This window comes from Symphalangus syndactylus, chromosome 8, assembly GCF_028878055.3.
Source record: "Symphalangus syndactylus isolate Jambi chromosome 8, NHGRI_mSymSyn1-v2.1_pri, whole genome shotgun sequence".
NCBI classification, from domain to species: Eukaryota; Metazoa; Chordata; class Mammalia; order Primates; family Hylobatidae; genus Symphalangus; species Symphalangus syndactylus.
The window spans coordinates 68,763,809-68,907,987 of record NC_072430.2 but is presented as its reverse complement, the minus strand read 5'-3'; the positions used below and the strand labels follow the sequence as shown (position 1 = coordinate 68,907,987).

Genomic DNA, 144,179 nt, shown 5'->3' with positions numbered 1-144,179 from the left:
AAACAGCACTGTAATGGGTATGGGTTTCTTGCCTGTGGAGTTAGACAATACCTTTGGAAGGTCGAGTTCTCTCATTTTATTTTTTTTTAATTTTTTATTTTTTTGAGATGGAGTTTTGCGCTCGTCACCCAGGCTGGAGTGCAGTGGTGCCATCTCGGCTCACTGCAACCTCTGCCTCCCAGGTTCAAGCTATTCTCCTGCCTCAGCCTCCCAAGTAGCTGGGACTACAGGAACCCGCCACCACGCCTGGATAAATTTTGTATTTTTACTAGAGACGGGGGTTTCACCATGTTGGCCATGATGGTCTCGATCTCCTGACCTCGTGATCTGTCCACCTTGGCCTCTCAAAAGTGCTGGGATTACAAGCATGAGCCACCACACCCAGCTGATACACAAAATCTTAAAACAGCATTGTAATGGGTATTTTTGTTTGTTTGTTTTGAGACGGAGTCTCACTCTGTTGCCCAGGCTGGAGTGCAGTGGTGTGATCTCGGCTCACTACAACCTTCACCTCCCGGGTTCAAGCGATTATCCTGTGTCAGCTTCCTGAGTAGCTGGGATGACAGGCACGCACCACCACACTTGGATAATTTTTGTATTTTTATTAGAGATGGGGTTTCTCCATGTTGGCCAGGCTGGTCTCGAACTCCTGACCTCACATGATCTGCCTGCCTCGGCCTCCCAAAGTGCTAGGATGGCAGGCGCAAGCTACTGAGCCTGGCTGGGAAGTGGAGCTCTATGTAGACAGGAGACTACCGTGAGCTGGTAGAAGTCATAAACCGGATGGGTGTGCTGGCTGACGCCCGTAATCCCAGCACTTTGGGAGGCCAAGGCAGGTGGATCACAAGGTCAAGCGATCAAGACCATCCTGGCTAACACGGTGAAACCCCGTCTCTACTAAAAATACAAAAATTAGCCGGGAGTGGTGGCGGGCGCTGTAGTCCCAGCTACTCCAGAAGCTGAGGCAGGAGAATCGCTTGAACCTGGGAGGGGGAGGATGAAGTGAGCCGAGATCACGCCACTGCACTCCAGCCTGGGCGACAGAGTGAGACTTCGTCTCAAAAAAAAAAAAAAAGTCATAAACCAGTAATGCCATATTGATTTAATCAGCCTTCCCTATCAGGGTGATTTTATCACATTCCCAAAGGTGTGGGATGTGGGGAGAGGGGACACTCAACCACACAGACCAATTATACCTTTTATAACCAGGTATGTCATGCGTGTTATTTTCAATAACTGAGAACAAACTGTGGTTTAGGAATGTCACACAAAGGCCGGGCATGGTGGCTCATGCCTGCAATCCCAGCACTTTTGGAGGCCGACGGGGACAGATCACTTAAAGTCAGGAGTTCGAGACCAGCCTGGCCAACATGGACAAACCCCATCTCTGCAAAAATACAAAAATCAACCAGGCATGGTGGCAGGCACCTGTAATCCCAGCTACTCGGGAGGCTGAGGCAGAAGAATAACCTGAAACCTGGATGTAGAGGTTGTAGTGAGCTCAGATCATGCCACTGTACTCCTGCCTGGGTGACAGAGCAAGACTGTCTCAAATTAAAAAAAAAAAAAAAGAAATTTCACACAAAGTCTTCTACATAGACGGTGATTTTTGAAATGGCAGTTCGCAAATTGCAAAAGAATGTATTTTTCTTTTCTTCTTTTTTTTTTTTTGAGACGGAGTTTTGCTCCTGTTGCCCAGGCTGGAGTGCAATGGTGCAATCTTGGCTCACTGCAATCTCCGCCTCCGGGATTCAAGGATTCTCCTGCCTCAGCCTCCTTAGTAGCTGGGATTACAGGCATGTGCCACCACACCCAGCTAATTTTGTATTTTTAGTAGAGACAGGGTTTCACCCTGTTGGTCAGGCTGGTCTCGAACTCCTGACCTCAGGTGATCCACCCGCCTCGGCCTCCCAAAGCGCTTGGATTACAGGCGTGAGCCACTGCGCCTGGCCAACCATGTATTTTTCAATATGAGGCATGATTATTATACTGTGGTATCCATTCTCTTACATAGCTCCCAAACTGAGCAATTCTGGTATTGATGGAAAATCAGAGTACATACATTCCAATACATGTTGAAGTGTAATGAAATAGTAACATATTAACACCACAGTGTCAGAGTAGAAGGAGGTCTCTTTAGACCGGGAACAGTGGCTCACGTCTGTAATCCCAGAACTTTGGGAGGCCGAGGCGGGTGGATGAGGTCAGGAGTTCGAGAGCAGCCTGGCCAACACGGTGAAACCCCATCTCTACTAAAAATACAAAAATTAGCCGAGCATGGTGGCACGGGCCTGTAATCCCAGCTAATCAGGAGGCTGAGGCAGGAGACTGACTTGAACACGGGAGGCGGTGGTTGCAGTGAGCCGAGATCGTGCCATTGCACTCCAACCTGGGTGACAAGAGCAAGACTCCGTCTCGGGTGGGGCGCGGTGGCTCATGCCTGTAATCCCAGCACTTTGGGAGGCCAAGGCAGGTGGATCACGAGGTCAGGCGATCGAGACCATCCTGGCTAACACGGTGAAACCCCGTGTCTACTAAAAAAAATACAAAAAACTAGCTGGGCATGGTGGTGGGCGCCTGCAGTTCCAGCTACTGGGGAGGCTGAGGCAGGAGAATGGTGTGAACCCGGGAGGCAGAGCTTGCAGTGAGCCGAGATTTCACCACTCCACTCCAGCCTGGGTGACAGAGTGAGACTCCGTCTCAAAAAAATAAAGAAAGAAAAAGAACGTCTCTCTTAGCCATCACAGGGCTCAAGATACTTCATAAATGACCTGTACAAAGATGTTAAAGGCAATATTCTTTTTTTTTTTTTTTTGAGATGGAGTCTGGCTCTGTCACCCAGGCTGGCGTGCAGTGGCACAATCTTGGCTCACAGCAACCTCTGCCTCCCGGGTTCAAGCGACTCTCCTGCCCCAGCCTCCTGAGTAGCAGGGATTACAGGCACACACCACCACGCCCAGCTAATTTTTTGTATTTTTAGTAGAGACGGGGTTTCACCATGATGGCCAAGCTGGTTTTGAACTCCTGACCTCAAGTGATCCTCCCACCTCAGCCTCCCAAAGTGCTCGGATTAAAGGCGTGAGCCACCGCGCCGGGCTGGTAAAAGGCAATATTCTGTCACATTTTGCCAGTCACCAAAAGCTAGAAACACATCAGCTATTTCTCTGGGGTTTATCTCTGATCGGCCACTTAGAAAACTTGAGGAAATGACTTTATATATAAACTGTAAGGATCTTTAACTGGTTATCAAGGTCAACAACCTTGGTTTGATAAGCAGGACCAAAGCATAAGAATATCTAGACTTCTGGAATTTTTTTCTCCTAACTTAGAAGGATAATTCTTTAATTCCCTTTAAACAAACTCTCTGGGAAAAAAATTCTTATAAGAAATTCATTCATCCATTCATTCATTTTGAGACAGAGTCTCACTCTGTCATCCAGGCTGGAGTGCAGCGGTGAGATCTGGGCTCACTGCAACCTCCGCCTCCTGGGTTCAAGCGACTCTCCTGCCTCAGCCGCCCACGTAGCTGGGATTACAGGCGCCCGCCCACCACCACGCCCAGCTAATTTTTGTATTTTTAGTAGAGATGGGGTTTCACCATGTTGGCCAGGCTGGTCTCGAACTCCTGACCTTGTGATCATCCACCTGCCTTGGCCTCCCCCAAAGGATTGGGATTACACACTTGGGCACGGTGGCTCACGCCTGTAATCCCAGCACTTTGGGAGGCTGAGGAAGGCAGATCACCTGAGGTCAGGAGTTCTAGACTACTCTGGTTAACATGGTGCAACTCCGTCTCTACTAAAAACAGAAAAATTAGCTGGGCGTGGTGGTGGACACCTGTAATCCCAGGTGCTTGGGAGGCTGAGACAGGAGAAGCAGTTGAACCTGGGAGGTGGAGGTTGCGGTGAGCCATGGTCACACTGTTACACTCCAGCTTGGGCAACAAGAATGAAACTGTGTCAAAAAAAAAAAAAAAAGAAGTTAAAGAATGAAAAGCAAATTAAAGTTAAAAGAAATTCAAGCTAAAGTGAAACCCTGCAGTAATAGTAAAAACCAATGAATAAAAAGCTGAGCACAGTGGCTCACACCTGTAATCCCAGTACTTTGGGAGGCCGAGGCGGGCGGATCACCTGTGGTCAGGAGTTCGAGACCAGCCTGACCAACATGGCAAAATCCTGTCTCTATCAAAAATACAGAAATTAGCTGGGCACGGTGGTGCGCAACTGTAATCTCAGCTACTCGGGAGGTTGAGGCAGGAGAATTGCTTGAATCCGGGTAGCAGAAGTTGCAGTGAGCCAAGATCACACTATTGCACTCCAGCCTGGGCAAGAGAGTGACACCGCCTCCAAAATAAAAACAAACAAAAAGAAATTAAAAAAATAAGATAAACAATGAAGGAAACTGGAAATTGTAATTGGCGCTGTTGATCCCAGCGTGAGTTTCATCAAAACACCTCACATGGCGTCTGTGTCACAATCAGGTCCCTGCCTGTGAGGTCGTATTACTGTTTTGCAAGATGCTGCATTACAGGGAACTTGGCGACGGGTACAGGGATGTCTCTGAGTCATTCCTGACCACGGCACGAGACTGCCATGAGCTCATCATGAAAAGGGTCCCTGAAGAACGGCATGCTGACATTGTGTGTCTGTCCCCCCGCCCCCCTCCCCAAGTGGCACGTGGATCTTTTCTCCAGCTCTTACCCTCCTTTGTTTGCAGGAGACAGCGCATGGCGATGAGGAGCAGGGTGAGCCAAAGGAGGACCATCAGCAACGCAGCTCCCAAACGCAGGACAGAGGTGCCTGCTGGAGGAGAAACGAGAGTCAAGCAGCGGGGACTGGCTGTGAAACTGGGTTGTGGGTAATGAAGGATGTTTGACCCTTCTGGAGCCTGGTGCTCACAGCAGGAGCTGCTTCTGCAGGGAAAGGGGTGGTGAGTGTGCATGTGTATGTGCAAATGTGCCTTTGCACACGCATGCATGTCGGAGTGTGCATGTACGTGTGCACGAATATCCATGTGCGTGTGTGTACGTGGGTCTATATGTGTGCATGTCTGTGTGTAGCCATGTCTGCACATTTGCATATGACTGCATGCATGCCTGTGCACACATGGGTACTGTGTACATGTGTCTATGTGTGTGTGCTTGCACATGTGTGTACATTTTTGTGCCCGTGTGTATCTGTGTGCACACACGTTTGTGGGTTTTCTTGTGTGTGACAGACTCTCGCCCTTGTTGTCCAGACTGGAGTGCAGTGGCAGAATCTCGGCTCATTGCAACCTCTGCCTGCGAGGTTCAAGCGATTCTCCTGCCTCAGCCTCCTGAGTAGCTGGGATTACAGGAACACGCCACCATGCCTCGCTAATTTTTGCTTTATTTATTTATTTGTTTATTTAGAGACAGAGTTTTGCTCTTGTTGCCCAGGCTGGAGTACAATGGGGTGTTCTCGGCTCACCGCAACCTCAGCCTCCCGGGTTCAAGTGATTCTTCTGGCTCAGCCTCCTGAGTAGCTGGGATTACAGGCATACGCCACCACGCCCAGCTAATTTTGTGTTTTAAGTAGAGATGGGTTTCTCCATGTTGGTCAGGCTGGTCTCGAACTCCTGACCTCAGGTGATCTGCCCACCTCAGCCTGCCAAAATGCTGAGATTACAGGCGTCAGCCTCCACGCCCAGCCTACTTTTTGTATTTTTTAGTAGAGATTTCACCATGTTGGCCAGGCTGGTCTCAGACTCCTGCTTCAGGTGATCCACCCACCTTTTCCTCGCAAAGTGCTGAGATTACAGGTGTGAGCCACCATGCCCGGCTGTGTTTGTGTGTTTTCATGCATGCAGATACACACAGTGTTTGTGTGTTTGAATGCGTATGTATCTGTGCATGCATTCCATGTGTACACACGTGCATACACAAATATACATGCATGAGAGTCTGCCTGTGTGCATGCATGTGCCTAAAAGTGCATATTTGTTTATGTGCATATGTGAATGTATGTGTACAAATGTGTTTGCATGAGTGTGTACGTGTGCATGTATGTGCATCTGTGTGTGTATGCGTCTGTGTGTGTCAGCCTTTCCATTTTGAAAGAACCCTTGCCGGCCGGGTGTGGTAGCTCACGCCAGTAATCCCAGCACTTTGGGAGGCCGAGGTGGGCAGATTGCCTGAGGTCAGGAGTTCAAGACCAGCCTGGCCAACATGTCGAAACCCCGTCTCTATTAAAAATACAAAAATTAGCCAGGCGTGGTGGTAGGTACCTATAATCCCAGCTACTCGGGAGGCTGAGGCAGGAGAATCGGTTGAACCTGGGAGGCAGAGGTTGCAGTCAGCTGAGCTTGTGCCACTACACTCCAGCCTGGATGACAGAGTGCTGGGGCAACAGGAACAAGCTATCATGTGCAGCTAAGTTATTGCATTTTTTTTTTTTTTTTATGTGTGTGACGGAGTCTCACACCATTGCCCAGGCTGGAGTGCAGTGGCACGATCTCGGCTCACTGCAAGCTCCGCCTCCCAGGTTCACGCCATTCTCCTGCCTCAGCCTCCTGAGTAGCTGGGACTACAGGCACCCGCCACCACGCCCAGCTAATTTTTTGCATTTTTAGTAGAGAATGGGGTTTCACCATGTTGGCCAGGATGGTCTCGATCTCCTGACCCCGTCATCCACCCGCCTCGGCCTCTCAAAGTGCTGGGATTACAGGCATGAGCCACCGTGCCCGGCCTGCATTTTTTTTTAAGAGATGGGGTCTCACTATGTTTGTCTCACTGTGTTGCCCAGGCTAGCCTCAAACTGCTGGATTCAAGGGATCCTGCTGCCTCAGCCTCCCAAAGTGCTGGTATTATTAGGTGTGAGCCACCACACCCAGCCCAGACAGCTTCTAAAGCTCTTCCCACTTCTCAAGGTGTGGTCCATGGCAGCATTACTAGCACCACCTGAGAGCTGCTGGGAGGTCCTTGGCCACCACCCAGAAGTGAGAATCCGGTGCCTGAAGGTGGGGGACATTGCTGCCCTCTAGTGGCTGAGGACATGCTCCTCTCTGCAGCCGTCCCTGCCAGTCCTGACCAGTAACTAGGAACGCTTAATAACAGGAATTGTGGCCAGGCACCGTGGCTCATGCCTGTAATCTCAGCACTTTGGGAGGCCGAGACGGGCGGGTCACCTGAGGTTGGGAATTCGCGACCAGCCTGACAAACATGGAGAAACCCTGTCTCTACTAAAAATACAAAATTAGCTGGGCGTGGTGGCACCTACGTGCCTGTAATCCCAGCTACTCGCGAGACTGAGGCAGGAGAATTGCTTTAACCGGAGAGGCGGAGGTTGTGGTGAGCAGAGATCGTGCCATTGCACTCCAGCCTGGACAACGAGTGAAACTCCGTCTCAAAAATAATAATAATAATAAAATAAAATAAAAATAGGTTGTTTCCTAGTTCTGCAGACCAGAAGTCTGAGAAACGCATCTCAGGGCCATGCTCCCTCCGGAGGCTCTAGGGGAGGATCCTTCCTACCTCTCCCAGCTCCTGGGGGCTCCAGGCATCCCTGGGCTTGTGGTCCCATCACTCCAGTCTCTGCCTCCGTCTCCACGTGGCCTTCTCCTCTGTATCTGTGTCTCCTCTTCTGTCTCTTACAAAGACACCTGTCATTGCATTTAGAGTCAACCTTAATCCAGAATGATCCAATCTCAAGGTCCTTAACTTAATCACATCTGCAAAGACCCTATTTCCAAATAAGGTCTTACTCACAGGTTCTGAGCATTAGGATATGGACAAATGTTTCTGGGGGCCACTATTCAATCCACTACAATTGTATCCAGTTCATTCTGGAGGCTCTAGGGGAGGATCCTTCCTGCCTCTCCCATCCCCCGGGGGCTCCACGCATCCCTGGGCTTGTGGCCACATCACTGCAGTCTCTGCCTCTGTCTCCACGTGGCCTTCTCCTCTGTGTCTGTGTCTCCTCTTCTGTCTCTGATAAGGACACCTGTTATTGATTTAGGGCCCATTCTAAATTCAGGATGATCTCATCTTCAGATTCTTTTTTTTTTTTTTTTTTTTTTTTGAGACAGAGTGTCAGTCTGTCTCCCAGGCTGGAGTGCAATGGTATGATCCCAGCTCACTGCAACCTCTGCCTCATGGGTTCAAGCGATTCTCCTGCCTCAGCCTCCCCAGTAGCTGGGATTACAAGTCCCTGAGACCATGCTGGCTAATTTTTGTATTTTTAGTAGAAACAGCATTTCACCATGTTGGCCAGGCTGGTCTTGAACTCTTGACCTCAGGTGATCTGCCCGCCTCGGCCTCCCAAAGTCCCTGTAATCCCCCAAAGGGATTACAGGCGTGAGCCACTGCACCCAGCCCATCTTCAGATTCTTTACTTCATTACATCTGCAAAGACCTTATTTTCTATTTTATTTTATTTTATTTTATTTTGAGATGGAGTCTCACTCTGTCACCCAGGCTGGAGTGCAGTGGTGTTATCTTGGATCGCTGCAAGCTCCGCCTCCCGGGTTCACACCATTCTCCTGCCTCAGCCTCCTGAGTAGCTGGGACTACAGACACCTGCCACCACGCCTGGCTAATTTTTTGTATTTTTAGTAGAGACAGGGTTTCACCATGTTAGCCAGGATTGTCTCGATCTCCTGACCTCGTGATCCGCCTGCCTTGGCCTCCCAAAGTGCTGGGATTACAGGCGTGAGCCACTGCGCCCAGCTCATCTTCAGATTCTTCATTACATCTGCAAAGACCTTATTTCGAAATAATGTCCCATTCTGAGGTTAACGTGGACATCCATTTTAAGGGTCACTGTTCAACCCACTAGAATTTTTGATCTGAAAATCTTTCAGTGAGCAGCTTTGGAGGAGGGATGTCGCTCTTTCCACCGTGTGGATGTTGAATGGCTGAGCCAGGGACATTCAGGAAAACCATGGATCCTCCGAAAGCTGCCCTGTGACCACAAAGGGCCCCACAGCTAAACAGTTCCATGAAATGAGGGCTGAACTTGGAGGTGACTCATGGCCCAATCATAGGATGTCATTGAGAAAGAAAAAGATACTTACAGGATCCTTCTTTGGGGAGTTACCCTGTAAAAAAAAAATAACACCATTAAGATGGTAAGTGGGCCAGGCACGGTGACTGACACCTGTAATCCCAGCACTTTGGGAGGCTGAGGCAGGCGGATCACGAGGTCAGGAGATTGAGACTATCCTGGCTAACACGGTGAAACTCCGTCTCTACTAAAAATACAAAAAAAATTAGCCGGGCATGGTGGCAGGCATCTGTCATCCCAGCTACTTGGGAGGCTGAGACAGGAGAATAGCTTGAACCTGGGAGGTGGAGGTTGCATTGACCCAAGATGGCGCCATTGCACTAAAGCCTGGGCAACAAGAGCGAGACTGTCTCAAAAAAACAAAAAAGATAGGGTGTTATTATATTGCCCAGGCTGGTCCTGAAATCCTGGGATCAAGAAATGCTTCTGCCTCAGCCTCCAAAACTTCTGGGATTACAGGCATGAGCCACCATGCTGGGGTAATTTTGTATTTTTAGTAGAAAAGGGGTTTCACCACGTTGGTCAGGCTGGTCTGGAACTGCCGACCTCATGATGTGATCCGCCCACCTCGGCCTCCCAAAGTGATGGAATTTACAGGCATGAGCCACCGCACCCGGCCGATACTTGGGGCAAGTTTGTGGCCATTCACAGGCATGAACAGTGTGGCCAAAAATCTGAGTTGCGTGATGTGGATGTTCTCAGCTACACTGAAGAAGCAAGATTCTGCCTTTTTGTTACACTTTCTACAATACACAAGGGTCTCCTTTTGCAGTCCGTTTAGCTCCACATTGCTCACATTTTAAGATTTTGCTTGGTGATGGTCACTGTTTAAGTTAACCCCCAAGCATGTACTGAAATGCTGTCTGCAGTTCTTTTTTTTTTTTTTTTTTTTGAGACGGAGTCTCGCTCTGTTGCCCAGGCTGGAGTGCAGTGGCACGATCTTGGCTCACTGCAAGCTCTGCATTCGGGTTCATGCCATTCTCCTGCCTCAGCCTCCTGAGTAGCTGGGACTACAGGCGCCTGCCACGTCGCCTGGCTAATTTTTTGTATTTTTAGTAGAGACGGGGGTTTCATCGTGTTGAACAGGATCGTCTCGATCTCCTGACCTAGTGATCTGCCCACCTCACAGCCTCCCAAAGTGCTGGGATTATAGGCGTGAGCCACCGTGCCCGGCCGCTGTCTGCAGTTCTCAAAAGGGACCAGAATGGGTCAATCCAAAATATGCCAAGTTGGGGCTGAGCGTGGTGGCTAACTGTAATCTAATCCCAGCACTTTGGGAGGCCGAGGAGGGCAGGTCACGTGAGGTCAGGAGTTCAAGACTAGCCTGGCCGACATGGTGAAACCCCATGTCTGCTAAGAAAAATTACAAAAATTAGCTGGAGGCGGTGGCGTCTGCCTGTAATCCCAGCTACTTGGGAGGCTGAGGCAGGAGAGTCGCTTGAACCTGGGAGGTGGAGGTTGCAGTGAGCTGAGATCACGCCACTGTACTCGAACTTGGGTGACAGAGTGAGACTTTTGTCTCAAAACAAACAAACAAAAAACAGAGATCATAGGTTGACGAAACAGGCTGAGTGCAGTGGCTCATGCCTGTAATCCCAGCACTTTGGGAGGCCGAGGTAGGTGGATCACAAGGTCAGGGGATCGAGACCATCCTGGCCAACATGGCGAAACCCCGTCTCTACTAAAATACAAAAAAAAAAAAGAAAAGAAAGAAAAAAATATTGGCTGGGCATGATGGTGGGTGCCTGTAGTCCCAGCTACTCAGGAGGCTGAGACAGGGGAATCGCTTGAACCCTGGAGGCTGAGGTTGCAGTGAACCGAGACCACGCCACTGCACTCCAGCCTGGGTGACAGAGTGACACTCCGTCTCAGAAAAAAAAAAATAGCCACATTGGCATATAAATTATTCTGAACTGAGACATTTGAGAATCAACGGATCTAGAAAGAACCTTCTTGGAGCTTCCCTTTTCTGACTAAAAGCAAAAACCTCTGAGAAACGATGAGTGTTGTAAATTCTCTCTCTCGGGAAGTTGTATGAACATGAAGAAGACAGCATTAGCCGAGTGCGGTGGCTCACGCCTGTCATCCCAGCACTTTGGGAGGCCGAGGCGGGTGCATCACCTGAGGTCAGGAGTTTGACACCAGCCTGGAGAACATGGTGAAACCCCGTCTCTACTAAAAATACAGAATTAGCCAGGCGCAGTGGCAGGCGCCTGTCATCCCAGCTACTTGGGAGGCTGAGGCAGGAGAATCACTTGAACCCAGGAGGTGGAGGTTGTAGTGAGCCGAGGTCGTGCCACTGCACTCCAGCCTGGGCAACAAGAGCAAAACTCCATCTCAAAAAAAAAAAAAAAATTCCATCTCCTTGTCTTGTCTCTAATACCCCAAACAGCTCAAGGAGAGGCCAGTGTGTGTAACTTTTTGGGGCAAATAGCACCAACACATAAACCTTCCCCTAATCCAGAAAACCTCTCTACACATCTAGAAAACAAAGGCAATTATTGACTGGGCCCAGTGGCTCACGCCTGTCATCCCAGCACTTTGGGCAGCTGAGGCGGTTGGATCATGAGGCCAAGGGTTGGAGACCAGCCTGACCAACATGCTGAAACTCCATCTCTACTAAAAATACAAACTTACCTGGCTGTGGTGGCGCATGCCTGTAATCTCAGCTACTCAGGAGGCTGAGGCAGGAGAATCGCTTGAACCCAGGAGGCAGAAGTTGTGTTGAGCCAAGATTGCGCCACTGCGCTCCAGCCTGGGCAACAAGAGCAAAAATTCCATCTCAAACAAGCAAAAAGGTAATTATTTTATTACTGAACTGGCATGAAACCTGAATGGGATAAACATGTCAGGCAATCTATAATAAAGGATTGCAAGACAGAAAGAAATCTTCCGGCCAGGCACAGTGGCTCATGCGTGTAATCGCAGCACTTTGGGAGGCTGAGGCGGGCAAATCATGAGGTCAGGAGTTCGAGACCAGCCTGACCAACACGCTGAAACCCCATCTCTACTAAAAATACAAACAAATTACCCGGGCATGGTGGCGGGTGCCTGTAGTCCCAGCTACTCGGGAGGCTGAGGCAGGAGAATCTCTTGAACCTGAGAGGTGGAGGTTGCAATGAGCCAAGATTGTGCCACTACACTCCAGGCTGGGTGAGAGTGAGACTCTGTCTTAAAAAAAAAAAAAAAAAAAAAAAAAAAAGAGTAAAAGCGTAAAGAATGGCTGTAATTCCAGAACTTTGGGAGGCTGAGGCCGGAGGATCACTGGAGCCTAGGAGTCAACACCAGTCTGGGCAACATAGTGAGATTCCATCTCTACAAAAAACTTGGGCTAGGCGTGGTGGGTCATGCCTGTAAACCCATCACTTTGGGAGGCCAAGGAGGGTGGATTGCTTGAGGCCAGAAGTTCAAGACCAGCCTGGGCAACATAGGGAGACCCCCGTCTCTACTAAAAATACCAAAATTAGCCAGGCGTGGTGGTGCATGCTTCTATTGCCAGTTACTCGGGGAACTGCTTGAACGCAGGAGGCAGAGGTTGCAGTGAGCCAAGATGTTGCCACTGCATTCCAACCTCGGTGACAGAGCGAGACCCTGTTGCAAAAAAAATTTTTTTTAATTAAAAATTAGCTGGGTGTGGTGACATTCAGCTGTGAGATAAGTGAGTACTCACATGAGCTTGCTAGCTGGAGTATTGTTATAGAGAATTCTTGAAGCATTGGCTCTTGAATGTAACATACAGTCTCCATAGACTTTTCTATTAAACTAAAGAGCTTCTGCACAGCAAAAGAAACTACCATCAGAGTGAACAGGCAACCTACAGAATGGGAAAAAATATTTGTAATCTACTCATCTGACAAAGGACTAATATCCAGAATCTACAAAGAATTCAAACAAATTTACAAGAAAAAAACAAACAACCACATCAAATGTGGGCAAAGGATAGGAACAGACACTTCTCAAAAGAAGACATTTATGCAGCCAAAAGACACATGAACAAATGCTCATCATCATGGGTCATCAGAGAAATGAAATCAAAACCACAGTGAGATACCATCTCACACCAGTTAGAATGGCCATCATTAAGAAGTCAGGAAACAGGTGCTGGAGAGGATGTGGAGAAATAGGAACATTTTACACTGTTGGTGGGACTGTAAACTAGTTCAACCATTGTGGAAGACAGTGTAGTGACTCTTCAAGCATCTGGAACTAGAAATACCATTTGACCCAGCCATCTCATTGCTGGGTATATACACAAAGGATTATAAATCATGCTGCTATAAAGACACATGCACATGTATGTTTACTGTGGCACTATTCAAAATAGCAAAGACTTGGAACCAACCCAAATGTCCATCAGTGATAGACTGGATCAAGAAAATGTGACACATATACACCATGGAATACTATGCAGCCATAAAAAAAGGATGAGTTCATGTCCTTTGCAGGGACATGGATGAAGCTGGAAACCATCATTCTCAGCAAACTATCACAAGGACAAAAAACCAAACGTCGCATGTTCTCACTCATAGGTGGCAACTGAACAATGAGAACACTTGGACACAGGAGGAGGAACATCACACACCGGGGCCTGTCATGGGGTGGGGGGAGGTGGGAGGAACAGCATTAGGAGATATACCTAATGTAAATGACGAGTTTTTTTTTTTTTTTTTTGAGACGGAGTCTCGCTCTGTCGCCCAGGCTGGAGTGCAGTGGCGTGATCTCGGCTCACTGCAAGCTCCGCCTCCCGGGTTCATGCCATTCTCCTGCCTCAGCCTCCTGAGTAGCTGGGACTACAGGTGCCCACCACTGCACCTGGCTAATTTTTTGTATTTTTAGTAGAGACACGGTTTCACCGTGTTAGCCAGGATGGTCTCGATCTCCTGACCTCGTGATCCGCCCGCCTCGGCCTCCCAAAGTGCTGGGATTACAGACGTGAGCCACCACGCCCAGCCAATGACGAGTTAATGGGTGCAGCACAACAACGTGGCACATGTATACATATGTAAGAAACCTGCACATTGTGCACATGTACCCTAGAACTTAAGGTATAATAAAAATAAAAAAGGAAAAAAAAAGAAAGTCAAAAATAAATCCATATCAAATTTGGTCTTACCAACCTCACATTATGAAATCTACTAAATATCTTGAGACTTTAACATAGATTCTTATAATCAATAAATGAAAATATTTGTGATATGTAAATGTATGATGTTGCTTTTCCTTTATATAGACATCAAGTGTAGAATATTTTTATTTTCAAACTGTAGTAATACTATATAAATTAACAATATTTTACAGGATGCTTATTCTGTTCCAGACGCTACACAAAGTCATGTTATATAGATTATCTTGATTTACACATAATCTAGTTCTTTGATTTAATGAGAAACCTAAGAGGAATATACACTGTGTCTATTTTACAGAGGAGGAGCCAAAAGCAAGAGAGGCATTGATCATACCTCATTTACAAGGAGGAACTAGGGTATACCTGCTTCTAATGGTAGAAAACATTGTTCAGCTGCACCTAACAAGGGAAGTGAGAAAACTTCTTTTAAAAAATGAGTAAGAATGTACAGAAAAAATTATTATGTGATGAGAAAATGATATGCTTAAGGAATAATGCAGGTTGAATTTGTCTATAATTAAAATTTTTTATAAAAATGCTTTTCATAGTGCTGTTTTAGGCACCATAAGAGAGATAAAAATTTAACTGATATTATTTAAAGGAAAATGAAGGATTGCAACTGGACTGGTGGGGGTATAACAATATTCAGATTGGAAAGGAAGAAGGGAAACTGTCTCTATTCACAGATGACACTATCATGTATATAGAAAATTCAATGAAATATATAAAAATGCTTCTGAATATAACAAAAAATTGGGAATTGCAACTAAAAAAATTCTACATATAATAGTATGAAAAACAATATTTAAGAAAAATCTGGAGAGAAAAAGATGTGAAAGGCACATACACCAAAAAACACACAATATTCCTGAGAAAATGAAAAATCACATAAATAGAAAGCTGTACATTTCTCAGTGGTCAGATTTCCTACTGTTAACATGCGAATTATCCTCAAATTGATCTATAGATTCAACACAATCCTAATCAAATTCCCAACAGGACTTTTTTTTGACATTGACAAACTGACTTTAAAATTTCTATCGAAATTCAAAGGACCTATGAAGAACTAGCTTTGTAAAAGAACATTGTTAAAGGACTAATACAGCCTAATTTCTAGATTTATGATAAAGCTAAAGTAACCAACAGAGTGTGAAATTTGTGTGAGAGAAAAATCAATGGATGAGAAAAGTGTCCAGAAATTGACCTTCAGAAAGTATACACAACTGATAGTCTGCCAATTTCCAAATGTCATTCAGTGGAGAAAATTTAGTCTTTACAAAAATAGTTCTAAAATTATCAGATATATGTAAGCAATAGGTATATTTTTAAATAAAACTTTGATCTGTATCTTGTGCTGTTTACAAAAATTAAACCTTGACCTTTGGATAGGCCAAGTTTTCATAGATACATCAAGAGAAGCACAATCCATGAAAGAACAAATTGATCAATTGGATTTCATCAAATTAAAAAACTTCTCTTTGACACTGTTAAGAAAATGAAAGGGAAAAGCCAAGTGAAAAATTTGCAAATCATATATCTGATAATTTATTTACATCTAGAACACAGCAAGGATTCTCATCACTAAATATGATATCCAGCAACACAATTTAAAAATGGGAAAAAGATCCACAGAAACTTCAACCAAGGAGAGATAAAGATGGCAAATCAGCAAATATAGAGATGTTCAATAGCAGTAGTCATTAGGAAACGCACATGAAACCCACAATGAGATTCCACTAGGTACCTGTTAGAACCTGGGCTGCGCTTGTGATGTCAGCACTGCTCCGCCTCCAGGAAGGAACCTGGGCTGTGCCTGGCTGGCGGTCTCCTAGTGACTAGAGCAGCAGGGATCAGGAACCGCAGAAGCTGGAGACGCGGCACCCCAGCGAGGGCCACCATGGGGGACCAGAGGCCGCAGGACTGGCTGAGGTCCCCGGGCATGGACTCCAAGTCCTGGTACTGTAACCAACCGTCTTCCAAAGACTTTCAGATGCGCAAGCACGGGCGCCTGAGGTTCCCATCCATGGACACCCAGAACTGGGTATTTGTGAAGGAGGGCCTGGACGACTTCCGCTACGGCTGTGCGTCTCCCGAAGACACTCTCGTTTGTCGCCGTGACGAGTTTTTAATGCCAAAAAAACGTCTCAGAGGGTCCAAAGCTGACCCCAAAAGCAGGCAGAAAAAGCTCCTCAAGAAAGCGGCCCTATTTTCCAAGCTCTCTCCAGCGCAGCTAGCACGGAAGGCATTCGTAGAGCAAGTGGAAGCCGAGATCATGGCCAAGCATCCCTTGGCCATGTACCCCAATTTGGGAGAAGATCTGCCTCCAGATCTCCTACTGCAGGTGCTCGAACAGCTGGATCCGGAAAGGAAGCTGGAGGACGCTTGGGCTCGTTGCGAGGCCCGGGAGAAGACAACGGAGGTACCCACCGATCCTGGTCAATATCCCCGTGGGGAATTCTGCCTGCAGCCTCCCGAGACTGGAGGGTCCCATCTGAGCCTGGAGCTTCCCACAACTCCAGTGTCCAGTCTCCACCCGCAGCCTCCCAAGACTCGTCCGGGGTCAAGTCTCCGCCCGGAGCCTCTCAAGACTCGTCCGGGGTCAAGTCTCCGCCCGGAGCCTCCCAAGACTCGTCCGGGGTTCAGTCTCTGCCTGGAGCCTCCCAAGACTCGTCCCGGGTCAAGTCTCCGCCTGGAGCCTCCCAAGACTCGTCCAGGGTCCAGTCTCTGCCCGGAGCCTACCGAGACTGGAGTGACCCATCTGCGCCCTGAGCCTCCCAAGACTCGTCCAGGGTTCAGTCTCCACCTAGCGCCTCCCAAGACTCTGGTGTCCAGTCTCCGCCCGGAGCCTCCCAAGACTCGTCCGGGGTCAAGTCTCCGCCTGGAGCCTCCCAAGACTCTGGTGTCCAGTCTCCGCCTGGAGCTTCCCAAGACTCTGGTGTCCAGTCTCCGCCCGGAGCCTCCCAAGACTCGTGGGGCGTCCAGTCTCTACTCAGAGCCTTCTGAGACTGGCGTGTCCCATCTCAGCCTGGAGCCTCCCAAGACTCGTCCAGGGTCCAGTCTCTGCCCGGAGCCTACCGAGACTGGACTGACCCATCTGCGCCCTGAGCCTCCCAAGACTCGTCCAGCGTTCAGTCTCCGCCTAGCGCCTCCCAAGACTCTGGTGTCCAGTCTCTGCCCGGAGCCTCCCAAGACTCGTCCAGGGTCCAGTCTCTGCCCGGAGCCTACCGAGACTGGAGTGACCCATCTGCGCCCTGAGCCTCCCAAGACTCGTCCAGGGTTCAGTCTCCACCTAGCGCCTCCCAAGACTCTCGTGTCCAGTCTCCGCCCGGAGCCTCCCAAGACTCGTCCGGGGTCAAGTCTCCGCCTGGAGCCTCCCAAGACTCTGGTGTCCAGTCTCCGCCCGGAGCCTCCCAAGACTCGTGGGGCGTCCAGTCTCTACTCAGAGCCTTCTGAGACTGGCGTGTCCCATTTCAGCCTGGAGCCTCCCAAGACTCCTCCAGGGTCCAGTCTCCGCTGGGAGCCTCCCAAGACTCGTCGAGTGTCCAGTCTCCGCCAGGAGCCTCCCAAAGCTCCAGAGTCCCATCAGTTCTCGGAGCCTCCCAAGAAAGAACTGCTTGGGGAAGATACAACAAGCACAAAAGGGTGCGTTTCTGACTATCTTCAACCTAGATACAAATCGGAAAAACTGCGTGAGTTTTTCAAATGGGCTGCAGACTTTGCAGTTGATGAAGAAACCATTTGGAATCTGTGTCTATTTCCCACCATGTACAGAGCAACCCATGACGACCAAAAGTTGAAGAACATAAACGAGTGTTCCTCAGAGCTGAAGTACACCATGCAGCTGGGTGAAAAAGATAAGGACAAATTCTTATCCCAGGAAAAACACCGGGACAGGAAATTCCACAGGCCATCGAATGTTTACATCACTCAGCCTGTGAAGATGAGGTATGGAGCATGGTACCTGAATCCTAAATTGTGGAAGAAGCGAAGAAGTGATGAACCTTTGACTGACCCCAAGCTCTTAGTTAAAAACCCCGAAGAACCTGACATTCTGGACGAGCTTTATGGACCAATCGCCTTCAAAGATTTCATTCTAAGAAAGGGCTATGAAATGCCTGGAATCATCGAAAGGCTGTTTGCGAGGAAGAGATGGACTTATGACTCTGTTAAGACCCCTGTTGAAAGAGCAATGAAACTTTACAATTATGAAGACATCATAAAGTCACCAGATTAGGCACTTTTCAATTGACTACTCGATTGGGTATTTCTTGCTGTCATTTTAATGATCAATCATAATTTATGGTGACTGGCCCCGTGGATGTACAACTTCGGCAACATCTGTTAACTCAATACCTAATGTTTATCAATATTTCTTAATGACCTGCTTTGGCTTCATCATTTCATATATTTTATCAATTATGTGATTAATATTCACATATACTTTTTCACACTGTTGAAGCATTGTGAATATTACATCATCATGTCAATTATTTGTAAAAATACATAAAACCAGAAATTATTATTATTAGAATTATTCTTTTAAAGAGAAATAGGCTTGGGCACATTTGCTCATGCCTGTAATCCTCCCCGCTTTGGGAGGCCCAGGTAGGTGGATTGTTTGAGCCCAGGAGTTCAAGACCAAGCCTGGGAAACATGGTGAAACCTGGTCTCTATAAAAAAATCCAAAAATGGAATCCACAATGCTTCAACATTTATGGATTTTTTTATAGAGACCAGGTTTCACCATGTTTCCCAGGCTGGTCTTCAACTCCTGGGCTCAAGCAATCCACCTACCTGGGCCTCCCAAAGTGGGGAGGGTTACAGGCATGAGCAAATATGCCCGAGCCTGTTTCTCTTTTAAAGAATAATTCTAATAATAATAATTTCTGGTTTTATGTATTTTTACAAATAATTGACATGATGATGTAATATTCACAATGCTTCAACAATGTGAAAAAGTATATGTGAATATTAATCACATAATTGATAAAATATATGAAATGATGAAGCCAAAGCAGGTCATTAAGAAATATTGATAAACATTAGGTATTGAGTTTACAGATGTTGCCGAAGTTGTACATCCACGGGGCCAGTCATCATAAATTATGATTGATGATTAAAATGAGAGCAAGAAATACCCAACTGAGTAGTAAATTGAAAACCACCTAATAAGTTAATTCAAGATGGGTTAAAGACTTACATGTTAGACACGTTGGATTCCATTTTTGGATTTTTAACTACCTAAACTTTCTGTTGGTATCTCTAAGGCTTATTCTCTAAGAGGAAGAGAGAACTAGAAATAGCTCAATCTCAACAAGGACTGAAGCCCAGCTGCTAATAATAAACTCATTACCACATGATTAAGGAGATCTTCCAGTAGCACATCTGGTTGAGGGAAACAAAATGAAATTTCTCAGGAAGAAGTTAACGTCAGATGGAGTTTTAAAGTATCTGTACATTTTCCGCACATACTATCCTGAATAAAAAATAACCAGACATAGGAAAAGACAGAACTTAAGTAAACATTAATTGTAAACATGACCATTGCAATTGACCCACAATATAGTCAGGTATTTGAGATATCAGGCAAAAACTAAAATTGCCTGGAGTGATATTTCAAAAAACGGAATGGCAAGTTAGACAATTTTAGCAGAGAACTGAAAAAATTAAAAATGGACACTTTAGGACTAAGTATACAATAAGCAATTTTAAGAACTCAGTAAATAGATTTAATAGTACGTCAGACAGCTAAAGAGAAAATCAATGGCCTAGAAGACAAACCAGAAGAAAATATCCATATCCAGCTATTGAGAGAAAAACAGAATAGATAACAGAGAAATAAGTGTAGGAGACATCTGGGACGTGGTGAAAAGTATAAAAATGTATAACTGGAGTTACAGAAGAATAGAAGAGAAAGATGGCACAACAACAATATTTGAAAAACTAATGGCTAAGAAACTCTTGAAGCTGGAAAATACCAGTGACAGATTCAGGAAATGCTACAAACCACAAGAATGACAAATAAAAGGAAAACCACACCTAAACATATCATACTAAAATTTCTGAAAACCAAACATGAAAATAAATACACATTTTTGTTTGTTTTAAATTTTGTATTCCTGATTTTTGTGGGTACACAGTACGTGTATATATTTTAATACTGATATGTTAGTATCAACAGAGAAATAATTTCACTGCCCTAATAATTCCTTGTGCTCTGTCTACTCCTCCCTCCCTTAGAAACCTTAAATCTTTGAAAGTTACTGACCTTTTCACTGTCTCCATAGTTCAGCCTTTTACAGAATGTCGAATAGTGGGAATCACACAGTACACAGCCTTTTCAGATTGCCTTTTTCCACCTAGTGAAATTAGTTCATCTATGTCTGTTTTTATCACTGAATAATATCCCACTGAATGGATGTGCCATACATTGTTCATCCATTCACCTATTCAAGGATGTCATGGTCACTTTCAAGTTGTGGAAATTATGAGTAAAGCTGCTATAAACATTAGTTTTGTAAGAAAGTTTCAAGCTGTTTTCCAAAGTGGTGTACCATTTTGCATTTTCACCAGCAAAGAATGAGAGTTCTTCTTACTCAACTTCCTTGCCAGCATTGGGTGCTATCAGTGTTTTGGAATTTTCCATTTTAATTGTTTCTCCATAGTTGTTTCTTATTGTTTGTATCAATCAAGGTTCTTGAGAATGACAGAGCCAATAGGATATACGTATATGTAAAAGGGATTTATTAGGGAGAATTGGCTCACATGATTACAAAGGTGAATTCCCACGATGGGACTTCTGCCACCTGGGGACTGAGAAAAGCTGATAGTGAAGCTGACAGTGCTGCCCTCAGTCTGAGGCCAAAGGCCCAAGAGAACCCAGGAGCCTGTTGGTGCAAGTCCCAGAGTTCAGAGGCCAAAGAACCTGGAGTCCGATTACCAAGGGCATGAAGAGAGAAAGCTAACTTCTGGCAAGGGGAGGGACGGTCGGAGCAAGAGACCTCAGCAAGCTGAATACCCCCCTTCTTCTGCTCCCTTTGTTCTATCTCTGTTGGCAGCCAATTGGATAGTGCTTATCCACGTTGAGGTGGGGTTTCCTTTCCCAGTACTCTGACTCACATGTCAATCTCTGAAAACATCCCTTTGCACGCACCCAGAAACAACGCTTCAGCAGCCATCTAGGCATCCTTCAATCCAATGAAGTTGACACATACTATGAACCATCATAATGTTGTTTTAGTTTACAATTCCCTAATTACATATACTGTTGAGCATGTTTTCATTTGCTTATTTTCCATTTGCAGATCTTCTTTCATGAGGTGTCTGTTTAGATATTTTATCTGTTTTTAATATTGAGATGTTTGTTTTCTTATAGTTGAGTTTCTAGAATTCTTTATGTATTGTGAATAGAAGTTCTTTATTCTACGTATGTTTTGAAAATATTTTGTCTCACTGTATGACTTGATTTTCATTCTCTGAACAGGATGTTTCACAGAAAAACGTTATAATTTTAAGGAATTCCAACGTATCTACTTTTTTCCATAGATGATGCTAATGGTGCTGTATCTAAATAGTCTTGGTCAAACCGAAGGCCACCGATATTTTCTCTTATGTTATCATCTGGGACTTTAATAGTTTAGCATTTACATTTAGGTCTACAATGCATCTGATGCTATTGTTTGTAAAACGTGCAAGGTCTGTGTCTACATTCATTTTTTTGCATATGAATGTCCAATTATTCTAGCACGTTTTCCAATTATTCTAGCACATTTTGTTGAAAACAGCATTCTTTCTCCACTAAATTTTCTTGCTCATTTGTCAAATATAAATTGGTTATATTCATGTAGGTCTATTTTTGGACATTCTATTCTGTTCCATCGATCTATTTTTCTGTTTCTTTACCAATACGACAATATGTTGATTACTGTAACAATATAGTCTTGAAGTCAGGTAGTATTAATGCTCTGATTTTGTTCTCCTTCAACGTTGTGTTGGCTATTTTGGGTCTCTTGCCTTTCCACATAAACTTTAGAATCAGTTTGCTGAAATCTACAAAACAATTTTGAATTTTGATTGGAAATGCATTGAATCTATGGACAATTTTGAAAAAGTTGACATCTTTAATTATTCATTAACTTTTTAGTTTCCCTTTATGTACATCTTATACATATTTTGTTAGATTGTACCTAAGTATTTCACGTTTTTGGTGTCAATATAAATGGCATGGTGTTTCTAATTTCAAATTCCAACTGTTCACTTCTAGTATATAAAAAAGAAAATGGGCCAGGCATGGTGGCTCATGCCTATAATCCCAGCACTTTGGGAGGTTGAGGCAGGCAGATTATGAGGTCAGGAGATCAAGACCATCCTGGCCAACATGGTGAAACCCTGTCTCTACTAAAAATACAAAAATTAGCTGGGCATGGTGGCATGTGCCTGTAGTAGTCCCAGCTACTCGGGAGGCTAAGGCAGCAGAATCGCTTGAACCTGGGAGGCGGAGGTTGCAGTGTGCCAAGATAGCGCCACTGCACTCCAGCCTGGTGACAGAGTGAGACTCTCGTCTCAAAAAAAGAAAAAGAAAAAAAAAGAGAAAGAAAAAGAAAATCGCTTTTGTACACTAACTTTGTAACCTGCAAATTTTCTGTAATCACATATTTGATCCAGAAGATTTTGTTGATTCTTTGAAATTTTCTACATAAGCAATCATCTCAACAACAACAAAAAAAGAGTTTTATTTTTTCCTTTTCAATCTGTATACCTTTACTTCCATTTCTGGTTCTACTGCATTAACTAGGACTTCCAGTATGATGTTGATAGGAGCGGTAAGAGTGGACTATCTTACTTTGCTCCTCATCTTAGCATGAACTTGGTTTCTCTACTTTAAATATGACAGCTGTAGACATACAAACTCCAGGGGAACTCAGTCTTAGGAAGCATGTTCACTCTTTTGTGAGTTTTACCTCCAGGAGCCCAACTATATTTTCACAGTGAAGATCGGAAAAAATTACCGTGTGTACCTTGGTGGGGGGGGGGCGGGGGGTAAAAAATAATCCCTTTGAAAAAAAATATGCCAGAAGAGATAAAAGAACACCTTACCTATAAAATCACAAAGAAAAGAATTATATCTTATTTCTCCCCAGAAAACATGCAAGAAGAGAGTGAAAATTTAAATTGAGAAGAAAAAAAATACCCCTACCAGCCTAGAATTCTGCATTCTGCAAAATCATCCTTCCAAAATGAGACAGAAATAAAGACTTTTGCAGATGGGATAAGTTGAGGGAATTTGCTGCCAGTAGATTTTCCTTGCAACAAATGTTAAAGGAATATATTCAAAGAGAAAGAAAATCATACAAGTCAGACGATCATATCTCCATAAAAAAAGATCTTTAGAGAAGGAATAAGTGATGATAAAATTGAAATGCTTAATTTTATTTTTTCAGTGATATAACAGATAGTTGTCTTTCAAAATGACCATAGCAAAAATATATGATTATAAGTGAATGAATGACAGCAATGATGTAAGGGATGAGAGAAAAATTGGGAATATGTGTTATTATAAGGTGCTTGCATTGCCTAGGAAGCAGTATCAAGTTATTTTAAGGTGGACCTGTAACAAGTGCAAATGTATATTGCAAACTCTACGGCAACCCATTTTAAAAAGTTTCAAAATAAGTATCACTGATATGCTAAAAAAAAAAAAAAGTAGATAAAATGGAATCACAAAAAAAGCTGAATTGCGATGACAAAAGGCAGAAAAAAGAATAGAAGAAAAAATAGGGATAAAGAAGAGAAGAAACATGGTACATATTAATTTAACTATATCAATAATCACATTAATTGTCAATTGTTTAAATACACCAATGAAAAGACAAAGATTGTCACAGTGGATCAAATATAAAACCCAACTATATGTTTTTTACAAGAAACTCACTTTAAATATAAATGTAGATATATAAGATAGAAGTAAAGCGATGCAACAAGATGTATCATGCTAACATCTATCAGAAGGAAAGTCCAGTAGCTGTATTAATTTCAGCAGAGCAGACTTCAGAGCAAGAACAAGTATCAAGAATATAGAGAGGTACTAATGTGATGCCCTACCTTGTTTTAACCTGATTGACCCTCCCTTAGCTGAGAGAGCCACACAGACTCCATTTTGGCTCCTTCACTTGCAGCCCCTTACCCGCCCCCCCTTCCTCAAGGACTTAACTAGAGCAAGCTGACTCCAAGCACATCCAGGAACACACTTACTGATAAGATACTGAGACAAGCCGCACCAGCAGCTCCTAGGGACGTGCTGGGTGGATGGTACCCAAAGCCCATGCATTATCTCTGTGATAGTTTGAGCCCCTGCACCTGAAACTGTTTATTTTTCTGTAACTATCTCTGTAACCATTAATTCTTTTAACTTTTTGTCTGCTCTGCTACTGTAAAAATTGCTTCAGCTAGGCTCCCCCTCCCCTTTTAGACCAAGGTATAAAAAAGAAATCTAGTCCCTTCTTTGGGGCCAAGAGAATTTTGAGTGCTAGCCGTCTCTCGGTCGCCGGCAGTAAAGGACTCCTGAATTAGTCTCAGACTGTGGCGTTTCTCTATAACTCGCTCGGTTACAACACTATGTAATGATAAAAGTTTCAAGATGAAGAAGAAATAGGTATAAAATTAGGAACTCATTCTAAAACATGTTTGAAACTTTTGTGTTTAGGTTATTGCAGAGGAAGGGGCAAGTTTGGTGCTCCAAATTCCTGTTTTATTTGCCATCATAGAAAGGATCTGAATTTGCAAGATACTTCACAAAAGTCTGATTTTCTTTTTTCACTTTAAATGTGGTATTGTAGTTACTGTAATGAGGTAGCATCGACACTACTAATACTTACCCTTTGGAGTTTACCCCAAGACTTTACCGTAAGACATCATCCAGATCACTGTGCTTTCTTTTTAAAAACAAGTCTTCATTGAAAAGCACAAATTAGACCACCACAAATACAAATTAGTAATAGCCAGAAATGTATGTAGCAGCGATTTTTTTTTTTGGACAGTCTTGTTCTGTCACTCAGTCTGGAGTGCAGTGGTGTGATCTCAGCTCACTGCAACCTCCACCTCCCAGGTTCAAGCAATTCTCCTGCCTCAGCCTCCAAGAGTAGTTGTAACTAATAAAGGTATCCACTACCACAACCAGGTAATTTGTATAATTTTAGTAGAGTTGGGGTTTCACCATGTTGGCCATGCTGGTCTTGAACTCCTGACCTCAGGTGATCCGCCTCCCAAACTGCTGGGATTACAGGAGGCACCGTGCCCAGACTTATTTAGCATCACTTTTAAAAATTGCTGACACATTTGGGTTGGTTTCAAGTCTTTGCTATTGTGAATAGTGCCGCAATAAACATACGTGTGCATGTGTCTTTATAGCAGCATGATTTATAGTCCTTTGGGTATATATCCAGTAATGGGATGGCTGGGTCAAATGGTATCTCTAGTTCTAGATCCCTGAGGAATCGCCACACTGACTTCCACAATGGTTGAACTAGTTTACAGCCATAAAAAATGATGAGTTCATGTCCTTTGTAGGGACATGGATGAAACTGGAAACCATCATTCTCAGTAAACTATGGAAAGGACAAAAAACCAAACACCGCATGTTCTCACTCATAGGTGGGAATTGAACAATGAGAACACATGGACACAGGAAGGGGAACATCACACTCCGGTGACTGTTGTGGGGTGGGGGGAGGGGGGAGGGACAGCATTAGGAGATATACCTAATGCTAAATGACGAGTTAATGGGTGCGGCACACCAACATGGCACATGGATACATATGTAACAAACCTGCACATTGTGCACATGTACCCTAAAACTTTAAGTATAATAATAAAAAAATTGTTGACACATTGCAGTATCTTTCTAATTTTCTCTAATATCCTTAATTATATAATGTGATTTTTGAAGAATTCTTACATTAAGATAAAGATCAAGAAGGCCGTTAGCAAAGGATTTTTAAAAGAGTAGTTTTTTTACAAAGATTATCCATTTTCAACAGATTTTTCTTATGAAATAAATTTCTCCATCTCTTTTAAAAATATGAAACTTGGCTCCCATTAAATATGCTCATTTTTAGTTACTCATGGGATACCCTTACTTATCTGTGATAACAGACACTTGTCATAATTTCCTGTATACTCCTAATGTCAGAGGTATGTTTACAAGTGGTATCATTTACTTCTGGATTTCATTTCCAGCTATTTAATCTCCAGATGCATGAAAAAGCATTTTTAAGATTATCTCTGAAAAAAGTACCTGCTTTTTATCTACTCAAAATATATCTACACTTAACAGAAGTACACTTTGGATAAGCAGTTATTTTCAGACAAAACTTTTACTAAGGTAAGTATATGATAACATAGATAACGGAGGATATCCATGTGTAACTAAAAGTCAAAGTATTTACTTTACCTGGAAGCTGTGTTTTATGTTTTTAAAAAACCTGAACTAATTGATTTCATACAAAAAAAGTGCTAAAAGAAAAATGCATAATCTCTGTATGATAAAAACATTTTTTCAAGCTGTGCAAATGACCTTCTTGATTTTTATTTTACCTTATCTAAGAATGATTTTAATACGCAATAATACAATTTATAGCAATATATAACAACTGCATTTAATAATAATGCACAAAAGTAACAAAGCAATGCAGATAAAAATGTTACACTGAACTCATCATTTGACATACTTCATGTATTAGAAAAATTTACTGAATAATGTCAATTATCAAAACATGTAGCTGCTGTGTAGTCCATTAAAAACTGGTATTTCCAGCATTTATATAATATACGTATATTTGTGTTGAACATAGTGTTAATACTTTTTATACTTTTTTAAAAAGAAATTGTATGCCTTTTGTTCAAAACCACTATAACTTACTTGACCTGTGTGTGATTTTTATTTTTCATTAAAATATTTAATTTCCAATACAGTTTGGATGCAGGATAGTCTGCATTTTAGGAAGCAAAAAAATAAATTTTAGAAAGGTAAAGTATCAAAGCAAGTTTTGTAGTAATAGTGATGTCTAAAAGTTAAAATAGCAGTAGCTGTCATTGAATGAGCACTACTATATTTCAGGCACTAAGCTAGATTCTTACAGACTCTTTAATATTAATATCATACTTTATAAATGTGAAATTTTAGACTGCAAAGTAGGTAACTTGCTAAAAGTCACAGATGTAATAAACCATGAATCTAGAATTTGAACTTAAATCTTTTGGCTTCAGAGAGGAAAACAAAAGGAGAGGCAAATAGCTAGACGAATCAGTTGACTGACAGTCCTATCAGCTTCCCTTTACCAAGTGCTGATCTCATCACACCAACATAACTTTGTAAAATGTGTTTATTATTTCCATGTTCAAAGTGAGTGATTTAAAGCTAAAAATGATAAGAAATGTGTCCTTGATAGCAGCTATCACTGGAAGATCCAGAATGTAAACCAATACTTCACTATCCAGTATTACTCATTTCAAAGCACTCACCCTTTCTGCTATCACATACAATTTCCACCTCAAGTAACAAATTCAAATATAATCAGTACAAAGTTTATTCTACCCTGAAAATGAAATGTATGATATTCAAGAGCAACTTGATGATTCAGATCTAAGAAAACATAGTACTCTCAAAATGACAAATAGTGAATAAATATTACCTCTGTATTGGATGTCAAAAAATGCCTAAGGACAAGACACTTCAAGCTGGAAAAATTAGAGTGCAACCAAAAGACAATGGAGAAACCAAACATAGCTGGTCACATATGTATTTTTGTGCAGATTTTTAAGTCTGGGAGGCTTTTGTTTCCTAAGCAAACATTTATTTTGTTGTTAGCCAGAAATTTATATCTCCCCAGGTTATGTAAAATACTGAAAAAAGAAATATGAAAACTTTCTTATTTTTGGGTGTGTCATCAAACAGTGCCTTACATATTTGAATGACTACATTTTCAAAAGCTGCCAAATTTTAATTTATTCGGTTAGTAGCTCTGTATCTACACATATTCAACATTCAAAGTAAGGAATCTTGTAGTGTGTGTTATATTGTTCAAGTATTGATCATTTTGTTGCAACTCTGGAAACACATATTAGCCCCCGAAGCCTGAATTAGGGGTATCTACATAGAGAGGAAATTATTGGCTTATCAAAAGTGTGCATAGATTCTGTCGGTTAAGTCTATCCATCATAGACTTCCTAAAAGGTGGATCAGATTCTAAGCTCTCCCAGTTTACTTTGTTATGGTTTATTGGCACATTCATTTTATACAACTGTTTATACAAAATAAATGGCTGCTCATACCTTAAGCCCCTCCATTAGTGGAGTCCAATGAACCATTTAAGATAACAAAAACATACGAATCTTCAGTTCCTACTACTACCATCACAGAAGGTTCAAGCTGTAGAATATTTGATGTTTTCTGCTCTCAAAGTTCTGATCCAGTTCTTTCTCTTACATAACATCTGTCCATGTCCTTGCTCAGAGGGACTCAGTGCTCATTCACAATAAAGATCCCTTTATTGTGGTGAATGTTTAATTTCTTACTAATATTCAGTCAAATGCAATACATGTATATTTCCATTCCGTCTGTGCTGCTATAATGGAATATAAGAGACTGGGAAATTTGTAGAGATTCTTTATGGTTCTGGAAACCGGAAAATCCAAGATGCAAAGGCAGGCGTCTGGTGAGGACCTTCTGTGTCATCTCATGGTGGAAGGTGAGACAGCAAGAGATTGAACTCCCAGCCTTAAGTTATTTTAAATCAGCATGAATCTGTTCACAAGGCTTCAGAGCCTTTATGACCTAAACACCTCCCATTGGGCCCCCACCTCTCAACAGTCTTTCATTGGATTATGTTTTCAACACATGCCTTTTGGAGGGACACATCCAAACAATAACAATATACAACAGCATTTTCTTTTTTAAGTGATCATTTTGATGAATTTTGACAAATGTTTACAGTAGTGTAACAACCACTTCAATGGAGACATTTCATCCTAAAAATTCCCTTGTTCTATAGATTCAATTTTTATATTCTCCTGAAATTTTATGTTGAAATCTAATACCCAATATAATGATATTGGGAGATGGAGGCTTTGGAAGGTGATTAGGTCATAAGAACAGAGACTTACTCAAAGGAGTTAGTGCTTTTTATGAGACCCCGGAGATATCCCATCCTTCTACAATGTGAGGAATCAAAAAAATGACAGGCACCTCTGAATCAAGAAGTGAGTCATTACCAGGCACTGAATCTGTCAGTAACTTGAATTTGAACTTCTACTCTCCAAAACTGTGAAAAATAAATTTTGGTTGTTTATAAACAACCCAGTCTATGATATTCTGTTACAGCAACCTAAAGTACTATTACCTAGTGCCCCTTTGTAATCAGTCCTCACCCCCAACCTGACAGCTAGCCCGTCTACCCCACTCAGATTTGGGTGGCTACAGTTTTGGCTATTAAATAATGTCACAAAAATTGAGTCATATACTATGTAGCCTTGATTGTTTTTTATTGAGTTTACTTAATGCTTCGGAGATTTATTCCTGCTGTTACATGTGTCTCTATTGTATTCTTTTTTATCGCAAACTAGTGTTCCATTTGATTATACTTTTACTAATACATGGGCTTCTGGGTTATTTCTAGTTCAGGGCCATGCAAATAAAGTTGCTATAAACATTAACAAATGGGTCTCTGTATGAACGTGCTTTTATTTCTCTTTGGTAAACATCCAGGAATTGATAGTTGAGTCATATGATAAATGTATATTTAAATTTAAAAGAAACTTCCCTATTGTTTTCCAAAGCAACTATACCATTGACGTTTCTACATATCCTCACCAGTACTCTGTCTTCTGTAATTTTACTATAGCCATCCTAGTAGCTATATAGGGCATCTCATTGCAGTTTTAATTGCATTTTCCTAAAGACTAGTGGCGTTAAGCAAATTTTCACTGCTTATTTGCCATTGGTATATATAGTGGTTCCACGTTCTCCATGATGGATTAGTTCTAGAACCCTGATGGATGCCAACATCCAGAAATCCTAAAATTCCAACATTGGCCCTGTATAACCTGGGAAAATTAAAAGTTAGCCCTCTGCATCCTTGGGCTGCCCAATCTGGGAATACTATATTTTCTATCCATCGTTGGTTGAATCTGCAGATGTGGAGCTCATACACATGAAAGGCCAACTGTATTTTTTGAAAGTCCAGTTTTTAGTCTGTTTCTACCAGTTATAAAAATTTCTAGTTGGCATATATGGAAACTGTTTTTATGTGGATGGCTGAGGATTCTTTTGGAAAAACACATTCTCAAAAAAAGAACATAGGGATTATAAGCCTGACTTTATAGCAAAATCTGATTTTTTAAAAAGGAATTTTTATTAAAATGCCTAAAAACATTGGGGCCCTGTTGACATCACTTGGATACCCGGCTGGTATAATCTATGACAGTATAAATTGAAAGAGCCCGTCTATGTACATATGCATGGAATATGAGACACTGAGGACTTTGACACGTTGGTAGTTACATCCACTGGTAATTAGGCAGAGTATGGGGAGCTGCCAGGATTAAGAGAGGGCATAGTGTCAAGTATGCATCGTGAGAAGCAGTCAACAGAAAAGAAAGTGTAACCTAGTAAACTGTGCAGTTCCTGCAGGAATCTGGCAGGAATGGGACACAGTGGGCCTAGCATGGCCTACCAACCCCTGCTGAATCCTTGAAATGCCTTCTAAAAACCTCCAGAAAGAAAGGATAGAGTACTGTATGGAGAGTTGAAGGTTCTGGTTTCTCCTGGCTCTTGTTTCTGTTTACGATTTGTATCTGCAGTAGTTTCCTGGGGCTGCCCTAACAAAACAGTGCACACTGGGTGGCTTAATCAGAAGTGTACTGTCTCAGAGTTCTGGAGGGTAGAAGTCTAAAATCATGGTGTTGAAAAGGTGGCTCCTTCTGAGAGCCACAAGGAAAAAGCTATTCCAGAGAAATCTCTCTCCTAATGTCTTGCAGCTTTGGGTGTTTCTTGGAGTTTTAGTCTGTTCTCCTGCTGCTCATAAAGACATACTGGAGATGGGGTAATTTATACACAAAAAGAGGTTTAATGAACTCACAGTTCCATGTGCTGGGAAGGCCTCACAGTCATGGCAGAAAAGAAAGGCTCATTTCACATGGGGGCAGACGAGAGAATGAGAACCAAGCAAAGGGGAGACCCCTTATCAAACCAACAGATCTTGTGAGACTCATTCACCACCACAAGAACAGTATGGGGAAACCACACCCGTGATTCAATGGTCTCTCACCAGATCCCTCCCACAACACATGGGAGTTACAGGAGCTACAACCATGATTCAATTACCTCCCACCGGGTCCCTCCCACAACACATGGGAGTTATGGAAGCTACAATTCAAGATGAAATTTGTGTGGGGACACAGCCAAACCACATCGCTTGGCATATCAACGGCATTCTTCATGTGTCTTCACATCACCTTTTCTGTATGCCTATCTGTCCCTGTGTCCACATTTCTCCTTTTGGTAAGGACAGAGTCATACTGGATTAGAGCCCATCCTAACGACCTCATCCTGACTTGGTCATCTGCAAAGGCTGTATTTCCATACAAGGTCACATTCACAGCTACTGGAATTACCGCCTCATTATTTGCTGAAGGGACACAATTCAACCCATAACACTGTCAGTCTAGTAATTGTGCCCTTTTAGGTAATTTCTGTTTTCCACTCATAATTTAAAATGAAAGTGTCTTCAAATTATAAAAGACAATAGTGCTAAGAGAAAATTTCCATCAATCTATGATTTTAAACTCCTCAAAGTGCTAAGAGAAAATATCCATCAATCCATTATTTTAAATCTTTCTAAATTATTGAGAGTAAGATACATAAAATAAGACAATTTTCAGAACAGGCATGCTTGTTCACGCCTGTAATCTCAGCACTTTGGGAGGCTAGGGAGAGCAGATTGCTTGAGCTCATGAGTTCAAGACCAGCCTGGACAACAATGTGAAACTTCATTTCTACTAAAAATACAATTAGCCTGGTGTGGGCGTGGTAGCAAATGCCTGTAGTCCCAGCTACCCAGGAGGCTGAGGTGGGAGAATTGCTTGAGCCCAGAAAGTCAAAGCTACAGTGGGCCATGATTGCACCACTGCACTGCACCCTGGGTGACAGCCTGAGACCCTGCCACAGACACACACACACACATATTCAAATAAATGATTCAGTTTACATACTGAAGAGCACCAAAAGATATGCTTCAATGAGAAAAAAATTCTTTTTAGAAGAAAAGAGTAAGATCTAAGTGACACTGAGTTATACAGGAACTTGAAAGTGTGTTGTGTATCCAAATAATAACCAAAGTAGCAACAATAATAACACTAAGGATAATGACTATTTAGCTTGGAATTTAAAAAACAATGTATAATTATATTTACAAATAGCAATAACATAAAAACTGGAAGAGATCATCATATCTAAAATTTTCTATAGCCCTTAAATTGTTCAGGTAGAAGGAGATGATTGATTCAAGTTCTACTTTATGAATGCAATGTTGTGCTTCGTTAGTGCTAATGTACTTTGTTCAACATTTAAGAATAACTAAATAAAGAGCAATGAAGAGACAGATTAAATGGAAAAACAAATATACAAACAAACAACATACCCCCCCAAAAATATGCAGTCAAGTCAATGAAAAGCAGGAAACAAATGAAAAAAGTAAAGTAAAAATTCAGTGAAATTTTCTTAAAGATGTAGAAATAGATCCATATGTTTCAAAATCATATTTACTATGAATAGATTAAGTTCATTATTAAAAGATAGAGAGTACAAGCTATGACAAAGGATCTTTAAATGCTGAGGGATATAAAATGATGTATCATGCCAAACTTTAGATTGTATAGTGATATTAATATCTCATTAAATATACTAGAGTAAAATCTGAAATATATTAAAAAATTAACTTTGGGAAGCCGAGGCAGGTACATCACGAGGTCAGAAGATCGAGACCATCCTGGCTAACATGGTGAAACCCCATCTCTACTAAAAAAAAAAAAAAAAAAAAAAAAAAAAATCAGCCAGGCGTGGTGGCGGGCGCCTGTAGTCCCAGCTACTCGGGAGGCTGAGGCAGGAGGATGGCGTGAACCCAGGAGGCGGAGCTTGCAGTGAGCTGAGATCACACCACTGCACTCCAGCCTGGGCAACAGAGAGACTCCGTCTCAAAAAAAAAAAAGAATACACGAACAATACAAATGCCTTTAATTCCGTTCAGACTTAAGACTTCACAGTTCTCAGAGAAAACATAGAAATTATTTTTTTTGCAGAGATATATTTAAAGGCATAATTATATTTTTAAGAGCTTGCCAGATTGTAGCAAATATAAGTAACTTGAACTAGCAAATAAGAAATTCATAAATGTAGCTAGCTGCTCAGTATTGCTGATTTGATATCATTTGATATCTTCGAACTGTACCAACATTTAATGAGGATATAATTGAGTGAATCCTGCAACAGATTAACATATGTGCTAAAATGAACTATAACGGATATATACATTTCCAATGTCATTTAGAGCAAACACTTGTATTAATCAGGCTCAATTATATGATTCCTACATTGAATCTTTGAACAATTGAGTTACAGTGGCAAATAGACAAATGACATTAGATCATAAATTGATTTAGTAGTCTTATATAATTTTTAAGTAGAGCCTGAAGAAAGAGTGCTGATCATGAAATAGTATCCTAAAAGAATGCAGCTTTTACTTAATAATACAAGGAAATCAGAAAATTTGTCAAGGATCATGCAGCATAGTGAGCAGTGATGATTTACATATATCAGAATTGATGATTTACATATATCAGAATAGATATTCATTAGGAGGGAAAGGTAAATTATTAAGAAGTATTTGTAAAGTGTACACTATTAGAGAATGAACATAATCAAATAATTACAAATACTTTTAAATCTTAGGCATCTTATAATGTAGATACGGAAAGTCTAAAGTTAATGGATTTATGAGGATGTCTTAGTCACTGAGGCCTATTATTAGTTAATTCTCACCTTGCTATAAAGAACTAACTGAGCCTGGGTAATTTATAAATGAAAGAGGTTTAACTGACTCACAGTTCCACATGGCTGGGGAGGCCTCAGGAATCTTACAATCATGGAGGAAGTCACCTCTTCACTGGGCAGCAGGAGAGAGAATGAGTGCCAGGAGGGGAAATGCCAGACTATTATGAAACCGTGAGAGCTCATCAGAACTCACTCACTGTCATGAGAACAGCATGAGGGAAACCACCCACACTATTCAATTACCTCCCACTAGATCCCTCCCATGACATGTAGAGATTATAGGAATTAAAATTCAAGATGTGATTTAGGTGGGCAGACAAACCATATCATTCTGCCCGTCTTCTCCAAAATCTGATGTCCTCACATTTCAAAACAAACCATGCCTTCCCAACAGTCCCCCGAAGTCTTAACTCCTTCCAGAATTAATCTACAAGTCCAAGTCCGAAGTCTTACCTGAGACAAGGCAGTTCCCTTCCACCTAGGAGCTTGTAACATCAAATCAAGTTAGTTGCTCCCATAATACAAAGTGGGTATAAGCATTGGGTCAATGCAACCATTTCAAAAGGGAGAAATTGGCCAAAACAAAAGGGATACAGGCCCATGCAAGTCCAAAATCCAGTGAGGTAATAATTAAATCTTAAAGCTCTAGAATAAGCTCCTTCAACTCCATTTCTCACATCCAGGACACACTGATGCAAGAAGTGGGCTTCCAAAGCCTTGGCAACTCTGCCCATGAGGCTTTTCAGGGTACAACCCCTCTCCCAACTGCTTTCGTGGGCTGGCTTTCAGTATCTGCAGCTTTTCCTGGGGCACAGTGCAAGCTATCGGTGGATCTACCATTCTGGGGTCTGGAGGATTGTAGACTTCTTCTCACAGCTCCACTAGGCAGTGCACCAGTAGGGACTGTCTGTGGGGGCTCCAACCCCACATTTCCCTTCTGCACTTCCCTAGCGCAAGTTCTCCATGAGAGCTCCACCCCTGCAGCAGACTTCTGCCTAGACATTCTGGTGTTTCCATACATTTTCTGAAATCTAGGCAGAGGTTCCCAAACTTCACTTTTTAACTTCTGTGTACCCATGGGCCCAACATCACATGTCAGTTGCCAAGGCTTGGGGCTTGCACCCTGTGAAGCAATGGCCTGAGCTTTATATTGGCCCATTTTAGCTACAGCTGGGATGCAGAGCACCAAGCCCTGAGACTGCACACAGCAGCAAGGTCCTGGACCTGGCCCTGGAAACCATTTTTTTCTTCTAGACTTCCAGGCCTGTGATGGGAGGGGCTGCTGTGAAGACCTCTAATACACTCTGGAGACATTTTCCCTACTGTCTTGGTGATTAGCATTTAGCTCCTCATTACTTATGCAAATTTCTGCAGCTGGCTTTTATTTCTCCCCAGAAAATGTTTTTCTTGTCTATCACATTGTCAGGCTGCAGATTTTCCAAACTTTTATGCTTTGTCACCTCTTGAATGCTTAGAAATTTCTTCTGCCAGATACCTGAAATCATCTCTCTCTAGTTCAAAGTTCCATAGATCTCCAGGGCAGGGGCAAAATGCTGCCATTCTCTTTGCTAAAGCTTTCCATTTCCCAACAAAGTTCCTCATCTCCATCTGACAGCACCTCAGCCTAGACTTCATTGTCCATATTCCTATCAACATTTTGGACAAAGTCATTCAACAAGTCTCTAGGAAGTTCCAAGCTATCTCATATCTTCCTGTCTTCCGAGCACTCCAAACTGTACCAGCTTCTGCCTATTACTCAGATCCAAAGCTGCTTCCACATTTTCAGGTATCCTTATAGCAGTACACGACTCCTGGTGCCAATTTACTGTATTAGTCCATTTTTTACATTGCTATAAGGAAATACCTGGCACTGGATAATTTGTAGAGAAAAGATGTTCCATTAACTATACATGGCTGAGGAAGCCTCAGGAAGCTTACAATCATGGTGGAAGCCACTTCTTCCAAGGGTGAAGAGAGAAAATGAGTGCCAGCAGGGGAAATGCCAAATGCTTATAAAACCATCAGATCTTGTGAGAACTCACTCCCTATCATGAGAACAGCATGGTGCAAAACCACCCTCCTGATTCAGTTACCTCCCACTGGGTCCCTCCCATGACATGGGATTGTGGGAATTAAAATTCACTGGAGTGGGGCCACAGCCAATCCATATCAATTTTTTTTGGTTTAAATGTTGAAAAAGTCTGCAGAGTGATGACAATTTTGAAATTACAAGAATGAAATAAGGCACCTCCAAAGGTGGAGTTTGAAGAAATGAAGAAAAAAGCCCATCTCAGGAAAAAGCTGCTCTGATGAAACTCCAGATTAAATTTGGTGTGGACCCCTAATGTTAATTGGATCACCTTTATGAACGTGTGTAACCTATACAGTCCCACAGAGCCCTATACTTAGAAGGTTCCTGCATTGCTTTTCTGCTTGGCTGTCCCTTTCTTTATATTCTTAATATATTTTTTAAAAGGGCTCTAGGTATTACCACAGCTGGCCCTGTGCTTTAAAAGGAATAGAATGAAAAAAGCAACCTGTAAATAAATAGTATTGATAAACAAAGCAGCATACACGCTCCTAATGTAACTATGGTGAAGGGATTGGGACTGGGAGTAGTTTGAGAACAAGAGCAAGAACATATGAGAAAGAGAATAGCTGGTAAATCAACAGGCCTCTGGAAGCCTGTGTGTTTTTGGATATCATGACCACCAATCATTTATTCTCATTGTCATGAGGTGGTTCAATGTACTAAGTCAAAAGGTCAGAAATCTGCATTGCCACACCTTCTCTGCCTACCACCACTGCTTAATGACAAGAAACTCTACAAGAAGTGAAAAGGCATAGTTGACAAGCAAGCTGGTACAGTTTCCACATAAAATTGTAGAATTAAAAAAACTGAAAGGGGCTTAGTTAAGGGACTAGTCCTAGAAATTAATTAACTGCTGCATTAGCCCATTTTCTTGCTTCTAATAAAGACATACCTGAGCCTGGGAAGAAAAAGAGATTTAATGGACTTATAGGTCCACATGGCTGGGGAGGCCTCACATTCATGGCAGAAGGAAAGCAGGAGTAAGTCACATCTTACATGCATGGCAGCAGGCACAAAGAGAGAGAGGGCCTGTGCAGGGGAACTCTTCTTTTTAAAACCATCAGATCTCATAAGACTTATTCACTATTATGAGAACAGCACAAGAAAGATCCATCCCCATGATTCAATTACTTCCCACTGGGTCCCTCCCACAACACGTAAGAATTATGAAAGTTCCAACTTCAGATGAGATTTGGGTGGAATCACAGCCAAGCTATACAATTCCACCCCTGGACCCTCCCAAATCTCATGTCCTCACATTTAAAAACCCATCATGCCTTCCCAACAGTCCCCCAAAGTCTTAAGTCATTTCAGCATTAACCCAAAAGTCCACAGTCCAAAGTTTTATCTGAGACAAGGCACGTCACTTTTGCCTATGAGGTTGTAAGATCAAAAGCTAGTTACTTCCTAGATACAATGGGGTACAGGTATTGTGTAAATACAGCTGTTTTAAATGGGAGAAATTGGCCAAAACAAAGGGGCTAAAGACCCTATGCAAGTCCAAAATCCAGCAGGGCAGTTAAAACTTAAAAGCTCCAAAATGATCTCCTTTGACTTCATGTCTCACATCCATGTCATGCTGATGGAAGAGGTGGATTGGCATGGTCTTGGGCAGCTCTGCTCCTGTGGCTTTGCAGGGTTTAGCCCATCACCTGGCTGCATTCACAGGCTGCCATTGAGTGCCTGTGGCTTTTCTAGGGGCATGGTGCAAGCTTTCAGTGGATCTACCATTCTGGGTTCTGGAGGACGGTGGCATTCCTCTCACAGCTCCACTAGGTGTTGTCCCAGTAGGTACTCTCTGTGGGGGCTCCAACTCCACATTTCCCTTCTGCACTTTCCTAGCAGAGGTTCTCCCTGAGGGCCCCACCCATGCAGCAAACTTCTGCCTGGGCATACAGATGGTTCCATACATCCTCTGAAATCTAGATGGAGGTTCCCCTACCTCAACTCTTGACTTTTGTGCACCCGCAGGCTCAACACCATGTGGGAGATGCCAAGGCTTGGGGGCTCCACCCTCAGAAGCAATGGGCTGAGCTTGGCCTCTGTTACTCACAGCTGGTGTGACTGAGATACAGGGCACCAAGTCCCTAGACTCCACACAGGAGGGGGACCCTGAGCTCCACCCATGAAACCATTTGTTTCTCCTAAACCTCTGGGCCTGTGATGGGAAGGGCTACCACAAAGACCTTTCATATGCCCTAGAGACATCTTCCCCATCGTCTTGGTGATTAACATTCGGCTCCTGGTTTCTTATGCAAATTTTGCAGCTGGCTTGAATTCCTCCTCAGAAAATGGGATTTTCTTTTCTATCTCATTGACAGGCTGCAAATTTTCCAAACTTTTATGCTCTGTGTCTCTTTTAAAACTGACTTCCTTTAACATCACCTGTCACTTCTTGAATGCTTTGCTGCTTAGAAATTTCTTCCACCAGATTCTCCAGATCATTTCTCTGAAGTGCAAACTTCCACAAATCTGTAGGGCAGGGGCAAAACGTCACCAGTCTCTTAGCTAAAGCATAACATGAGTAACCTTTTTCCGAACGAGTCTAGTTCCTCATCTCCATCCGAGACCTCCCCCACCTGGATATTATTGTCTGTATCATTATCAGCATTTTAGTCAAAGCCATTCAACAAGTCTCTAGGGAGTTCCAAACTTTCCCACATTGTCTTGACTTTTGAGCCCTCCCAACTGTTCCAACCTCTGGTTGTTACCCAATTCCAAAGTTGATTCCACATTTTGGGGTATCTTTGCAGCAATGCTCCACTCTACTGGTACCAATTTACCATATTAGTTTGCTTTCATGCTGTTCATGAAGACATACCAGAGACTGGGAAGAAAAAAAACTTTCATAGACTTACTGTTCCACATACCTGGGGAGGCCTCACAATCATGGTGGAAGGTAAGGAGGAGGAAATCACTTCTTACATGGATGGCAACAGGCAAAAGAGAGCTTGTGCAGGGAACTCGTGTTTTATAACCATCAGATCTCATGAGACTTATTCACTATCACAAGAACAGTGTGGGAAAGACCTGACCCCATAATTACCTCTCACTGGATTCCTCCCATGACACATGTAAATTGTAGGAGTTACAATTCAAGATGAGATTTGGGTGGGGACACAGCCAAACCATATCAACTGTCATCTTGTATCTTTTCCTTATTATAATCACTGTACTAGTCAGGGTTCTTTAGAGAAATTGACCAATAATAGATAGATACATACATACACACATAGATGAAGAGATTTATTATGGGACTTGGCTCACAAGGCTTGGGAGACCCACCAGTCCCACCATCTGATGTCTGAAAGCTAGAAAACAGGAAAGCAGGTACTATATATAATTCAGGCTCAGTTTAAAGGTCAAAGAACCAGAAGTGCCAATGTTTAAAGTCATCATGGATGAATGTCCCAGTTAGGGCAAATTCACATGTAGTCTACCTTTTTGTTCTATTTAGGACCTCAGGGGATTAGAAGACTCCTGTTCACATTTATGAGGGCAGATCATCTTCACTCAGTTTACTGATTCAAGTACTAATCTCTTATGGAAAGACCCTCACAGACACACTCATAAATAATGTCTTACCAGCTCCCTGGGTATTCCTTAGGTCAATAAAGTTAACACAAAAAATTAAATATTTCATGAAAAAGACAAGGACTAGACAACAAAAAGATGAATGTATATTTTATTTTTAGTTTTTTTTAGTTTTTTGTTTTGTTTTGAGATAGAGTTTTGCTCTTGTTGCCCAGGCTAGAGTGCAATGGCGTGATCTCTGGCTCACTGCAACCTCCGCCTCCTGGGTTCAAGCGATTCTCCTGCCTCAGCCTCCCAAGCAGCTGAGATTACAGGCCACCACACCAAGCTAATTTTGTATTTTTAGTAGAGACAGGGTTTCTCCACATTGGTCAGGGTGATCTCGAACTCCCAATTTCAGGTGATCTGCCCGCCTCAGCCTCCCAAAGTGCTGGGATTACAAGCATGAGCCACTGCACCCAGCTATTTTTAGTTATAAATACGACTCTTACCTTACCTTCCCATGGTGGTAATTCTAGCTGAGTGTCGTTTTTTAAGCTCACAACTAAATTACTTATTTCCATTTTAGTAATACACTACAAAAGACTAGTATATCTTTCAGTAATTTATTAGAAAAAAATCACGATTTTGTTATTGAAACCTTGGCAAAATTAAATTGAGCATTAATGCACTCCACCTCAATCTATCCTGGAGTAAAAAATAAGCCACTTTTAGAGGCCAACTCTGTAAATGTGTTTCACAAAAGCCTAGTCATCCCTAAGTTTCCCCTTAATTGTTCCAGAGCCAGTCCCCAACAAATGTGTGCACAAAACTCAAAGACAGGTGACCCAAAACAAATTCTTTCCCCTATGAAGTCTAACCTCTATAATTCTGTTATCCCTGAAGTGAAGTTTCCAGAAAAACATGTGATCGAGAGATAAACCAAAGTATTAAAAACATATCTTATAAGCTTGTTTAATTTTTAAAAGGATTTTAATTATAGCTTTTAGAAAAGTTAAAGTTTAGTAATTCTGTAATAAATACAGTTGAGATATACTTTATGCATTGAGAATGTTAAGTATGTTTCTGGAAACATACTTGATAAGCTTATTTAATTTTTAAAAGGATTTTAACAATGGTTTTTAGAAAAGTTACAGTTTAGAAATTCTGTAATGAATACAATTGAGAGTTTTTTTATACCTTGAGAAATCAATTATTAATTTGAAGAAAAAAAACACACATGCCAATTAAAAGGAAATTCCTAGTTGTGATCAGTAACAGTGTGGTAGAAACATTGCCAAAAATGGGCCTGCAATTGCTGACATGCAAAACCACCACCAATCACAGAATGTGTGTTACACATCCTTAGCACATACTTCTACAACTTCTCATCAGTTCATCTGTTTCTCTGTCCGCAGCCCCTCTGATATCTCTATGAATTTTGTAGGCCAGCTTCAAATTTTATTTTGTATTGACATCATTCTTATATTAACACGGTTCCAGCAAAGCTAAAGTGAGCACAGACAAACGTTGAGAAACAAATCTTTTTTTGGTAATCTTCATACTTTTCTTTAACGTGTTCTTTTAAAACCTGCAACTCCTAAGAAGTTATTTACTTCTATTTCTTTCTTGTTGTAAATTATAAAGTAACTTAATTTCCAACAGGTATTATTGCAAAACAGTCATTTTTGAGCTGTGTTTGAGAAGGAAGATCACTTTGTTGGGTTAACCAATTTTAAATGCTCCTAAAACATAGAGCCCCTTTAAGAATATTTGGCCACCCGCAGTGGCTCTTGCCTGTAAATCCCAGCACTTTGGGAGGCTGAGGCGGGTGGATCCTGAGGTTAAGAGTTTGAGACCAGCCTGGCCAACGTGGTGAAACCTCGTCTCTAGTAAATGTACAAAAATTAGCCAGGCATGGTGGTGCACTCCTGTAGTCCCAGCTACTCGGGAGGCTGAGGCAGGAGAATTGCTTGAACCTTGGAGGTGGAGGTTGCAGTGAGCCAGATCGCACCACTGCACTCCAGTGCAGTAAAATAAGTTCTAAGGGGAAAAGTTATAGTTAAAAAGCTTCCATTTAAACAGAATGCAGATCTTAAATCAAGAACTCATTTGTACAACTAGAAAAAGAAGAACAAAAAAACCCAAAGGCAGCAGATGTAGAGAATTTAAAATGTAGAGAAAAATCAATGAAATCAAAAGTTGATTCTTAAACAAAAATCAATGTGAAAAACCTTTAGGTAGATTGAGTTAAAAAAAAGAAGGCTCAAATCACCAAAATCACAAATGAAAGTGAGAACATTGTTACTTGCTCTACATAAATAAAAAGTATTATAAGAGTACTATGAACAATTATATGTCAAAAATTGAATGAACCAGATGAAATCCAGAAATTCCTAGAAATATGCAACATACCAAGACTAAATCAGGAAAAAATAGAAAATCTGAATAGATCTATAATTAGTCAGGATTATGGATCTGTAATAAAAAATCTAGCAATAAAGAAAATTCCTGGACCTGACAGCTTCACTGCTGAATTATACTAAACATTTAAAGAAGAACTGTAATAACACCAGTCCTTCATAAACATTTCCAAAAACTTAAAGAGGAGGATTACTTCATATGAGGCTAGCATTACCCTACTACCAAAACCAGACAAAGACATTGCAAAGAACAAAAAACAAGAAAACACAATAAACTAATATCTATTATGAAAATCAACGCAAAAATCCTCCACAAAATACTAGCAAACCAAACTCAGCAGCATATTAGAATGACCAAGTGGGATTTATTCCTGGAATCTAAGCATGGTTCAACGCATGAAAATTGATCAATGTAAATACTTCATATTAACATAAGGGGAAAAATAAGCATAACTGTCTCAATTATACATTTAGTAAAATTCAACATTTTTCATATCAAAAACACTCAACAAATTAGGAACTGAAAAAAACTACCTTAACATAATAAAATCCATATATAAATGTTCAACAGCCAAAATCACACTCACTGTTAAAAGATGGAAAGTTTTGCCTCTAAGATCAGGAACAAGACAATGAGGCATACATTGCCACTTGTATTCAACAAAATACTGAAAGTCCTAACCAGTGAAATCAGGCAAGGAAAAGACATAAAAGGCATCCAAATTGGACAGGAAGAAGTACAATTATCTCTGTTTGAACACAGCATATTTTATGTAGAAAACTCTAAAGATAGCACACACAGTTAAAACTAACAAACAAATTTAGGAAAGCAGTAGGATACAAAAGCAACACATAAATATTAGTTTCATTTTTACTTACTAACAATAAACAATCAGAAAAGAAAATTAACAAAATAATTCCATTGATTATAACATCAAAAAGAATGAAATACTTAGTAATTAACTTAGCCAGGGATATGAAAGACTTGTAAAATGAAAACTATGGAAGACATAAATACATGGAAAGATATTCCATGTCCATGTGTTGGAAGACTTAGTATTTTTAAGATGTTAATACTACCCAAGGCCATCTTTTTTTATTTTTTTTATTATACTTTAGGTTTTAGGGTACATGTGCACAACGTGCAGGTTTGTTACATATGTATCCATGTGCCACGTTGTTTTGCTGGTGGGACTGTAAACTAGTTCAACCATTGTGGAAGTCAGTGTGGCGATTCCTCAGGGATCTAGAACTAGAAATACCATTTGACCCAGCCATCCCATTACTGGGTATATACCCAAAGGACTATAAATCATGCTGCTATAAAGACACATGCACACGTATGTTTACTGCGGCACTATTCACAATTACAAAGAGTTGGAACAAACCCAAATGTCCAACAACGACAGACTGGATTAAGAAAATGTGGCACATATACACCATGGAATACTATGCAGCCATAAAAAATGACGAGTTCATGTCCCTTGTAGAGACATGGATGAAACTGGAAAACATCACTCTCAGTAAACTATCTCAAGGCCAAAAAAACAAACACCGCATGTTCTTACCCAAAGCAATCTTAACATTAAATACTATGCCTTTCAAATCTTCAGCAATTTTTATAGAAAGAAATCATCTATTCTAAAATACATATGGAAAAACCAAGGGACACCAAATAGCCAAAACAATCTTGAAAAAGAACAAAGCTGGAGAACTCACACTTCCTGGTTTCAAAATTTATTACAAAGCTTCAGTAATCAAAACAGGGTGCCACCGGCATAAAGACAGACTTATAATAAGGCCAATGAGGTAAAATCGAGATCCCAGAAATAAACCTTCACATATATGGTGAAATGATTTTTGACCATGGGTCCAAGACCATTCAATGTGGGAAAAAGCAATCTTAAAAAAAAAAAAAAAGATGGTGGGATGGTGGTGGAACAACTGAAAAATCACATATAAAACAATGAAGTTGGAACCTTGTACAACACTATGCAGAAACACTGACTCAAAATTATTCAAAGATCTAAATGTAATACAAAAAACACTATAAAACTCTGAGAAGAAATAATAGAACAAAAGCTTCACAACATTAGAGTTGGCAATGATTTCTGAGATGTGACATCAAAGGCACAGGAAACAAAAGAAAACAAATTAAAAATGGTACTTGATAAACTTTTTTTAAAAAACTGCATTCAAAAAATACTATCAGAATAAAATGGCAACCCAGAGAATGAAAAAAAAATTTTCAAATGATATTTGACAAGGGACTGAGATCCAGAATAGATAGGGAATTTTAAAAACTCATCAACAAAATAAAACAAATAGCCTGATTCAAAAATGGGCAAAGAATTTTTCTCCATAGACATTTCTCCAAAGATTTAATAGAAATGGTCAATAAACACATCAAAGGAGCCCCAACATAATTAATCATTAGAGAAATGCAAATCAAAGCTACAAGAGCACCTCACACCCATTATGATAGTTACTATTAGAAAAAACAGAAAATAACAACTGTTGGCAAGAATGTGGGAAACTATAACACTTGTGCACTGTTGGTGAGGATGTAAAATGATACAGACACTGTAGAAAACAGTATGTCAGTTCTTTAAAAGATTAAAAATATAAGTACATATAATCCAGCAACCCCAATCCAGGTATATACTCAAGAGAATTTAAAGCAAGGTCTTGAAGAGATACTTGTACACACATGTTCTTAGCAGTATTATTCACAATAGCTAAAATGGAAGCAATCCAAGTGTCTGTCAGTGGATTAATGGATAAGCAAAATGTGGTGTATACAAACAAAAGAATATTATTCAACCTTAAAAATGAATACAATTCTGACATATTCTACAATAGGATGAAATTGAGGTCATTATGCTAAATTAAATAGCCAATAACAAAAAACAAATGCTGTATGATTTCATTTATATGAAATCTTAGGTTCTTAGAATAGTCAAAATCACAGACAAAAAGAATGGTAGTTTCTAGAGATATGTATTGATTAATGGGTCAAAAGCTTCAGTTTCACAAGACTAAAGAGCTCTGGAGATAGATGGTGATGATTATTGCACAATATAAATGTACTTAGTGTCACTGACCTATATATAGCCATACACCACATAATGATGTTTCTGTCAACAACAGACCACTTACAGATCATTGTTGCCATAAGATTGTTATGCAGCTGAAAAATTCCTATTGCCTAGTGAAATTGAAGCTATCATGTCATAGTACAATGCATCAGTGCATTGCCTTTTCTATGTTTAGATACACAAATATTTAACATTCTCTTACAATTGCCTATAATATTCAGTACAGTAACATGCTTTACAGGTTTGTAACCTATGGACACAATGTATCACTGTCTTTTAAGTGATGCGTGGTCTACTTTAAAATAATTAAGATAATAAATTTCACATTATTTTATTTTGCAAAGTTACCATCTCTGTCTTCAGTTACGGATATTGGCCAAAGTCTGAAGCAGGTGAGAACCATGATAATAAAATGAGAAGAGGTTTGTTAGGTGGAGCAGTGAGAGTTTGATAGAATTTACTGTCAAGATACGATGCATAAGAACAGGCATTCATTATTACATGAAGAATAACAATTTTTAGAAGAGTATATGCTATATTATTCTATTTAGATAAATCTAAATAAAAATGACGTGTGTATATTTTATATGATTAGAATAAAGATCTCCAAGAAAACATGCAGATACTAATAGGGATTAGAAAGTTTTGGTAGAATTGATGTCCATTTAAATAAGAGTATTACCCTTATGTTCCAAGTGTATATCATGCTTGTAAAATAAACCAATACATTATACAAAATATGCTACTATTAAATTGAAACCAAATTCTTCTAATTATCTAAGAAAGGCAGAATTATGTAATGATCAGAAATAAACCCCTAAGCCAGATTTTCTGGATTGGATTTTCAGGTCTTCTATCACTTACCATTAGTAGTGTGATTAACCACTAGCGTTAACTTCTCCATTCCTCATAAATTTCTGTCAAGAATTAAGTGTGCGAATACATGTACCTCTAGATGTATGCATGTACATAGCATGCAGAAAACATAGCATGCAGAAAAATACTGGCTATTTTTAATTTTTATTGTTATTATCCTATTGGGCTATTTGTGTTCATTCCAGTTAATGACTATAGTATAAAAATTTAAATTTATGCTACAAATTTATTTTAAATATTTATGCTTATCTCATAGTACCGAGTATTCAAATGCTTTCAGTTCTTTTTATCAAATGCTAATTACTGGTTTAACCAGAGATCCTAATCTGTGTCACAGTCATTTTCCAAGCTTGCCATTGAAAACTAATAGTCTAATAGCAATAAGTAGACCAAAACTAAGGTGATTGGATAAATATCATAAGGTATTTTACTGTGAAATTGGTATCTATATGTATTGCTTATAAAGCTCAGTAATCTGTTCTTGAATTGAGAAATTATTGAGACAACATCAAAACCTGTCATTTTTGTTTCTGTTGTTGTTATTGTTTGTGCAGTAAGAGCTTCTAAATTTTATGACCGTTTGAAAGAGGCCTATATACACCTTGCCTGAATATTAAGTCATGTGAAATGATAAAAAGCTTTCTGATTTATTGGGTTAGACAAAGAAAAAATTGAGAAATTGAGCATCATTAAAGACTTTTGTTATTCAAACTGTGCTTAGAATGAAAAGAAAAGCCACAGATTGGGAGAAAATCTTTTCAAAACACGTATCAGATAAATTAGTGGTATTTAAAGTACACAAAGAACTCAAAAATAAGAAAGAAAACAACTCATTTAAAAAATAGGCCAAAGGTCTAAATACAGCTGTCAAATATGGATATTGAAGGGTTACTAGTCATATATCATTAGGGAACCGCAACTCACAGCAACAGTGAGATATTATTACATGACTATTAAAATGGCCAATATCCAAAAGTCTGATAATACCAAATGTTGGCAAGTGTGAGGAGAAACAGGAACTTTTATTCACTGCCGGTGAGAATGCAGAATAGTACAGCTAGTTTGGGAGTCAGTTTGGCAGTTTCTTATAAAAGTAAACACACTCTTACGACACAATCCAGCAGTTACATTCCCTGGTATTTACTTACAGGATTTGAAAACTTACATGCACACAAAATCCTTCTTCCCATGAATGTTACAGGAGCCTTATTCATGATCACTAAAATCAAAATGTCCTTCAGGAAGTGAATGGAAAAATAAACTGTGGTATATCCAGGCAAAGGAATATTATTCTATCAAGCCACAGAAGACACACGGGAACTTTTAAATGCATATTGCCGAGTGAAAGAAGCCAGTCTGAAAGTCTACATACCGTGTGATTCAACTACATGACCTTCTGGAGAAAGCAGAACTATGGAGACAGTAAAGAGATCAGTGGCTATTAGGGATTTGGACGAGATTTGCGCAGTCTAAACATATCATGTGCCAACAATGATGTAAAGCACTGAATATGTGAGATAAAGTATGATGAATTCTATTGACAAATACAGGCAATGGCTTCCATTTAACTGAGAAGAAACCATATACCTAGCACAAGTCTTTTTCTGTGCATTAACTTTTTGTAATACAACTATATGAAGTTATAGCTCATTTTATATATAAATAAAAGCGTTTCCAAAGGTTAAGAAAGGGCACAGTGAGAGGGAGAAGCACAGTCTGGGTTGGTAGGACAATCTAGTTGTCTATCTGTGATTTAAACCCCTATAAACATCATCTCAATCTACTAATTTATCTGGAAGATAAATGAATGGATAGAGCAATGAATGGATAGAGCAAGGAAGAATTTTAGGAAAGTGAATCCATTATTCTGTATGACACTGTAGTGACGATTATTTGTCATTACACATTTGACAAAACCTATGGAATTCATAAGACAAGAAGTAAACTCTAATATAAACTACAGACTTTAGTCAATAATAATGTACCAATATTGACTCAACTATAACAAATGTACCACACTATTGCAAGATGTTAAAAATCGGGGAAATTGGGGTAGAGGCTGAGGATGACATGTGAATGCTTATTCACTTCTTTCTGCAAACCTAAAATTGCTTTTAAAAAGTCAATTAATAAAAATTAAAACAAGGCAGGGTTTTCATGCAATGGAAAACAACACAATTTTAGTAAGTGACTGATAATTATGCTTATGCCACTTAGCTAGATTACATTTCATTGATGAATAGTTTCATTATGTTATAAAGCAAAATAAAGTCAGATATCTAGAGAAATTGATGTTAATGGTTAGAATAAAAGCATTTTCACCTCCGAAGTCAGAATGAGCTCTTTAGAATCAGTCCATTTTATAGTTAAATCAATCAGTTTGATTTAAAAAAATTGAGAAAAATATTAACTTCACTTTTTCCACCAAACTCAATGTCATGACAGCATTGTGAGTCATTTCAATCTAGGATTAAAACCTATTTCTGGACCCAGTGGACTTACTGTGATACATTCTGAAAATGTAAGACATTAAAGTCCAGTCGTTGTTTGATCTGCTGTCCTCTGCAGTTATCAAAAGGTCAATTTATCCTGCTTTTTTCTCTTTTTCATATATCTTGCACTTCAGCTTAATATTAGTATTAAGCTAAATTTCTTATTTTATTTTGATTGATAAAGGAAGAAAACAGATTGTTTCAATACAGTTGCTGAGAATAAGCAGCAAAATGTACTTATAAAGTACACAAGACAGCTATCAGATAAAAATTTCTTCAAAAAAAGATTTGGAAATTTTTATTGCATGAATGTTCAAATGGAAAGGAAAATTTTCTGGATTTTTTTTCCACCACACGAGTAGCAGCACTAAAGTAGTGAACAATGCCCCTTCAATGAGTAGTTTTCATATATTTCTGATATCAGAAATGGATTGTTAGTAACTAGTTTTAAAAGCAGAGCATTTTCGTCCATGGCATTGCCCTGAATTCCAAAGCCCAAATTTAACTTAGGCTAATTTCTCTCTGCTGGCAGCACCATTAATTTCTCATAAATAACATTTCATATATATATATATATATATATATATGTCATTCTGATGATGTTAAAGGAGTTCACATATTATGGGCCTACAAGCCAAATTCAATCAATGGCTTGTTTCACATGGCTGAGAGCTAAAAATTGTTTTGGCATTTTTGAAGTGTCTAAAGAAGGAGAAGGAAGGGGAGAAGAAGAATCAGTAGATAAAGGAGAGACGGAGACTACATATGGCCAGCAAAGCCTACAATATTTACTGTCTAGTTCTTCACAGAAAGAAGTTCTCCAATCTCGAACAAAACACACACATTTTTGTTTGCCAAAAAAGGACTACAATAAGTCTTAACATCATTGATAGGTTCTTGAAAACTGGTAATAGGTCTATATATTTATGGTCACGTGTGATGTTTTGATACACGCATACAGGGGGGATAAATTGGGGATGGTTAATTGGTGCAAAAATACAGTAAGCGAAACCCATTTTACCATAGGTTGACATAAAAAAGAGTTAAGCTTCTATGGCTTTTGGTAACAAAAACATCAACAGACCTGTAAATAAAGATCAAAACACTTCTAATATTAAATGCTGAAATAAATTTGAGCTATTCATACACTTAAGATTAATAAAAACTAGTAAAATCATTATTTACCTACTCATTTCAGTTTAGGGTTGCAGTTGGCCACAGCCTATCCTGTCAGCTCAGGACGTAATGTGGGAACCAGCCCTGGACAGGACGCCATCGCATTGCAGGTGCACTCACACATACCCACAGTTACTCAGACTGGGACCACACAGACATGTCAATCAACCTCACGTGCACAGCCTTGGGAAGTGAGAGGAAACTGGAGCATCCAGAGAATATCCATGCAGACATGGGGAGGATACATAAGCTCTACACAGACAGTGAACCCCAACTGGAATCAATTTGTTTTTTCTCATCAACATTATAATGAAATGACATTGAATGAAACGTCGTTATTCGAAGACCTGCTGTACTCAGTTCTAAACATTTCAGAATTAAGAGATCTACACACATCCTCCTCTATATAACGGAGTGGGTCTCTTAAAATTTCCTGGCAACATACTCTTAGCCTGCCTAGAAAACACTTTAGAATAGAACTGCATTATAATAAATTTTCATATTCTATTTATATCTTCATATTTCTCCCTCTGCTTATTAAGGTATAAACTTGTATATGTAATCCTTCAGTTCCTTAACAAGGGGAACATATGATCTCATGATGCGTGTTTTAATTTCTTAACTTTGTTGAGATTTGGGAATGTGAGGAGGATGGAAAGGAAAGAAAGGAACTCAGCAGCTATAAAAGAAATCTGACCTTTAATTTTTTTATTGAATTTGTTTCTTCTTTTATTTTTCCTTACTTTGGAAAAATGAGAGCTTCTAGTTTTACAAAGGGTACCACCAATTTTAGGATAAAAATTTGTATTTGTGGGATAACACAAGTTGGAGACACAATGACTTAGAGATTGCATAACAATTTCATCAAATAAATGTGACGAAAGTAGGTGATATGCACACACACACACACGAAGTGATAAAACCACTGATACAGACACCCAGATGGCACTTAATGTACTTTCAGTCTTAAATTCTTTCTCAAGGACAAGACATTCGTTTGCAAATGATTTAGCATTCAAAAATGATTAAACACGAGAAAAAATGCATTGCACATAAAGTTCAGATTACAAATGAATTAAAGTCATACTAATATAACTATAATTTATAATGAATTCAAATAGCTTTCAGAAGGGTCATCTGTGGAATGTTAAGAGCAATCTGAATTTATTTTTCTGGTAACTGGTCACAGTAATGTTTTCTAGACTAGTGAGTGAGTGCTCATACAGCACCATGTGTGTTCAACAACACACAAAGTTGGATGACAAAATCTACTTTAGTGAGAAGGCAGCTATTTCCAGAGGCACCAATACTAATGTTAGTTTTGAGTTTTTGGTTTGCTTTTATTTGTTTACAAGGCGATGTAATGTTTAAGGAAAAAAAAAAAATCCTACCAGTCCATGTTGAGTGAACATTTCAATCCATGTAAAGGCGAAAGTCAGCTGCCACTATGCCATGCAAACCTTATAGTACGTGACATGTTAAATCGGTAACCTCAAAAGGGACTTCTGAGAAGCTATGAGTAAAAGGCACACACAAAATGCCTCTGAGATAAATTCACAAATGAAATGGAAAATATCTGTGTATATCCAAGAATAATAGTAATTATCAGAAAACAAGAACACTTCTAAATTGAAAGAATCCTTAAAGTAAAAGTAGACCAAAGAAAAAGAAATAAAGATGAGAAGTGAGATGAGGCGGAAATGGTAAGCGACAAGGAGACATACTGAGAAAAAAAGTAGCTAAAGATAGTGTATTATTTCAGCAAAATTAAGTATATCAATACTGAGAAATATGACTTGAAATAGATTCAGTACCTCAAAGCAGAAACATAAATAACATCTGGCTTTTTCTTTTGATAACCAGTATTTTAAATACAAAAATCTAAAAATATTATCTTTGTGTAAGAGTTGCACAGTTATCATTCCAATCCTCAGGGTGCATTATTTCAAACTAAACGGTAATCATTTCAATAACAAGAATGCACTATAAATACTGTATGGAAATAAATGTTCTAACAGATGTTAACCAGACATTAGTCTTCACTGGTAAGGATTGATTTGAAGGTGTCTGCAGATAATTATAACTTGTTTTTATAACATAACTTAGCAGCTAAGTAGTATAATGAAAAAGGGGTATTCAAATTATAAGATATAAAATATTAAAGATAGAAGAGCATGTTTATTTTTTCAATATAAATATTGTTACAGCTCAGAGAAACAGTATGAAATCTCAGGGGTCATGAAAGGCCACATTCTAGAGATAGTGACTGTCAGGTATGGCAATTCTCCTACAGCGTGGTGCCTGTTGTCATGGAACAGCATGTCTCTTACAGGGTACTACCAGAAGGCTCAAACAGGAAGAGCCAATGGTCCATGTGAGAAACCACGGAAGGCTAAAGATAGACGGAAATATTTGGGCCACGTTGAAGAACAAGTTCACCAGGTGAATTGGCATGTGGCTAGGGTACAACTTCCCATACATACGTAAATAATGAAGCAGTAAAAAAATTATCAGAGAAGTATTTTATTATTATTAGAGTCATGATTAGCACTCTCCTCATCAGGAGAGTTTTATGTTTTTTTCTAGCCCTACTCTATACTTTTTAAACACAGTCTCCAATTTTGAAAATAAAAGTTTCTTATTTTTAATTCAAATCTCAATTAAAATAAAACAAAAACCAAAAATGTAGAAGTTCTTTATTTTGACCATCTATATATCACACACAACAAAAAGACTGATAAAATTCCACTAAACACAACAGCTAGATCCTTATTCCCGTTAATGCTTAAGCCCATTCCAATAAGGATGGTGTACCAAATCTGCCCTTGCCAAGGCTACCTGGGGCCTTCGTTTCATTATTTGCAATGGACAATTTTAACTTCACATCCATGTTGGCTTCCTTACATCCTAGATGCACATACAGCCAGATTTTTTCCCATCAGACGTGATTTGATCTTCCAACCTCGGAATGCCTTGACGACTTCCTCTTTATCTAAAGATCACTTTAAAAAGCCTGAAGTATTTGGCTCTTCCCTAAATTATTGGCCCGACATAATGTCATCCTCCCATTGGCTTTTTATTATTATTATTATTATACTTTAAGTTTTAGGGTACACGTGCATGCACAATGTGCAGGTTTGTTACATATGTATCCATGTGCCATGTTGGTGTGCTGCACCCATTAACTCGTCATTTAGCATTAGGTGTATCTCATAATGCTGTCCCTCCCCCCTCCCCCCACCCCACAACAGTCCCCGGAGTGTGATGCCTTATCTCAGATCTTCAAACAAGTTATATTTCCTGCCTAAGATCTTTGTATGAGTGAGTGAAAAGTCTGATGAAGATAGTTCCTTTTTGCCCCCAAAGGTTTTACTGATCATGCTAATAATGAATTTGTTATTTTAATCTCTTACTGTTATACTCAGGCTTAAATTCTCTACCCTACACACTTCAGTTGACATAATTTTAATTTCCACTATGATGCTTCTCTCTTTTCTATCAACACTCTCTCCCCACAGGGTTTCATCTAGACCAGGAGTCAGGAACATTTTTGACAAAGAGCCAGACAGTAAATATTGCAGGCTTTGTGTTGCCAAGAGGCAAATTTGTGGAACTTTCCCTGCTGAAAAATTTCCCTGTATTTTACATTTTAGACTTATAAATGACACATGTACTTGTAACTCATGAACCATACAAAAACAGGCAGCAGACCAGGGCTGGCTCATGGGCTGTAATAGTTTGCCAACCCCTCACCTAGATTCATGACTTTAGGCATCATCTATAGGCTACCATTATCTAACTCACATCTCTAGCCAAATCAACTTGTCAGTGCCTACTTGATGTCTCCACTTGGATTCTAACTAGCGTCTTAATTTAAGATTAAAAAAATGTAAAATCAATCACACATATGCACCTACCCACACCTCTGTCACTTGCAAACTACCTCATGTCATCAAGATGTTGCTATATCACTAAAAGTGACCATAATCCCCCATGTCCCTAAATCCAAATAGCTTGATATAATTCTTGCTCAGTAAATGCAATCATCTTCAAATCAGCTTTCAATCTCAACTGATTTTCTCCAACTTTATTGCTACAATCATAATCCCAACCACCATCATCCTTTAACTGGACAGGTACAATAGTTAGCTAAATGAACCCCCTTCCTTCACTACTGTACCCTTCCGTAACAGTACACCCTCCTAAGAGCTAATCTCATCATATCACATATCCATCATACACTTTTCAGTGTAGTTAATTTATATTCACACTTTGATATAAGATCTAAATTTGGTCCCTGAGGGCACTCATGTAATCTCTCTCCATGCTCTTCCTTCATGGACATTCCATCCAGCCAAACCGGCCTTCTTTTCTTTGTAAGAAACTATCAAGCTCTCTTTTCAAATTACAGAATCTTTATATCTGCCCTTCTTTCTGCTCAGAGCACCCCAGATCTTCAAAGTACCTTCCTATTTGTCTTCACTCAACTCTCAAATGAAATATTACCTCCTCAGAGAGAAACATTCTCTGAAATACCTACAGGCAGATCAGTGCCTTCCTACTTGCCAGTTTTACTCAACCATGTTATCACATGTAATCTTCTTCATAGTAGTGTACCTTATAGCCCTTCACACCATTGCTTTGTTTAGGTATTTGTATGTCTTCTTCCTCTTTCCCTCCTCACTACAGTAAAGCCAATTGTGTCTTTGCCTTCTTCACTGCTATATCCCCTAGTGCCTGGTAGGCTTTCTATAAATAGCCATTTATTGACTTATTGACTACATGCATATGCTAATCCTTTTTACTAGTTTTTGTTATACTATATATTTCTCTTTTCCCTCTCTTTGCTTCCCTCTTCTCATGTCCCTTGATGCTTCCTACTCAGTATTAACATGTACATCATTTTGTGTCTTCAGCATTTCTCTTTTCATTACATTATGATAAAATGAGAATTCTATTAGATGCAAACATAAATTCTGAATGGCATGAAAGAAAAATTAAAATCAAAGCTGATCTTAACAAAATGTATTATCTGCTTGTATGTATATACAACTATTCATATACAAAGGCACACATGCATTTGTAGTTTTGAAAAATATCTATTTCACTTCAAAAATTCATTGAACAATATTACGTATGGCAAGAAAACTGCTCTTTTTGAAGGATCTTTTAAAAAGTGTTAAACTTTATTAGATACTTCAAAGTAGCAAAGCTCAACTTCATCACAATTTTATAATAACACTGCATACTTTCAATTTTATCCGGAGAAATATACCTATCCCTTGAAATAAACTCAGTGAACTTCCTGCTCACAGATTTCATTTCAAGCCTTGAAAATGCAGAAAATCAATGCGAAATATACTTGCCCCAAAAGGAAAAGAAAATTTCAGGGGTGTCAGGATGTTTTATCACATAAAATACATAATTGCAATTTGTATCTGAGCAGGCAACGCACTTCCAAAAATAACATAATACTTATCACAAAATACATTCAGAGATACTAGATTTGGCACAAACCACTCCATACAGCTATTCATCAAATCAGTATTGAAAGCCTTATTACAAAATCTATGGCCCTTTTCTACTCTCCAGCAGACATTTCAGGATGCCACAACCTTGCAGCTCCACTCTATCATTAATTTCCCCTAAATACACTTGGCAGAAGAATGAGAAACGTCACATTTTTCATTTAATTTCTAAAGAACATCACACCCTTTAAGAATAGGTTCTTGAAATTTTAAAATGTAAAACATAAAAACTCTAAAGAAACAAACATCCAAAAACTTTTCTTCAAAATCACAACTTTATATGCTACGTGTTCTTCTAAAATACCACACACACAAACTCACATGCATACCCACCCACCCAAAACACACACACGTATAATCTCAGGTGGCTTCAATTTTGATGCATTTACTCACACTTAATTCTATTTCAATTTAACTGGTGCAGGGGCATTACAATACCCTGTAACAAAAACCTGGCGGAAGATTACAACAAATTCCTTAAACGTCAAACCAAAGACTCACATAATTTCATCATAAAGTGAAATTCGCATCCAACTCTCAAAGAGTTAGAACATCCTTGCACTTACCTTGGCCTCGTCCATTCCCCTGATGACCCCAAAAGATCACAGTCATCACCAACAGTCCCGGAGCCCACGTCCACATCCTTCTAGTGACACGTTCATGTCTTCTGGCCATTGCATCTTAAGCTCTGCATATTCAGTGGGGTGGATGTGAAAGTACAATAAATTACATTCTTAGAGAAATATACTACGACTCAAATCCCGTATCTAATATGCATTGTGCTTTTCTGAATTATCCTGCTTACAAGGAGGTACATTTGAAAATCATGCTTCCCTTTAGGATTGTCATATTGATGATTAATATGAAAGCTCATTCATCTTTCTTCTAAGCATTCATCCGAATTACATTTTTAATATCATTTTCCAAAACAGGCCATTTAACCTATGAATGTTAAAAAGTACTCCGAATATACATATTGGAGTTCAGTCAAGCAAAAAAAATTGTGTATGGACACTACTTAAGTATAACTTGATATTTAGGCAAATTGATGAATTTAACATACCATGTAATCTCTACATATATACAAAAGGACTTTTCAACACATTATGTAAGTTGAGCATAAATACAATAGAATCCTTCCTGTTTCTGCCATAAGATTCAGAACAGTCGCTGACCTTTCCGAATAATTGCCAAGTCTCCTTGTTCTCCTGAAGCCTTCAGGAGAAGGCTCTACCATGCACCCTGTTTGTCAACACCAAACTCGAAGTATACCTGATGTCATCCCTTCCTTTTACCATCTTCCTACCTGTATCCAATCCGTAGCTCAACCATTTCAAACTTGAGAAATCTCTAATGCATCCATTCTGCTCATTCTCTATAATAACCACTCTAGGTCAAACCAGGGCCAAACCCATCAGTTCAGTTCAATATCTTGATGGGTCCCTAATGTGTCTGCGTATTTCCACTTCCCTCCTTCTACCATCTGTTCTCTAGAAAGCAAAGAGAGTAATCACCAAAAAAAGAAAAACGAAACCAGGAAAGGAATTACATCAGGTCACTGCCCTAGATAAATCTTCCAGAAGCTTCCCAATACTTGTGCAAGAAAGCTCACACCCCATATTCTGACCCTCTAACTCTAAATGTATGTATAACCTCATCTCATGCATCCCTCACTTACTATGCTGCAGCTACCATGGACTTCTATTTCTCATACACGCTGAACATTCTCCTGTTTGAAGGCCTTGTCATGTGTTCTTTTGGTTGCCTGGAATTCTCTTATCATCTTCTCTTTCAGGCCTGATCTTAATTTCCTCAAAGTGGCCTTTCTTGATCCCACCTTATCTCACTTCATCTTCAACCTCTTTTAAAAGTCCTCAGTCTGATTTTTCTTCATAGCATTTATTATAATATGCCAATATCTTGTCCATTTATGTGATCACTATCTTATATTGAGAGCATTTTAAATAGTCATTTATTTATTTTCACACATACATACATACACAATATTTATACCTAATATTTGTTCATATATGTTTTTCACATTCTTTAATATAATCTTCCTCTTCACCTTATTCACACTGCACTGATATGTTATAAAAATATAGGCACCCAGTAACTACTTTTTATAAAGTAAAACAAGGTTAATATTAACTACTTAAATTAGGTGGAGCCAAGATGGCGGATTAGGAACAGCTCCGGTCTCCAGCTCCCCAGCGACACAGAAGACTGGTGATTTCTGCATTTCCGCTTGAGGTACCGGTTTCATCTCACTAGGGAGTGCCTAACAGTGGGTGCAGGACAGTCGGTGAAGCGCACTGTGCGCGAGCCGAAGCAGGGGGAGGCATTGCCTCACTCGGGAAGCGCAAGGGGTCAGGGAGTTCCCTTTCCTAGTCAAAGAAAGGGGAAACAGACAGCACCTGGAATATCGGGTCAGTCCCATCCTAATACTGCGCTTTTCCAACGGGCCTGGAAAACGGCACACTAGGAGATTGTGTCCCGCACCTGGCTCGGAGGGTCCTAAGCCCACAGAGTCTCGCTGATTGCTAGCACAGCAGTCTGAGATCACGCTGCAAGGCGGCAGCGAGGCTGGGGGAGGGGCGCCCGCCATTGCCCAGGCTTGCTTAGGTAAACAAAGCAGCCAGGAAGCTCGAACTGGGTGGAGCCCACCACAGCTCAAGGAGGCCTGCCTGCCTCTGTAGGCTCCACCTCTGGGGGCAAGACACAGACAAACAAAAACCCAGCAAGAACCTCCACAGACTTAAATGTCCCTGTCTGACTGACAGCTTTGAAGAGAGTAGTGGTTCTCCCAGCACGCAGCTGGAGATCTGAGAACGGACAGACTGCCTCCTAAAGTGGGTCCCTCACCCCCGAGCAGCCTAACTGGGAGGCATCCCCCCAGTAGGGACAGACTGACACCTCATTCAACCGGGTACTCCTCTGAGACAAAACTTTCAGAGGAACTATCAGACAGCTGAATTTGTGGTCTCACGAAAATCTGCTGTTCTGCAGCCACCGCTGCTGACACCCAGCCAAACAGGGTCTGGAGTGGACCTCTAGTAAACTCCAACAGACCTGCAGCTGAGGGTCCTGTCTGGTAGAAGGAAAACTAACAGAAAGGACATCCACACCAAATATCCATCTGTACATCACCATCATCAAAGACAAAAAGTAGATAAAACCACAAAGATGGGGAAAAAACAGACCAAAAAAACTGGAAACTCTAAAAAACAGAGCACCTCTCCTCCTCCAAAGGAACGCAGTTCCTCACCAGCAACGGAACAAAGCTGGATGGAGGATGACTTTGATGAGTTGAGAGAAGAAGGCTTCAGACGATCAAACTACTCTGAGCTACGAGAGGAAATTCAAAACAATAGCAAAGAAGTTAAAAACTTTGAAAAAAAATTAGAAGAATGGATAACTAGAATAACCAATGGAGAGAAGGGCTTCAAGGAGCTGATGGAGCTGAAAGCCAAGTTTCGAGAACTACGCGAAGAATGCAGAAGCCTCAGTAGCAGATGCGATCAACTGGAAGAAAGGGTATCGCTGATGGAAGATGAAATGAATGAAATGAAGAGAGAAGGGAAGTTTAGAGAAAAAAGAATAAAAAGAAATGAACAAAGCCTCCAAGAAATTTGGGACTATGTGAAAAGACCAAACCTACGTCTGATTGGTGTACCTGAAAATGATGGGGAGAATGGAACCAAGTTGGAAAACACTCTGCAAGACATTATCCAGGAGAACTTCCCCAGTCTAGCAAGGCAGGCCAACATTCAGATTCAGGAAATACAGAGAACGCCACAAAGATACTCCTCGAGAAGGGCAACTCCAAGACACATAATTGTCAGATTCACCAAAGTTGAAATGAAGGAAAAAATGTTAAGGGCAGCCAGAGAGAAAGGTCGGGTCACCCACAAAGGGAAGCCCATCAGACTAACAGCTGATCTCTCAGCAGAAACTCTACAAGCCAGAAGAGAGTGGGGGCCGATATTCACCATTCTTAAAGAAAAGAATTTTCAACCCAGAATTTCCTATCCCGCCAAACTAAGCTTCATAAGTGAAGGAGAAATAAAATACTTTACAGACAAGCAAACGCTGAGTGATTTTGTCACCACCAGGCCTGCCCTAAAAGAGCTCCTGAAGGAAGCACTAAACATGGAAAGGAACAACCGGTACCAGCCACTGCAAAAACATGCCAAACTGTAAAGACCATCAAGGCTAGGAAGAAACTATAGCATCTAATGAGCAAAATAACCAACTAACATCATAATGACAGGATCAGATTCACACATAACAATATTCACGTTAAATGTAAATGGGCTAAATGCTCCAATCAAAAGACACAGACTGGCAAACTGGATAAGGAGTCAGGACCCATCAGTGTGCTGTATTCAGGAAACCCATCTCACGTGCAGAGACACACATAGACTCAAAATAAAGGGATGGAGGAAGATCTATCAAGCAACTGGAAAACAAAAAAAGGCAGGGGTTGCAATCCTACTCTCTGATAAAATAGACTTTAAACCAACAAAGATCAAAAGAGACAGAGAAGGCCATTACATAATGGTAAAGGGATCAATCCAACAAGAAGAACTAACTATCCTAAATATGTATGCACCCAACACAGGAGCACCCAGATTCATAAAGCAAGTCCTCAGTGACCTACAAAGGGACTTAAACTCCCATACAATAATAATGGGAGATTTTAACACCCCACTGTCAGCATTAGACAGATCAACGAGACAGAAAGTTAACAAGGATATCCAGGAATTGAACTCAGCTCTACATAAAGTGGACCTAATAGACATCTACAGAACTCTCCACCCCAAGTCAACAGAATATACATTTTTTTCAGCACCACACCACACCTATTCCAAAATTGACCACATAGTTGGAAGTAAAGCTCTCCTCAGCAAATGTAAAAGAACAGAAATTATAACAAACTGTCTCTCAGACTACAGTGCAATCAAACTAGAACTCAGGATTAAGAAACTCACTCAAAACCACTCAACTACATGGAAACTGAACAACCTGCTCCTGAATGACTATTGGGTTCATAATGAAATGAAGGCAGAAATAAAGATGTTCTTTGAAACCAATGAGAACAAAGACACAACATACCAGAATCTCTGGGACACGTTCAAAGCAGTGTGTAGAGGGAAATTTATAGCACTAAATGCCCACAAGAGAAAGCAGGAAAGATCCAAAATGGACACCCTAACATCACAATTAAAAGAACTAGAAAAGCAAGAGCAAACACATTCAGAAGCTAGCAGAAGGCTAGAAATAACTAAAATCAGAGCAGAACTGAAGGAGATAGAGACACAAAAAACCCTTCAAAAAATTAATGAATCCAGGAGCTGGTTTTTTGAAAAGATCAACAAAATTGATAGAGTGCTAGCAAGACTAATAAAGAAGAAAAGAGAGAAGAATCAAATAGATGCAATAAAAAACGAAAAAGGGGATATCACCACCGATCCCACAGAAATACAATCTACCATCAGAGAATACTACAAACACCTCTATGCAAATAAATTAGAAAATCTAGAAGAAATGGATAAATTCCTCAACAAATACACCCTCCCAAGACTAAACCAGGAAGAAGTTGAATCTCTGAATAGACCAGTAACAGGTTCTGAAATTGTGGCAATAATCAATAGCTTACCAACCAAAAAGAGTCCAGGACCTGATGGATTCACAGCTGAATTCTACCAGAGGTACAAGGAGGAACTGGTACCATTCCTTCTGAAACTATTCCAATCGATAGAAAAAGAGGGAATCCTCCCTAACACATTTTACGAAGCCAGCATCGTCCTGATACCAAAACCTGGCAGAGACATAACCAAAAAAGAGAATTTCAGACCAATATCCTTGATGAACATTGATGCAAAAATCCTCAATAAAATACTGGCAAACCGAATCCAGCAGCACATCAAAAAGCTTATCCACCATGATCAAGTGGGCTTCATCCCTGGGATGCAAGGCTGGTTCAACATACGCAAATCAATAAATGTAATCCAGCATATAAACAGAACCAAAGACAAAAACCACATGATTATCTCAATAGATGCAGAAAAGGCCTTTGACAAAATTCAACAACCCTTCATGCTAAAAACTCTCAATAAATTAGGTATTGATGGGACGTATCTCAAAATAATAAGAGCTATCTACGACAAACCCACAGCCAATATCATACTGAATGGGCAAAAACTGGAAGCATTCCCTCTGAAAACTGGCACAAGGCAGGGATGCCCTCTCTCACCTCTCCTATTCAACATAGTGCTGGAAGTTCTGGCCAGAGCAATCAGGCAGGAGAAGGAAATAAAGGGTATTCAATTAGGAAAAGAGGAAGTCAAATTGTCCCTGTTTGCAGATGATATGATTGTATATCTAGAAAACCCCATTGTCTCAGCCCAAAATCTCCTTAAGCTGATTAGCAACTTCAGCAAAGTCTCAGGATACAAAATTAATGTACAAAAATCACAAGCATTCTTGTACACCAATCACAGACAAACAGAGAGCCAAATCATGAGTGAACTCCCATTCACAATTGCTTCAAAGAGAATAAAATACCTAGGAATCCAACTTACAAGGGATGTGAAGAACCTCTTCAAGGAGAACTACAAACCACTGCTCAATGAAATAAAAGAGGATACAAACAAATGGAAGAACATTCCATGCTCATGGGTTGGAAGAATCAATATCGTGAAAATGGCCATACTGCCCAAGGTAATTTATAGATTCAATGCCATCCCCATGAAGCTACCAGTGACTTTCTTCACAGAATTGGAAAAAACTACTTTAAAGTTCATATGGAACCAAAAAAGAGCCCGCATCGCCAAGTCAATCCTAAGCCAAAAGAACAAAGCTGGAGGCATCACGCTACCTGACTTTAAACTATACTACAAGGCTACAGTAGCCAAAACAGCATGGTACTGGTACCACAACAGAGACATAGATCAATGGAACAGAACAGAACCCTCAGAAATGATGCCGCGTAGCTACAACTATCTGATCTTTGACAAACCTGACAAAAACAAGAAATGGGGAAAGGATTCCCTATTTAATAAATGGTGCTGGGAAAACTGGCTAGCCATATGTAGAAAGCTGAAACTGGATCCCTTCCTTACACCTTATACAAAAATTAATTCAAGATTGATTAAAGACTTATATGTTAGACCTAAAACCATTAAAATCCTACAAGAAAACCTAGGCAATACCATTCAGGACATAGGCGTGGGCAAGGACTTCATGTCTAAAACACCAAAAGCAATGGCAACAAAAGCCAAAATCGACAAATGGGATCTCATTAAACTAAAGAGCTTCTGCACAGCAAAAGAAACTATCATCAGAGTGAACAGACAACCTACAGAATGGGAGAAAATTTTTGCAACCTACTCATCTGACAAAGGGCTAATATCCAGAATCTACAATGAACTCAAACAAATTTACAAGAAAAAAACAAACAACCCCATCAAAAAGTGGGCAGAGGACATGAACAGACACTTCTCAAAAGAAGACATTTATGCAGCCAAAAAACACATGAAGAAATGCTCATCACTGGCCATCAGAGAAATGCAAATCAAAACCACAGTGAGATACCATCTCACACCAGTTAGAATGGCCATCATTAAAAAATCTGGAAACAACAGGTGCTGGAGAGGATGTGGAGAAATAGGAACACTTTTACACTGTTGGTGGGACTGTAAGCTAGTTCAACCATTGTGGAAGTCAGTGTGGCGATTCCTCAGGGATCTCGAACTAGAAATACCATTTGACCCAGCCATCCCATTACTGGGTATATACCCAAAGGACTATAAATCATGCTGCTATAAAGACACATGCACACGTATGTTTATTGCGGCACTATTCACAATAGCAAAGAGTTGGAACCAACCCAAATGTCCAACAACGATAGACTGGATTAAGAAAATGTGGCACATATACACCATGGAATACTATGCAGCCATAAAAAATGATGAGTTCATGTCCTTTGTAGGGACATGGATGAAACTGGAAAACATCATTCTCAGTAAACTATCGCAAGGACAAAAAAACAAACACCGCATGTTCTCACTCATAGGTGGGAATTGAACAATGAGAACTCATGGACACAGGAAGGGGAACATCACACTCCGGGGACTGTTGTGGGGTGGGGGGAGGGGGGAGGGACAGCATTAGGAGATACGCCTAATGCTAAATGACGAGTTAATGGGTGCAGGAAATCAACATGGCACATGGATACATATGTAACAAATCTGCACATTGTGCACATGTACCCTAAAACCCTAAAGTATAATAAAAAAAAAAAAAAAACTACTTAAATTATGACAAAACACTTGTAAAGTGTAACAAATTTATTTTGTTTCTCACAACAGCCAAAAGTGATCCTTCCTAAGATCATCCATCCCAGAAAATTCCCATAGGTTTTAGAAAATTAGGAAACCTGAATTGTTAATATTGAAGTATCTTTTTAAGGCAATTACACTTGAAATGAAAATAGCTGTTTTGGCCGGGCACAGTGGCTCACACCTGTAATCCCAGCACTTTGGGAGGCTGAGGCAGGCGAATCACCTGAGGTCGGGAGTTCGAGACCAGCCTGACCAACATGGAGCTACCCATCTCTACTAGAAATACAGAATTAGCCAGGCATGGTGAGGCATGCCTGTAATCCCAGCTACTTGGGAGGCTGAGACAGGAGAATCACTTGAACCTGGGAGGCAGAGGTTGCAGTGAGCCGAGGCTGCTGTGCCACTGCACTCCAGCCTGGGCAACAAGAACAAAACTCTATCTCCAAAAAAAAAAAAAGAAAAAAAAAAAAACACTTTTTTGGAAGCTCTAAATTTACATCAAACTAATCATTAAGAAAACTGAAGACGCTCTTCAGTTAAGAAGTAATCATCCAGGCCTGGTGGCTCATGCCTGCAATCTCAGCATTTTGGGAGGCCAAGGCAGGCAGATCACTTGAGCCCAGGAGCTAGAGACCAGCCTGGGCAACATCCCATCTCCAAAAAAAAATTTAAAAAAAGAAGAAAGAAAGAAAAAAGCATCAAGCTGGACACGGTGATGCACACCTGTAATCCCAGAACTTTGGGAGTTGAAGGTGGGAGGATCACATGAGTTAAGGAGTTTGACACAAGCTTGGGCAACATAGTCAGACCTTGCCTCTATAAAATATGAAAGAGCCGGGCATGGTGGTGCACGCCTGTAGTCCAGTTACTTGGCAGGCTGAGGTGGGAGGATTCCTGAGCCTGGGAGGTTGAGGCTGCAGTGAGCTGAGATCACGCCACTGCATTCCAGCCTGGGTGACAGAGCAAGACCCTGTCTCAAAATAAATAAATAAATGTTTAAAAAAAAAAAAAGAATCAGCATATGGTTGGTCACAATATTGATACTTTTGCACCAACCTAATAGTTTCGATATGTCAATTTTGCCACAGCCTGAATGAACTTTTTTCCTGTCCTTCCACATTGTCAGCATTAGAGCTATTTAACAATGGTATTAGCTATCATGTTTTTATTTTTTGAGACAGTCTCATCCTGTCACCCAGGCTAAAGTGCAGTGGCACCATCTTGACTTACTGCAACCTCCGCCTCCCGGGTTGAAGTGATTCTCCTGCCTCAGCCTCCCAAGTAGCTGGGACTACAGCTGCATGCCACCATGCCCGGCTCATTTTTTGTATTTTAGTAGAGACGGGGTTTCACTGTGTTGGCCAGGCTGATCGTGAACTCCCAAGCTTAGGCAATCTGCCCACCACGACCTCCCAAAGTGCCGGGATTACCTCTGCCCACCACGACCTCCCAAAGTGCCGGGATTACAGGTGTGAGCCACCGCGCCCAGCCTTTTGCTCTTGTCGCCCAGGCTGGAGTACAATGGCACGATTTCGGCTCACTGTAACTTCCACCTCCTGGGTTCAAGCAATTCTCCTGCCTCAGCCTCCCGAGTGGCTGGGGATTACAGGTGCCCACCACCACGCCTGGCTGATTTTTTTATATTTTTAGTAGAGACGGAGTTTCACCATGTTGGCCAGGCTGATCTCGAACTCCTGACCTCAGGTGATGCAACCACCTTAGCCTCTCAAAGTTCTGGGATTACAGGCATGAGCCACCATGCCCGGCTAGTATTAGCTATCATTTATAGAACACTTACTTTGCCAAATATTCCATTAATAAGCACTTTTAAGAACATGTTGCATTTAATCTTAGAACAGTTCTGTAAATTAGGAAACTAAGTCCTGGTAAGGTTAAGCAATTTGCCTGTGGTCACACAGTTTATAAATGGCAGAAATGGATTTGAATCCATGTCTTAATCCACAGCTTACCCATGAGCTTAACCACCTCATACACACATGTACGCAGCCTCGGAATATATATTCTGGGAGAAATATTAAGCTATTATTAAGGAATAGTTCCTGTTATAAACTACTTATTAATTTATTTATGCGACAGAATCTCACTCTGTTGCCCAGGATGGAGTGCAATGGCACTGTCTCAGCTCACTGCAACATCTGCTTTCTGGCTGAAGTGATTCTCAAGCCTTAGCTTCCCAAGTAGATGGGCAAACAGGCACAAGCCACCACACCCAGCTCATTTTTGTACTTTTTTTTGTAAAGAGGGGGTTTTGCCATGTTGCCCAGGCTGATCTTGAATTCCTGAGCTCAGAGTGATCTGCCAACCTTGGCCTCCCGAAGTGCTAGGATTACAGGTGTGAGCCACCAGGCCTGGCTGTTATAAGCTCTTTAATCATCAGTAAATCTGCTCTCCTTGAATTTAATATACATTCAGGACATTACTATTAGGAGATGGAATTTTATCACAAACAAAGCATGGATTTTTTTTTCTTGCCTTTTGATTTTGTAAGGTTTGGTTATGCCCATATGGACCCGGCTTGAGCACTGCTGTAGAAAGTTTTCAAGCAGCTCCCGAGATTGAATCTCTAGAACTCTTTGATGGGGAGATTCCTTCTTTTAGCACTGACAGGGGCATGGCTCCACAATGCTACTGGGGCTGCTTGGAAGAGCAGGGAGCCTTCTGCAGTGACCCCACTTATGAAATCAAAACCTTATGCCATATTTCAGGACAATGAACCAATTAATATTGTTTCACATGTTTCCAAACAAAAACACGTACTACCTGAAAAAAAATGCGCACGCCTCAGCCATGACATCACTTAAAGGTAAGACTGTGTTCAGCCGGGCGCGGTGGCTCATTGCCTGTAATCCCAGCACTTTGGGAGGCCGAGACGGGTGGATCACTTAAAGTATAATAATAATAAAAAAAAATCTTTTACCAAAAGCACAGTTCACTCTCTTCATACACCTTGCATGTAAAACTTTTTTTTTAGTAGTTCCAATTACCTGTTATAATCCCACTTCTGATACCATCTGTTAAAATAAAAACTTTAACCAAATTAACTTTAAAGAAGTTTAATTTAGCAATGAATGATTCAAGAATCATGCAGCCCCCAGAATCACAGCAGATTCTGAGAGACTCCAGGGGCGCCTCATCGTCAGAATAAATTTACAGACAAAAAAGAGAGAAATGACGTACGGAAGTTGGAGGTGAAGTACAGAAAGAGCTGAATTGGTTTCAGGTTGGCATTTACCATATTGGAACAGTTTGAACACTCAGCATTGTAAAACTGGTTGAAGTACGGCTTACGTATTAAGTTAGGTTGCAGTTCGTCTACAAGGACTCAAATATAAAAGAACGGAGTCCTTCTCATACCTCATTTGGTTTTCTTTAACACCTGTCGTTTTTTTAATTGGATGTATTTGCCTAGAGATTAACACTTTCCTTATGATTTTCCATCTTTTTCTGTCGTTAGGTCACTACTTCCTTTTCAGCACTGGATGACAAAATAAGCCCCAGTTTGCCTAGATTCTAGGAAACCATCAGAAGGTCACTTGTCCTGAATGGAAGATGTACCAAAGGGGGTATCTTGGTAGTATGAGAAGGCTGTCTAGGGGTTCATGTTCAGGAAACCTCTGAAACAAACCTCCTTTAGCATGATGCTATGGAATTGCCACTTCAATTTGATGTCTCCTTTGGCTAAATCACAGAGCAGTTTCCAAGTCTGGGGCTAGTTATCTCCCCTTGCTTCCTTTGTTTCTGGCTGTCCTTGGGGATATTCCTTTCTTCAGATACCCACAATGCTTTCTGTGGGTTGAGGTGGAGATAGGTGTCCTGCCAGGCAACCCAAGATGATGGGGAAACTATTTGTCCAACTTCATATTACCTTTTTAAGTTAGAAACTGTGAGTCAGAGGAAAACTTTCTGCACTCTTGGTGATGGATAAACTTGGAAGAGAGGCGTCATGGATATGGTAGTCCAATTCTCTTAGCATCTGTTAGGTTTTTTACTTCTCTGTACCACAGGAATCATCTCCTTATATTTGAGTATTTAACTGCTAGGATGTTGCTGGTGATGTCAACATTGCACATTCGATTTTGGTTTTCTGTGGGAAGGAGTGAAGACAGTTTGCCTTTACATTACATATTCCTTTTCAATATGGTGAGCAAGTAGCACTGTTTATTGTACATATTTATAAGGTACGGTGTGATTTTTGACATATAAATGCCCTGAATAATAGATAAATCAAGCTAACACAGAAGTTTAATATTATGAATTCTTCCCCTAATCATTGCTCTAATAGAATCAATAAAAGCTTACAAAATTGAATTTTTATTCAGTTCAAAATACTTTCTAATTGCTTTTGGAGTTTTCTTTTTGACCACTGTTATTTTGCAATGTGGATTTAGTTTTCAAATATTTCTGTAGTTCATGGAGACATTTCTGTTATTTATTCCAAATTTAATTTCATCATTGTGAGAAAATAGTTTGGATAATTTGTTATTTTAAACATGTAAAGACTTATTTTATAGTTTACAATATGATCCCTACAATTATACTGAGTACACTTGAAAACAATATGAACTCTTGATTTTGCATGGTATCTTCTGCAATTATCAGTTAAGTCAAATTGTTCAAATTTTTGATATGCTTAATGATTTTTTCAGTTAAATAAATTTAAGGGCTATGAGTGCAGCTTTGTTACAAGGATATATTGCATATTGGTAAACTCTGGGCTTTTATTGTAAGCCTCACCCGAACAGTGTATCTTGTACCTATTAAGTAATTTCTCATCCCTCACTCTCCTCTTAGACTCCTACCCTTAAAAGTTTCCACCCTCTATGTCCACTGTACACCTTATTTTGCAATTCTATCAGGCTCCATTTCTTTTAATTTTAAACTCTGTCATTGGTTGTATAAAAGTTAAGAATTTCATGTCTGTTCAATAAATTGACTACTTTATCAATCATAAAATGATCTTAATTTCCTTTCACCTGAAATCTACCTATGGTGGTATTAATAACTCCAGATTTCTTTATAAAGTTTTACTTAAAAATGAATTTTATTGTGTATAAAGTATATGATACTATGATATTCAAATAGTGAAAAATTACTATAGTGAAGCGAGTTAACATATACAACATTGTACTTTGTTCTACATATTTTTGTAACCGTGTGCGGCAAGAGTAGCTATAATCTATTCAGTTAGTCAAAATCCCAAATATACTACATTATTTTTAACTATAGTCCTCCTCATATTGTAGCTTAGATCTCTAGACTTGTTCATCCGACGTATCTACTGTTTTATATTCTTTGACTTACATTTCTCATTTCTTGCCACTCCCCGACCACGCCCACGGTAACTGCTGTTTTATTTTCTCTTTATATATTACTTTTTTTAAAAATGCACTATTTTTCCTGTGTCTGGCTGATTTCATTTAGCATGTCTTCCTGGTTTATTCATGGCATGTCAAATGGCAGAATTTCCTTTTTGTAAGAATAGTGTCCTGGTTTATTAGAAAAGTGTTTTATGGACACTTTTATTAGAAAAGTGTCCTGGTTTATAAGAAAAGTGTTCCTCTTTTTATAAGAATAGTGACCTGGTTTATTCATGGCACGTCAAATGGCAGAATTTCCTCTTTTTATAAGAATAGTGCGATGGTTAATATTTTGTCACCTTGATTGTATTGAAGGATGTTGGGGTGACACCAGGTCATGGGGGTGACGAAGTCTAGCAGAGTCAAAGGAATGAGAAAAGACAGTTTGAGAGAGAAAGTGGGACCAGGGGACCATTGCTAAGTATGGAGACTGCAAAGGCCCCGAGCTCTGGAAGCCCAGACTATTCACTGGTGATCAAAGAAACAGGTGGTGAGAATGTGGGGGTCGAAAGGGCGTGTTGCATTAAGCACATCATTTACAGCTGTAATGGTTTAGCATATGCTCTGCTACATGAGATGATGGAGAGCAGGTTCTTTTAACTCAGGATACCATCAATCCTGGGAGAGCAAGGAGCAAGGAGCCAGCAAGTCTATTCCAGAGTCATGAGCCCCGGATTGTATCCAAGCCACGAGGGGTTTTATGCCCTGGGCTTATATTATGGTGTGTCAGGGTAGTCTTCCACCCTTTAGCACAGAGCTTGGTGTTCCAAAGGCCGTGAGGGGTTTTAGAACCTGGACCCCGGACATGTTCCAAGACTCTTTCACATTATGTCAGACATACAAGCCCCGCCTCAGCCTCTCTCCCAACACTCAGCTTTTCTCTCAACAAAGGATGCCTAGATAGCTGATTATTGTTTCTGAGTGTGTCTGTGAGGTTGTTGCCAGAAGAGATTATCGTTTGAGTCAGTGGACTCGGAGAGGTAGACCCCACCCTCTTTGTGGGTGGGCACCATCCAGTCGATTGCCAGTGGTAGAACAAAACGAGTGGAAGGCGGCAGGAGTTAAGCTGGCTTGCCGAGTCTTCTGGTTTTTATCTTTCTCTGTGCTGGATGCTTCCTTTCGTTCTTCCTGTCCTTGGACATCAAACTCCGGGTTCTTCGGCCTTTGAACTCTTGGACTTACACCGGTGTTTTGCTGAGGTGGGGGTTGGGGGGTCTCATGCCTTCAGCCACAGACTGAAGGCTGCAGTGTCGACTTCCCTACTTTTGAGGCTTTTGGACTCAGACTGACCCACTTCTGGCTTCTCCCTCAGCTTGCAGATGGACTGTCTGTGATGGAACTTCGCCTTGCCATCATGTGGGCCAGTTCTAATAAACCCCCTTTCATATATACATATATCCTATTAGTTCTGTCCCTCTGGAGAACTCTAATACAGATGGATTATATAGACATGTTATATATTTACATAGTTACATATATATGATTAATATAATACTTTTTAATGTTCTAACTTTATTTCTTGTTTATTTAGTCATAACTTGTTATCTGAGTGCTTGGTATAATGTTTACAGTATACACTTCATTGTTTTAAATATTTCAGCACAAGAGATGCATGAAAATGCTTGATATTAGTTGTAATTCAAACACTATTACATTACTAATACAATTTTGACATAAAATTGCTTTTTTCTTGTCTCATATGTGCCTGTGTATGTGTGTGTTTGTGCATGTTTGTGCATATTTCAGTTTCACCATTTCTTCATCTATTGGTGGACACTTAGGTTGTTCTTATGTTTTGGCTATTGTGAATAAGACGGTCAAGAACATCGGAGTGCAGAATTATTTAAAGGCGATACTTTTATTTCTTTTGGATATGTACCCAGAAGGATTGCTGGATTTTATGGTATTTCTATTTTTAAACTTTAAAAGACCTTCCCTTCCCTACTGTCTTGATAATGGCTGCACCAACTTAGACTCCCACCAGCACTGTACAAGGCTTCCCTTTTCTCCACACCTTTGCCAACCCTTTTTAACTCGTTTTTCTGATAATAGCTATTTTAATGGATGTGAAGCAGTTTTACATAGTACTTTTGATTTTCATTTCACTGATGATTAGTGATATTGTGTATCTTTTCATAAGTACCTGTTGGTGATTTTTAGATCCTCTTTGGAAATAAAACTATTTATGTGCCTTTGCTCATTTTTTGCTTTTGGGTCGTTTGTGTTCTTTATAAATTATGGATAGTAACTCCTTATCATATATATGGTTTGTACATTTTTCTTCAAATCTACTGACCACCTTTTCATTTAGTTGACCGTTTGCTTTGCATTTTGTAGGTTTGTTTTTGTAGACTACCATAGTACCACCACTTGCTTATTTTTGTATTTGTAGCCTGAGTTCTGAGACAATATTCAAAACATTATTGCTAAGGCCAATGTCAAAAACCTTTTCTTCTGTGCTTTTTTCTAAGATTTTTATGGTTTCACATCTTAGGTTTAGATATTGAATTTATTTTGAGTTTATTTTTGAGTATGGTGGAAGACAGTAAAATAAGGATCTAATTTTATTTTTTTAAATGTGAATATGCATTTTTCTCAATACAATTTATTGAAGATCCTAAGCTTTCCCTACTATTATGTGTTCATGATGCCTTTGTGGAAAATTTGTTGAACACATATATGTTTGAATTTATTTATGGGCTTTCTTCTCCATTCCACTGGGTCCAGATTTCTCTTCATTTGTTTTATCACAACATATGTTTTTCCATTCTTCTACTTTCTATCTTTACACTTAAAGTGTTTGGTTTTGGCAGCATATAATTTAGTCTTGCTGTTTAAATCTATTTTGAAAATGTATGCTTTCTTAATTCTGGAACTAATGCTATTTATATTAATGTGGGTTCTGTAAGGTTAGATATGAATCTATCGTCATGTTTTTGTTTGCCAATTCCTTATTTTTTTTAATCCTCTTCTGCTTTTTAGGATTAGTTGAATATGCTTTTAATGTTCAAATTTCTTCTTGTTCACTTAGACATAACTTTTGTTGCTTGAGTGTTTGCTATAAAGTTTACACTATAGGTCTTATTGTTTCACATTTTTACCGCACAAGAAATGCATAAACAAGCATACTGTTACTTGTAATTCAAACAACATTGTCTTTTACATGACTAGATCCCACAGAACCACAAACTACCATCAGAAAATACTACAAACACCTCTATGCAAATAAACTAGAAAATCGAGAAGAAATGGATAAATTCCTCAACACATAAACCCTCCCAAGACTAAACCAGGAAGAGGTTGAATCCCTGAATAGACCAATAACAGGCTCTGAAATTCAGGAAATAATTAATAGCTTACCAACCAAAAAAAGTCCAGGACCAGACGGATTCACAGCCAACTTCTACCAGAGGTACAAGGAGGAGCTGGTACCATTCCTTCTGAAACTATTTGAATCAATACAAAAAGAGGGAATCCTCCTTAATTCATTTTATGAGGCCAGCATCATCCTGATATCAAAGCCTGGCAGAGACACAACAAAAAAGGAGAATATTAGATCAATATCCTTGCTGAACATCGATGCAAAAATCCTCAATAAAATACTGGCAAACCGAATCCAGCAGCACATCAAAAAGCTTATACACCATGATAAAGTGGGCTTCATCCCTAGGATGCAAGGCTGGTGCAACATACGAAAATCAATAAACGTAATCCAGCATATAAACAGAACCAAAGACAAAAAGCACATGATTATCTCAATAGATGCAGAAAAGGCCTTTGACAAAATTCAACAGCCCTTCATGCTAAAAACTCTCAATAAATTAGGTGTTGATGGAATGTACCTCAAAATAATAAGAGCTATTTATGACAAACCCACAGCCGGTATCATACCGAACGGGCAAAAACTGGAAGCATTCCCTTTGAAAAAGGTCACAAGACATGGATGCCCTCTCTCACCACTCCTGTTCAACATAGTGTTGGAAGTTCTGGCCACAGCAATCAGGCAGGAGAAATAAATAAAGGGTATTCAATTAGGAAAAGAGGAAGTCAAATTGTCCCTGTTTGCAGATGACATGATTGTATATTCAGAAAACCCCCATCGTCTCAGCCCAAAATCTCAAGCTGATTAGAAACTTCAGCAAAGTCTGAGGATACAAAATCAATGTGCAAAAATCACAAGCATTCTTATACATAAATAATAGACTAAAAGAGAGCCAAATCATGAGTGAACTCCCATTCACAATTGCTACAAAGAGAATAAAATACCTAGGAATCCAACCTACAAGGGATGTGAAGGACCTCTTCAAGGAGAAATACAAACCACTGCTCAATGAAATAAAACAGGACACAAACAAATGGAAGAACATTCCATGTTCATGGATAGGAAGAATCAATACCATGAAAATGGCCATACTGCCCAAGGTAATTTATAGATTCAGTGCCATCCCCATCAAGCTACCAATGACTTTCTTCACAGAATTGGAAAAAACTACTTTAAACTTCATATGGAATCAAAAAACAGCCTGCATTGCCAAGTCAATCCTAAGCCAAAAGAACAAAGCTGGAGGCATCACACTACCTGACTTCAAACTATACTACAAGGCTACAGTAACCAAAACAGCATGGTACTGGTACCAAAACAGAAATGTAGACCAATGGAACAGAACAGAGGCCTCAGAAATAACACCACACATCTACAACCATCTGATCTTTGACAAACCTGACAAAAACAAGAAATGGGGAAAGGATTCCCTATTTAATAAATGGTGCTGGGAAAACTGGCTAGCCATATGTAGAAAGCTGAAACTGGATCCCTTCTTTACACCTTATACAAAAATTAATTCAAGATGGATTGAAGACTTACATGTTAGACCTAAAACCATAAAAACCCTAGAAGGAAACCTAGGCAATGCCATTCAGGACGTAGGCATGGGCAAGGACTTCATGTCTAAAACACCAAAAGCAATGGCAACAAAAGCCAAAATTGACAAATGGGATCTAATTAAACTAAAGAGCTTCTGCACAGCAAAAGAAACCACCATCAGAGTGAACAGGCAACCTACAGAATGGGAGAAAATTTTTGCAATATACTCATCTGACAAAGGGCTAATATCCAGAATCTACAATGAACTCAAACAAATTTACAAGAAAAAAACAAACAACCCCATCAAAAAGTGGGCAAAGGATATGAACAGACACTTCTCAAAAGAAGACATTTATGTAGCCAAAAAACACATGAAAAAATGCTAATCATCACTGGCCATCAGAGAAATGCAAATCAAAACCACAATGGGATACCATCTCACACCAGTTAGAATGGCCATCATTAAAAAGTCAGGAAACAACAGGTGCTGGAGAGGATGTGGAGAAATTGGAACACTTTTACACTGTTGGTGGGACTGCAAACTAGTTCAACCATTGTGGAAGACAGTGTGGTGTTTCCTCAGGGATCTAGAACTAGAAACACCATTTGACCCAGCCATCCCATTACTGGGTATATACCCAAAGGATTATAAATCATGCTGCTATAAAGACACATGCACACAATATGTTTATTGTGGCACTATTCACAATAGTAAAGACTTGGAACCAACCCAAATGCCCATCAATGATAGACTGGATTAAGAAAATGTGGCACATATACATCATGGAATACTATGCAGCCATAAAAAAGGATGGGTTCATGTCTTTTGTAGGGACGCGGATGAAGCTGGAAACCATCATTCTCAGCAAACTATCTCAAGGACAAAAAACCAAACACCGCATGTTCTCACTCAAAGGTGAGAATTGAACAATGAGAACACTTGGATAGAGGAAGTGGAACATTGCACACCGGAGCCTGTTGTTGGGTGGGGGAAGGCAGGAAGGATAGCATTAAGAGATATACCTAACGTAAATGAGTTAATGGGTGCAGCACACCAACATGGCACATGTATACATATGTAAGAAACCTGCACATTGTGCACGTGTACCTTAGAACTTAAAGTAAAACAAAATATATATAAATATATTTTAAAAATCAAAAAAAAGAAAGAAATGAAAAAAACTGCTATTTTCAAATTATCTGCTCTGCTTTACAGTTTTCAAACTTAGGTATGAATCTCTGGACAACATATAGTTTGATTTTACCTAACTGATGTGTGTTTTTGAAGTGTATTTCCTTTCATTATAATATAATAACTAATTGTAATACAATAAAATACATTATATATGAAACAATAAATGACTATCATGGTATAACTTTTAAGTAAAATAATTGTTTTTTGTATTATTGGTCAAATTTATTCAGAAACATCACATCTACAGAAAAAGCTAATTTACTAGGCAATTTAGTATTCTGTAATAGTAGTTGAGGTCGTTTTTCTTCATTCAGATGAAAAACATTAAGTCACAAAATTTTAATACTTCTAAGCAGCAAAATTCTGTGTGGTAGGGCAAGTCAGAATATTTATCTTCTGTTTTCCAGAAACATTTCTGTAGCTGATGGTGGTTAAATACATGAGAACAAATGAAATTCATCGTTAACATCTTATTTTATTATAATTACAGATAAGATATTGAAATATTTCTGCAAAGCACTTGCTGATGAATACATTGAATAATCAAAGCTTACATTTGAATGAGCTTTGCAAATTTGCTTAACTAAAATATTTTTTGATCCCCATACATATTAACACATCTTAGTAGATCCCACTCTAGATTGTAATGAATTAGTGTTTTCTCAACTACTTCGAAAATATTTTTTTCTGTAGTTGTTCCCAGATTATTCAGAGGTTCATTTCTAATTCACTTTTAACTTTGGATTAACTCTTTGGATATACAGCAATTGAGAAGTATCAGAAATATTTGCCAGTTTATTAAAAGCCAAAGCAAACAACTTGAAATTTTTTACCTTAATTTTAGCAGATTATTGATACTGTCCCAAACATTCTAAAATAAAAAAAAAAATCCTGCCATGACTCTCATTGGAAGGCTCGTAGTCCTTAAAGATTTAATTTTCTCTGGCTTTTCTAAGCTACCATGATTTAATTAAGCATCTGTCAACAACTTCCTGGCTTGGCTAACAACTCAGGCACTTAGAATACTGTTTTGGCTACATTTACTTTTTATTTGTTTATTATACTTTAATTTCTAGGGTACATGTGCACAACATGCAGGTTTGTTACATATGTATACATGTGCCATGTTGGTGTGCTGCACCCAATAACTCGTCATTTACATTGGGTATATCTCCTAATGCTTTCCCTCCCCCCTCCCCCCACCCCACAACAGGCCCCAGTATGTGATATTCCCCTTCCCGTGTCTAAGTGTTTCATTCTTCAATTCCCACCTATGAGTGAGAACATGCGGTGTTTGGTTTTTTGTCCTTGCGATAGTTTGCTGAGAATGATGGTTTCCAGCTTCATCCATGTCCCTACAAAGGACATGAACTCATCCTTTTTTATGGCTGCATAGTATCCCATGGTGTATATGTGCCATTTTCTTAATCCAGTCTATCATTGACGGGCATTTGGGTTGGTTCCAAGGCTCTGCTATTGTGAATAGTGCCGCAATAAACCTAAGTGTGCATGTGCCTTTATAGCAGCATGATTTATAATCCTTTGGGTATATACCCAGTAATGGGATGGCTGGGTCAAATGGTATTTCTAGTTCTAGATCTTTGAGGAATCGTCACACTGTCTTCCACAATGGTTAAACTAGTTTACAGTCCCACCAACAGTGTAAAAGTGTTCCTATTTCTCCACATCCCCTCCAGCACCTGGAAATTCTTAGATATTTCATTTTTACTTCAACTGTTGTTTTTATGTCAGTTGAGAATACAGTAACGGATGCTTAGTCTGGTAATTACATATATTGTATTCTTTTAGTACAGATACAGTGATATTGCATAATGAACGCAAAGGTTTGTTATAGAATTCAATGATAAAACACTCTTATTTGCCCTAACAGTGTGAGATTCATAGTCCGTATCTCTCTGTTTTTATGGCATGATGATTATAAATTAGTAATATTTTTGTCAATTAGTCAATTTAGTCAGGTATAAAGGAATGCCTGATGTTGGGTAATTTACCAAAGAGGTTTATTTGGCTCACACATGTGCAGCCTCTACAAGGCGCATGGCTATCAGAACCTATTCCTCATGAGGGTTTCCAGAAGTTACTCATGACAAAGTGAAGAGAGAAAGCATGTCATATGGCAAGAGGGGAACAGAGGGGGATGAGAGGTTTCAGACACTTTGTAACAACCAGATCTCATGAGAACTCATTCAATCCCACAGGAATGGCAACAAGCAATTCATGAAGGATCTGCCTCCTATGACCAAAACCTCTCCTACCGGGCCCATTCTCCAACATAGGAGATTATATTTCATTACTTTACATTTCAACATGAGATTTGGAAGGGACAAATATCCAAACTATAGTAAGTAACAAACAGAAAATAATGGTATGGTGATATGCATAGTACAATAACATTACTCAGTTATAATTACATTACTGATATATGTAATGTGCTGATCAGCAACACAAACTAGTAAGAGTGTTATATATGGTCCCTGTCACAGGATTTAACACTGCTTTTGTAATACAGATGTAGCTATAGACAATACATGAATTAATGAACATGGTTGGGTTCTTAGGAAGATATTTTTGATCACTGGAATTTGTAGTTCGTATAATTTTCACAAATAACACATTATTATTAAATTATTTTTAACCATTTATGATATCTATAAACTATATTTGCTCATGAGCTATGGAACAACAGATGATGGGACAGTTTTAGCCACCAGGCCTTAGTTTGCCGAGCCCTACTTGTACTTAAAGTAGGTTCTTGTATATAACCCATAGTTGGGTTATTTCTCTATTTTTCAACTTGACAAACTCTATCTTAATTAATTTGTTTATACCAAGTATACGTAATGAAATCATTTAAATGTGTAAAGGAGGATCTAAATCTTGTCAATTGTTTTCTATTTTTTCTGCCCTTTTGTTTTATTCTTGCTATTTTACCACTTTTTCTGCTTCATTTTGAGCTAATTGTCCTCTAAAATTCCATTTTATCTCAGCAATTGTTTACATTATTTATAACAATTTTAAAAGATATTAATTTTCCTATAATTTGTAACACACGAATTTAGTCTGTTTTGTGATATATACGACTACATATATAGCAGAATGATTTCTGAGTAATATGTATGCAATTCTTCTCTCATCTTTTGTACTAGTTTGCCATATATTTTCTTTGATAAATTTTGTAAACTTGAAACACATTGCTACCATATTTTTCTTCAGTGAGAGAAAAATCTTATAACCTTTAAATATTTATATAATCTTTTATAACCATAGACAAAACTATGTCTTTTATATTTATCTCCTTTTTAGCCACTTATGAAGATCTTTATTTCCTTGAGTAGATTCACGTGTCTGTTTGATATCAATATTCTTCTGGCTAAAGAGTTTCCTCCAATATTTCTTATATTTTCCATTACTGTGTTGCAATTTTTCTTTTGCTTACACATTTTATACACACACCTTTTTCAACTCGTTTTTAATACATTCACAGTTATTTTAAATTTCTCTTCTCATAGTTCAAATATCTAGGATGTTATCTGAATCTGAATCTGTTGATTAATTTGTTTCTTGCCAGTGACTTTTGGGTAGAGATCTCATATAAGCCTTAATTCTCTTTTAGAAATACATATGCAATTCTGAGGAACTGCATCAACCCCACAAGAATGACACAAAGCAATTCATCAAGGATCCACCTCCTATGACCAAAACATCTCCTACCAGGCCCATCTTCTAACATAGGGGATTATATTTCATTACATTTCAACATGTGATTTGGAAGGGACATTCAAACTATATTAACAGAAAATAATGGTATGGTGATATGCATAGTACAAAAAATATCACTGAGTTATAACTACATTACTGATATATGTAATGTGCTGAGCAGCAATACAAAGTAATAAGAGTACCATATATTGTCTCTGGAATTCTCAGGAATTGCATATGAGTTCCTCAGGAAATGGCGTATATGTATTTGAAGGATTTTGTGCCAACCAGCAGTGCCCACTTTTGGGGTATATTTCCACTGCTATGTAATCAGTCCATGGGGCTACATTTATAGAAAGCAAACTAACCCGTCACATTTTCAGTGATCAAGCAAGAAAATAAAGAGGAAGGGATACAAGTGGAATAAGACATCCGACCAGAAAAAACCATTAGGAAGAAAAAGATAGTTATCATTATTAAAGTACCAAAAGATAGGTTGAAATATGAGAACTTCAATGTATCTTTAAAACCTGGACTAATATTTTTCCATGGCAGTGAACATCTCTCTGTAAAGAAATACACTTAAATGTGGCCCTTGAACTACTAAATTCAAACCATATTGTTTCTCCTGAATCAAACTAATTTTGCTTTTCAGTACCGTAATAAAAACAACAACCTTGACTTCAAATACAGCCCTTAAAGCAGCAGAGTTGTATAAATCTTATTCATGTAAACGATCTTCTAATATCACATCTGATTTAGAAAATGAGTTAATAATCACAACCCTATCTATTAAAATATACCTTACAATGTATATAAAATGTACCTTACAAATTTATGCTTCATAATAATTGTGATTTTTAAAAATATTCACGTGGAATAGTTCCAGATTATCCGTCTGCATTCCCAGTTTATTCAATGAAGGATAACAGTGCTGGAATTGTTGGGTAAGAATAATGATACGTGAATTTATGAGCAGTGGTTGGACTACACTTGGTATGAAATAATTACGGTGGATGCCCCTTCATACAAATATCTGGCTGCCAATGCATATAGCTAAAAATAAAACTTTGGAGTCAAGCTTTCTAGAAGTAAAGCACACAGAACATTATTTTTATGAATTACAGAATAGAATGAGTTGACAGGATCATCATTTGAAATGACTCCTTCCTACAGGTATCAAAAACTATGTCATCAGCTGAAAGGAATCATAAGTTGCCAGTTTCTAATAACAGAATTCTACTAAATACTGTAAGGATTTCATGAAGTTTATAGCTTTAAGTAGGAAAGAAAAGAGATTAATGCCTATAATTAAAACAAAAACCATCTTTAAAAAGATTTTTAGAAACAGCTTTGGCATTACTCTGTCATAATCGAGAATTTCTATTTTATATCTGGAAATGTAGGTAATGAAAAAAATAAAAAAAATCTGTCAAACTAGTTGTTTCTTATTTTGATCATCTCTACGAATAGACTTCAGTGCCCAGTAATTAGTTGATTATGTGGTTTGATATATGATAAAGCCTCACAGCAGGAAAATTAAGTCTCCAGGTGTGTTCACCAGGGTGCCACCTCAGAGTTTAGCTTCTGTTTTAGTGTTTGCGGTTTTAGAAAACTTTTGCTGATCTTTTCCCAATAATTTTGGATTAAATAATATGATTGTCTCCAAAAATACCGTTGAAATATATACCTGATTTATAGCTTATGAAACACTTTGTTTAAAGTCTACCCATTAGGGAAGAAAATGCATTATTTTTAAAAGCTCACTAACCACAGTACAAGTGAGAACACATACAGCAATTAAAATAGATGTTTAGTGCAGTGCACCTGTAAGTAGGAAAAAATTTTAAGCCTATTCTTACGCGTTTTTGGTATGCTAACAATGAGATTCACATTAAATTACCTAATTTTTATTCATGCATGCCTAGGTGGAAACAGGACTTGAATTAATTGTCCGTGTGTTTTCTATTGGCTCTAAAAGAAAAATTCCTTACAAATTGGTCCCCAAAGAGTCAAAACAACTATTATAACACCATAATTACAATTCACTGGAATATACCATATACAGGAGTATTTTTTTTTAGTACAAGAAATACTTCCTGGTTGAGTCTACTACTGGCCCCTTAGTCTTACTGCCTTATTAAATTTTACTCTGAATGAGTTCAGGACTTGAAAAGTTTTTATAATTTGTTTCTTTTTATTATTTTTTAAAAACGTGTGTTAACTTTAAAGTTAATACTTTATTTTAGAATATTCAAATGTAACATAAACATAGATTTTAGGAAAATATCTCCAGGATATCATCAAATCAATGTAATTAAAATAATCTTCTCTTGAGCTTTCTAAAACTACATGACTGTAAGTCACATTTACTTGAAGATGATTAGTTAAGTTGCCTGGCCAGAAATGTTGGTGACTTTAGTCACAATAAAGATATAACAAATTGTTACATAATATAATTTTAATGATCTAATTAAATATAAAACGATATTTAATGTGTGTGGTCATAGGATAAAATTATCTTTATAAAATTAATGATTAGCCACTTTTATTGTTTTAAAATGAGCAGATAAAGTTATATCTGTAAGAAAACAACCTTATTCTTAATACTAAGTTTAAGGAAAAAGACGATGTAAAAATTAATGTTATTTTTATATTCCATCGAAATTTCATTTTTTTTACAAACCTACTTAATGTCAAGCAGCTGACTGTGCATCACATCTTGGAAGTAAGTTACCATTTCTAACAGCTAATGCTCTGTGGGAGCAGAACCAGTATAATGGGAAGGGCAGTGTGAGTAACTGCTCAGAAGAACAACGATCTTTCCAACTATACTTTGAGTAACAATGAAAATGTGACTACTTATGGTAACCCTTTGCTGTATATCTAGGGAGATAATTTTACTTCTGGAAAAGAAGAACCATCCTTTCATGCTAATTATCCTAAAATACAGGTAGGTCACTTTATTGGGAAAAGAAAGAAATTAACACTGGCTGGCAATACAAAAATTAAATGCAATTTATTTGACCTGCTCACTATTAGCATTTACCGTGAAGCGAATTAAAGGTAGAATATGGGAATATTTCAACCTCCCCCTAGAAAAAAAACAAGTTTATTAGTTACACAGACCCTTTTACCTTATATTCCAGCAAAATTTTATGAAGAATAAATAGAGTCAAGAAAAGAACATTGGTCTTTGTAGTCACATGCCAATGAAGTGATTGTCTAATTTCTACCACAAATACTTTTTATTCTTACAATTTAGTGATGTATTATTGTCCAGAACTTAAGACATTTTATTCTAAAGATGGAGATAGCACAGTGAAAGACAACAACACAAATCCATGTTTCTGAAAAATCAGGTTGAGAACGGTGCATGTGGATTTGCGAATAGAAGAACCTGCATGGATAGATTGGTGTGATTCAAGCAAACTGCATCCTGAATGCATGGAGACATATACGGAAAACCTAAGGACCTGTGGCAGAGTCTGTTGGGTTCATAAACAAATAAGGGTAGCAACAACATATGAAAATCTAAGATCACAAGGTGTTATAACTGGCGGGACCTGCTACATCTAGTGCCACCTCTTTCTTCTTGATGTTTGTGTGTTAGTAATAGAATGGTCAACAAATATTCACAAGCTCACTCATATCTTCTAACATTTACGTGACTACTTGGAGGTCATAATGTGTTAAATTTTGACAAGGAGCTATGCACAGAAATAATGTTTATTACTTACTAGCCAAAGTAAAAATAATCTAGCACACACCTTTTCAGTTGTCTCTTCTAATATATAGTTCTAGTTGTTCCAGATTCTACAGGTATAAGAAGGTGAAGCTTATGTCAGTCTAGTGCTCTGTGGGCCTGTGTGGCACAGAGCCTCCATCTAAAATACATGAATAAGTAACAATCAATAAATTAATCTCTATTGTGTTAAGCCGCTGCAATTTGAAATTTTGTTTTTACTGAAGTGCAAACTTATCCTATACTTATCAAAATATAAATGAAGAAATAGTGACGAAGAGAAGCAAATTATAATTTTTTTGTTCAGTTAGTAAATCTTCAGGTAATTAATCAGAAAAAGTGATGCTTTTTAAGAACGACTTCATTATAAATTTCTCCACTGAGAATAATAATTTATTATGTTTTTAAGTATGCAAAGTTTATAAAATTAAATAAACATCTTTGCTATCCATAGATGATGAACCATAATGCATTCTAGATTTGCACTTTGGAGTATCATTAGTGTAGTACAACTGACTCTACTACATTCTCCTCTAAAGTGAATTACATTTTCTGTCATTTTTATTAAAATGTTGCTGGATTCTAATTTTTTGAGGATAAAAAGATGGAAAAGTAAATACTAAGGCTATAACATCTGTAGGAAATCAGAAATATTTATGTTATTAAGAAATACTTTGTAAAGCCATGAACTGTCTTTTAATTATTACTTTGCAAACATAAAACACTCTCTTTAGGAAAAAAGTGAGTATATTGAAGATACTCATAGAAACAACACTAGTTTCAAATGATTTCATAAATATTTGCTGTGGTTTTCTTGTATGCCCAGAATAAATGGCTTTTGAAAATAATAGTTGAAGTGAGGCTAAGAAGTTTAATCATTCTGAAAACCTACTTATTGTGTACATATCACATAGCAATAGAGATGATTTCTATTATAGCATAAACCAAAACACAATTAAAACAAATGATTTTCTTCTTGCAAGTTAGAAATTCTTGCTACCCCTTTATTTCTAGAGACTTCTTCCTGTATAGGGGGTGAATTTTGCAGGGCTAGTGTGTGAAAAAAATTACTGAGATTTCTGCAGCCAGCAATTCAGGCAATCTCATATCCTTGAAAAGACAGTGAAAATGAATTCTGTGATAAAACCTATTCCTGGGAATTGGAGGTGACAATTGTAGACTACACAAATGCTTGCAGCTTTCTCTGGGGCTTCAGGGTGGGAGCTAGTCTGTAGCCTTCAATGGGAGTTAACCTGCATTATCTAAATTTTGTAATACAAAGTAATAACTAGATAAACAGGATTCCAAATAAGAATGGGTATAATTTCTATGTAAATTGGATATCATGGCATGATATTCTTCTTGTTACTTGGCTTGTATAACTAAGGAATTGTGTATTCAGTAATAATGAAGGAATGATCAATAAAGACGTCCTCTGCTTTTTCTAAAATTTGCCTATAGATACAAATTGAATAGGCAATTCTCATTACATGCTAAATTTCATGAATACAGCAAAGCAATGTATATCCTTTTACACTCATAAGCAAGTATTTTGAAGGTTAGTTGCATTCAAGGCATAGTAAGAACTCATTTTAGAATATCCCTTAATGATTTCAAGATGTAACAAAAGTGAAATCAGCAAATAGCTTATACACTGTTTTTTTAAGATGCTAGTTATGCCTTATGATTGGCAAAATTCAAAACATTCCTAAGAATTTCTTCATGCCTCAAACAGCCTTTAGGTTTGGAAGAAATTAATTTATAATTTAAATTAAAAATAAGGTTTGATAATTTGCAAAATTGTGAAGGTTTTTTTCAGTTTACTTGATAATCAAAATTTAGGTGTGTTTCTCATTTTAAACCTTCTGTCTCCAGTGTTTGTTTTTATGAAAGAAACACTTCTTTTGTATTTTGCCAAATTTGGATTGGCATTTTAAGAATGACTCTATACTGAAACCACAATTGTGGCATTCCTTCACAAAGTGTTATTATTAGAAAGAAATAGGGAGAAACTTACTATAGTAATCACAGGACTGTATTAATATTGGACAAAAATCTCTTAATTTTTATACTGTTCGTATAGCTGTTGAAAAATACTTACCTTCCTATTTTGAAATATCCACAACTAATTTTCATAATTTATCAGTACATGATATCATTATGCTCGATGAGCCTGGCTAATTGATACGTGAAAAAAACATTTAATAAATTCAGGTCTCACGTGACTTGCCCGCTACTTGCCTTCATATTATGAAACCAGCCAATTCTCTCCTCATACCTATCTCTAGTTCAAGGGGAAATTCCACCATGGGTGGGGAAGAAGATTTTCAAAGGCAGGATATTATTCTAGCATATTTAGATCAAAATATTCCTCCATTAACTAAATTCAATGTGCTGCTCTCACTCTATTACTAATGTTTAGTAAATATTTTAAAATTTTATTCTTTAGTATCTGCTCCTCTGTATTTGTCACATCTTTTCTGGACTTTTGCCACTGACTTCTAATTACAATTTTTATCAACTAATGCCATCCGTCTAACAATTCTCCATATTACTAACAAAGAAACCACTCTAAAAAGTAAATTTGACTTAAAAACTTGTTAAAAACTATCATCAGAGTGAATAGGCAACCTACAGAATGGGAGAAAATTTTTGCAATCTATTCATCTGAAAAAGGGCCAGTATCCAGAATCTACAAGGAACTTAAACAAGTTTACAAGAAAAAAAATCCCATCAAAAAGTGGGCAAAGGATATGAGCACACTTTTCCAAAGAAGACATTAATGCAGCCGATAAACCTATGAAAAAAAGCCCATCGTCACTAGTTATTAGAGAAATGCAAATTGAAACCACAAGGAGATATCCTCTCACGCCAGTTAGAATGGTGATCATTAAAAAATCAGGAAACAATAGGTGCTGGAGAGGATGTGGAAAAATAGGAACGCTTTTACACTGTTGGTGGGAGTGTAAATTAGTTCAACCATTGTGGAAGATGGTGTGGCGATTCCTCAAGGTTCTAGAACTAGAAATACATTTGACCCAGCAATCCCATTACTGAGTATATACCCAAAGCATTATAAATCATTTTACTATAAAGACCCATGTGCACGTGTGTTTATTGCAGCACTATCCACAATAACAAAGACTTGAAACCAACTCAAATGCCCATCAATGTTAGACTGGATAAAGAAAATGAGGCCCATATACGTCATGGAATACTATGCAGCCATAAAAAAGGATGAGTTCACGTCATCCCATCACTTTGGGAGGCCGAGGCAGGCAGATCACAAGGTCATGAGATTGAGACCATCCTGGCCAACATGGTGAAACCCCATCTCTACTAAAAATAGAAAAGGTTAGCTGGCCTTGGTGGTGTGTGCTTGTAGTCCCTGCTACTTGGGAGTCTGAGGCAGGAGATCACTTGAACCTAGGAGGTGGAGGTTACGGTGAGCCGAGATCGTGCCACTGCACTCCAGCCTGGTGACAGAGCGAGACTCCGTCTCAAAAAAAGAAAGAAAGAAAGAGTTCATGTCCTTTGCAGGGACATGGATGAAGCTGGAAACCATCATTCTTAGCAAACTAACACAACAACAGAAAACCAAACAGCATTTTCTCACTCGTAAGTGAGAGCTGAACAATTAGAATACACGGACACAGGGAGGGGAACATCACACACCGGGGGTTGTCAGGGGATGGGGGGGCTATGGGAGGTATAGCATTAGGAGAAATACCTAATGTGGATGACGGGTTGATTGGTGCAGCAAACCACCATGGCATGTGTATACATACGTAACAAAACTGCACGTTCTGCACATGTACCCCAGAACTTAAAGTATAATATATAAATAAATAAAAAGTAAATTTAACTTAAAAATGTTAACACCTTTACATGGCTTTTGTTTACTTTAAATAATAAAACTGGATCTTGTTTCTTATTATGTACAAAAATCAACTCAAGATAGATTAAAGACTTATACGTGAGACCTGAAACTGTGAGTTGTAGAAGAAAACCCAGGTGAAACTCTTCTGGACATTGGTCTAAGCAATGAATTCATCACTAAGACCTCAAAAGAACAGGAAACAAAAACAAAATAGAAGAATGGAATTAATTAAATGAAAAAGCTTCTGTACAACAAAAGAAATAGTCAACAGAGTGAACAGATAACCTGCAAAATGGGAGAAAATACTTTCAAACTATGCATTTGAAGAGGGAATAGGGAATCTCGAACTTATACAGAACTTCCAACAACTCAACAACAACAATGAATTGAAATAAATAATTCCATTAAAAAGTGGACAAATGACATGAATGAGTATTTTTCATTTAAATGGCCAATAGGCATATAAAAATGGTTAATATCACTAATCATTAGAGAAATGCAAATTAAAACCACAGTGAGATATATCACCTTTACTAGTCAGAAAAGCTATTATGAAAAAGTCAGAAAAACAACAGACGGCAAGAATGCAGAGAATAGGGAACACTTATTCTTGGGAATGCAAGTTAGTACAACATCTATGAGATATAATATGGAGATTTCACAAAGAAGTAAAGATAGACCTACCATTCGATCCAGCAATTCAACTACTGGTTATCTACCCAAAGGAAAAGAAATAATTATATCAAAAAGACACTGTCATTTGTATGTTTATCACAGCACTATTCACAGTAGCAAAGATAACGTATCAGCCTAAGTGTTCACCAATGGATAAATGGATTTTAAAAATGTGGTAAATATACATAATGCAATTCTATGTAGCCATAAAAAAACATGTCTTTAGTTTAAAGAGAAGAATCAGTATGACTATCTTCTGGAGTTAGGCAGATGACAGAATAATCAGATTCGTTGCAACTAACTTGTTTAGTAAATTTCATAGATCTGTGATGTCAGTTGGATTGGTATGGGTAGGGTAATGTTACAGATCATGGCTCCTAAGTTCAAATATCCTATATGATGTTGATACTGGAGGCCTTTATCTTAAATGAAACAACTCAGGCACAGAAAGATGCCTGATGTTCTCACTGATACGTGGTAGATAAATAATGTGTACACATAAGCGTAGAGTGTGGAATTACAGGCAATGAAGACTCAAGAGGTTGAGGAGGTGGATGAGATAAATGATGAAAAATTACTTAATGTACACAACGTACATTATTCAGTTGATGCATAAACTAAAATCTCTGGCTTCACCACTACACTATGCATGTATCAAAATTATACATGTACCCCATACATTTACACAAATAAAACATAACCTCTAATATATACCCACATATTAAACTTGTTGAGAATATGATTTTAAAAAGTTTAGTGTCATAAAATAATCTGTACTCAATATGTATTATTACTGTTTAACTTTGAAAGGATTCTAATTTAATAATTTGCTATATTAGTGACACAAGTTTTGCTATGATAAGGACATGAAATGTAATTTCCCTCTCTGTGAGAATTTTATGTCACAGCTTATCAAACCATTTATGTGAGATATTGGCCTCAACTACTGGACTCCAAAACATATATAAACCCAAGACTTTGAGAGACACATTGAGAGCTTAGGCTCTGGCAGCACTACTCTCTGGCAGCCTTCAACTGACAGCTTAGGCTGTAGCAGGGCTACTGACAGCCTTCAATACATTCTCCCAAGCCTCATTCACCAACATCAGCACCACTCCTGTGTCTGATGACCTTGCCTCTGAACATGAACTTATGCTGTGCTGATCAAATTATCCCTCCTGAAAACTTCTGATAGAAAGATATGCCTCAAACTTCAATTAGACTTTACATCCACAGAGGCCTACTTCCATTTTAATTGATCAACTGGATTTGCATAATTGAACTCTAAACAAAATTGGAACTCACTCATCATGTGGTTAATGTACTCTGTCACAGTGCATTCCTGTAAGATTGGTTCTCCATATTCTTTTTCTCTTTGAGTACTGTTAGAAAAAAAAAAAAAGGACATAGAAAATCTCTATGTATGGCAATAAACCACATAATTCATGAAATCACAATCAGGCCATCTTCTCATTTTAACCATACCAAATGATACGTATGGATTATTTTTTACAGAAAATGTGAAATTATATATATATAGGGTCGCACCCTGTCACCCAGGCTGGAGTGAAATGGCATAATTAAAGCTACTGCAGCCTTTTCCTGGGCTCAAGTGATTCTCCTGCCTCAACCTCCCGAAATCTCGGGATTACAGACATGAGCCACTGTTCCTGGTTTGAAACTATATTAAAACAGATAGTTTTTTAGAAAAGATTTTACAAACTGATTTTCAACATCAAATTATCAGCAAATTATCAGAAATAGTTAAAAGTGAGAGTTTTCACAATGCTTGGATGACGGGAATTTTTACACAATACGGTTGGAGTTCTCATAGGCTGAAATGGAATGGGAAATGAGTTTATTTAAAGATATATAGCTTTTTAATTTTTAATTTTGCTTTACAAAATACTCAGAAATGCACTGTTTCTTGACAATTTTGTAGCAGAATGAACACTATCACTTTCACCAGTGTTCAACACAATACAAAATAACGGTAGTGAGAGACCACCATTCAGAATATAGATGGACCTGAAACTTTCAAACTAAAAAAAAAAAAAATTCAGTACAGCAAGATGGCAGAATTTTTAATTCTGCTTTACAAAATCCTCATAGATGCAGGTAAATAATAAATTTATTTAGTTATCTTATTTTTGAAAGAAAGCGTTGTGTATTTTGTTTTCACTCTACCTCCATTCCCAATGTCCTGAATCAGAAAACTCCCTATGTATAGTTATGTCTATGCCGCATATATTTACAACGTTTTTAGTTATATTTAGAAATGCATAGTAACATTTTCTAAGAATCATCACCCCAAAAACAATGACAAATTAGATCATGACCTGATGGTACAGGTAATCACAAGGAAATACAGCAATTACCATAAAGTGTTAGAATTATCTAAGTATAGCATAAAATTGGTAATTTTACAAAAAATAAAAACAGGAACATAGAAAATTACAGGCTTATGAAAATAAGAAACTTTTATTTTTAATATTAAATATTTGTTTCAGACGGTGTTTTATATTCGTTACTGAATATCTGTAATAGAGTTACTGATCCATACTTGCGTTAGCTGACTCAACAATAGAAATAGGTCAGCAAAGTTACATAAGGAAGGGCAACATGTCCTGATAAATATTTTTTAATAACTTAGATTTGGAAGGAATTATATTTAGTGGTATCTATACTTTTTTCTCAATCTCTAAAATACCCCCATTAAAGCATAACTCATTTAAAGGTATCTTCTTAGAAGAATGGAAGAAAAATAAATACAGTTGTAGCTTTCATTGGAGAATTGAGCCAACTCAAGCAATTTTCTATAGAGAGATGTTTGTGTGCAGTTTATTTCTTACCTTAACCTCTGGGGAGTAGCTGTAGAAAAGTTTACTCTGAAATTATTCTCTAAGGATAAATTTCCTTTTTATCTTCTACTTGGATTGAAATGTTGTCAGGTAAAAGGCCACCTTACTTTACTGGCTTATACTAACACCTTTGAATGGGTGCTTTTGGAGATAAGTGTAAGATAGAATTTTAGGAGCCAAAGGGTAGTTTCTTTTATTTCATTTTGTCTGTGAATAAATATTCTAGTGTTAAAATCATAGAAAAGAAAAGCGAAACACTTAACAACCAGAAAAGCCCACAAACTTCTTTTGGCATACTTTCTGCAAACCTTTTTAAAGTTTTCTCATCATTACAAGGTTTAAAAGCTTTGTGTTTACTTTATCCAATACTTAATATTTTTGAGAACTTTTGTTATACAGCACAAAATGATGCTTAATCTCAGAGAATCATTGTAATCACTTACAAAAGGAAATTTTCCTTTCCAATAGAAAAGAACACCTAGAAAGTTAAAATCATGAGGCCTAATTCTCATAGTCTGTGTTCATACTAAAAATTAAAATTAAGTAATTCATAGTGGGTTTCTTTCCTCTATGAGCTTTTGATACGATTTTGAGTTATATTTCAATTCTCTACAAATTGGACCAAACATATTACGTCTTTTATGGGAAACAGCCTGTTACTCTCACTTCACTAATCTCATGTATAAATTCCCTTATTGTCAAAAGGAAGGAGTTATTTTTGTAAATATTATGCATTGTAAGAAAAAGAATAAGCACTTATTATAAGCAACTCATGACAATAAATTTGAGAACTTTTATAGAATGAACAAAGTCTTCCAAACATGCTACTTACGAAAGTTATTAAAGAATAAAGAAAGCTTTTCGGTGATTATATGTATACATTTCACATAGTTAAATTCCTAAATAAAACTTTTATAGAAAGAACAACTCAGACACTAAGTAAATACAAGCCTGCACACTGCACATATTCTTTCAGGAAACAAAAAAATAAAACAGAGGAGAGTCTTCCTAAAAATTTTTTGAGATGAGTTTTACCAGGAATGGAAAATCTGACAAGAACATTGCACGTTTTAGCGTGTAATGTGGTAAAAAAATGAAATTATACCTCAATCTCATTCATGGATATTGATTAAAATCTAAACAAAATATTAAGTCAAATTCAACAATAGACTTAAAGGATAGGGCATAACAAATGAGCTTTTTCCATGTGTGCAGGGTTTCTTAAACAGTTGAAAATCAATACAATGTATTACCTGAACACAGAATCATATGATATTGATAAATGCAAGAAAGGAAGCATTTGAAAGAAGGAATACCTATTCATAAGAAAAATAATTTCAGGAAATTAGTCTTAATCTGTTATAAGAAACTCTTGTAATATGATATAGACTGTCAAGCATAAATACACGTGGGGACACACACACACACGCAAAACCCTACAGCACATATCATACTACATAATTACCCGAAATCTGGAACAAAATTAGCTTGTATTTTTGAATACAGTCACCTGGTTTATACAAATAATGAGAATGAACAAAATATAATTAAATTCAACAATAATGATAAATCCAGCAAATATATAATTGAACTAAAGAAGCCAAACACAAACGAATATGCACTGTATAATTGAATTATATAAAATATCTATTCCTCAAAATAGATAACAGATCTCTGCTATCTCCAAGACTATTCAACATTGTAATGAGCAAAACATGAGGCAAATTGATGGTGTAAGAATGACTCTCAATACTCAAAAATGACACAATTGTAAACTTAGACAATTCAGAAGTAATGTACAACCTATCAAAATTAATAAACTAAGTTAGCAAGGTCACTGGATACAAAGTCACTATTAAAAAATGAATTATATTTATAAACACTAGCAACAAATAGAATATAAAATTTACAAAAAGATCTTTACCAGTAGCATTAATAATCATTGAATACCTTGAAATAAAAGCAAAAATGGGCAAGACTGCTACACTAATTGCAAGGAATTGAAAATTATTAAATATGATATAAATAAGTGGAGGATTTTTTATGTTCATTTTCATTTTTTGGAATATTATAAAGATCTTCATTGCCTCCTAAATTATTATACAAGTTCAATGCAATCCACATCAAAATCAAAACATGTTTTAAAATTTTTATTTTATTTTAAATTTTACTTTAAAAAGTTGACTCTAAAATTCATTGGGCAACAAAAGGCCAAAAATAGTCATGGTAATCTTAAAAAAAACAATGAATGAAGATGGAGGATTTCAACTCCAAGTTATCAACACCTACTCCCAGATTTTAACAATTTTGAAAGCATATGTTGGAACAAGTATAAAGAAATATACCAATGATAAAGAATTGTGAATACAGTCGCCTGGTTTATACAAATAATGAGAATGAACAAAATATAACTGATTCAACAATAATGATAAATCCAGCAAATATATCATTGAAGTAAAGAAGCCAAACACAAAAGAATATGCACTGTATAACTGAACTATATAAAATATCTATTCCTCAAAATTGTTTGTCAATATTACAAAAACTCATCAATGTTCTTAGAATTAAGGATAGTGGCCATCCTTGAAAGGTGGTGTGTGAAAAAGAATAATATTATAAAAACTTCCAGGGTAAACATTATTTTCTATTTACTGATCTGATCTTGATTACACATATACTTCATTTTGGTAAAATTCACTGAATTGTACACTTTTTGATGTGCAGGCTTTTCCATATTAAACTTCAAGAAAAGTTTTCAGAAAGTCATGGATTTTAAACAGGGCAGGTACTATGATTTTTTGAGATAAGAGCTAGGGGTGACTCAAATAAACTAATGGAAATACTTTTTATGCACTTACGGAAAGTAAATTAATGTGATTCTGAACATAAAATGTTTTCTGAGTATGGTTTATCCATATTATGGCAGCCAATTCAGAAATGAAAAGGAATGAACTATTGCTATTAACAATAATTTCAATGAATTTCAGAGGAATTATTTTAAATGGGGAAAAACGAAACTACTACAAAATATTACACATTGGATTATTCTATGTACATAACATTTCTGAAATGATACAGTTTTCCAAATGCAAGAGATCCCTGGTTGCCAGGCGTTAAGGAGGAGTAGATGTGGCTGTGATGATAAAAGGGGAATACAAAGGAAGGCCCCTTATAGTGATGGAACGTTTAGAATCTTGACTTTCGGTAGTGGGTACAGAAACCTACACATTTGATAACATTGTGTAACAGCATATTTGTGCACATAAATAAGTACAAGTAAAACTGTGGAAATCTCAATAAGCGAAATATCTTAATGTCAATATCCTTGTATCATATCGCTTTATCATTTTGCAAGATAATGCCACTGGAGGAAACTAGGTATAGTGCTCACGAGATCTCTCTGTATTATTTCTTATAACTAGATGTGACTCCATAATTATTTCAAAATGAAAATTAAAAAAACTCACATTTTCTTTGTGATGAGTGAACTTTTATGTGACAGGGCATGGCTCCATGATGAGTGAACTCCTGAGTGATAGGGCATGGCTCCATGTGACAGGGCATGGCTTCAACTCTTGTGTGACAGAGCATGGCTGCCTTTAAAATAGTAAGATTTACGGAATTAATGAAGCAGTTGTGACTTATAGAGAGTGAAACAACAAGTTTTAAAAGTTATATTTGTGTATATTAACATATAATTTTAAAACATTACCCACGTATTTTTGCGTGAAAATAGAACAAACAAAAGTAAAGCAATATTCAAATATGCAGTTGAATATAAATTTCTTGAACGTAACAATAAATTATCTCGAGGAGCAAAAAGTAAAAACGATGATAATAAAGAAACTAGTATTTCCAGAAACTTGCCACTAAAGAAACTAGCATTTTCTATAATCCATTAAAAAATGATTTTTTGTTTCTTTGTTTTTTGAAGAAATAGCATGAGGCCTGCTGGAAAGTTAAGCTCCTCTTACACAACCTCATCTCAAGGTAGCCAATGACAGTTTCTGAGAAACCCAAGCCTAACCAGTTTAAAGAGTAAAGAAACCAGACTAAAACCTTTGCAAAGAGAAAACTGATCACTTAATTCATACCTTTCTCCTGCCACATCACATGCTATATATAAGGCAGTTAAATGAAGCCTACAAAGATTTGTGGGAATATAACGTGACAGGTATGCCAAGGACCACTAAGTGAATGTCCATACATTTACTTTGAGTCACCTCAAATCAAAGAACTGTTTTGATATGATAGAATAAATACAATATGTCCCCATCTATTTTCCTCAATAAAACCACCAACAAAAATCTACATAAACAATTACTGGAGCCAATGAAATATGAAAATCAATGTTTCGAGAGGCCAGTAATAAATCAAAACTATCAAACATATAACTTAATCTTAAAGATTTACTATAAATTAAAAGAGCTGCAACTATACTTTTAACATCTTGAAAGAAGAGGATTATTATGCAATAGAACTTACAAATAAGCAAGTTTGTGCTTGGAAGATAGTGCTAATTGGGAAACCTTGAACATTGGAAAATTAATATTTTTCAGAAAAGCTGATAATAAAATATGCGTTGAAATCTATTTTGAAAAATATTTAATTTAATTATGAGTGAATTTAGAACTTTTATGTCAATCAAGCGTCTACAGAGGAAAACTGACTTCCATGTAACCAAAGACATTCAACAAATAATTATGCACACATTTGAAAATTGCAACTGTAATAATGGGTAAAATGAATATGAATTATAATAAGAAAAATAATGATACATTTAAACCCGTGCTTTACATATTTCAAAGCTCTTGACTGTCCCAATAACTGAATTATGAAATTGAACAGAATAACTCGATTCCATTCCTTTCAGCCACATCAATTTATTCCCATCTCTAACTCTTATGTCTCATATAAGACCTTACGTCCATTTAGTTTCTCAAGCTAAAATCCAAGTTCCCCTTAATTTCTCCTTTCAGTCACGCCCTCCTGTATCAAATCCATCAGTAAGTACAATGAGCTCTGCCTCCAACAAATACTTCAAATCTGTCACTACCTCATTTTTCCCTGGCCCCCAATTCTACCACAAGTCAACATTATATCTGGCCTGGAATACTGCATTTGCCACATCAATAATTATTATTTATAGAGCATAAGTCAGAGTCATTTTTTTTACAATGTCAATTTGATCTTGCCTTTCTGTGCTTAAATCCTTCAATATCTTCCTGCTGAACTTTCAATAACATCTAAACTCTATATACACAGCCTTCCACATCTTACAGAATGGAGTCCCTGCTTAAACCCCTATCCTCACCTTATACAAATATTGAAGTCTGTTCAGCCACACTGCCCTTATTCCTATTTCTCACCATGATAAGTACTTTAACTATTACTCTGCATTTGCTACTTCCTCGCCTGGAAGGCTGTTCCCAAGGTGTTTCAATTGGCAGGCATCTTCTCATTTTTCAGGTATCTCCACAAATACCAACTCCACAGAAATGTTCTCCCAAGTATTCCATCTGAGGTACTACTTCATTGCAATCTATCATGTACTTCTATTTTTTTCCACAACATATTCAAAAACTGTTACTATTTTGTTTTATAAATTTATTTGTTCATTTCTCATCTCTTCCCTAAGAGCTTGGTTGGATCTGGCATTACTTATCTTTGCTTTAATGTCACCTAGGCCTAACATACTATCTTTCATATAGAAAGTAATAAATATGTATAAAATGATATTTCATGTTGGAATTATATACAAGGTGGGTTCAGTATTCCACAGAGTATAATTCTAATGTCAGACTAGAAAGTAAAATTCCACAGGGTCGATGTTAACCTCAAGTATAATTTCAATTATTGATAACCACAGTGTAGGCATTTTGTGTTGAGGATAATGCTCTCTGTAGACTATATTCGTGGTTCCTCCAGCTCTTCATTTAGACATGTTTTCTCTATGGCAGTCAATTAAATATTTGATCAATTCTTTATAATCTTTTATGATTTTCTCCTGCTGACATTAAAAATGTTAGGTTTGATTATAAGCCATTTTCCACAGCTGACCTATTCTAATTGCTCTTTCTCGTCCTCCTCCTCTTTCTCTTTTTCTCCCTCTCCCTCTCTTTTCCACTCCTCCTCTCCTTTCTTTTTATGTTTTAATTAAGAGAGAAGGTGATTATTTTTTCTCAAACACCTATGAGTATTGAACACATTATAATCATCTTATTTATAATACGCCAAGTTAAAAGGAAAAACATGAAGAATTTCCCAAAACACAAAACACTCTTCCTCATTTTCTGGCAATATAGCAATATAAAGCATACACTTAAAACAAGATCAAATAATTTAAATATTGCACACTAAAAATTCTGACTGCAGTAATGAAGGCACTGTGGTATTGGTGAAATATTAATCTATGGAACACAATAGACACCCCAGAAATTGACACAAATGAAGTGAGCTGATCGTTGATAAGGGAACAAAAAAAATAGAATAGAAATAAGATAGTCATTTCCATCAATGCTGCCGGAACAAGTGGAAATGCACATACAAAAATGTAAATCTAGACACGTAACTTGGACCCTTCACAAAAATATATACAAAAATGTATACAAAATGAATTATAGACCTCAGTGTAGAACACAAAACTATAAAACTCCTAGGATTTCACATGAGAGAAAAAAATGTATAATCTTATACTTATGATGACTTTTTAGATATGTCACCAAAGGCATGATGCATTAAAGAGCAAATTGCTAAGCAAAACTTAAAACATAAAATTTTAAAAAATTCCACCCTGCTAAACACACTTATCAAGAGAATGAAAAGACAAGCCATAGATTGGAAGAAATTATTTGCAGAAGATATCTTATAAGGAACTGTTATCTGAAATATACAAAAAAACACTTAAAACTCAAAAATAAGAAAACCACCATGCCTATTAAAAAATGAGCCAAAGATCCTAAGACACTTTACCAAAGAAAACAGAAATATGGCAATCATATAAAAATATATTTGGCATCATACATCATCAAGTCAATGCAAATTAAAATAACAATGACATATAACTACTCACCTATTAGAATGGCCAAAATCCAGAAGGCTGTAATCACATGCTGGCAAGTACATAGAACAATAGAAACTCTCATTCATAGCTGGTGAGAATACAAAATAGTACAGACACTTTGGAAAATAGTTTGTCATTTTCTTACAAAACTAAGTTGTTACCATACTATCAATCACACCCCTTGGTATATACTTAGCAAAAGAGGTTAAAAACCCATGTTTACAAGAAACATGTACATGTATATTTATATCAGCTTTACTCACAATTGCCAAAGCTTGAAAAGAACCAAATGACTTTCAACAGCTAAATGGTTGAATTGTGCTACTTCCAAAATTGGATTATTATCCAATGCAAAAAAATAGCTATCAAGCCATGAAAAGACATGAAGGAATCTTAAATTAACATTACTAAGTGAAGCCGCCAATAGGAAAATGCTACACACTGTACGGTTTCAACTATATGACATTTAGGAAAAGACAAAAAAAAACTGTCTAGACACTCAAAAGATGTGTGGTTGCCAGGGGTTAGGGAGGAGCGAAAAATTAGTAAGTAGAGCACAGAGGGTTTTTAGAGCAGTGAAAAGTCTGTATGATGCTATAATGATGGATATATACCATCATATAGTTGTCCAAACCAATAGAATGTTCAACACCAAGAACGAAACCTAACAAACTATGGACTTTGGGTGTAGGTTCATCAATCATGATAGATTTATCACTGTTGTAGGGGATGTTAATAATGGGAAGGACATCCCTGTGTGGGGGCAGGGAGTAAATGGGATACTGCTGTATCTTCCTCGCAATTTTGCTATGAACCTGAGTGCTCCAAAAAAATAACAAATCTTAAAAAAAATCTGAGTAACTCTGGAGTCACAGAGGAGCAACTGATTGAAGCAATGGAATGATTGAAGCAATGGATTGAAGTAATGGTCTCACGGATATGGGAGAGGTGAAGTTAAGGGGTGAGACGACTAAAATCACTTCTGTTCTGGACAGATTTGATTTGAAATTCCTTTAAGGAAATAACACAAGTTAAATATTTCAAATATAGTTCTACATATATAGGATCTAGGAGAGAAATTTGGCTAGAGATTAAAATGTTGCCTTAACTTTAGGGATGGTATATAAAACATGGACATGGATGCGATCACTCAGGGACTGAGTTAAGAGAAAATTGAACATTGACACTGCACCATAGGCAATTCATAATTCAATATTGTGTTGTCTGGGAAAAGTAGAAACAACTAGTGAAAGAAAATGAGAAACAGGAGACTGATATTTTGATGCAATTTCTAGTTCAAGGCTGTATTTCTTCTGGAGCTTTCCTTGCTGTGCCTGGTGAAAATGAGTAACTTTCTATTTTTTTCCACTACCCTCTCTCCTTGTGGGTCTGTATATTGTTTGCGTGTGATGAATAACAAGGTAAACATTAGTGTTTCAATGTCAAATAAGCTTTATAACCAATCTACAGCGCTTATTTCTTAAATTTTATATATTTCTCCTTCAGCGTGAACACTTTTACCAGTTTCTAATGATCTGAATGGATCATTATTTTGTGTTCAGTTTTCCTCTTGCTAGATATTAGATTAAGTGTACATTGTTGGATAATTTTGATGTAGTTTGTCGCTCCTATTTTCACATAATAAATGGACATAAACATAAGTGCTAATTTTACTGTTTTCTTTTCCATTGTTTATGCCACAGGCCAATGTCCTTCAAAGTACACCTTTACTTTTCCTTTCATGTAGCACGAAGGAAATGTCAAACTATATATTCTTGCCACTTATGTGTGTAAGTTGGTTACATTTTCTAGAAAAGACAACTTAAGCACACAACTAGTTTGAAATTGTTTATACATAATATATGCTATTGGGTCTCTGGGAGCAAGAAACTATATTCATATCCTATGTATTAATACATTGTAAACACTTCTTAATATTGATCACTTGGGCATACATTATAACAGATAAAATATTCAAAATCTCCTAACATGAGTATTCATACATTATGCCTCACTCACACAAATGCCAACATTCTTAAATTCTAAATATTTCTCAAAGGACATCATACAATTCATTTTTGGTAAAATTAACAAAAAATTTATTTCTCAAGGAAAAAATTATCCTGTGATGGTTTCTTTAGAGCAGTTTGTATCTTGCTCCAAAGAAAATCTGGATCACATAATAGTTTACTACAAGTACAATAGTTATATTTAAGATCAAATTTTATTTTTCACCAAGAAGTTTTGTTTATATACATAATTGTATTTTTATGGTAGTTTTTGTAACTGCGGATCTCTCTTCTATGTATTTGATATCATATTTTTATATGCTGGGTGAGGTGGCTAACACCAGTAATTTTACCATTTTAGGAGGCTGAAGTGAGAGGATTGCTCAAGGCCAAGAGTTCAAGGCTAGCCTTGGCAATACAGCAAGACCCTGTCTCTACCAAATTAGCTGGGCATGGTAGTGAGTGTCTGTAGTTGCAATTACTCAGAAAGCTTATGTGGGAGGATTGCTTGAGCCCAGGAATTCAAGGCTCCAGTGAACTGACTGTGCCACTGCACTCCAGCCTGGGCAACAAAGTGAGATTCTGTCTCTAAAAAGAATATATATATACACATATATATATATTCTACTATTATATATATATATAAGAATATAAGAACATTCTTTTATATCCTACTATTACGTATATAATAATATATATCTATTCTTATATATATAATAGGATTAGTATTAAATTTACAAAGTGGGCAAAAGACATGAATAGGCAATCCTCAAAAAAAGTTATACAAATGGCCAACATGAAAATATGCTCAACATCACTAATTACCAGGGAAATGCAAATTAAAAATACAATGAGATCCAAGAATGACCAGAATTAAAAATAAAAAATAATAAATGTTGGCGTGAGTATGGTGAAAAGGGAACACTTTTATACTGCTGGTGGGAATGTAAACTAGTACCACCCATATGGAAAACAGTATGGAGATTCCTTAAATAACTAGAAGTAGAACTAGCATTTCATCCAGCACTCGCACTACTGGGTCTCTACTCAGAGGAAAAGAAGTCATTGTATGAAAAATACACTTGCACATACATGTGTATAGTAGCAAAAATCACAATTGCAAAAATATGAAGCCAGCCTAAATGTCCATTGGCCAATGAGTAAGTAAAGGTGGCATATACACAGCATGGAATACTACTCAGACATAAAAATGAATGAAATAATGGCACTGTCAGCAACCTGGATGGAGCTGGAAAGAGTTATTCTGAGTGAAGTAACTCAGGAATGGAAAACCAAATTTTGTATGATCTCACTTTTAAGTGGGAGCTATGTTATGAGGTTGCAAAGGCATAAGAATGATATAAGGGACTTTGGAGACAAGGGGAATGTGGGGAGAGGGGCGAAGAATAAAGAATACAGATTGGGTACAGTGTGCACCACAATCTCAGGAATTACTACTAGAGAACTTACCCACGTAACAAAAATCCAACTTTTCCCCAAAAGCTATAACAAATAAATAAGATTTGATGCTAAAGTGTTTCTAAGATAATCATTTCCTAAATTTTTTGTTCACAGATGCTTCTATTGATCTACATATGCATACACACAGTTTTATGCACTTTTACATGTGCCTTTTTGGGGTGGGGGTATCAGAAGAGATTAAACTGAATCACCAACTTGGATACTTACACTATTTTAATACATTTTGCATTCAAACAATTACTGAGTATATATTACATTTAAGCCAGTTTTTTTTCTGATAGGAATACAAATGAGTAAAATATAATCTCTGATCTTAAGGACATCAAAAGTAGGAAAACAAGAAATGTGTGTAAATGTACATCTCATAATTATTAGGGCTATGTCAATGACATTCGTAAGTGTTACGGAAAGGGAGAGACAAAAATTGTAAGTTCTTTTTTTGACATTTGGAAATAGGAAATTTTCAAGAAAAGACACATTAAAAATCAGTATCATTTCACTAGTCTGAAAGGAACAGAAAAGAAATTGTGAAAGAGCATGAGTCCAGCAGCTTAGGATAGTTTTGAACATGTAACAAATATTAAACAAAAATTCAATGTATTACGGGTTTTAGGCTCAAAAAAATGAAAGTTTGAGGAAGAATGGTGATGGGTAGTGTTGACATGACATAGGCCTAAGAAAGAAAATCAGGGCAAGAATTTTATTACCATTTTACTCTGTATTAAGGAATTTAGACTTTTTCCTATAGGCAATATTCTGGGAAGATATTATTTATTCATTTTTCTTTTTCAACTCTTATTTTAGGTTCAGCAGGTACATATTTAGGTTTTTTACATAAGTAAATAGTACATTGTTTAGATTTCGTGTACAAATTATGCCTTCACCCAGATGGTAAGCATAGTAACCAATGGGTAGTGAAAATGTGGATTGTGACTGGGAGAAGATACAAGGCGGCTTTGGGGTGCTGATAATTCTGTTAAGAGTTAATCTGTGTGGTGGTTCACCTTGGAAAAATACGTAGAGCTAGGCATTCACGATCTGTGTACTTTTTAGTTTGCTGCACTTCAATAAATGTGCCTATAGGGAAAAAAGAAAAACATATCAAGCAAACAAAACAAGCAAAAAAGAACAATCATGCCAACAAACACCTTCAGAAAGAAATACATTTGCCGAGTACGAGGTGATACCTCCTTCTGGTTCTAACTTGCATTGCCCTGATGATTTCTGATATTCAGCATGTTCTCATATACCTGTTGGCCACGCATGTAACTTTGAGAAATATCTACTCAGGTCTTTTGCCCATTTTTAAAAAGCACAATTATTTGTTTTCTTGCTATTGAGATGTTTGAGTTGCCTACGTATTTTGAATATTAACCCCTTTTTAAGATATTAAAACAGGCATAACTAAATGGAAAGATATCCCATGTCCATGCACTAGAAAAATATTGTTAAAATATCTTCATCAGCCAATGGGATCTACAGAATCAATGCAATCTCCGTCTTAAGTTACAGGAAGGATAGCATTAGGAAACTACAAAAGGCATTCTTAATACAAATAGAAAAAAAGCATCCTAAAATTCATATGGAAATGCAAAATACCTGACAGACAAAAGAATCTGGAATAAAAAGAAAAGCTGGAAGCATCACACTACCTGATTTCAAAATATACTACAAATCTATAGCACGCATGGTACTATCAAAACAGCATTATACTATCAATAAAAGGGGCGGGGGAGAGACAGACGAATGACAGACCAGTGAAACACAATAGAGAAATCAGAAATAAATTCACGCCATTTATTGTCAACCCTTTTTTTTTTGTTTTTGAGACGGAGTCTCGCTCTGTCCCCCAGGCAGGAGTGCAGTGGCGCGATCTCGGCTCACTGCAAGCTCCGCCTCCCGGGTTCATGCCATTCTCCTGCCTCAGCCTCTCCGAGTAGCTGGGACTACAGCTAGCCACCACGCCCTGCTAATTTTTTGTATTTTTAGTAGAGACGGGGTTTCACCGTGGTCTCGATCTCCTGACCTCGCGATCCACCCGCCTCTGCCTCCCAAAGGGCTGGGATTACAAGCGTGAGCCACCGTGCCCGGCCAACCCATTTTTAACAAAAGGCACCAGGAACACACATTTGGGAAGGACAATCTCTTCAATAAACTGTGCTAGGAAAACCCAACCCCCACATGTACAACAATCCATCTAGGCCGTTATCTTACCATATACAAACATCTACTCAAAATAAAGATTTAAACGTAGGACCTGAAACTATGAAACTACTAGAGAACATAAAATAAACGCTTCATGAAACTAGAGAGGACAAGGAATTTTCAAATAGACATCAAAAGCAGAAGGAACAAAAGCAAAGATGTAATTACACTAAACTTAAAAGCTTCTGCAAAGCAGAGAAAGCAATCGGTAGAATGAAGACACAGGCCGGGCGCGGTGGTTCACGCCTGTACACCCAGCACTTTGGAAGGCTGAGGCGCACCGATCCAAGACCAGGAGATCGAGACCACCCTGGCTAACACGGTGAAACCCCGTCTCTACTAAAAATACTAAAAAATTGGCCAGGCGTAGTGGCCGGCGCCTGTAGTCCCAGCTACTCAGGAGGCCGAGGCAGGAAAATGGCATGAACCCAGGAGGCAGAACTTGCAGTGAGCCGAGATCGCGCCACTGCACTCCAACCTGGGCGACAGAGCAAAACTCAAAAAATTTAAAATTTTTTTAAAAATGAAGAAACAACCCAGAGAATGGAAGCAAATACTTGCAAACTATGCATCAGGCAAAGAGTTCATACACAAAACATATAAATAACTCAAACTACTCAAAAGCAGAAATACAAATGATCTTATTCCCCCACGATTATTTCCAAACTACCTTCTTTTCCCGACCTCCTCTGGCCGGCCCCCTCCCTCTTGCCACCCTTTTTCTTCCACCATCTTCCCCCAAACTTCTTCATTTTTTCCTCACCATCATTTCACAAAGCCTTCTCTACTCTCCTGCTCAACACTCTTTTCCCCATCCATCTACCCAAACCCTTTCCCCACTGTTTCTTCCCACCGTCTTTTCACCTTATCCCCCTGGCTACCCTTCCCCCGTCCCGCTTTCATCACCCTCGTTTGCTCTTTCATCTAAGCAAAAACATTTTCCCCCGTCTTTTCCCAAAACCTTCTCCCCATCCCTGCTGCTCACCACCCTCTTTTCCCCTCATCTACCCAAAAACTGCTTTCTTCATCGTCTTTCCCCGTTCCTCCTTGCCATTCTCTTTCTCTTCTCCACCCACCCATTTTCCCCCGTCTTTTCACAAAGCCTTCTCCCCACTCCTGCTGACCTCCCTCTTTCCCCCATCTACACCCCAAAACCTTCCCCATCTTTTCAGTCTCCCTCCTTGACCGCTCGTGCTCTTCTTTCCCCATCCTGCTTGCCACCCTCCTTTTTGCCCTCCCATCTACCCCAAACTATTTTTCCGTCGTTTTCCCAACCCTCTATCCCTGCTCCCTCTCGACACCCTCTTTCCTCCTCCTCGTCACCCTCTTTCCCCCCCTCCATCTATCGAAACACTTTTTACCCACCGTCTTTTCTTTCTCCACCGTTTCTTTTCTGCCACTGTCTTTTCACAAAACCTTGTCTTCCTCCTGCTAGCTACCCTTTTTCCTTCTCCCATTTGCTGCCCTCTTCTGCTCCTCCACCCAAAAACTCCCCCCCCGTATTTTCTCCCCACCATCTTTTCGCAAAACCTTCTCTCCCTACTGCTTGCCCCCGTTTTCCCCCATCACCACCCTCTTTCCTCCTCCCACTTGCAACCCTCTTCCCCCTCCATCCACCCTGAAACTTTTTACCCACCGTCTTTCTGCAAAACTTTCCTTCCTTCCCACTCCACCCTGTTTTTCCGCCTCCAACTACCCAAAAACTTTTTTCCCCGCCATCTTTTCACCACCATCTTTTCGCAACGCGTTCTCTTGCTAAGCTATCCTTTTTTCCCTTTGGCACTAACTACCCTCTTTCCTCCCCTCCATCTATCCCAAAACTGTTTTCCTTCTCCTACCTCTCCAGCCGCGCTGTCTCCGTCGCTGCCAACAACTACAGTGAGGTGAGCTGCGCTCCCGTGCCTCTAGCCTCTAACAACCGCAGCGAGGCGAGCTGCGCTCCCGCGGCTCTAGCCTCCAGCATATGGCCAGCGACTCCGGACTTCTAGTCCTCCACACCCAGCTAGACAGGAAGATGGCGGAACCTAAAAAACCGTCAGTGAGCTTCAGCATCATTTATATACTGCGGTTAGGCCCACGGAAGTTCCTGGACTGCATGTTTTGATTGGATGAGAAAAAAACCACCAGGCTTACTCTGATTGGACTTTATTGTCACATTCTGATTGGATGAGAGCAAGTCTCAACACAACCAATCACAGCATGAAAATAAAGTCCAATCAGAGTAGGCCTAGCGGTTTTTCTCTCATCCAATCAGAACGTGTAGTCCAGGAACCTCATTTGCATAACCGCGGTATATATAAAGCATGCTGAGTTCGCTTCACCTCATTTCAGGCTCTTCTTTGTGGAGCGGAGGAGCTTCTCTGTACCTGCCTTAGAGAACTAGGGGAGGTTGCTGCCTTTCGCCTGCTGGAGGCCGGAGGATGGATGGAGCCTGGAGCCCTGGAGCCTGGGACACTACCTCGCTGCGTTTGGTGGTGGCGACAGAGCAGTAGGAGGGCGGCCGGCATCGGGAGCTTCTCCTGCCGGGCTGGAGGACTAGGAGAAGGAAGAGGCACCGCCACATGCTGGAGGCTGGAGCCTGTGCCACCGCAGCTCGGCTCGCCTTGCTGTGGTCGGTGGTGATGCTGGAGACTGCAGCTCGGCCACAGTAATAGAAATGTGATGGGGTAGGTGAGTGTTCCCGGGCTGCCCTGTACGCTTCTGGGGGCAAGGGTTGGGTGTCCTGTTGGGGCTCACTGCTAGAGGCTATGCTGCCTGTGGTGGTGGTGTGATTGGGGGCAGTCTCCGGGGTTACATTGCTGGTGGTGGGGCAGGTATATCTGGGGCTATACTGCCCACAGTGGCAGGAGTGGTGGGGGGAGGCATGTTGTGTACACTAACGTGTACTGCTGGTGGCTGGGGAAGGGTTACGGGTGCTATCTTTTGCTTCATTGCCCGCAGCAGGGGGTGGCTTGGGTGGAGTTACCTGGGGCTAAATGCTGGCAGTGGGGGGTGGTTTAGGGGCGTTGTTGGGTGCTGCACTGCCTGTGACTGGGGGGTGCGCCATCAGGAGCTGAACTGCCCGTGGTGGGGTGGGGGGAGGCGGGTTTGGGACTCTATCTAGTGCAGCAACACTCGTGGCTGCGTCAGACTGTGGGCACTATGGGGTGGTACACTGCCTGCGGTGTGGGGGGAGTGCTTTGAGGGGGAGTATTGGGATTACATTGCCTAGAACTGGTAGTGTGTTGGATGTGCTATCTGGGGGCTACACTGCTAGTGGCAGGGGGCAGATTAGGGGTGCCATGGGGGCCACACTGCCAGCAAAGTTACACAAGAAGAAAAAAACAAACACCACATTTTCTCATTGAGAGGTGGGAGTTGAACAATGAGAACACATGGACACAGGGAGGAGAACATCACACACTGGGGCCTGTCGAGGGGTGGGGGGTCGGGTGTGATAGCATTAGGAGAAATACCTAATGTAAATGACGAGTTGATGGGTGCAACAAACCAACATGGCACATGTGTACCTATGTAACAAACATGCACGTTGTGCACATGTACCCCGGAACGTAAAATATAATAAAAAATAAATAAAAAAGAAAAAGAAAATAATCGTGGCTACATGTTGTTTATGACTGAATCTTTGTTTTTATTATTGGGAGAATTTTTTTAAAAAGAATACAAGAATGAAGAAATATAGAGCATTCTTTGACGTAGGACCACAAGGCTTGCCACACTGGAGTAAACCGATGGTACATCGTCCTTCCTTTGATGGTGGTCTATGCCATATGCTTTAGAGTAAGACAAAGGAACAAAACCTCCATAAACTACCTAGTTGACGAGTGCAATATAAAATAGTGAGATTTTCCTCCCTGGCCTAAAGAGAGGATGGATCCAAATGGCCCTTACATATTTAATTCAGCCAAGTGGAACTCATTTGACTTTTATGATTAATTTTGAGTTTTATGTCTAGTTTCTTTTTTTGAATTTTGCCAAAATATTTGCTTCCATATGTCTTCCGGCAATATTTTTTGCAAGGTCACAATGATTCTTCTGTGCATTACAGGTGCTGTTATTTTTTATTTAATGAGAGTAATGTCAGCATTATCTAAATGGGGAATTGAGTATGATGGTTTTCATCATTGATATAATTAAAAGTCAGATGTACCAGGAAACTAAAACTCTGATGGTAAAATCATTCATTGTCCAATTGCTCTGGAAGAACAAAGAGCATATACTAGGTTGTTTTTGGTGAAAGTTTAAACATCATTTCGTCTTACATCTTGCCCATTTGTCTCTCAAACTGGGTTGGCTGTTTCTTTGCCCTAAAAGGACTTCACATTTAGTACTTACAATGTATTAAAATTGACTCTTCATTTTCTCTCAAACTTGACTAGAAATTTCCTAAAAGGAAAGATTTCCTTCTTTACTGTTTTTCCGAACATCTAGTACAATGAATAACATGTAGGAGTTTGATAATTGTAAAGCTAGACTACATACTTGGGAAGCAGCCTCAATCTCTCCAAGATCACTTGTGAGATCCCGTCATTGTTCAGACAGATCTAGTTCTTTTATTGGCAGAGAAGGTTATATGCTCTGAAAATTCTGGTCACTTCTTCCTGAAAAATGCCACCATTCAAGAGTCATTAAGTAGCTTAAGAGATTTTACCGTGGTCATTATCACTAGTACTCAATACAGCCGCCACTGCTGGGAAATCTTTATTGAGATCTTACTCTGTGTTAGATACTGTGTTTTATAAGTATTATCTTATTTAATTGTCACAACAATTCTTGGTGCTTGTTATTATTGCTTATATTGAACATTGAAGCCCAGGCTTACTGAGGTAATAAGAGTTACAGCCTGGATTTAAATCTGGCAGTTTGATTCAAGAGTTAGAAAGCAATTACATTTAAAAGAAGTAGAACACAAACTATCGAAACATTCTGTGTGCATGTGGTTATAATTATTTTTATCTAAAAGCCAGGCAGAACTTAGGAAATATGAGAATGAAAGAAAAGAGGTGAAGATATAATTACAGGATACCTAAAAACAGTTGCTTTTTTATTAAATTGATCACTAAACTACAAATTAATATTCAACTTGTAATTCATTAGTAACTGTTTATGTACTCTGACCACTTTTTAATGGAGTAGGTTTTTTTTATGGGACTTTTTTTAAGTTACTTAGAGAATCTGAATATTACCTTTAATTCATCCTGAGTTGAGTTTTTGTATATGGTGAAAGGAATAATCCGGCCTCAATCAACTGCATATGGCTCTTAAGTTATCTGGCACTATTTATCAAATAGAAAGTCTTTTCCCCATTGTTTGTTTTTGTCAACTTTGTCAGAGATCAGATGGCCATAGTGGTGCAGCATTGTTTCTGGGTGCTCTATTCTGTTTCATTGCTCTATGTGTCTGTCTTTGTACCACTATCATGGAATTTTGGTTACTATAGCTTTATAACGTTGTTTGAAATCAGATAATGTGAGGACTCCAACTTTGTTCTTTTTTGTTTGGGGTTGAAATTGCCTCTTTTTTGTATGAATTTTACAATAGTTTCCTTTTCTAATTCTGTAAAGAATGTCATTGGTAGATTCTAGAAATAGCATTGAATCTGTAGATTGCTTTGAACATTATGGCCACTTTAACAATACCAATTCTTCTTATTCATGAACATGGAAAATTTTTCTATTTTTTTCACTTCTGATTTCCTTGAGCAGTGTTTCTTCTTGTTATAACGATTTTTCATCTCCCTGGTTAGCTGTATCACTAAGTATTTTATTATTTTTGTGGCAATCATGAATGAGATTGCAATCTTGATGTGTCTCTCAGCTTGAATATTGTTGGTATATGGGAATGCTACCAAGTTTTGTACATTGAATTTGTATGATGATACTGCTGAAGTTATTTGTCAAATCAAGGAGCTTTCAGGCAGATATTATGGGGTTTTCTTGGTATATAAATATATTGTCTCCAAAGAGACATACTTTGACTTCCTCTTTCTATTTAGATGCCTGTTTTTTCTTTCTCTTGCATGATTGCTCTGATGAAAATTTTCAGTACTAAGTTTAATAGGAGTGGTGAGAGAGAGCATCCTTGTTTTGCTCCTGGTTTGAAGGGAATTGATTCCAGCTTTTGCTCATTCAACATGATGTTGGCTATTGTTTGTTCATAGAGAGCTCTTTTATAAAAAAAAGATAAAAACTTACTGAGGATTGTTTTATGTCCTATTGTGTTGTTGATTTTAGATTATTTATCATGTGCACATGAGGAACTATATATTCTGTTGTCTTTAGGTCAAGTGTTCTGGTGGTATCTATTTTGACTGTTTGGTCAAGTGTTGGGTTCAAGGCCTGAATATCTTTGTTAGTCTTCCGCCTCAACTGTCTGTCAGTGGAGTGTTGAAGTCTCTGAGTATTACTGTGTGCTTATCTAAGTCACTCTGTAGGTCTCTACAAAAACTGCCTATGAATCTGGGTGCTTCTGTGTTGGGTGAATATATATTTAGGTTAGCTCTTGTTTTTGAATTGAGATGTTTTCCGTTATGTAATGCCCTTTCTTGTCTTTTCTGATTGTTATAGGTTTAAAGTCTGTTTTGTCTGAAACTAGAATAGCATCCTCTGCTTTCTCCTGTTTTCCACTTGCTTGGTAAATTTTTCTCCATCCTTTTACTTTAAGCACATATATGGGTGTCATTACATGTGAGATGGGTCTATTGAAGACAACATACTATTTGGTCTTGCACCTATTCACCATGCCACTCTGTGCCTTTTAGTTGGAGCACTTATTTCATTTACATTCTAGCTTAGGATATGTGTGGATCTGTTCCTGTCATCATGTTGTTCGCTTGTTGTTATTCAAACTTGTGTGGTTGCTTTATAATTTCAAAGGTTTTGTACTTAAGTGTGTTTTTCTAATGGCTGGCAATGGTCTTTGGTTTCCATGTTTAGTACTGTCTTCAGAACACTTGTAAGATTGGGTGGTAACAAAGCTCATTAGTATTTGCTTTTCTGAAAAAGGATCTTATTTCCACTTCCCTTAGGAAAGAAACTTAGTTTGGCTGGATATAAAATTCTTGGTTGGGTATCATTTTCTTTAAGAATGTCGAATAGGGGTCCTCATACTCTTCTGGTTTTTGGGATTTATGCTCAAAGATCCACTGATAGTCTAATAAGGTTCCCTGCCCCTTCTCTCTAGCTGCCTTTAACATTTTTCCTTTCATTCGACCTTCAAGAATTTGATAACTATGTATCTTGGGAGTTGTCTCATCCTTTAGTATTTCACAGGTGTTCCTGAACTTGAAGTCTGGCCTCTCTAGAGAGTTTGGGAAAATTTTTAGGGATGACATTTTAAAGTTTGTTTACCAAGTTTTCTTTCTCTTCCTGTCTTTCAGATTTCCTCTTTACATAATCCCATATTTTTTATAGGTTCTGTTCATTCTTCTTTATTTTTACATTTTTGTCTGAGTTATTTCAGAGAACAGATCTTGAAGCTCTGAATTTCTTTCCTCAACTTGGTCTGTTCTGCTGTTAATACTTGCATTCTGAAACTCTTCACGTGAGTTTTTCAGTTCTCTGATCTTAGTGTGGTTCTTTCTTAAAGTTGTCATTTTGTTTTTCATCTCCTGCATGGCTTTAGTATATTCCTTAAAATCACTGGATTGGGTTTTGACTATTTCCTTGGTTGATAAACTTTGTTTCTATCCGTATTCTGAATTCTATTCCCATCATTTCAGCCTGGCTAAATGCCATTGTTGGGGAATTAATGCAATCGTTTGTAGATAAGAAAACGCTCTGGCTTTTTGAGTTGCCAGAATTCTTGTGCTGGTTCTTTCTCACCTGTGTAGGTTCTTTCTCATCTGTGATGTTCCTTCAATCTCGGAAGTTGTTGTCCTTTGAATGAGGTGTTTTACTTTATTTTCTTTTGTGTTTGCATTTATCTTTGCTTTTACCTTTCTCTACGTTCTCGTGGGTTTAATTAAGGTGGGTCCCGTCATCGGGCTTAGATTCTAGTCTGCTCCTGGGTCGTGGATTAGCCCCCTCTAATTATTGTTTCTGTGCCTGGGTTTCTTTTTGTTGGGCAGTCTGTTCTACAGTGTTCCCCAAGGCAGGGGCTGGACTAGGTGAGAAGCCTTGTTTTTGCCCAGTCAACCCTGATCTGCTCTCTGTGTGCTTCCCAGGGAAACATGGGGCTGCACCTGCTTACAAAGTTCAGGTAGAATCAGGATTGCTGGGTTGGAAGCTATCGTGGGTGAGGCTTGTCTGGCTAAGGGAGTTAGGGGGTGGGTGAAGTTGACCATCTTTCTGTCTGGGTTTTTTCGAGGCAACGAAAAGCTGTCCTCTTCGGCATATTCAGGCAGAAGTAGGACTGCTTGTCTAGAAGCTCTAGTAGGTGTGGCTCATCTGGCTATCAGTGGTGAGGGTGTGTGAAAATGCTCATCCTGACATCTAGGTGCTTCCTAGGACATCAGAAGGCTGCACCTGGCAGCTGAGTTCCCATCGAAGAAGGGCCTATGGGCTGGAAGATTTAGGAAGTGTTGCCTGCCTGGCTATCAGCAGTGGGGTTGGATAATGTTGCGTGCCCTGCTGTCTAGGTGTCTAAGAGTAACAGGACGCTGAACTTTCCAGCTAAGTTTACACCAAATTAGAACTGCAGAGCTAGAAGCTCTAGTATGCCTTGCCTGCCTGGCTACCAGCTTAGGTGGTCGATGGGGTCACATGCCCTGCCATCTGGGTGTCTTGCAAGACTACAGGAAGCTGCATCCTCTGGCTGAGTTTACACAGTAGTAGGGCCACTGGGCTAGAAGCTCTAGCAAGTGTTTCCTGCCTGGCTACCAGTGGAGGGAATGGGTGGAGTGGTCAGCTGAGTTCAGGGCAAAGTGAGACCACTGGGTCATAAGCCATGAGTTCCAACTAGCAGATGAGAGTGGAGCAATGTTATCGCCCCCAGACACTGCAACTGTGGTCTTTACTGGGGCTATGGCATTGTTGCTGGTCTGATCCAGGGCCCGAGGCTTGTATAGATCCCCTTGGATTTGAGAGTTGCACCTGTAAAACATCTAGGGTGCTCTTGGCCTTGGCCTAGTGGCACAGTGGGGGAGGTGTGGGGAAAGGCACAGATCCCTGTGGAAAGCATGGATAACACTGGACTGCCATGCACTCAGTCTTTCTTGTGCTGGAGAGATTCTCCTGGCTCCATGCTGAGCCCTGACAGGCTGGTTCCCAGCTTCGCTCCTCCTCACTCTCTGTGTCCTTCTGCTGCCTGCTGGATCATGATGTAGCTCCTCAGATGCTCAGCCTACAGGGTTGGTGTTCATTAAACTCCAGAACCTCAAAATAGTTACATCTGAGAGATTCGGCCTGTGCAACTATTGTCTAAATGGGGAAACAAATTTGTTGCTTCCCACTTTTCTGTCCGAGAATCCTTTCCTTTTCATTTCATGTAAGCTGAAATTTAAGTATTGTACAGTCATGAATCATTTAACGTTGCAGATACATCCTAAAAATTTCATTGTTAGGCAACTTTATAGTTGTGTGAACATCATAGAGTGAACTTGGAGTATATGCACACCTAAGCAGTATGGCACAGCCTATTGCTCTTAGGATACATATCTGTATACTATTCTGCTTTGCTAGATACCTTAGGGAACTGTGACACAATGACATTTGTATATCTAAGCATAACTACACAAAGGATGGGTGCAGTAAAAATATAGTATCATAGCCTTATGGTGTCAGTGTCATATATGTTGTCTTATCATTGACAGAGAAAAAACATCATTATGTGGTGCATGATTTGGCCATAAGCTCCATTAAAACGCAGGTCTAATGACTTATGTTAACTGTATAAACTTGAGTAAGTCTGTGTCTTCATCTACAAAATGGGAATTTCATAAGATTGTTTTGAGAATTAAATAAAATAATATGTATCAAGTGTTTAAGAAGGAGCCTGACACATGCTTATAAATTCATATCTACTTTCTTTTTAGAGACAGGATAGGATCCCATAGCATGGCTGTAACATGATTTAATTACTTTAACATGATTTAATTATTCCTGCACTGTTGGACATTGGAGTGGTTTCCAGTTTTTCCTTACATAAATATTTTTTAGCATCAGGTACTTGTGACAAATGTACAGATACGTCTGGCAATCAACTACCTAAATAATAAAGACATGACTCTTTTTAGTGAACAGTACAACTCAATCCTGGAATATCATTATAAAATACCATAATTCATCATTGCTAAAATACATTTCAGAACTGTACATCTGCCAATTTCGTATGCCTGAGGAACAAATTATAAATCCACAGGGTAGTCAAGTATGAGAGCCATTGGCCAAGCTGTAGGAATTTGTGTTGAAAAGAGGTATTAAGAACAGCTTTTCCAGAAGAAATACCAAAAATTTGTAAAGAAAAAAAGTCAGCCCAATAAAATTTAAAGGCAAGAGTCTCGTATGAGTAAAAGAGTAAGCATTGTGAAACTGAGATGAACATTCCTAGGATCTTCATGGGGCTACAAGTGTTATTAACTTCTCTCTGAAGTTTCAGAAGCAAAAAAAAAAATCACAATGTATTCAATATGCACACTTAATTCTACTCCCTTTTATTTTTAATTTGTGCAATGCCATTTTTGTTAATATATACCTAAGTATATTTTATAGTTTTTAAAACATAATGAAGATACAATTGCAGGATTTTTTTTTATGTGAGTTTAATATATAAGAGTGAGGTTTGAAGTAGACAGTCCCATCACCCAGATAGTCACCATAGTGCCCAATAGGTACTTTTTCAGCCCATGCTCCCCCCTCCCTCTCTCTGCCCTCTAGTTGTCCCCAGTATCTATTGTTTTCACCTTTTTGTCCCTGTATGTCGTATGTTCAACTTTCACTTACAGGGGACAACATGCAGCATTTGGTTTGCTGTTTCTTTGTTAATTCACTTAAGATAATGGCCTCTAGCTGCATCCATGTTGTTGCAAGGACATGATTTTATTCTTTTTTTATGGCTAAGTATTATTCCATGGTATATGTTTACCATATTCTCTTTATCCAATCCGCCATTTGTGGGCATCTAGTGTGATTCCATGTCTCTCTTCTGTGAATAGTGCTGTAATGAACATATGAGTGAGTGTGTCTTTTTGGCAGGAGGATTTCTTTTCCTTCAGATATATAGTAATGGGATTGCTGGGTCCAATGATAGCTCTGTTTTGAGTTCTTTGAGAAATCTCAAAACGACTTTCCACATGGCTGAACTAATTTGCATTCACACAGTGTATACGCATTCTTTTTTTCTCACCAATCTCACCAGGATCTGTTATATTTGATTTTATAAATAACTACCATTCTGACTGGTGTGAGATGGCATTTCATTGGGTTTTCATTTCATTTAATTTTCATTTCTCTGATGACTGGTGAAATTCAGCATTTTTTATGTTTTTTGGCTGTGTGTGTATCTTCTTTGGAGAGGTGCCTGTTCACGTCTTTTGTCCATTTTTTAAATTTCTTCTAAAAATATGGGATACATGTACAGAAAATGCAGGTTTACTACACAGGTGTACATGTGCCATGTTGGCTTGCTGCATCTATAAACCCGTCCTCTAAGTTCCCTCCCCTCACCCCACTAACCCCCAAAAGGCCCTGGTGTGTGTTATTCCCCTTTCTATGTTCATGTGTTCTCATTGTTCAACTCCCTCTTACGAGTAATAATACGCAGTATTTGATTTTCTTTCTGTGTTAGTTTGCTAAGCTTCGTCCATGTCCCTGCAAAGAACATGATCTCATTTCTTTTTCAGCTAGCAGAGAATTCCATATTGTGTAAGTACATTTTCTTTATCCAGTCTGTCTATGATGCGCATTTTGGTTGGTTCCATGTCTTTGCTATTGTAAATAGTGCTGCAGTAGACATAGGTGTGCATGCATCTTTATAGCAGAATCATTTACATTCCTTTGCGTATATACCGAGTAACGGATTTGTTGGGTCAAATGGTATTTGTGGTTTTAGATAACCGAGGAATCACCACACTGTTTTCCACAATAGTTGAACTAATGTACATTCCCTCCAACAGTGTAAAAGCATTCCTATTTCTCCACAGGCTCATCAGCATCTGTGTTTTTGTTTTTGTTTTTTTTTTTTTTTGAGATGGAGTCCGCTCTGTCGCCAGGCTGCAGTGCAATGGCATGATCTCAGCTCACTGCAATCTCCACCTCCTGGGTTCAAGTGACTCTTCTGTCTCTGCCTCCTGAGTAGCTGGGATTACAGGCACGTGCCACCACACCCAGCTAATTTTTGCATTTTTAGCAGAGACAGGTTTCACCATGTTGGCCAGGATGGTCTCAATCTCCTGACTGCGTGATCTGCCCCGCTTGGCCTCCCAAAGTTCTGGGATTACAGGTGTGAGGCACTGCACCAGGCCTGTGTCTTGACTTTTTAATTATCACCATTCTAACTGGCATTAGGTGGTATTTCATTGTGGTCTTGATTTGCATTTCTCTAATAATCAGTAATGTCAAGCTTTTCTTTTCATATGTATCAGCCACATAAATGTCTTCTTTTGACAAGTGTCTGTTCATGTCCTTTGCCCACTTTTTGGTGGGGTTGTTTCTTGTAAATTCGCTTAAGTTCCTTGTAGATTCTGGATATTAAAAGTTTGTCAGATGAGTAGCTTGCAAATATTTTCTCCCATTCTGTAGGTTGCCTGTTCAGTCTGATGATAGATTTTTTTGCTGTGCAGAAGCTCTTTAATTAGATCTCATTTGTCAGTTTTGGCTATTGTTGCAGTTGCTTTTGGTGTTTTCGTCATGAAGTCTTTGCCCATGCCTATGTCCTGAATGGTATTGCTTAGGTTCTCTTGGTTTTGTTTTAAGTTTTAAATTTAAGTCTTTAATCCATCTAGAGTTATTTTTTGTAGAAGGTATAAAGGAGGGGTCCAGTTTCAGTTTTCTACATATAGATGGCCAGTATTCCCAACGCCATTTATTAAATAGAAGATCCTTTCTCCATTGCTTGTTTTTGTCAGTTTTGTCAAAGATCAGATGGTTGTAAATGTGTGGTTTTCTTTCTGAGGTCTTTGTTCTACCCCATTGCTCTACATGTCTGTATTGGTACCAGTACCATGCTGTTATGGTTACTGTGGCCTTGTAGTATAGTTTGAAGTCAGGTAACAGGATTCTTCCAGCTTTGTTATTTTGCTTAGGATTGTCTTGGGTGTACCAGGTCTTCTTTGATTCCATATTAAATTTACATTTTTTAAACTATGTTAAAAATATCAGTGGTAGTTTGATGTGAATAGCATTGAATCTCAAAATTACTTTGGGCAGTATGGCCATTTTCATGAGATTGATTTTTCCTGTTCTTGAGGATGAAATGATTTTCCCATTTGTTTGTGTCCTCTCATTTCCTTAAGCTGTGGTTTGTAGTTCTCCTTGAAGAGGTCCTTCATATCCCTTGTTAACTGTATTCCTAGGTATTTTCTTCTGTTTGTAGCAACTGTGAATGAGAGTTCATTCATGATTTGGCTCTCCACTTGTCTATTGCTGGTGTAAACTAATACTTGTGATTTTGGCACATTAATTTTGTATCCTGAGACTTTGCTGAAGTTGATTATTAGTTTAAGGAGTTTTGGGGCTGAGATGATCGGGTTTTCTAGGTATTAAATCATGTCATCTGCAAACATTTGATTTCCTCTCTTCCTATTTGAATATCCTTTACTTCTTTCTCTTGTCTGATTGCCTTGGCCAGAACTTCCAATGCTATGTCTAACGGGAGTGGTGAGAAAAAACATCCTTGTCTTGTTCTAGGTTTCAAGGGAACGCTTTCAGCTTTTTCCCATTTAATAAGATGTTGGCTGTGGGTTTGTCATAAATAGCTCTTATTATTTTGAGATATGTTCTATCAATATATAGTTTATTAAGAGTTTTTAATATGAAGAGATGTTGAATTTTATCAAAGGCATATTCTGCTTCTATAAAAATAATCATATGTGATGGATTATGTTTATTGATGTGCATATGATTGAACAAGCCTTGAATCCCAGGATTGAAGCTGACTTGATCATGGTGGATTAGTTATTTGATGTGCTGCTGGATTCAGTTTGTCAGTATTTTATTGAAGATTTTCTCATTGGTGTTCATCAGGGTTATGGGTCTGAAGTGTTTCTTTTTTTGTTAGGCTGTTAATTACTGTCTAAATTTCAGAACCTGTTATTGGTCTATTCAGAGGTTTGACTTCTTTCTGGTTTAGTCTTGTGAGGGTGTATGTGTCCAGGAATGTATCCATTTCTTCTAGATTTTCTAGTTTGTTTGCATAGCGGTGTTTATACTATTATCTGATGCTAGTTTCTACTTCTGTGGGGTCAGTGGTGATACCCCCTTTGTCTTTTTTTATTGTGGTTATTTGATTCTTTTTTCTTTTCTTTATTAGTATAGGTAATGGTGTACCTTTTTTGTTAATTGTTTTTAAAAATCTACGTCCTGCATTTACTGATTTTTGGAGGGTTTTTTGTGTCTACATATCCTTCAGTCTTGTTTTGATCTTAGTTATTTCTTGTCTTCTGCTAGCTTGTGGATTAGTTTGTTCTTGCCTCTCTTTTAATTACGATGCTAGCGTATCAGTTTGAGATCTTTCAAGCTTTCTGATATGGGCATTTAGTGCTATAAATCTCCCTCTAACACTGCTTTAGCTGTTCCTCAGAGATTCTAATAGATTGTCTCTTTCTTCTCATTGGTTTCAAATAACTTTTTGATTTCTTCCTTAAGTTTATTATTTACCCAGGAGTCATTCCGGAGCTGGCTGTCCAATTTCCATGTAATCGTGTGGTTTTGAGTAAATTTCTTAATCCTGAATTCTAATTTGATTGCACTGTGGTCTGAGAGACAGTCATTATTTGCGTTCTTTTGCATTTGCTGAAGAGTGTTTTACTTTCAATTATGTGGCCAACTTCAGAATAAGTGCCATGTGGCACTGAGAACATATATTCTGTTGATTCGGGGTAAAGAGTTCTGTGGACATCTACTATGTCCACTTGATCCAAAGCTGAGTACGACTCCTGAATATCCTTGTTAATTTTCTTTCTCATAGATCTAATACTTACAGTGGGGTTTTAAAATCTCCCACTATTATTGTATGGGAATCTAAGTCTCTTTGTAGGTCTGCCAAACTTGTTTTATGAATCTGGGTGCTCCTGTATTGAGTGCATATGTATTTAAAATAGCTCTTCTTATTGAATTGTTCCCTTTACCGTTATGTAGTGCCCTTCTCTTTTCTGTTGGTTTAAAATATGTTTTGTCAGAGAATGGAATTTTAACCCCTGCTTTTTTTGCTTTCCATTTTCTTGGTAAATTTTCCTACATTCCTTTATTTTAAGCCTGTGTGTGTCTTTGCACAGGAGATGAGTCTCCTGAATACAGTACAAGAATGGGTCTTGACTCTTTATCCAATTTGCCAATCTGTATCTTTTAACAGGAGCATTTAGCCCACTTACATTTAGGGTTAGTATTGTTATGTGTGAATTTGATCTTGTCATCATGAAGCTAATGACAAGAAGCTAACTGGTTATTTTGCACACTAGTTGATGCAGTTTCTTCACTGTGTCATTGGTCTCTATATTTTGTTTGTTTTTCAAGTGGCTGGTGCTAGCTTTTCCTTTCCATATTTAGTCCTTCTTTTAGGAGCTCCTGCAAAGCAGGCCTGGTGGTAATAAAATCCCTCTGCATTTGCTTGCCTGGAAAGAATTTTATTTCTCCTTTTCTTATGAAGTTTAGTTTAGCTGGATACGAAATTCTTCTGGGTTGAAAAATTCTTTTCCTTAAGAATGTTGAATATTGGCCCCCAGTGTGTTTTGGCTTATAAGTTTTCTGCTGAGAGGTCTTCTTTTAGTCTGATGGACTTCCCTTTGTAGGTGACCTGGTCATTCTCTTTGTCTGCCCTTAACAGTTCTTCGTTCATTTCCACCTTGGAGAATCTGATGACTGTGTGACTTGGGATTCATCTTCTCATGGAGTATCGTAATGGTTTTCTCTGTATTTGAATTTGCATGTTGGCCTGTCTTGCTAGATTGTGGAAATTCTCCTAGATAATATCCTGAAGTGTGTTTTCCAGCCTATTTCCATTTTCCCTGTCTCCTTTTCCAATCAATTGCAGGTTCAGTCTTTTTATGAAGTTCCATCTGTCTTGGAGTCTTTGTTTATTCCTTTTCATTCTTATTTCTCTAGTCTTGCCTGCATGTCTTACTTCACCAAGGCGGTCTTCAAACTCTGATATCCTTTCTTCCATTTGGTCTATTTACCGATATTTGTGTGTGCTTCATGAAGATCTTGTGCTGTGTTTGTCAGCTCCATCAGGTCGTTTATGTTCCTCTCTCTAGTGGTTATTCTATTTAGCAATTCCTCTAACCTTATATTAAAGTTCTTAGCTTCTTTACAATGGGTTAGAACATGCCCCTTTACCTCAGCATCATTTTTTTATTTTAATTTATTATTATTATTATACTTTAAGTTTTAGGGTACATGTGCACAATGTGCAGGTTTGTTACGTATGTACACATGTGCCATGTTGGTGTGCTGCACCCATTAACTCGTCATTTAGCATTAGGCATATCTCCTAATGTTGTCCCTCCCCCCACCCCCACCCCACAGCAGTCACCGGAGTGTTGTTCCCCTTCCTGTGTCCATGTGTTCTCATTGTTCAATTCCCACTTATGAGTGAGAACATGCAGTGTTTGGTTTTTTGTCCTTGCGATAGTTTACTGAGAATGATGGTTTCCAGTTTCATCCATGTCCCTACAAAGGACATGAACTCATCATTTTTTATTACCCATTTTCTGAAGCCTACTTCTATCAATTCATCTATCTGATCCTCCATCCAGTTCTGTGCCTTTGAGGCATTGTGATCATTTGGAGTAGAAGAGGCACTCTGGCCTTTGGGGTTTACAGGATGTTTTCATTGATTATTTTTTCATCTTTTTGAGCTTGTGTAGTTTCGATGTTTGAGGCTGTTGACCCTTGGATGGGGTTTTCTAAGTACAGAATTACATCATCAACAAAGAGAGACAGTTTTGACTTATTTTTTTATTTGAATGCCTTTTATTTCTTTCTCTGGCATGGTTTCTCTGGCTAGGAATTCCAGTACTAGGTTTAGGAGGAACAGTGAGAGAGGGCATCCTTGTCTTGTTCCAGTTTTCAAGGAGAATGCTTTCTGCTGTTGCTGATTCAGATGGCTTTCATTATTTTGAGGTGTGTTCCTTTAGACAGATGCTTAGTCTATTGAGGAGTTTTATTATAAAGGAATGTTGGGTTTTATCGAAAGCTTTTTCAGCATTTATCAAAATGTTAATTTTTTAATGTTTAATTTTATGGGTATATAATAGGTGCATATAATTATGGAGTACATGGGGCATTTGTATGCAGACATACAATGCATAGTAATCACATCAGAGATAATAAGGTATCTATCCTCTGAAGCATTTATCCTTTGTGTTACAAACAACCCAATTATACTATTTTAGTTATTTTTTAATGTACAGTTAAATTATTTTGACCATAGTCACCCTGCTGTGCTATCAAATACTAGGTATTATTCATTCTTTTATACTATTTTTTTTGTACCCATTAATCATCCCCATCTCCTCCCCACTCCGTTAATACCTTTCCCAGCCTCTGGTAACCATTCTACTCTCTATCTTCACATATTCACTTGTTTTGGTTTTCATATTCCACAAAAAATGTGAGAGCATGTGATGTTTTTCTTTCTGTGCCTGGCTTACTTCACGTAACATAATGAGCTCCAGTTCCCTTCATATTGTTGCAAATAACGAGATCTCATTTTTCATGGCTGAATAGTGCTCCATCATGTGTAACACATTTCATCTATGGAACACCTAGGTTGCTTCTAAATTTTGGCTCTTTTAGACTGCGTATATCTTTTTCATATACTAATTTCGCATTTTGTAAGTATATAAATAACAACGAGATCGTGGGATCGTATGTAGTAGCTCTATTCTTAGTTTTTTGATAAACTTCCAAACTGTTCTCTACAGTGATGGTGCTAACTTACATTTCCATCAGCAGTGTTCAAGGGTTCCCTGTTCTTCATATCCTTACCAGCATTTGTTATTGTACATCTTTTGGATGAAAGATAGGCAATAACAAATGATGATATATCATTGTAATTTTGATTGAATTAATCTGATGTCAATAATATTGAGCACATTTTCATATGCCTGTTTGCTATTTGTATGTCTTCTTTTCATAACTGTCTATTCAAATATTTTGTCCATTTTTAAATCAGATTATTAGATGTTCTCTTAGAGAGTTCTTTAAACTTCTTACATATTCCAGTTTTTATCCCGTCAGATAGGTAATTTACACATTTTTTCTTATTCTATGGGTTGTCCCTTCACTTTATTTCTCCCACCTGTCTAATTCCTCTAGCTAAGACCCCCAGTACAATGTTTAATATCAGTGGTGAAAGTAAGAATCCTTATCACGTTCTAGATCTCAGTTAAAAGGCTTTCAGCTTTTCCCCATTCAGTATGGTAAAAGATGTGGGTCTGTCAAACATGGCTTTCTTTTTTTTTTTTTTGGAGACAACGTCTTGCTCTGTCACCCAGGTTGGAGTGCAGTGGTGTGATCTTAGCTCACTGCCACCTCTCGGGTTCAAGCAATTCTCCTACCTCAGCCTCTCGAGTAGATGGGACTGCAGGCACCCACCACCATGCCCAGCTAATTTTCATATTTTTAGAAGTGACAAAGTTTCACCATGTTGACCAGGTTCGTCTCAAACTTCCAACCTCAAGTGACTTGCCTGTCTCAGCCTCCCAAAGCACTGCAATTAAAGGTGTAAGCCACCACACCTGGCCATATATGGCTTTTATTAAATTATATAAATTTTGTTTTTGATAATGTTTATGTGGTGAATTATACTTATTGATGTGGGTATGCTGAACCAACTCTGCATGCAAGGAATAAAGTTTATTTGACCAGAAACTCAAAAGAATGCAGCCATTTGGGAGGCAGACATGGGTGGATCACCTGAGTCAGGGGCGTGAGCCACCGCCCCTGGCCCATCTTGCTTATGTTGATTGATTTCTTATGTCTCCCTAGAATGTATAAAACCCAACTGTGAGGCCGGGCGCGGTGGCTCACACCTGTAATCCCAGCACTTTGGGAGGCCAAGGTGGGCAGATCGCCTGAGGTCAGGAGTTCGAGACCAGCCTGACCAACATGGAGAAACCCTGTCTCTACTAAAAATACAAAATTAGCCAGGTGTGGTGGCGCACACCTGTAATCCCAGCTACTCGGGAGGCTGAGGCCGGAGAATCGCTTGAACCCGGGAGGCGGAGGTTGTGATGAGCCAAGATTGTGCCATTGCACTCCAGCCTGGGCCACAAGAGTGAAACTCCATCTCAAAGCAAACAAACAAATCCCCCTGTGCTCTGACCTCTTACACACCTGTCACGGCTGTACATCCTTAGCTCTGGCTAAATAACTTCCTAAATTCACTGAGACCTGTCTCAGATATTCGAGGTTCATGCTGGATGCATGCTGGTTGAGTGACATCATTGTCCCGTGGCAAGCCCCCAACCTTGGCAAAATCAACTTTCTTTTTTTTTTTTGAGAGGGAGTCTCGCTCTGTCGCCCAGGCTGGAGTGCAGTGGCACAATCTCAGCTCACTGCAAGCTCCGCCTCCCGGGTTCAGGCCATTCTCCCGACTCAGCCTCCTGAGTAGCTGGGACCACAGGCGCCTGCCACCACGCCCGGCTAATTTTTTGTATTTCTAGTAGAGACGGGATTTCACCATGTTAGCCAGGATGGTCTCAATCTCCTGACCTCATGATCCGCCCGCCTCGGCCTTCCAAAGTCCTGGGATTACAGGCGTGAACCACCGTGCCCGGCCAACTTTCTAAATTCACTGGGTCCTGTCTCAGATTTGCGGGGTTCATACTCATATAGGGGCTGCAGCTTCCTATACCTGATTCCCTAGGGAACCCAGCACTGCTCTGACATGACTGACCCTGCAGGTGCTGTGGCTAAAACCGCCTTTACAAAATACTAACTGAGGAAATCAGGACGGTGAAAGAGGCCTGACCTAACCGACTCTGTCTTGCTTCAAACGTTTAAGCCGTCCTTGTTCTTCCCTGGGCATAGGCCGAACTAACTTTGAGAAGAAATTCAGGCTGGGCGCCGTGGCTCACGCCTGTTATCCCAGCACTTTGGGAGGCCAAGGTGGGCAGATCACGAGGTCAGGAGATCGAGACCATCCTGGCTACCACGGTGAAACCCCATCTCTACTAAAAATAGAAAAAATTAGCCGGGCGTGGTGGTGGGCGCCTGTGGTCCCAGCTACTTGGGAGGCTGAGGCGGGAGAATGGCGTGAACTCGGGAGGCGAAGCTTGCAGTGAGCCGAGATCACGCCACTGCACTCCAGCCTGGGCGACAGAGTGAGACTCCTCAAAATAAAAAGAAGAAATTCAGTTCGTGGTGTGATTCTGAAACAAAATGGAAAACAGCCGTTTCCCTAAGGGCTAAGGTCCAGTCTGCCTTTGCAGGACTCACAAATTAGCTACAAAATTTAGAAATTACAGATTAGGGTTACTGCAGCCTCTGGCTCCAAGAGTGTTGCTCCGAAGGAGCGTGTCACTGTTGTAAAACTAAGATCGATGTTTGAGATGTTTTGCAGATCCTGCACTTGGCAGATCAGCTGACAACACCTAGACTGCTCATCTGGCCCAACCAGTTCTGCCATCCCATCCAGGAACAGAAAACAGCAAGAAAAACTCACTTCAGGCCGGGGTGCAGTGGCTTATGCCTGTAATCCCAGCACTTCGGGAGGCCGAGGCAGGAGGATCACTTGAGGTCAGGAGCTCGAGACCAGCCTGGCTAACACGGTGAAACCCCGTCTCTACTAAAAATACAAAAACTTAGCTGGGTGTGGTGGTGGGTGCCTGTAGTCCCAGCTACTTGGGAGGCTGAGGCAGGAGAATCGTGTGAACCTGGGAGGCGGAGCTTGCAGTGAGCCAAGATCGCACCGCACCACTGCACTCCTGCCTGGGAGACAGAGTGAGATTCCTTCTCAAAATAAAAATAAAAAAAAAAAAAAAGGAAAGAAAAAATACGGGAAAGTTCTCTACATCGATGTCAGCAACAGAGTATGAGCCATTGACAAGAAGATCCACCATGGTGGCCAGTTCCAGCAGCCTTGGTGAGCCATCTGATTGAGCTCTTGGGAAGATAACCTTCTCTACATCAATTCTGGACAGAAGCAGCGTGCTACGGTTTGGGTACAGTTTGTTTGGTCCTGCTAAGTTTCATGCTGAAATTTGACCCCCAGTGTGGTAGGTGGGGCCTGGTGGGAAATGTTTAAACCATGTGGGTGAATCTCTTATGAATGGCTTGGTCCTGCCTCCATAGTCATGAGTGAGTTATTCTCAGTTTCCAGGAGAACTGGTGGTTGGAAAGAGCCTGGCACCTCCACCCCTCTCTTGCTCCCTCTCTGCCCATGTGGTCTCCACACACAATGTCTTCCCTTCACTTTCAGTCATGACTGGAAGCAGCGTGAGGCCCTCACCACAAGCAGGTCCAAACACCATGCTTCCTGGACAACCTGCAGAACCACCATGAGCTGAATAAATAATCTTTTTTTTTTTTACCTTTTTTATTAAATTTTATTATTATTCTTTAAGTTCTAGGGTACATGTGCACAACGTGCAGGTTTGTTACATATGTATACATGTGCCATGTTGGTGTGCTGCACCCATTAACTCATTATTTAGCATTAGATATATCTCCTAATGCTCTCCCTCCCCGCTTCCCCCACCCCACATCAGTCCCCAGTGTGTGATGTTCCCCTTCCTGTGTCCATGAGTTCTCATTGTTCAATTCCCACCTATGAGTGAGAACATGCGGTGTTTGGTTTTTTGTCCTTGTGATAGTTTGCTGAGAATGATGGTTTCCAGCTTCATCCATGTCCCTACAAAGGACATGAAGTCATCATTTTTTACGGCTGCATAGTATTCCATGGTGTATATGTGCCACATTTTCTTAATCCAGTCTATCATTGTTGGACATTTAGGTTGGTTCCAAGTCTTTGTTATTGTGAATAGTGCTGTTATAAACATACATGTGCAAGTGTCTTTATAGCAGCATGATTTATAATATTTTTTTTTTGAGACGCAGTCTCGCTCTGTCGCCCAGGCTGGAGTGCAGTGGCGCCATCTCGGCTCATTGCAAGCTCCGCCTCCCAGGTTCAATTGATTCTCCTGCCTCAGCCTCCCAAGTAGCTGGGACTACAGGTGCACGCCACCATGCCCAGCTAATTTTTGTACTTTTAGTAGAGATGGGGTTTCACCATGTTGGCCAGGATGGTCTCCATCTCTTGACTTCATGATCCACCTGCCTCGGCCTCCCAAAGTGCTTGGATTACAGGCATGAGCCACCGCACCTGGCCAATCATCTCTTTATCAATTACTCAACCTCAGGTATTCCTTTACAGCAACATGAATGGACTAAGACACAGCTCCTGCAGGAACGGGGAGGCTAAGATGGTAGAGGTGCAGCCTGTGCAGCCGTCTTTCACCTTTGCTTTTGTTGCTATCCAGGTGTTTTCCATTGCATGTGCATGAAGCCCTATGCTTTGTTTAGGCGCCAACTGTTTGCATCATAACACATCTCCAGTCTGCTTCGTTCTTTTTTTTGAGACGGAGTCTTGCTCTTGTTGCCCAGGCTGGAGTGCAATGGCACCATCTCAGCTCACTGCAACCTCCACCTCCTGGGTTCAAGGGATTCTCCTCCCTCAGCCTCTCTGAGTAGCTGGGACTACAGGCACCCGCCACCACGCCCGGCTAATTTTTTTTTTTTGTATTTTTAGTAGAGACGGGGTTTCACCATGGTCTCGATCTCCTGACCTCGTGATCCGCCCGCCTCGGCCTCCCAAAGTGCTGGGATTACAAGCGTGAGCCACCACGCCCAGCCGCCTATCTCTAACTTTCTTTTTTCCTCCAAAGATTAATGTTTCTGGTGATTTGGAAAATAGATACAACTTTCCAAGCTCTGAGCCCAGAGCGAAACATAGTGTGAAGATCAGAGCTGCAGACGTCCGCATCCTGAATTGGAGTTCCTGGAGTGAAGCCACTGAATTTGGTAAGCATTGGGCGGAGGTAAGGGATGTTTGTGCCGTCTGCCACCACCTTGGAGCAGGCACAGAGGTCAGGTGCTCTGTCCTGGGCGCTGATACTGAGTTGAGAACGTTGCTGGGAGTTGTGTCAGGCTCTGAGTTTATCGCTGAGGCTCAAAAGAAGGAGGTGGTCTCATACTCGGTCAAGCAACATTGCTTTGCTGATGTTTTATCAGGACGGATGAGCTAGGCTCCCTTAATAACCAGAGAAGGGCCGGGCACAGCGGTTCACGCCTGTAATCTCAGCACTTTGGGAGGCCAAGGCGGGCGGATCATGAGGTCAGGAGTTTGAGACCAGCCTGGCCAACATGATGAAACCCCATCTCTACTAAAAATACAAAAACTCGGCTGGGTGCGGTGGCTCACGCCTGTAATCCCAGCACTTTGGGAGGCCGAGGAAGGTGGATCACAAGGTCAGGAGTTTGAGGCCAGCCTGGTCAACATGGTGAAACTTCATCTCTACTAAAAATACAAAATTAGCCCGGCGTGGTGGCAGGTGCCTGTAATCCCAGCTACTCGGGAGGCTGAGGCAGGAGAATCACTTGAACCCCGGAGGTGGAGGTTGTAGTGAGCTGGGATCACGCCACTGCAGTCCAGCCTGGGTGACAGAGCAAGACTCCATCTCAAAAACAACAACAACAACAACAAAAAAAAACAAAAAAAACTAGCCAGGTGTGGGGCACATGCCTGTAATCCCAGCTACTCGGGAGGCTGAGGGCAGAAGAATGACTTGAACCTGGGAGGTGGAGGTTGCAGTGAGCTGGGATCACACCACTGCACTCCAGCCTGGGTGACAGAGCAAGACTCCATCTCAATAAATAAATAAATAAATAAATAAAAGCAAAAACTAGCCAGGCATGGTGGCACATGCCTGTAATCCCAGCTACTCAGGAGGCTGAGGGCAGGAGAATGACTTGAACCCAGGAGGCAGAGGTTGCAGTGAGCTGGGATCACACCACTGCATTCCAGCCTGGGTGACAGAACAAGATTCTGTCTCAAAAAAAAAAAAACACACACAAAAAAACTAGCCAGGCGTGGTGGCACATGCCTGTAATCCCAGCTACTCAGGAGGCTGAGGGCAGGAGAATCATTTGAACCCAGGACGCGGAGGTTGCAATGAGCTGGGATCACACCACTGCACTCCAGCCTGGGTGACAGAGCGAGACTCTGTCTCAAAAAAAAAAGGTAGGAGGTGGTCTCATACTCATACGGGGTCATGCAACATTGCTTTGCTGGTGTTTTTTTCAGGATGGATGAGCTAGAATTCCTTAATAGCCTGAGAAGGACTCCACTGATAGCCCTCCTAAAGCCCCACCTCCCTCTACCCCACTGGGAAATAATCAGTCAGTCTGTCCAGTCAAACCATCACCATTCTGGCTCCCTGGCCAAGGGGACGCTCTCTCCCTCTTTTTTCTTTTTTTTTTTTGAGACGGCATTTCGCTCTTGTTGCCCAGGCTGGAGTGCAATGACACCATCTCAGCTCACTGCAATCTCCGCCTCCCAGGTTCAAGTGATTCTCCAGCCTCAGTCTCCCGAGTAGCTGGGATTGCAGGCACCTGCCACCACACCCGGCTAATTTTGTATTTTTAGTAGAGACAGGGTTTCTCTATGTTGTCAGGCTGGTCTCGAACTCCTGGCCTCAGGTGATCCGCCCGCCTCACCTTCCCAAGGTGCTGGGATGACAGGCATGAGCCGCCGTGCCCAGCCGAGGAAGCTCTCTTCAAAGCCAGGTCTCGGCCGCCCAGGAGACAGGTCCATGCTTTTCTCTGAAGATGATTTTGAGGGCTCCAAATTGAAAAGGGGAAGGGGCAGGATATTGAGAAGTATGCAGTTTTCACCTAAACAAAGGGGACGGAGGAAAAAATGGGGGCTGGAGTACAGTAGTGCACCTCCACCTCCCAGATCACACAGACAAAATGGGATACAGAGATGATAGAGGTGCATTCGTGTCTGGTGGGCCGGGGTGACTGCACCTGTAAGAAATGTTTTTCGTTTGTTTATTTTTTGTTTTTTTTTTGAGACGGAGTCTCGCTCTGTCACCCAGGCTGGAGTGCAATGGCAGGATCTCGGCTCACTGCAACCTCCACCTCCTGGGTTCAAGCGATTCTCTGCCTCAGCCTCCTGAGTAGCTGGGATTACAGGCATGCATCATGCTTGGCCATCTATATATATATATATATATATATATATATATATATGTTTATTTATTTATTTATTTTGAGACAGTTTCTCTCTGTTGCCCAGGCTGGAGTGCAATGGCACGATCTCGGCTCACTGCAACCTCCGCCTCCCGGGTTCAAGCGATTCTCCTGTCTCAGCCTCCGGAGTAGCTGGGATTACAGACATGCGTCACACGTGGCCAGTTTTTGTATTTATTTATTTATTTATTTATTTTGAGATGGAGTTTCACTCTGTCACCCAGGCTGGAGTGCAGCGGCACGATCTCGGCTCACTGCAACCTCCGCCTCCCGGGTTCAAGCGATTCTCTTGCCTCAGCCTCCTGAGTAGCTGGGATTACAGGCATGCATCACACTTGGCTATTTATTTATTTATTTATTTATTTATTTATTTGACAGTTTCTGTCTGTTGCCCAGGCTGGAGTGCAATGGCACGATCTCGGCTCATCGCAACCTCTGCCTCCCGGGTTCAAACGATTCTCCTGCCTTAGACTCCCAAGTAGATTACAGGCGCACGCCACTATGCCTGGCTAATTTTGTATTTTTTTTTAGTAGAGACGGGGTTTCACCATGTTAGTGAGGCTTGTCTCGAACTCCTGACCTCAGATGTTGCACCTGCCTCGGCCTCCCAAAGTGCTGGGGTGACAGGTGTGAGCCACCGTGCCTGGCCCAATTTTTGTGTTTTTAGTAGAGACAGAGTTTCACCCGGGCTGGTCTCGAACTCCTGACCTCAAGTGATCTGTCTTCCTCAGCCTCCCAAAGTGCTGGGATTACAGGCCTGAGCCACCGCGCCTAGCCCATGGTGGTGAAGTTTTAACAGCTCACCACAAATTTCCTTGTGGGCAAAACATGGGGCAGGCGGGTCACCTTTCATCTCAGAGCCATCTTAGGAACCAAAAAGAGGGAGGCAAGTTTGCTGGTCCCCGTTCCCAGCTTGACTGTTCCCTTTGGCTAAATGTGTTTGGACACCCAAAGAGATTTAATTTCCTTTTGCACGTCCATCAGCGATTCACCGCAGACGCAAACCTGTATGTCTCTCTAGGCTCTGACGGCAGAAACCTCAGCTCTGTGTGCATTTACATGCTCCTGATCATGGGAACCCTTGTCTGTGGCCTCATCCTTGGCTTCCTCTTTAAAAGGTAATCTGTGAAACACCTGGGCCTCCCCCAGGCAAACAGGCCAGGCCAGGCCAGGAAAAAAGCGCTTTCTCCAAAGTCTGTCTCTGTCTCTGAGAAAGAGAAATAGCCTTGGCCGGCCGCAGCGGCTCACGCCTGTCATCCCAGCACTTTGGGAGGCTGAGGCGGGCGGATCTCCTGAGGTTTGGAGTTCGAGACCAGCCTGACCAACATGGAGAAGACCCCGTCTCTATTAAAAATACAAAATTAGCCGTGCATGGTGGCGGGTGCCTGTCATCCCAGCTACTCGGGAGGCTGAGGCAAGAGAATTGCTTGAACCCAGGAGGCGGAGCTTGCAGTGAGCTAAGATTGCACCACTGCACTCCAGCCTGGGTGACAGAGCAAGACTCCGTCTCAAAACAAACAAAAAAAACCACCTCCAACCCAGAAACCACAGTCTTCAAGGCTGGTGGGATCAAAGCAGGCGTTTCCGCTCTGGAGCTCAGCCCTTCAACACCAGTGACCTCAGACTCCCTGAACCTGCCCAGAGCTGACTGCCTGTTCCATTCCCATCCCTGTGCCTGAGGGGCTGAGGGAAGATTCTAGAAAGATTCCCTGTGAACATCACTGTGTATTCCTGTAGGATCTCCTGTTTTCCCAGTTTTTTTTTTTTTTTTTTTTTTTTTTTTTTTTTTGAGAGGGAGTCTCACTCTGTCACCCAGGCTGGAATGCAGTGGTGCAATCTCGGCTCACTGCAACCTCCGCCTCCCGGGTTCAAGCAATTCTCCTGCCTCAGCCTCCCCAGTAGCTGGGATTACAGGCATGCACCATGATGCTTAGCTAATTTTTGTACTTTCAGTAGAGACGGGATTTCACCATGTTGGCCAGGCTGGTCTCGAACTCCAGACATCAAGTGATCCACCCCCCTCAGCCTCCCAAAGTGCTGGGATTACAGGCGTGAGCCACCGCGCCCGGCCTAGTTCCTTAAGATTTTCATCACTTGGTGATTCTTAGTGAAGTTGTTTTGCGTAGTTGAGGGCAGACACCCTGCACACAGCATCCCTTGGCACAGGACGCTGATGGAAGGAACTCTGGTGACCTGGGGTTCGTTCTCTTCACACTTTCTCTCTGTGTCTCAGGTTCCTTAGGATACAGCAACTGTTCCCACCAGTTCCACAGATCAAAGACAAACTGAATGATAACCATGAGGTGGAAGACGAGGTAGGTAGGGGTGGGTGGAGCGGTGACCTGGGATGGAAAGCAGGTAGTGGGGAGCGTGGGACACGGCCTCTGAGTGTCGACTGTCTTGCTTCTCCACCAGCTGCGACTGCAGCGTTGCCACGGGTGTGGCTGGAATCTGTATCCCGCTCCTGGGCCTTCTCCCGGATTGGGGTTAGGGTCGTATCTGTGAGGTCCATCAGGAGAAACTGAGGCAGGGTAGTGGTCAAAAAAAGAAGATGGTAGAGAGGGCCGGGCACGGTGGCTCACGCCTGTCATCCCAGCACTTTCGGAGGTTGAGGCAGGCGGATCACCTGAGGTCAGAGGTTCGAGACCAGCCTGGCCAACATGGTGAAACCCCATCTCTGCTAAAAATACAAAAAATTAGCTGGGCATGGTGGTGCACGCCGTAATCCCAGTTACTCGGGAGGCTGAGGCCGGAGAATGGCTTGAACCCAGGGGGCGGAGGTTGCAGTGAGCCAAGATTGCACCACTGCACTCCAGCCTGGGTGACAGTGAGACTCCATCTCAAAAGAAAAAAGAAGGTAAAGGAGAGGCAGAAATAAAGAGACAAGACACAGAGGCGGAGAAAGATGGAAGGAGAGAGATGGTGGAGAGAGCAAGGAACAGAATGAGAAGGAGACACAAAAGAGAGGGAAACAGGCAGACAGACTGACAGAAACAAAGGCAGACACACCGAGAAACAGAGAGAGGGAGGGAGAAAAGGGAGAGGGAAAGAGAGACACAGAGAGGAAGACAGAGACATATGAAGATAAAAAGACAATAAGAGAGACAGAGATGGAGAAACAGAGACAGACAGATGGAGAAACAGACAAACAACAAACGTAAAGACCCAGGCGGAGGCTGAGCGCGGTGGCTCACACCTGTCATCCCAGCACTTTGGGAGACCGAGGCGGGTGGATCACTTGAGGTCGGGAGTTCGAGACCAGCCTGACCAACCTGAAGAAACCTTGTCTCTACTAAAATTACAAAAATTAGCCCGGTGTGGTGGTGCACACCTGTAATCCCACCTACTCTGGAGGCTGAGGCAGGAGAATCACTGGAACCCAGGAGGTGGAGGTTGTAGTGAGCCGAGATTGCACCATTGAACTCTAACCTGGGCAACGAGCAAAACTCTATATCAAAAACAAAAGAAAACAAAACAAAAAACCGCAGCAGGGAGAGGAGAGAGAGAAGAACAGAGGCACAGAGAGGGGAGACAGACAAAGACAGAGAGACACAGAGACAGACACAGAGACAGAAAAAGAGAGAGAGATGGAGAAGGAGAGATAGAGACAAGGACAAAGAGAAAAAGAGAGACAGAGGGAGAAACAGAGAGACATAGGTGGACACGGAGAGGGGAGACAGAGACAGAAAGAGAGACCAAGGGATGGGAGTGGAAGAGAGACAGAGGGAGGAAAGAGAGGGAGGCAGAGAAAAGAGACACAGAAACACTGAGAGAGACAGGGAAGACAGAGGAGTGGGACTTAGACTCAGCGAGAGCCCAGAGAGGGTGAACAAGGACGAGGAACCATGTGACCTGCACCCCAAGACCCCACTGGCGCTCCTCTCCCACCCACCTCTCTCCGGCTCAGGGACTGCGTCTTATGTTGCAGTAGGCTGGCAGGCTGGGAAGTCAGGTCAGGGCTGATGCTGCATCCCAGAGGCAGAACCGTCCTGCATTCTCAGAGTAGGAGATGAAATTTTTAAAAAGGAAATAAAACTCTTGTCCAGGGAAGCTCAGCTTTTATCCTTTAGACCTTCGACTGATTAGATGAGGCCCACCCTTCTCCTTTAGACTTTCAACTGATTAGATGAAGCCCACCCTTCCCACTTTAGACCTTTGACTGATTAGATGAGGCCCACCCTCCCCTTTATACCTTTGACTGATTGTATGAGGCCCACCCTTCCCCCTTTATACTTTCAACTGATTAGTTGAGGCCCACCTTTCCCCTTTAGACTTTTTTTTTTTTGAGATGGAGTTTCGCTCTTGTTGCCCAGGCTGGAGTGCAGTGGTACAATTTCGGCTCGCTGCAACCTCCACCTCCCAGGTTCAAGCGATTCTCCTGTCTCAGCCTCCCGAGTAGCTAGGATTACAGGCTCACACCACCACGCCCAGCTAATTTTTTGTATTTTTAGTAGAGACAGGGTTTCACCATGGCCAGGTTGGTCTTGAACTTCTGACCTCAGGTGCTCCACCCACCTTGGCCTCCCAGAGTGCTGGGATTACAGGCGTGAGCCACTGCGCCCAGCCACTTTTAGGCTTTTGACTGTTTGATGAGGCCCACCCTTCCCCCTTTAGACCTTCAACTGATTAGATGAGACCCAGCCTTCCCCTTTAGACCTTCGACTGATTAGATGAAGCCCAGCCTTCCTCTTTAGACCTTCAACTTATTAATTAGATAAGGCCTACCCTTACCCTTTAGACTTTCAACTCATTGGATGAGGCCCACTCTCCCCATTTACACCTTCGACTGATTAGATGAAGTCCACCATTCCCCTTTAAATCTTCGACTGATTAGATGAGGCCCACCCTTCTCACTTTAGACTTTTGAATGATTAGATAAGGCCCACCCTTCCCTCTTTAGACCTTTGACTGATTAGATGAGACCCACCCTTCCCCTTTAGACCTTCAACTGATTAGATGAAGCCCAGCCTTCCCCTTTATAGCTTCAACTTATTAGATAAGGCCCACCCTTACTCTTTAGACTTTCAACTGATTAGATGAGGCCCACTCTCCCCGTTTAGACCTTTGACTGATTAGATGAAGCCCACCATTACCCTTTATACCTTCGACTGATTAGATGAGGCCCACCCTCCCCCTTTAGACCTTCAACTGATTAGATGAAGCCCAGCCTTCCCCTTTAGACCTTCAACTTATTAATTAGATGAGGTCCACCTTTCCCCCTTTAGACTTTTGACTGATTAGATGAGGCCCACTCTCCCCATTTATACCTTCGACTGATTAGATGAAGCCCACCATTCCCCTTTATACCTTCGATTGATTAGATGAAGCCCACCCTTCCCCTTTAGACCTTCCCTTTCCCTTTAGACCTTTAACTGATTAGATGAAGCCCACCCTTCCTCTTTAGACCTTCCCTTCCCCTTTAGACCTTCAGCTTATTAATTAGATAAGGGCCGCCGTTACCCTTTAGACTTTCAACTGATTAGATGAGGCCCACCCCCTTTAGACCTTTGATTAGATAAAGCCCACCCACATAGACCAGTCCAATCTCTTTTCCTAGAAATCGATTGTGAACTTGACATCTACAAAGCACCTTCGTAGCAGCCCCTGAGTCAGGGTTTGATGCAATAATTGGGGACTGTAGCCCAGTCATGGGGACACGTCATTGGTGCCGGGTATCTGAGACAGAGAGCAAGAGATGAAAGGGAAACAGAGAGACCGAACCCAAAAGAGGTAGACACACAGGAAGATGGACATAGAAACCCAAAGATGGGGGTGGCAGACGGTGAGAGGGGGAGGGAAGAGAGACAGACCGAGAGAGAGGCTCAACAGCAAGACTCCAGAGAGGGTGACTAAGGGTGAGGGATCTGCGTGACCCGCATCCCAAAACCCCGTGGGTGCCCCTCTCCCACCTCTCTCCAGCTCAGGGGCTGTGTCTTTCTCCCATGGGGAACTCCAGTTCCAGTCCAGGGCTGCCCCCAGTGTCCTCTTCCCTGCCACATAGTTAACATCCCCCCAGTTGCCACTTGCACACCCCCATCCTAGACCCAGCCATCTGTCATTCCCTTACCTTCCACCCCTATGCCAGCCTCCTCCCTGGCCCCCACTTTCCAGTGAGCCCCAGGGGTCCCCCACATTGAGGTGCCAGGATGACAGCTTCAGGCTTCAACCTTCCCTTCTCTGAGCTCCATCAGCCCCAGGGGCTTAGCACCTGCTGTACCCTGCCCAGGTTTCACGCTCACAAGCTCTTCCAAAGGCCACCTTGTTCATCATCAACTATGAGGCCGCATAGGTGGATCTCTCTCAGATCTTTACCCCAGGAAAAGCCCCGGGCCAGGCGCAGTGGCTCACGCCTGTCATCCCAGCACTTTGGGAGGCCGAGGCAAGTGGATCACCTCGAGGTCAGGAGTTGGAGACCAGCCTGGCGAACATGGTGAAACCCCATCTCTACTGAAAATACAAAATTTAGCTGGTGGCGGCTAAAGGGGGAAGGATGGGCCTCATCTAATCAGTCGAAGGTATATAGGGGGAAGAGTGGGCCTCATCTAATCAGTCAAAGGTCTAAAGGGGAAAGGGTGGGCCTCATCTAATCATTTGAAAGTATATAGGGAAGAGTGGGCCTCATCTAATCTGTCAAAAGTCGAAAGGGGGAAGGGTGGGCCTCATCTAATCAGTCAAAGGTCTAAAGGCAGAAGGGTGGGCCTCATCTAATCAGTGGAAGCTATATAGGGGAAGGGTGGGCCTCATCTAACCAGTCAAAAGTCTAAAGGGGGAAGGGTGGACCTCATGTAATCAGTCGAAGGTATATAGGGGGAGGGGTGGGCCTTATCTAATCAGTCGAAGGTCTAAAGGGGAAGGGTGGGACTCATCTAATCAGTTGAAGGTATATAGAGAAGAATGGGCCTCATCTAATCAGTCGAAAGGGGGAAGGGTGGGCCTCATCTAATCAGTCGAAGGTATAGAGGGGGAAGGGTGGGCCTCATCTAACCAGTCAAAAGTCTAAAGGGGGAAGGGTGGGCCTCATCTAATCAGTCAAATTTGTGGTGGTGGGCACCTGTAATCCCAGCTACTCGGGAGGCTGAGGCAGGAGAATCGCTTCAACCCGGGAGGCCGAGGTTGCAGTGAGCTGAGATCACACCACTGCACTCCAGCCTGGGCAACAGGGTGAGACTGTCTTGAGGGACGAAAAGAAAAGAAACACAGCCCGCTGAGTCCCAGGCTGAGCTCGTGAAGATCTGACAGCCTGAATCCTCCTTTTTCTCAGATCATCTGGGAGGAATTCACCCCAGAGGAAGGGAAAGACTACCGCGAAGAAGTCTTGACGGTGAAGGAAATTACCTGAGACCCAGAGGGTGTAGGAATGGCATGGACATCTCCGCCTCCGCGACACTGGGGAATTGTTTTCTTGTTGATGATGCCGTGAGCTTTTTTGTCATTTTCTATGTTTTTATTTAAAAACATGATATTTGGGGCCAGGCACGGTGGCTCACGCCTGTAATCCCAGCACTTTTGGGAGGCCAAGGCGGGCAGATCACCTGAGGTCAGGAGTTCATGACCAGCCTGCCCAACATGGTGAAACCCCATCTGGACTAAAAATGCAGAAATTTACCCAGACGCGGTGGCGGACGTCCATCATCCCAGCTACTCGTGAGGCTGAGGCAGGAGAATTGCTTGAACCTGTGAGGCGGAGGTTGCAGCGAGCCGAGATTGCGCCATTGCACACCAACCTAGGTGACAGAGCAAGATTGCATCTCAAAACAAATAATAATAATAAATAATAAATAATAAAAACCTGATATTTGGCTGGGCGCCGTGGCTCATGCCTGTAATCCTAACACTTTGGAGGATTGCTTGAGACAGGAGTTTAAGACCAGCCTGGGCAACATAGCAAGATCCCATCTCTACAAAAAATGCAAAAATTAGTTGGGCATAGTGGCTTGTGCCTGTAGTCCCAGCTATCTGGGAGGCTGAGGTGGGAGGATCACTTGAGTTCAAGCTGACAGTAAGCTATGATTGCACCCCTGCACTCCAGCCTGGGTAACAAACTAAGACCCCATCTCTCTGTCTCAAAAAAAGTGATATTTCGCAAAGATGCTTAGACTCCAAGAAGCTTTTGCATCTTCTTCCAACCCAACCACTGAGGCACTGTCTAGCCTCCTCCTTAAATAACTGACCTGGTGAGCTGAGATTGCATCATTGCAATCCAGCCTGGGCCACAAGAGCAAAACTCCATCTCATCTAAAAAAAGAAAAAAAAAAAATCATGGCCGGGCACGGTGGCTCATGCCTGTAATCCCAGCACTTTGGGAGGCCGAGGCAGGCAGATCACAAGGTCAGGAGATTGAGAGCATCCTGACTAACATGGTGAAACCCCATCTCTACTAAAAATACAAAAAATTAGCCGGGTTTGGTAGCAGGCGCCTGTAGTCCCAGCTACTTGGGAGGCTGAGGCAGGAGAATGGCGTGAACCCAGGAGGCGGAGGTTGCAGTGAGCCTAGATCACACCACCACACTCCAGCCTGGATGACAGCGAGACTCCATCTGAAAAAAAAAAAAAAAAATTTATTATTGTACAGTGCCAGGCCTCCCTGGGTTAAAAATCCAGTTTTTAGTAGGTCTGGCTCCTTCTGGAGGACAAAGTGTTGATGTAGTTTGGTTGTTTGTCCCTTGCAAATCTCGGTTTCAAATTTGGTTCTCCGGGTTGGAGGTGGGACCTGGCAGGAGGTGTTTGAATCAAGGGGGGCGGACTCCTTATAAATAGCTTGGTGCCTTTCTTGTAGTAACGAGTGAGTGCTTTCTCTATTTGTTCTTGAAAGAGCTGGTTATGAAAAAGAGGCTGGTGGCCGGGCGCGGTGGCTCACGCCTGTAATCCTAGCACTTTGGGAGGCCGAGGTTGGCAGATTGCCTGAGCTCATGAGTTCAAGACCAGCCTGGGCAACATGGTGAAACCCCGTTTCTACTAAAATACAAAAAATTAGCCGGGTGTGGCGGCAGGTGCACCTGTAGTCCCAGCTATTCAGGAAGCTGATGCAGCAGAATTGCTTGAACCCGGGAGGCAGAGGTTGCAGTGAGCCAATATCATGCCATTGCACTCCAGGCTGGACAACAGAGTTAAGACTCTGTCTCCAAAAAAAAAAAAAAGGTAAAAAGAAAAAAAGGCTGGTACCTCCTTCCCTGCCTCTTGCTACCTCTCCCACCATGTAACACCAGCTCCCCTTCCTCTCCAACCAGGAGTGGAAGTTGCTGAGGTTCTCACCAGCAGCTGATGCTGAAGGCATGATTCCTGTACAGTCTGCAGAATCATCAGCCAAATAAACCTTTTTTTTTTTTTTTTTTTTTTTTTAAGATGGAGTCTCACTTTGTCTCCAGGCTGGAGTGCAGTGGCACAATCTCGGCTCACTGCAACCTCCGCCTCCCCGGTTCAAGCAATTCCCCTGCCTTGGCCTCCCAAGTGGCTGGGAATACAGGCGCCAGCCACCACGCCCGGCTAATTTTGTGTTTTGTTTTGTGTTTTCAGTAGAGACAGAGTTTCACCATGTTAGGCTGGTCTTGAACTCCTGACCTCGTGATCTGCCGCCCCCCCCCCCCCCCCGCCTCGGCCTCTCAAAGTGCTGGGATGACAGGCGTGAGCCACCGCGTCCAACCAAATAAACCTCTTTGTAAAATACATTACTCAGCCTGGGGAATTCCTTTGTAGCAACAGAAAACAGACTAAGACAAGGCAGAAATTCATTTCCCTCCATTTCCCACATCTAGAAAAGGCTGACTTTCTTCATTGGTGGTTGCTGTCACTCAGGCCTGCTCTTGCCTCCTCATATCACACTGGACTGTGACTCTCCTGCCTCCCTCTTATAAGGACAATTATTATTATTATTAATTGTTATTATTTGAGATGGAGTCTCGCTCTGTCACTCAGGCTGGAGTGCAGTGGCAAGATCTCAGCTCACTACAACCTCTGCCTCCCAGGTTCAGGCAATTCTCATGCCTCAGCCTCTCAAGTAGCTGGGATGACAGACACCTGCCACCACACCTGGCTAATTTTTGTATTTTTAGTAGAGATGGGGTTTCACCATGTTGACCTGACCACAGGTGATCCACCTGCCTCAACCTCTCAAAGTGCTGGGATTATAGACGTGAACCACCGCACCTGGCCCTTATAAGGACAATTATAATTACATGTCAGGCCCACGTGGACAGTCTGAATCATCTCTCCATGACAATATCCCTGGAATAAAAGTCCTCCTTCCACAGACAGCATTCTGTAACGTGTCAACAGGATGCTCATCCAGGTAAGAACATGCTGGGGGCTGTTATTCTGTGTAACACATGAGATTAGGACGTGGACATCTTTGGGACCATTATTCTACCACATGGGATTAGGATGTGGACATCTTTGGGGCCATCATTTTGTCTACTACATGGCATTAGGACATGGACATCTTTGGGGTAATTATTCTGTCTCCCACATAGAGATGAGGACGTGGACCTCTTTGGGGCCGTTATTCTGTCTGCCACATGGGATTAGGACGTGGCCATATTTACAGGACATTATTTTGCCTCCCACTATCAGTGAGTGATTCAATCGCCACAGATGCTTAAACATCAACTGAGACGGTGGCTGACAGGTGGTCTAGAGCCTATAGGGGACTTCAGGGCTTGGAGCCGAGAGAGAGCTGAGCTTGGGATGGATCTGACGATGAGATGGCAGCTCGATGAGATGGCAGCTCTTTTCCTTCCTCATGAGCATTCCACGTCCCTCCTGCAAACCCTGGCCAGCCCCTTGCTTCCGAATTTCAGGGGAGATTTGACGATGGAGCAGAGGCAGCCTTCCAGAACCTTCTACCCCTGACGTTTTGATTCACAAGTCAAAGCTTGGGGAAGAGATGGGACCAGGCTCTTGGCGGGGAGAAGCGTCTAACAGCAAGGAAGAAAAATTGTGGAATCCCCTGGGCCCGCAAGAAATGAGAAGAGGAGACCCTCACAGCCCCAGGAAGCAGGACCACCTCCTCAAGGGAGCACCACATCCCTGGGTAGGAACCTGTGGGTTTCAGAGACCTCAGGCCCCATTTAGCTCAGAAGCAGAGGCCTCCGGTGCCAAAGAGACAGCAGAGGCCGGGCGCAGTGGCCATACCTATAATCCCAGCGCTTTGCCAGGCCAAGGCAGGTGGATCACTTGAGGTCAGGAGTTCAAAACCAGCCTGGCCAACATGGTAAAACCCCGTCTCTACTAAAAGTACGAAAAAAAAAAAAAAAGCTGGGCATGGTGGCACACGCCTGTAATCCCAGCTACTCAGGAGGCTGAGGCAGGAGAATCACTTGAACCTGGAAGGCGGAGGTTGTAGTGAGCCAAGATCATGCCATTGCACTCCAATCTGGGTGACAGAGAGGAGCTGTGGCCAGGCACAGTGGCTAATTCCTGTAATCCCAGCACTTTGCAAGGCCAAGGCAGGCAGATCACTTGAGGTCAGAAGTTCAAAACCAGCCTGGCCAACATGGCAAAACCTCGTCTCTACTAAAAATACAAAAAAAAAGCCAAGTGTTGTGGCAGGCACCTCTAATCCCAGCTACTTGGGAGGCTGACGCAGGAGAATTGCTTGAACCCAGGAGGTGGAGGTTGCAGTGAGCCAAGATGGCACCTTTGCACTACAGCCTGGGTGACAGAGCAAGACTCTGTCTCAAAAAAAAAAAAAAAAAAAAGCCGTGACTGGGCGCGGTGGCTCACTCCTGTCATCCTAACACTTTGGGAGGCCGAGGTGGGCGGATCACCTGAGGTCAGGAGTTCGAGACCAGCCTGGCTAACATGGTGAAACTCCGTCTCTACTAAACACATAAAATCTTAGCTGGGTGTGGTGGCGCCTGTAATTGCGGGTGCCCTACTCAGGAGGCTGAGGCAGGAGAATTGCTTGAACCTGGGAGGCAGAGGTTGCAGTGAGCCGAGATCATGCAATTGCACTCCGGCCTGGGTGACACGGCGAGACTGTGTCTCAAAATAAATAATAAAATAAACAGCCAGCAGAGACAGGGCCTAGGATGACTGAGGCCCCTGAAGGCTGTGGAGATCAGCCCCTCCCCTGTGTTCTCTGGCACCTAAGGACCCTCTCCAAGGGATGGGTGGGCAGAGGCTGTTAATATTGACTGAGAGGGAGCTTCTGCCCAACCCCACCGCGCCTGCCCAACCGCACTGCCCAACCGCACTGCGCCTGCCCAACCCCAGTGCACCTGCCCAAACACACTGCACCTGCCCAACCCCACTCCACCAAAGGAAGAGCAATGGAGACACTCAACCCTTTGCATGCCTAAACTGGAGAAGACTGTTCATAAGATGCATTCAGGTGGGATTCGCACTGTTGGGGGGGGGTCGCGGCTCACCTGTGTGAGATCAGGGTTGTGCAGGTGGAGAAAAGAGAGGGCGGGGAGAAAGATTCTATGATGAGGCCGGGTGCAGTGAAAATGGGTCTCAAAAGAAATTTAAAAAATAGAGTATATAGAAGACAGATAGATGATAGATGACAGATGAAAATATATATGATAGATAGATGTATAAGTAACATGATAGCTAGATAGATGATTGACTGATAGATGCTTGATAGATGATAGATGGAATTTTATTTTATTTTGTTTTAAGAGGCAGAGTCTCATTCTGTCACCCAGGCTGGAGTGCAGTGGTGTGATCTCACCTCACTGCAACCTCCGCCCCCCAGGGTCAAATGATTCTCCTGCCTCAACCTCTTGAGTAGCTGAGATTACAGGTGTGTGCCACCACACCCAGCCAATTTTTTATATTTTTGGTAGAGATGGGGTTTCACCCTGTTGGCCAGGCTGGTCTTGAACTCCCTATCTCAAGTGATCTACCCGCCTCAGCCTCCCAAAATGCTGGGATTACAGGCATGAGCCACCTTGCCCAGCCATAATAGATGAATTTTAGATAGATGATAGACTAGATAGATAGATAACATAAAATAGATGATAGATGAATGGATAAGTAGATGATAGCTGGATGAATGGATGGATAGATGACAGATAGATAGACTATAGATCGATAATGATAGATTGATGATAGACAGAATGATAGATAATAGATGATAGATGATAAATAGATGAGTGACAAAAAATGGATGATAGATGGATAGATAGACTAGATAGATATATAGATAGATACATAGGTACATAGATAGACCAATAGATGGATAGACAAATATATAGATACATAGATAAATAGACCAATAGATGATAGATAGATAGATGATAAATAGAATAGATAGATGGATAGACACATAGATACATAGATGATGTTAGATAAAATGGATAGACACAGAGATACATAGATGACAGATGATAGATTAGATAGATGATAGGTAGATAGATAGACAGATAGCTGGGATCTATCTGCTATTTCTCAGGCTCCCTCCTGGAAGTTGGAACTGATCTCACTTGTTCCAAGACCCTCACCTTAAATCACATTGTTAGATCGTGAACTATCCAAAGCCCCCAGGCCAGCAAAGATACTACCAGGGGCCATTCCAGGACCTGAGGGATCACCACCGTCCACCCAAGACCCAAGGCAAGACTCCCCTTTGGGTAAGGCTAGGTCTTCAGTGCACAGCGTCTAACAAGGGACAGGAGAAAGGTATCTCCTGGAGATGGGCTGGCCTGAGAAGAGCCATGGAGACTCATGTTCAGCCCCTGCCCATCCACCCGGGAGGGAACACTGGCGTCATGGGGCTGCCCAACGCCTGGGCTCTCCTGAATGAGATCAGCAGCACTACCACCTCCTACACCCATGCCTGCGTCTCTCATCCTGTTGAGTCATGCCGTGGGGAGCAAGTTCCCTAATTCTGTCTTCCTGTGTGAACACAAAACCAGCAGCCGACGCCCCAGACACAGGCGTTGAGGGCATGGGGCCAACACGCTTGCCCCCCTAACGGTTTGCTGAATAATCACTAACAATGAACCAGATAGATTACTAAGAAACAAGACATGCATATTTTCTTTCTTTTTTTTTTTTTGAGACGGACTCTGGCTCTGTCATCCAGGCTGGAGTGCAGTGGCGCGATCTCAGCTCACTGCGGGTTCTGCCTCCCGCGTTCACGCCATTCTCCTGCCTCAGCCTCCCGAGTAGCTGGGACTACAGGTGCCCACTACCACACCCGGCTAATTTTTTTTGCATTTTTAGTAGAGACGGGGTTTCACCGTGTTAGCCAGGATGGTCTCGAACTCCTGACCTTATGATCCGCCTGCCTCGGCCTCCCAAAGTGCTGGGATGACAGGCGTGAGCCACCGCGCCCAGCATTTTTTTTTTTTTTTTTTTTTTTTGAGACGGAGTCTTGCTCTTGTCACCCAGGCTGGAGTGCAGTGGTACGATCTCAGGTCACCACAACCTGCGCCTCCTGGGTTCAAGCGATTCTCCTGCCTCAGCCTCCTGAGTAGCTGGGATGACAGGCATGCACCACCATGCCCGGCTAATTTTGTATTTTTAGTACAGACGGGGTTTCTCCAGGTCGGTCAGGCTGGTCTCGAACTCCCGACGTCAGGTGATCCGCCCGCCTCGGCCTCCCGAAGTCCTGGGGTTGCAGGCATGAGCCACTGTGCCTGGCCAAAGCATGCAAATTTCTGTAACGTGTATGCACAGGAGACTTCAGAACAAAGACCCACGCTCCCAGGGAGGTACAAGCTTGTACACCATCCTGTGGTTACAGAAAGAATGGGGCTGCCATCCTGGAAAAACAGGCTTTTGGAGTGGAAGAAGAGGAAGAAGAGAAATTCTATTGGGGCTTGGATCTTCTCTCCTGGAGTGGGAAAAGAGGAATTCTATTGAGGGAAAGTAAGTGATTGCTAGGAAGATCCTTTGCCCAGGATGGAGTGCAGTGGCGCCTCTTGGCTCATGGCAGCCTCAACATCCCAGGCTTAAACAATCCTCCCACCTCGGCCTCCTTAGTAGCTTGGATAACAGGCATGCACCACCATGGCTGGCTAATTTTTTCTTTTCTTTTTTTTTCTTTTTTTTTTTTTTGTGAGACATTGTCTCACTTTGTCACCCAGGCTGGAGTGCAGTGGCACAATCTCGGCTCACTGCAACCTGCGCTTCCCGGGTTCAAGCGATTCTCCTGTCTCAGCCTCCCCAGTAGCTGGGACTACAGGCACCTGCCACCACGCCCGGCTAATTTTTTTTTTCCTTTTTTTGAGACAGAGTTTCACTCTTGTTGCCCTGGTTGGAGTGCAATGGCGTGATCTTGGCTCACTGCAAACTCCACCTCCCAGGTTCAAGCGATTCTCCTGCCTCAGCCTCCCAAGTAGCTGGGATTACAGGTGCCCGCCACCATGCTGGGCTAATGTTGTATTTTTAGTAGAGACGGGGTTTCTCCATGTTGGTCAGGCTGGTCTCGAACTCCCAACCTCAGGTGATCCGCCCACCTCGGCCTCCCAAAGCGCTGGGATTACAGGTGTGAGCCACCGTGCTCAGCCTTAATTTTCGTATTTTTAGTAGAGGTGGGGTTTCACCACGTTGGCCAGGATGGTCTCAATCTCTTGGCCTTGTGATCTGCTCGCCTCGGCCTCCCAAAGTGCTGGGATTACAGGTGTGAGCCACCACGCCAGGCCGAAGCTGAACTTTTCTCTCCACTGGTCAGTGGGACACAGCAGTAGTTAGCCAAAGTGTGGTTGCATCTTCTTCACTTCCCCCCAGGCTGTTGGACTTTGCTCCACTCCTCCTGAGCCGCTGATAGCCCTTCCTGAGAGAAAGGATAGAAAAGACTTTGGAGAGGTTTGCAGATGTCTGGGAAGAAAATTGCAAAGCTTCCTTCGCCCCCTGGTGACGGAGATCCTTTAGTTCCTTATTTTATTTTATTTATTTTTTGAGACTGAGTCTTGGACGGTCACCCAGGCTGGAGTACAGTGGCATGATCTCGGCTCACTGCAACCTCCGCCTCCCGGGTTCAAGTGATTCTCCTGCCTCAGCCTTC

At 40.3% G+C, this 144,179-nt stretch overlaps 1 protein-coding gene and 2 long non-coding RNA genes across 9 annotated transcripts; 2 read left to right on the top strand and 1 right to left on the bottom strand.

Moving 5' to 3' along the window:
- The first annotated feature begins 15,577 nt into the window (after window positions 1-15,577).
- Window positions 15,578-18,759, top strand: LOC129487946 (putative protein FAM47D). 3 transcript variants are annotated; one of them, XM_063644581.1, is made up of 2 exons: window positions 15,578-16,766; window positions 16,845-18,759. In XM_063644581.1, exons 1-2 carry the CDS (start codon window positions 16,046-16,048, stop codon window positions 18,380-18,382), a joined length of 2,259 nt encoding a protein of 752 aa, XP_063500651.1. In that variant the 5' UTR covers window positions 15,578-16,045; the 3' UTR covers window positions 18,383-18,759. The 3 variants fall into 3 exon arrangements, with proteins under 3 accessions (XP_063500651.1, XP_055145472.1, XP_055145471.1); XM_055289497.2 differs by having other exon boundaries at window positions 15,579-17,567; window positions 17,649-18,756; XM_055289496.2 differs by having other exon boundaries at window positions 15,579-18,755.
- Window positions 18,760-67,686: 48,927 nt separating this feature from the next.
- LOC129487949 (uncharacterized) lies at window positions 67,687-104,944 on the bottom strand. 5 transcript variants are annotated; one of them, XR_008659525.2, is made up of 7 exons: window positions 104,711-104,944; window positions 101,672-101,744; window positions 97,186-97,264; window positions 93,581-93,710; window positions 82,723-82,839; window positions 72,534-72,695; window positions 67,687-67,900 (listed from the first exon to the last, which is right to left on the bottom strand). It is a non-coding gene; the product is annotated as an uncharacterized lncRNA (long non-coding RNA). The 5 variants fall into 5 exon arrangements; XR_010122124.1 differs by lacking the exons at window positions 67,687-67,900; window positions 72,534-72,695 and adding an exon at window positions 95,950-96,064 and having other exon boundaries at window positions 81,947-82,839; XR_008659527.2 differs by lacking the exons at window positions 67,687-67,900; window positions 72,534-72,695 and adding an exon at window positions 81,947-82,440.
- A 20,726-nt stretch (window positions 104,945-125,670) lies between these two features.
- LOC129488751 (uncharacterized) lies at window positions 125,671-136,732 on the top strand. The gene is made up of 4 exons (XR_010122125.1): window positions 125,671-125,992; window positions 129,246-129,342; window positions 130,458-130,539; window positions 135,486-136,732. It is a non-coding gene; the product is annotated as an uncharacterized lncRNA (long non-coding RNA).
- The last annotated feature ends 7,447 nt before the right edge of the window (window positions 136,733-144,179 follow it).

Coding starts and splice junctions, on each gene's coding strand:
- LOC129487946 (XM_055289496.2), top strand. CDS start 16,046: ATGGGGGACCAGAGGCCGCAGGACTGGCTGAGGTCCCCGGGCATGGAC.